Source organism: Coptis chinensis, unplaced genomic scaffold, assembly GCF_015680905.1.
Source record: "Coptis chinensis isolate HL-2020 unplaced genomic scaffold, ASM1568090v1 utg2528_pilon_pilon, whole genome shotgun sequence".
Lineage (NCBI taxonomy): Eukaryota > Viridiplantae > Streptophyta > Magnoliopsida > Ranunculales > Ranunculaceae > Coptis > Coptis chinensis.
In genome coordinates this window covers 1-121,168 of record NW_028238130.1, presented here as the reverse complement: position 1 = coordinate 121,168, position 121,168 = coordinate 1, and the positions used below count along the sequence as shown (strand labels likewise).

Sequence of the window (121,168 nt, the reverse complement as noted above, 5' to 3'; positions counted from 1 at the left end):
AATTTCATATTGCTCAATGATGATAACTAGTGTTTTTCCCTATCATTTTAATTGAAAGTTAGTGAATGGGCTGCATGTTCTAACTTGATAGATAATATTGTGAATGGGATGACGTGCTACTGAAATATTGTTTTTCATGCTATCTTCTGTCCAGGTACTGGAAGCTGTCACTTATGGTCCATCCAGACAGAGTGCTCTCATCCACAGGCCCATCGAAGCATTTGTTAAGTTGAGCGAGGGTTTAAAGAATTGCAAGATCCAGATAAGGTAATTATTCATAAATCATAGCTGTTTGCTCAACCTTAGAGAAATTAGGGCGTGGTTTTGTTTTGGAGGGAGAAGAATACCATACCTTAGGAAAATGCAATTTTAGAAATTGATGATGCTGTTTAACCATGACCATGATCAGAGGTCCTCTAGTTTATTTTAGATATTTAGTACACTTAATCTATATCTGTATCTGCTAAGTATGGCGGGTTTTCTCTTACTCTGTAATCGTGATGATTGCAACAATGGACATTTGGGTTCTGTGCTCAAATGCAAATATGAAAATGAAGGAGTGCTGTTGCAGGACTATTATAAATAGTATAATTTATTAGTCATATTTTTGGCTTTGGTCAAACTTGAAGTATTATGTTGTATAGTTTTGCCCTGATGCGATGTTAATTCCAATTTTTGGTTATATGTCTCAGCTTAAAAAGCAATGGATGACAAAATTAGACTAAAGGAGGATAAAGAGGAATTTAAGGTTATTTTTCTTCATGCAGGCTCTCTTGTTCTTCTTTATATGCTGAAGAATTGCCATTCACTTACTCTTTTACTTTCTCACTTGGAAGTTGTCTTTCCTTTACAGAGGTTTCTATTTTTTTTTTCCAATATTTCTCGAAGTTATGTTTTCCACCATAGTACATAGTTGGGGCAGTTAGTGGGCTTATAACATGTATATAATCTCAAAACGAGAAATCTTTAGATGGTCTGTGAGGGAAGTGGTGTTACTTATATAAATATTCTTTAAAAAATTAAACTAAAGCGTATGGAAGTAGGGCCTATAGCACCTTATCATCAAAATGCAAGATCCCTTCAAAGTATATATTGTTATGTTATTCCGTTCTTTAGTTTAATTATTTTTTGTTTGATCGATTTCTAGGCTGAGCTAAAAGTGATGCGTGAAGCCTCACAGTGGAGAAGGCTGTAAGGTTAGCTGTAACTTACTATATAGCACGCTTCTCCCTCCATTTTGTTTTCTAATTACAATATGAGACACCAGGATCACTCTACTCACATATAAGAAAGGGTGTATTGTGTTTGTTATATACATAGGTGATGTGACCAAAATAAACTAACTAAATTTTCTTAGAGTACCAAGTGGTTCAAAAGGTTTGAGCAGCATGTAAAGTATGTCATAATAATTTTACCAAAAATGTAGTTTTGTTCATTTATTAAGCTTACAAACGTTAGAACAAGATCTAGGAATATGAGGATTCCCATCAGTAAGACGCTCTTTTGGTCTTAATTGGTGTGGCTTGGCTAGGAAATCAAAAAGCTTTGTGTGTACCTGAGAGGATAGGGGTAAAATTTTGGCTTGCTTTGTATAGTGGCTGTGGGATTTCTGGACTTGGATCTAGAACTTGGTTGAGATCAGGTGGGGGAAGAAGGAAGGAACAATATCAGGAGTAGTTTAGTGGATGTGGGAGGCATGTCCATAACCAACTAGGAAGAGGACAACAATGAGGGGTCTTCCTTGAAAAAAGATATGGGAAGTTGAAACACCTGTTTCAGCTAGTTTTTGAAAAAAAGGCTATACATTGTTCTATCTCTTCATAGTTGAATGGCTGGACGTAGGTTGTGGATTTTCTGCTCATATTCTTCCTGTTTTCTCGGGAACTAAAGCTGCATGCTTTTGCGGCAGAGAAAGCGATGGGGTTTGTGGATGATCTAACATTTATAAAGCTTTGCTAAACATGAAGGTTATTCAGTATGATGGAGAAGAGGAGGGGAGTGGATCGGGGACCTGATTATGTAATGGAGAGGCAGCATGGAAGTGGGGTGGGGGGTGATCTGACTTGCTAGCTGCAGTGCTGATTTTACCACATTGGTGGTGGTTTTAGCCCGTTTGTTTCTTTTTTCTGTTTTGGCTTTTTTCATTTAAGTATTTCTCGTGTGGGTGTACTGCGGTTGGGGGTTCTGGTCCTTGAAAAATAGCATTTGGCTATTGATCTTCCAAAGATACATCAATATATTAACTTTTATTGATGATAGGAAGGTGTCAAGTGGGGGTGTCAAGTGGCGTGCTGGTTAAGACTTGGGGAGGTTGTGCCCAAGGTCTTAGGTTCGATTACCACCTTCACCGGGAAATGAGGTTTTAAGTGGATAAGTGAATAAAGTTCTAACTATCAAAAACAAAAAAATGATAATAGGAAAAAAAACTGTTGTTGGACAAACTGCTTTTGGATCTTGGTTTTTTAGTTCTTATGGAGATCAAGGTAGTTGTTGCGAATAGATCCAGTGTTGAGTTCTTAAAATAGAGCTGACCAACTATTTCGAGGAAGTTACCAAACAGAAGGTAGATCAGCCTCGTTCATTGCAATATTGGACAATACGTAAACATGCCAAAGGCTTGGTATAGAAAGGAGGGGGTGTTTAGAGGTTCATATTTGGGACAACTGCATTTAGGATAGCGTAGTACTAGTCTAGATTATTAAGGGAAACCCTATGGAGATCACATGTGCTCACATAGACTACTAGGAGCATCTCCAGTGGGTCATTTAGAATAGCTAGACACAGGCATATAGGGATCTGGATAAAGGCATATAGAAACTTGATGTATCAAAAACAATGGCTTTAGACCTTCAGTAAATGAAATGAAGGATTGTGTGTAAGCTTTCACAATTGCAGCTTTTAGTCCTCCAGAAATTTTTCCTCGCACTGCAACATGTTTTCTCTTCAGAACTATTTTATTTCTTTGTACTTTTTCGCCAATATTTTGTGCAGACGGTGTATTTGCTTCTGTTGCATTACAGAGTTCAGTATTTTACCGAGTTTGTCACTCATGGCACATAGCTGTATAGATCCGTATTAGACTACCAGTTACTGTCTGAAAGACCCTATTGTTGACATGTGGGTATGTGTTCAATTGCTAGGTATATCAATGGAAGGTGATGATGAGCTTCTTGCTGAAACAAAAATGCCTCCAAAGAGAGACAAATGGATGACAACACTTCCTCCTGAAAGAAAAGTCTGTAATCAAATTCAATTTTGTTCTGATTGTAAATCTTCAGTTAGTTCTTTATGGTATAACCTCTGTCTTAGTCCAGACATATTGGCAACTGAATATTTGTTTGCTTTTAAATGTTTCCATTCGTTTCTCAGCCAGGTGTTACTGTGCATTCTGCTACATCTTTTAGTCGGACTAATAAAGAAGGTCGAGGCGATACTAGTGTTTGGACAGATACTCCAGAGGACAAAACCCAGAAAGCAAAATGAAGTAAGTACATTTCTTGGTGCTGATTGTGTTAATATCCTGTGGTTCTTTACTTTAACATGTTCTGAAAGTTGTTAGTAAAATACATCTATTTCTGTATTGCAGCTATTTAGAGGCTTACAATGAAGCCAAGCAGCACTTGCTTCCAATGAGGAAAAGAAAAGAACTAGTTCTGATGCAGATTTGGTGGACAAATACAATATCACCAAACGTTCTAAATCATTGGTGGAGAAGCACCAAGAAGAGTCAGCTAACCACCGAAAAAGAAAGTCCAAACAAGAGAAAACGAAGGAAAAATACTTAAAAGAGCAAAAGGAGGAAGAATGGGTAGGGAAACACCCTTGGAAGCCTTGGGATCGTGAAAAGGATCTGACAGCAGGACGACAGAACGTCAATCTTGATTCAGAGAATATGGTCAAAGGATTATCTTCACGATTCTCAGGAGGGAATGTACAGAGAAATTTCTTGTAGGCGAGGAGGATGACTTTTGTGCTGTATACTTAAGGCACTTCAGGACATGCAATGTTGGACTTCACCAGCATGTCTCGCAATCAGCCTCAACCGTGTTTCGTAAGGAAAGGAAAGAAATAATGCCAATTCGTTAAATTATGTAAACTATGTACTAATATGATGTTGTAGACATTTCAATTCAGTGTAAAATCAAGTTTTGTAGTGAAGATATTTAGTACTCAGCCATGCTTCTATATCCATTGCGGGTCTGAGGATTATAGTGTGAAATAGAGGAAACTGAAGGTGGCAATCTATTTATCAGAAAAATTGCAGTCGTGAAGATTTCCACCCAGTATTTAGGAGGTACATTGCTATGAGCAATCATAGTTCTTGCTAGTTCTAGTAAATGCCTGTGTTTCCTCTCAGCAATGTCGTTTTGTTGTGGAGTGTGAGGGCATGAATATTGAAGTGAAATGCCATTTTCTTGAAGAAATGATTTGAAAACTACACTTTTGTATTCTCCTCCTTCATCACATCTAAATACTTTAATCTTTGTGTTCAACTGATTTTCTATATTTGACTTGAAAGTTTTAAAACTGAAAAAGACTTCAAATTCTTATGTAATGGAAAAATCCATGTGAACTTGGACCAATCATCAATAAAGGAAACATAGTAAAGAAAGCCATATAAAAGATGGAATAGCAGAAGAGCCCCAAACATCACTATGTATTAACTGTAAAGGTCTTGTAGTACAAGTACTTGATGATGTAAAAGGTAACATAGTTCTTTTTTCTTTGCTTACAAGCATTACAGAAAAGACACAGAACCACAATGACCACTTAACAATATTTTATTTGCAGACATAATTTTATACAATGTGGAAAGAGAAGGGTGTCCAAGCCTTTGATGCCATGTGTTGGCATTTGTCTTTGTTCCAGAGAAAGCAAGAGAAGGAAATGAAACTTGACCAGAAGAAACATTGAAGCAAGTAGAAGCTTTTGGAACAGATGAAATGGTTGAAGAGTTGAACTTTATTGGATATAGTCCATTCTTAGTTCTCCCTTGTAAAATAGTCTTGCCCATGACATTGTCCTTTGCCACAAAATGATTTGGACAGGAAATCATAGAACAGTTATTATCTTTAATAAACTTTTGAACAGAGCAAATTTTGAGAGATTTCTGGAACATGAAGTATATCATTCAAATGAAATTTAGATGTAGGAGTATCTAAAGTAGTTGAACCTATATTTGCAATGTGAAGTCCTTGGCCATCACCAACTAGAACTTTATCATTTCCAGAGTAAGGATGATGAAGAGTGAGATTGTTTAAGTCTGCAGTGATGTGATTTGTGGCTCCAGTATCAGTAATCCACTGAGATTCAGATGAAAGAGCATAATCTGATGTGTAGTAGGAAGCAGGTGAGTTATATTGTGTGTTAGGAAAATAGTCTTGTGTATTTGAGTTTCCAGTTGAACTTGAAGCTTTCTGTGCTGCCATTGCTTGAAGTTTTGCTGGTGGTTGACGTCCAATATAGGAATGATTCATACGAGTATAGCAGTCGATTGCTGAGTGACCAAGCTTGCCACATATTTGACATTCAGTTCTGCCATTTGGATTAACAGCAGGATTACAAGTCTTCTGTGTGTTCTGATTGCTTTGAAAATTTCCTACTCCTCTGTTAAAACCACCACGGCCTCTGAATCTTCCTCTTCCTCTATAATTACTTGAGCCACCTGGATAAAAGTTTGAAGAGGATTCAAAACTGCCAGCATTCCTTGTAGTAGCAAAGGCTTGAGTAGAAACTTCATGAGCAATTTTCTATCTTTCCAGAATGTTAATTTCTTCACTTAAGAGTAAACCATACAACTCATCAACGCTTGCTTCTTCAGTTCTAACTCGAAGAGATGTTGCAACTGGATCATATTCACTTGGAAGACCTCTTAGAACATGCTAAACCATATCACCATCAGTTACTATGATATTTGCAGCAGCTAAACCATCACTTATTGATTTGATCTTCTGTAAATAGTCATGCATATAACCATTTCCCTTTTTGATCCCTTGTAGTTGATCTTTAAGTTGATGAACATGAGCACGAGTTGCTAACGCAAAACGCTTTTCAAGTACACTCCATAACTCAGCAGCTGAATCAATACCTATCACATAAGGGAGAATAGATTCCGAGATAGCTAGTAGCATTCATCCATATTAGCAAGGTTTGATCTTGTTTAACCCATTGTAAATACTCTGGATTTTCTGTTTCTTGACCTTCATCATTGATGAGAAATTGGGGTAGACATTTACATGAATCATTAACAAAGCCAACCAGATTGTTACTTTTGAGGATTGGTTTGAACAATTGTTTCCAAAGTAGAAAATTATCTTTAGAAAGTTTAACAGGAACGAATTGAGAGATGTTGATTGAGTTCATGTTAGTTGATGATGAAGTCATTGTATTAAGTATGTAATGAGAGAATCAATTTTGAGTAATATAAAAGAACAAGAATCAAGAACAAGATATGTTAGTTACAAGTTTGTAGAGTAGAAGCTTCTATTGTAACTGTTTTTTGCTAAGCTGGCATGGACTGAAGTAAATAACTAATTCTAGTTTATCTTCATTGTAGTATTTACTCTAAATAATGGCCATCTTAGTTTTCGTCTATTTATTGGAGTTTGAGAGAAGTTGTTGAAAAGTGATGGAGTCTTTCACATGTTCTCTTCTTTTTGCACAATGAGTTGAATGTGACTATATATTTTGTTGTATAGCACAACTAGTTAAACTAGCTAAAATGCACGTGCTCGCACGTGGATGGAAAATAAAAATGTAGAATGAATTTTGAGTATTTACATATGTCAAAAGAATGATTTTGATTTTTGAGCATTGCATATCAACCATTTCACCATCAAAGTTTTCAAAATTCAAAACTATTATAACTTTCACAGTGCCTTATTATTTATTTTTTCTAGCCAAAATTCCATATAGAGATTAAAATTTCAAGAAACTACATCATAAAATTGGTAAGCAAAGTTTTATTTATCCAGAGCTCCTGCTTTTTACCCCATGGTTCTTTTGAGAGTTCTAGAATGTAATTTGGTCAAAGTTACAAACACAAGCACTTGTAATGACAAAAATCATAAACCTGAATCAGCACTGAACACTAACATATCAACATGGGAACTTATCAATGAAAGTCAGGGTGGACTTCATCTTCTACTCTTTGATCATTGAAATTGGTCTCGAATATGTTATGGTTGAACGGAGCCTGAGCATCATCCAAACTTCCAGTTGTTCCAAAACAACAAATAATCTTCATCTTCTGCCAAGTAATCACTCCACTTGAAGGTCCTTGTGCCATAGTTGGCTGAGATTCCCTTTGTTCCCTTTGCTCTGCAAATTTCAAACTTACAGCATGAGTAATATGCTGCAGTTTACTTAATTCAATTTAATAACCAAAACAAAAGGTGCCTGCATAGCTTCTTATATTTGACTAAGTGATTTTTAGTAAAACTATACATATCAAATTCCATCCCAATCTTTTATGTAGGCCATGCTGACTTTAGACTTGTTACAATGGTCAGAATATGTGATTACATTGCTTAGCTTGAAGCAAAAAGAAGAAGTGCAACTGACAAATGCAATTCAAATTTTGGTCTTGCTTTGTTAAGACTTGAGAAAGATTCAAATCTGGGTTACTTGTGTTGGAAACAAAAGGGTTTTTGTCATGTCTTGGTAGAATGGTAGAAGGCCCACTACAAGGGTAAAACAACTACACAATTAGTTACTATGTTTTGATGGATTCCACCTCCATGGTCTAAGCCAATGCACAACCAGAAACCTATCAAACACTGAATCTAATATACACAACTCAAACTTCACTTTGAAATCATGAAAAAATAGCTATTCAGCACATAAAAGGGAAGGGAAATAACTCTACAAGAAAATATATCATATGGCAAGCACAAAAGACTGAAGATTAAAACCGTGACCAAGCTTGATTACCTTGGGTGATGGTTGGACTATTAAAACTCTTTCTCTTTGCAAAAGTGGGACTATACAGCTTCGTTTCCTTGGGCTTGTTCAGTTCAGCAGAGTAACTCTTCACTTGAGAGTTGCTTGGCTTGTTATCTGTCTTTCTCTTTGCAAAAGTGGGACTGTACAACTTCTTTCCCCCAGACTCGTTCATTCCAGTGGAGTAATTCTTCAGTCTCGGTTTCTTAAACATCTCTTTAGGCAATTTTGTGGCAATCTCTGGTTCATATCCACCTCCTGTGTAGTAACAGTATACTGATATACATTGCAACAAGAAGTTGAATTTGTCCTTTCTTTTAGGTTCACATACAAAAAGTTTAGGAGCACCTATGGGTTGTGCACGATGCACCCAATTAACCTACACTACTGATTTTAAGTAGTGAAATTTCGAGTTTTGGCATTAGGAAACCAATCCAAGTGGAGTACCTTCATTTAGAAACATGTACAGGATGCAATATTCAACATTTCAACTTGTGAATTGTGATGGTATGTCAACATAAGTTCAAATACTTTCCTTGAAGTTCACCCCAAATACAATAATGGAGAACGCCGCATCCCGTACATGTCAATTACTATCCATGTGTTTCATGTTGCCATAAGTTTTTCGAACTTCCACTTGTCTGTGTGATATAATGAAAATTTCAGTAACAAAAGTAACATTTAGGCTAATGTGTCCTTCTACATAACCCCAGTAAGCCCATGTTTTCGAAGCTACAGAGTCTTCATGCATAATCACTGAGGCAAATATTTCAATTTAAATGAATATTTCAAAATATGTGTTTTATAAGTAAAATCCATATTCTCTTCGTCATCATGCAAGGATCTCAGAGGAAGCTAATTTACAAGGGAAAATGTTATAAAAGACAATGAGTACAATCAAAGAGTTAACTATGTTTACGCCTTGACGGATATAACTTGGCTTCAGATCGCAATAGAACAGTCACACAAACAGAAAACAAATTCAAAGTAATGCGATAATGTTAAAAAGAAAGTGCAAGTCTAGAAGGTGCAAGATGTATACCCGCTAATCACTTTTAGCATGAGACTGGCGCAAGTAAAACCGATGGCATAACACCATTGCAGTCGCTATTGTCAACTGAGGTCTGCAATATAAAGCATCATTATCTTTCATTACATGTCAATATGGCATGAATATATTTGAAGTGAAAAGGCTTACACTTGCAGCTTCTTTCCCAAGTAGGACTTTTTCTATCTTTGTCTAGCCTTTTGATCATCAGGAGACAGTGAGAATGAGAAAAACCCTTTGGATAGGAAACCCATCCAAACAAATACAGGATGTAGCAGAGGACAGATTAATCAGGTAATGGAGGTTGTGTGTTGCACCAGTACACGGTTGACTCATCATTATCTTTCTTTAGAAAACGTTTTCCAAGTGATACCAGGTCTAACTTATAAGACTCAAAATATGATGGGATGGTAGCCTCAAGCCAAAGATTACCTAGTTCTCAACATTTAACTGGGGTTTTGGCTTAGGCAAGTAAATAAACACCATCTAAACTTTGGCCAGGAGTAATATGGGTTTCAGTTGTTGAAGTCTGGCTATGTCTGGGTTGTAAAATTGTAATTCAGTTAAAGATGGTAGTAGTTTCCCAGAGAAACCTTGGATACACATCTGCAAGGACATCCTGGGATTTATACGTAACAGGAGCAAATAAATTTAAGCACAGACACTTGGTTCAGTCATTTTTAACAACTAAATTGTATCAAGCTGAAAAGTCATACAAGTGAAAAACATTAATAGGTATTGAAATGGAAGATTCAAGTTTTAAGAAAGTAGGATAGGAAACACTTTATATGTGAACATCGCTTCTCATTAAAATGACTCTGGAGCACCATGTGCAATTTCAACAGTACCAATTTCATGACCCAACTAAGAAAACATTCAGAAAATTGGACAGCACTGCAACAAAAATCCAAACACTTCCCAGGCATACCTTGGTTCTAATGCTAGTAAAACCACCATTGTTTGCAGTGGAGACAACACCTGAAGGATATCAGAAACAAAGTTTTTAAGAAACGAAATTAACCAATATACGACCTAAAAGTCCTCAGAGCAATAATACACATTAATCATATATTCTTGGAAGTAATTGAAAGGTATTAACCTTTAAAGAGCCCAGTGGGTCCACCACTCTCACTGCCTGTTGGATCAACTTGAAAAGTACTTTCACTAATTCCTCCCATGGCAACATCATCTAAAGCACCCCAAGGTAAATCTGCGGATAAATTATCTGCAGTGGAAACTCACTATGTTATTGACATAAGGGTGAATAAAAATGTCCTTAGGAATAGAATTTCCATCTAACAAATGTTCTGATCAACATAAGTATGAGACACCTTCAATCAACTGTTGGAAGTTAACTACGTTTTCCTGACGCCAACCAAAGCTGTACCTTGAAATCCAAATAGCAACTTCCCATTTTGAAGGCCAACGCTTTTCTTCACAGCATTAATTACATTCTGCATGCATCCCGATATACTCCACCATTTCAGGTGAATCATCTTTTATCTACACAACAATCACAGGAATATTAAAGGTTAGTCAATAATCACATGTATAGACATATCACAATATAAAAAAATAAGATCCGGAATTCAAAATTTTATAAGAGAATGAATCTGACTCCTGACACAATAGAGACAGTCATATACACACCTCTAGTTCGAAAAACTTGATTCCCTATAAACATAAGGAAATCCAAATGTTAATATACAAAAAAACGTTTACACACTTCTAAATGTGCATTCAAGCTTTAAGATTAAGAAAATAACAAACAATGAAGTTCAATATGCTACACTCACTCAGCTGTCATCTAGAAGTAATAAATTTAATCAACTAATTAGGGATCAAGATCCTACTTGGCTGTATTTTTGCCTATCAGGAGTGTCTCCTTCCTTAGGGCCAACAATGTCAGATACTGCATTGATAACTTTCTTCACTCCTTTGAAGTACTCAGGAATTAGAGTACTCTCCTTGGTAATGTCTCCAACAATCTAAAAGAATAGGATACCAAATTATCATTTTTTGCACAAAATTATTTTGTTTTTTTAAAAAAAAAAATGGAAAACCTAAAATCCTTCACATTCATTAGTTGAGAGAAAATAAGTTACCATGTCAACATCCGGGCCTAGCATTCTTTTCACCTTTTCTTCATTTTTAACCTGAGAGAATGAACATTTGTAAATGAAAATTTTGAAAGAATAACAAAAAGGAAAAGTGAGATAAATATTAGTTTACTCAACTCCTCAGCTTCTTTCATTGATCTCATACACATTCAATTCTTGCAACTTAGCTGAAGGAAAAAAAAAAAAAAAACAAAACATATTAGTTTACCAAAACACATAGATCATACAGAAATATATATATTTATACTCACTTGGCCTTGCAGAATCAGAAATGGCAGCAACAGTTTTAGTTTATTTCTTATTCCAAAAGAAAGACTTAGTAGTGAATGTTACCTGTAAAATTGATAAAACAATACAGTCTTAGATGGGGAAAAAAAACATGAACCAAGAGGACGAAGAGATGCGTAAGGGCTTTAAATCAATATCGAAATCAAGTAATCAAATAGAGGACAAATATATTTCCTTTTGAAACCGAGATTTTTTTTGTTCGTTTGACTTCTAATAATAATCGGGAGTAGAGAGACAATCAGGTATGTTTGTTTTTTTTTTTTTTGTGGCTTTCAATTTAAGTTTTTATAAGGGAGAACAAATTAGGGGAGATTTGGGAGAGAGAAGAAGAAGAGAAGAAGAAAAGAGACGGCTAGTTTCTTCCATTTAATTTCGAAATAAAAGGTAATTATTTGGCAACTAATGAAGGGTAAGTCTCGAACAATTGAATAGTGGCGTGGAGTTGATTTCCGACCTGAATTTACATACACGTCCTTAAGTTACTATGTAATCTTAAGGGAATAGATAGATAGTAAATTTTGAAATGACGAAGTAGTCTTTTTAAAGGCATTGAATAATTGATTTTAATATTTTTATCGAGGGTATTTCATTGATGAAAAAATGTTGGTCCAATTTAAATGTCCACCATTATGGTATACCAACCAATTGAGATATATCTATATAATAAAAACAATTGGTTTGAACAATTGTTTCCAAAGTAGAAATCGTTTTTAGAAAGTTTAGTTGGAACGAATTCTAAGATGTTGATTGAGTTTGTGTTTTTGTTAAGATGATCAATCATAATCTATCCAAAATCAATCAAAAGTCAACAATTCATACGGGCTTATAAATTGTTGGTTACAAGTTTGTAGAGTAAAGCTTCTATTGTAATTGATTTTGGGCTTATAGATAACGGCAATGGATGACTTACGGTTGGAATAAATTGAGTAATTCTAGTTTATCTTCATTGTAGTATTTACTATTTAATGGCCAAATCTTAGTTTTCGTCTATTTATTGAGTTTGAGAGAAATTGTTGAAAAGTGATTGAGTCTCTTACATGTTCATATCCTTTTATAGAATAGATATAGATGTGTGGTATATTCTTTTGGGCTGTAAGCAAACTCAGCATACAAACAGTGGCAGCAAAATGGGTCCCTTTGGTCAAAGTGCAGCAAAATTGGAAATATTATGTTAATTCCACAAGCTTTCAAGCAAACCTTCAGCAATTATTATTGACTGAAGCAATCCATGCCAACATTATCAACAATAGATTCACATACAACATGAAAGTGAACTAAATGTTTTCTGCCGAAGTGAAGGCAATGAGTTCAAGATCACATTCAAATCTTGCCATGTCTTCTTCATCTAAGGAAATCCATGCTTCTACTCCATCACCACATTTGGTATCCATTAAAATAAAAAAATTCTTAAAGTCGCAATTAACGGTTGATATCCAAATAGGCTTTCCCCACCCAAAATCAGCTTCATAGAAAGGAAATCTGCACCAGCTGGTAAACATGAAAAGTTCTAGTACACCTTTGACTTGTTGTTCATTAACCTCTTTGAGATGATTCCAGTACGCCGAAAGTCCATCACCTTGAAGATTTCTCACAAATTCCCCGTTAACTTTGCTTACAGCTTCCCGCATCTGGCTCACCAAGCAATGCAATTCTGGAGGGCTCTCGGTTCTTAATGTTGCCATTGCACCACTGACTAGATTGCCGAAAAACAGATTAGACAGAGGTGGAACCATTCTCCAACGTAGATTAACCGCATGGTTCGCCACGGTTACCGACTCTACAGACCTCGTTCGCATTCTAACAAACTTCATGGCACACCTCCAAATGAGTGCAGAAACTGCTTCTACTCGGGTTGGGTGCTCTACATATAATTCGTTGGAAGATTTAGCTTTAAGTGCAGCTACATTCCGTGCATCGAAGACAAACCTTTTATTTATAACATTTTGCGGTGGACTGCCAGTGCTGGTATGTACATAACTTGTTACATCCCCCGGAGGGAAAACAGATGTCAAGTCCAGTTCTGGGCGAAGAATGCCGTCCTTGTCTTCTCTTGTAAGGGCAGCCCAATTATTGAGAAACAAACCCAAAGACGAGGCATCACCGGCTTTATGAGACAAGCACACGCCTAGTGCCATTCCTCCGCAGTCAAAATTATTGACTTGAACGGATAATAATCCTTTCCGATCCCATCCATTTATAAAAGTAATGTCTTTTGGAAGTAAAAGGTCTAACTCCTCAGATATAGGATTGTTCAGAGTATCCGAGAGATGGCCATTCACTCTAGCTTCAAAGAAGTTTACACCTTCATCATTACAGTTGATAACTTGATTGTCTACGATCCTTCCCCCTAGATGATAAAAATGAGTTAGCATTTCCGATAAGGATTTCTTTAGTCGATCAGTTCGCATATCATTTTCGACTTTGTCGTAGTCATTTAAGGAGTAGAATATAATGATAGTCAGAGGAATGGGAGGGGCATATTGATCAATGCCGGAGAGCTTGAAGGTTCTAAGGTGATGGGGTGTTGGGGAGGATGGTTTGATGGTTTCTTTGGAGATAACCTCGAGCTTAAGGACCATCTTGAATTCTTGAGTGTTTGTGTGAGACTTTGATGGCAATGGCTAGTGTAGTGATAAACTCTCTTTTTCTAAGATCAATTGTGAATAGAATAGGTTTGGATTGATTTGATAATAAAAAAGAAATGAAACTCAAGCTTTTGTATTCATCATTAATAGCGGTTACAAAGTCTCTCTCTATTTCGCTCTGGTTTTACAAGTATTTTTGTAATGAATCGAATGTCCTTCATTTCTCTTGATCATCGCTTTATATAGTCTTCCATTACATATCACTACAGTAACACCTCTACAAAATATGTCAAGTCACCCAACTCATTACATATTTGAAGCCCTTTTATTATATATATATATTTCGGTGTACCATAGTTTTTGTACCATAGATTTTACAATAGATCTGGACCACACAACACACTAAATCTAACGGTTTTGAAACGAATCCAATTGGAAAAATGGGACAAGCCAAATATGGCTTAAGCCAAGCCAATTAGGTGTAACTTTCCTAAACACAAGAAGATACACACTCTCTCTCTCCTCTCCATATTTTCTAAATACAGTCGTACATGTCTCTCTCTCCTCCTCTCCAAATTGCCTATTTCTACTTCTCAAAAATCAGCGACAAAGAATACAATTCTAAGAGATGGAACAAGAAACCTCATTTCGATTACTTCCAAATTAGACAAAGAACCATATTAGACAAATAACCATAACCAAATAATTACATAGGTTTCGATTACTTCCAAATTCCTTTTCGAGTGTACGTAGTTAGTGTACTAAGTTTTAATTTTTTATGTGGTTTCTTCCTTTGTTATACGGAAGAACACAGTTTCTAAAATTGGATTATGATTGGCTTGTGTGACAAAATGCAGAAGAAGTACACGAGGTTAAAAGGGGAATGATTCCTTTGCAACGAGAATTTCTTTAGTTTGTCAAAGAACAAGGTTGAATTGTTAAGAGTATTGATGTGCGTCAGGCTTTGATTCTGATTGTTGGTCGGGGTTCTCCTTTCGACCTCCACCACGACATCCATATTTAATCATTCAACTGTTGTTAGCTTCATTATTGTTGTTGTAGTGCTATTACGTGTATTAAGATCCTATGTAAGTTGTTCTATCACTAGTATCACTTCAAATGTTAAGTGTAGAAATTCACCCAATTTCATTGTTTGGCACACATTCTTTTACCATACACACAAGCCAAAATATAATAGTGACAGGGGAACACTCCATCTTGTTCAACTTATGTTTTGGGCAGCAACTTCACGACCATGTGGAGTAGATCAGCCTAGGCAATGATAAATTTGTGGTACTTTCATTGCAATTCGTATTCTAATTAATGTTAGCACCTTGTGTGTTGCAAGAAGGAAAGTCACATAGAATGCTCATGCGTACAAATAACTAAATCAATATAGCATACTCCAAATCTCACTCCACCACCGTTTTTATTCAAAATCCACTCTTATTACATGCAAATTCCAGGAAACATATTTAAAGTTCCTAGATACTAATCTTATTAATGCAAGTCTGCCACCCTTGTAAATAGCCTTCAGATCGATAGCCTTCAAAATCACTCTGTAGCAGCTCCAGGATATCTAAGTGTGTTCCAACTCATTGCTCCTCTTCACATTCGAGGTCTTTGCAGAAAATAAAGAAAGTTATATTATATTATATTATATTTGTAATTATCAAAATAAAAAGGAGATTAGTATATTCATACTAAATTTTAATGTACCTGGGGGATTCGACTTTGCTCTTTTTGAAGTTGGATTTTGAGGGCAATTGCGGCTGTCATGGTCAGCAAAAGTATTGCAAGAACGACACTTCCTTTTGATTTTGTTTGTTGCTACTTCAATAAGATGCAAATGTCGACCATGTTTCCCTGTTGGCACATCTTCAGTTTTTTTCCTGCTACCTTTTGTTTGTGAAACCTTCGGATCTAAAAGTATTACAGGCTGTTGAACTGGACTAGGATCCTCCCTTGAAGCACATGTAACATCTAATTCTTCTGAAACATCTTCATCAGCAACTTTATCGGGCATAATTTCTGATATTTGTTTACCGAGTTCTCTTAGACCATCCAAAAACAATTTATAGCTTGCTGGAGTTCGAGACGCAATACACACCAATTTAGTTGCTTCTTGACACAAATAACCGATGTTCATGGCATCAACTTGTTCTTGACAAAGAGACCCTTCCTTCCCACCTCTCCAAAATCTGTTAGCCCCTTTCAACCATCTTTTATTAATGAAACTTTCGGGGATTTTATAGAGATCAAGTTTTGATAATACCTTCAATATGTGGGCACACGGTATTCCAACAAACTCATAATGATTACATTCACAAATACCTTCACAAGTCTGCGGATTCCATTGCATAGTCCAATGCTCACTCTCACCATCAGCCTTGCTTTTAATGAACTTCACGTTACATGTAAGCAGTGGTTTAGTAGTAACAATAATGTCGGTTTTGTACAACTCGGAATTAAGAAATTGAGTCCTAAACTTTTCAAACATCCTTCTTGTATATATCTTGAATGCGTGTTTCATAATATAATTTCTCCCGATGACAATTCGGTTCTTTTGTTCTGACTCATAATCTTCAGTTCTCTCCTTTACTTCCATAGTCTTCAAAGCTTGTTCATATTTTTGAACAAATTCCCTTAAATTAGTGGTGCCTTTAATATTATTTTTGAAAAACCCGTTTATCCCCTCACTATGACCAGTAGTATTCATACCAGCAAAGAAAGTAGTTTGATTGTACACAGGAACCCATGCCTCACGATCTTCAAATATTCCAATGAGCCAAGAATTTTCATTTAATTCGTATTTAGTCATCAGTGTGTTCCATCTTCTCTCGAAATCTTCAATCCTGAATGTCCATCTTAGGCATTTCTTAACATCTCCTTTAAATTTTGAGCCTTTGTGGTACAAATGTCCCAACTTCTCACCGAATTTTTTCTTAATATGCCAATAGCATAGCCTGTGACGTGTGTTAGGGAACACTTTAGGTACAACAACTCTCATGGCTAGGTCTGAGTCAGTAATAATAGAAATTGGAGCCTTTCCCCCCATTGCTTCTTTCCAAGTCGAAAATAGCCATATGAAACTCTCCTCTGTCTCGTCTTGTAGTAACCCACATCCAAACTGGATAGTTTGAAAGTGATGATTCACACCGGTGAATGGTGCAAACGGCAACTTGTACTTGTTAGTCTTGTATGTAGTATCAAATGACACTACTTCTCCAAACTGTTCATACGACATGCGAGACTTAGCACCAACCCAGAAGAAATTAACTGCTCTACCTTCTCCATCATACTGAATAGCATAGAAAAACTGTGGATTCTCAATTTGTCTTCTTTGGAAGTGGTTAAAGACCCACTGAGCATCCCCAACATCAAGTTTTTGCCTTACGTCACGAAGATGATTCCAACAATTACGATCATTGAAACCAATGACATCACCTCCAAAGACCGTTGCAACTTTGTTTATTTGTATATTTGCCATCTGAAAAAGTTCCACCATGCCTTTCGCTGCATCAGGCATCATTCGGTTTGGCTTAAGAAATATCTGTTTAGACGGCGAGACAAATGTGTGATTGTGTTCATCACAAAACCGTCCAACCTCCCACTTCAGTGTGGTTCGCCTAAGCTTAACGTACATATACGCTTTGCATTCCCCTCTTTGTGTTGATGTATTCAAACGTGGTCTCTCCACATTTTCATTTAACTTCTTCTTGTGAGAACCAAAATGTGAGCATGCAAGACAAACATTTGTTACCTTGTCACAATGCAACCAAGATTTGTTAGAAGATCTTGTAATAGTTGAGAATCCTTTGCTTACACCATATCGTTCATAGTATTTTTTTGCTTCTTCAAAAGATTCAAAAGGCATCCCTGCATAGGGTGTTTCTATGGTATTGTCTAAATCCTTTGTGGGAGATTGAATTGTGTTCTTTTCTACTTGGACAGAAGATGCTTCACACTCTGCGACTCCACTGAAGTTGCCCGGAAGCTCACATTTTTGGTCATGAGACTCGTCCATTTTCCGTACGTAGCACCTAAAAAAAATAAAACGATAAAAAAAAAAATTAATACAACCATTTTAAGATTTATTTCACATATCAATGAACGTATCAAAGACTTCTGTTGTTATATTATTGTGAAAGAACCTTTTGTAATAATGTATCAAAGATATCCATATGCTCATAACAAAAAAAGTAGAAATCACAAAACAAAAATAATTACGAACCACATACAAAACAAATTCCAAAAGCCCCAAACTAAATAATACGTTCTAGCTACGTCAACAAGAGCATACCGAATGGTCGTTAGTTGCTGGTTTATAGCTAGTTCACTTAAATCTTTCGCTCAACGTACACCTAGTAGGAAGAAAAAGATATAGTAGGAAGAAAAGGAGGACGAAAATTTGATTTGTAACGTTTGTCTTTTTTTTTTTTTTTGGTTTAGTGGTGGACAGTGAAGAGAATAGAGAAAACAAGCGAGATGGAAACAGGAGGTTCCGGTTCTTTGTCTAAGTCCTCTGCTGGGTCGAAATCCCTTGTTAGATTTGGTAGAGATACAAAATCAAAAAATGAGAAGTAGAAATAGGCAATTTGGAGAGGAGGAGAGAGAGACATGTACAACTGTATCTAGAAAATATGGAGAGGAGAGAGATAGTGCGTATCTTCTTGCGTTTAGGAATGTTACACCTAATTGGCTTGGCTTAAGCCATATTTGGCTTGTCCCATTTTTCCAATTGGCTTCGTTTCAAAACCGTTAGATTTAGTGTGTTGTGTGGTCCAAATCTATTGTAAAATCTATGGTACAAAAACTATGGTACACCGAACCTGCTCGTAGATATATAGATATATAGATATATATGTGGTCCATTAACTTAAACAGATCGGGCCCAAATTTGTTAAAACTAAAAAATCCACCTCAAACATTTTCATATTTTCCACCGCGGAAAACGAGATGGGACCGCCCCACAAAACTAACTCGTGCATGCATAGAGTCTTACTAAATAGTAATTATGGGCCTACCACAACAATCTGGGATGTGAGAAAGATAAACGAGTAATACACTTGATCTATGGTTCTCTTGTTCTTTCTCTGGGTCTGTGTGGTGGAACTCGTAAGCATGGCCCAAAATATCGCCGAGATATCCGATATCTCGCCGATATATCTCGGTAAATTGGTACACCGATATCGATATTTCCGACATATATCCACCGAATATTAAATCCCTTTTTTTCCGAGATATATCGGAATTTCCGATATGAAAGTTTATATCGCCGATATAATCGATATTTCCGAGATAATCGATATATATCAGTTGACTTTTTGACCAATTGTTAATAATTTAATATTGAAATTTCCGAAATATCCGAGATATATCCGATATTTTAGAAACTTTGGACTGGTCACCAAAAAAACCGATATATCTGATATATCCGATATATCTCGGTTTTTAAGTACACCGATATATTAACCGATATCGAAATTTTGGGCCTTGCTCGTAAGTAATTGACCCTCTAACTACAGGTCCCAATCCCCACTATCCCATTCAGTATAATGACGCAGAAAGGGAAATACAACAAACTGGATGGGTACATATAATGGAGACATTATAATATATTTTTTGTTCTGCATAAACTAGTTTAACGACTTTCTTATCAAACACTTATTACGAATGCTGCGCTGAAGTAGAGGCGGGGGCAAGTATTTAAAGAGGAAAGAAAATAATGGTGGGGATATTAGAAAAACTTTAAATGTAAAAAGTAAGTTTGTTGTTTAGTGACGGTGGGGATGAAAATCTACTATCTATATACTAAAAGCAGAGACCTTTAAAAGAAGGATTTTCTCTCTCTCCATGTGGCACTCTAATATGAGAGTTAGTTTTTTTCACCTTATGTGGCACTCTAATATGAAAGATAATATTTTCTAATAGTCTCCCCACGCATCACATGGAACCTCTTTGGAGTTTGTGTGTATTTCTAATTTTTATATTTGGAGAGTTTGAGTGTATTTCCAATTCTTATATATTTGATCAAATAAAAAAAAAATACTAAAAAATAGGTGATTTGTAGAAATCTGAATCAAACACTTTTAGTGTTCCAATTCTTATATATTTGATCAAATAAAAAAAAAATTGCTAAAAAATAGGTGATTTGTATAAACTAATTCCCTATTACAAATCATACAATTTTAGTATCTATGATAAAACACCGTCTTATTTCGAATATATCCTTAATATGGCCTCAAAACATAGTTAAAAACAATTATACAAAATATATAATAGAAAAAAAAATAACGGCAAAGCAATAATGACAAATATTTTAAAATATATATAATATTGAATGAAACTAACGACAAAAAACAATTAATGGGGAACGGAAAATTGGATGCAAATGCATCAAACTAACCTCAAAAAATATTTAACGGGAAATCGGAAACTGGATGCAAATGCAAGCATTAAACTAATCTTAAAAAGTAATTAATAGAAAATCAGAATATGGATACAACTGCATTAAACTAACCTCAAAGAATAATTAACATAAAATCAAAACTTGGATACAAATACATCAAACTAACATCAAAAAATAATTGTCGAAAAATCAGAAACTGGATGCAAATGCATTGAGCTAACCCTCAAAGATTAAATTAACGGAAAATCGAAAACTGGGTGCAACTGTATTGAACTAACCTCAAAGAAAAATTAATTATAAATTGGGAACATAATGCAAATGCGTGGAACTAATCTTAAAAAATAATTAACGGGAAATCGAAAATCGAATGCAACTGCATTGAACTAATCTCAAAAAATATACTGGATGCAAAACCTCAAGAAATAATTAACGGGAAATCGAAAATAGGATGCAAACTCATTAAACTAATCTCAAACAATAATTAACGGGAAATCGGAAACTAGATGCAAATGCAACTTTATCAAATAATAAACACGAGAAATCGAAAACTTGATGCAAATACATTAAACTAATCTCACAGAATAATTAACGGAAATCGAAACCCGGATGCAAATGTTTGAACCCGACCTCAAAGAACAATTAATAGAAAATTGGGAATTGGATGCAAATGTATTGAACTAACCGAAAAGAATAATTAACGATCAATCAGAAATTGGATGCAACTGCATTGAACTGATCTCAAAAAATAAATAATGGGAATTGGAAATTGGATGCAACTGCATTAAACTAACCTCAAAATATAAATAACGAAAAATCAGAAACTAGATGCAAATGCATTAAACTAACCTCAAAACATAGTTGTGTTATATGTTGTGGGAATGTCTCGATAAGTATAGTTTTGCATTTAAAATGATGTTTATCTTATCTCTTTCCGTATGATTGGAAATTCCTTGCTATTTAAGTAGCTTCAATATATATGAATTTAAAAATTAGGCAATCTCATAAAATTTCAATCAAACTTCTATTATTAAACAAAAAAATGAAGTTGAAGAATTTTATCAAAGGTGAGTTATTTTTTTTTTAATGGAGAGTGAGGTTTTCACGTTATAAGAAATTTAGTTGAGTAATCAATATAATATTAATATATAATAGTTATGCATATTTGCAAATATTTTTTAGAATAATTAATATAACAACACCCGTTCGTAGATAATTTTTGAAGATTCCACATAGTGAGTCATGCATAATTTAAAGAATAATTAACGAGAAATCGGAAACTAGATAATCTTCGATGATCCCACATAGTAAATTAAGCATAATGTGGGATGTGAGAAAGATAAACTAACTCGTGCATGCATAGAGTCTTACTAAATAGTAATTATGGGCCTACCACAACAATCTGGGATGTGAGAAAGATAAACGAGTAATACACTTGATCTATGGTTCTCTTGTTCTTTCTCTGGGTCTGTGTGTGGTGGAACTCGTAAGTAATTGACCCTCTAACTACAGGTCCCAATCCCCACTATCCCGTTCAATATAATGACGCAGAAAGGGAAATACAACAAACTGGATGGGTACATATAATGGAGACATTATAATATATTTTTTGTTCTGCATAAACTAGTTTAACGACTTTCTTATCAAACACTTATTACGAATCTTTGCTTATTTGAGTGAAGTGGGGAACAAGTATTTAAAGATGAAAGAAAATAATGGTGGGGATATTAGAAAAACTTTAAATGTAAAGTAGGTTTGTTGTTTAGTGACGGTGGGGATGAAAATCTACTATCTATATACTAAAGCAGAGACCTTTAAAGAAGGATTTTCTCTCTCCTATGTGGCACTCTAATATGAGAGTTAGCTTTTTTTTCAACCTTATGTGGCACTCTAATATGAAAGATAATATTTTCTAATAGTCTCCCACGTACATGGAACCTCTTTGGAGAGTTTGTGTGTATTTCTAATTTTTATATTTGGAGAGTTTGAGTGTATTTCCAATTCTTATATATTTGATCAAATAAAAAAAAAATACTAAAAAAATAGGTGATTTGTAGAAATACGAATCAAACACTTTTAGTGTTCCAATTCTTATATATTTGATCAAATAAAAAAAAATTGCTAAAAAATAGGTAATTTGTAAAAACTAATTTATATTTGATCAAATAAAAAAAAATTGCTAAAAAATAGGTGATTTGTATAAACTAATTCCCTATTACAAATCATACAATTTTAGTATCTATGATAAAACACCGTCTTATTTCGAATATATTCTTAATATGGCCTCAAAACATAGTTAAAAACAATTATACAAAATATATAATAGAAAATAAAAAAAAAAAAACGGCAAAGCAATAATGACAAATATTTTAAAATATATATAATATTGAATGAAACTAACGACAAAAAACAATTAATGGGGAACGGAAAATTGGATGCAAATGCATCAAACTAACCTCAAAAAATATTTAACGGGAAATCGGAAACTGGATGCAAATGCAAGCATTAAACTAATCTTAAAAAGTAATTAATAGAAAATCGGAATATAGATACAACTGCATTAAACTAACCTCAAAGAATAATTAACATAAAATCAAAACTTGGATACAAATACATCAAACTAACATCAAAAAATAATTGTCGAAAAATCAGAAACTGGATGCAAATGCATTGAGCTAACCCTCAAAGATTAAATTAACGGAAAATCGAAAACTGGGTGCAAATGTATTGAACTAACCTCAAAGAAAAATTAATTATAAATTGGGAACATAATGCAAATGCATGGAACTAATCTTAAAAAATAATTAACGGGAAATCGAAAATCGAATGCAACTGCATTGAACTAATCTCAAAAAATATACTGGATGCAAAACCTCAAGAAATAATTAACGGGAAATCGAAAACAGGATGCAAACTCATTAAACTAATCTCAAACAATAATTAACGGAAAATCGGAAACTAGATGCAAATGCAACTTTATCAAATAATAAACACGAGAAATCGAAAACTTGATGCAAATACATTAAACTAATCTCACAGAATAATTAACGGGAAATCAGAAACTGGATGCAAATGCATTGAACTGACCTCAAAGAACAATTAATAGAAAATTGGGAATTTGATGCAAATGTATTGAACTAACCGAAAAGAATAATTAACGATCAATCAGAAATTGGATGCAACTGCATTGAACTGATCTCAAAAAATAAATAATGGGAATTGGAAATTGGATGCAACTACATTAAACTAACCTCAAAATATAAATAACGAAAAATCAGAAACTAGATGCAAATGCATTAAACTAACCTCAAAACATAGTTGTGTTATATGTTATGGAAATGTCTCGATAAGTATAGTTTTGCATTTAAAATGATGTTTATCTTATCTCTTTCCGTATGATTGGAAATTCCTTGCTATTCAAGTAGCTTCAATATATATGAATTTCGCCTTATTAGGCAATCTCACAAAATTTCAATCAAACTTCTATTATTAAACAAAAAAATGAAGTTGAAGAATTTTATCAAAGGTGAGTTATTTTTTTTTAATGGAGAGTGAGGTTTTCACGTTATAAGAAATTTAGTTGAGTAATCAATATAATATTAATATATAATAGTTATGCATATTTGCAAATATTTTTTAGAATAATTAATATAACAACACCCGTTCGTAGATAATTTTTGAAGATTCCACATAGTGAGTCATGCATAATTTAAAGAATAATTAACGAGAAATCGGAAACTAGATAATCTTCGATGATCCCACATAGTAAATTAAGCATAATGTGGGATGTGAGAAAGATAAACTAACTCGTGCATGCATAGAGTCTTACTAAATAGTAATTATGGGCCTACCACAACAATCTGGGATGTGAGAAAGATAAACGAGTAATACACTTGATCTATGGTTCTCTTGTTCTTTCTCTGGGCCTGTGTGTGGTGGAACTCGTAAGTAATTGACCCTCTAACTACAGGTCCCAATCCCCACTATCCCGTTCGATTATAATGACCTTGAAAAGGAAATACAACAAACTGGATGGGTACATATAATGGAGACATTATAATATATTTTTTGTTCTGCATAAACTAGTTTAACGACTTTCTTATCAAACACTTATTACGAATGCTGCGCTGAAGTGAGGCGGGGGCAAGTATTTAAAGAGGAAAGAAAATAATGGTGGGGATATTAGAAAAACTTTAAATGTAAAGTAGGTTTGTTGTTTAGTGACGGTGGGGATGAAAATCTACTATCTATATACTAAAGCAGAGACCTTTAAAGAAGGATTTTCTCTCTCCTATGTGGCACTCTAATATGAGAGTTAGCTTTTTTTTCAACCTTATGTGGCACTCTAATATGAAAGATAATATTTTCTAATAGTCTCCCACGTACATGGAACCTCTTTGGAGAGTTTGTGTGTATTTCTAATTTTTATATTTGGAGAGTTTGAGTGTATTTCCAATTCTTATATATTTGATCAAATAAAAAAAAATACTAAAAAAATAGGTGATTTGTAGAAATACGAATCAAACACTTTTAGTGTTCCAATTCTTATATATTTGATCAAAAAAAAAAAAATTGCTAAAAAATAGGTAATTTGTAAAAACTAATTTATATTTGATCAAATAAAAAAAAATTGCTAAAAAATAGGTGATTTGTATAAACTAATTCCCTATTACAAATCATACAATTTTAGTATCTATGATAAAACACCGTCTTATTTCGAATATATCCTTAATATGGCCTCAAAACATAGTTAAAAACAATTATACAAAATATATAATAGAAAAAAAAAAAAAAAAAAAAAAAAAACGGCAAAGCAATAATGACAAATATTTTAAAATATATATAATATTGAATGAAACTAACGACAAAAAACAATTAATGGGGAACGGAAAATTGGATGCAAATGCATCAAACTAACCTCAAAAAATATTTAACGGGAAATCGGAAACTGGATGCAAATGCAAGCATTAAACTAATCTTAAAAAGTAATTAATAGAAAATCAGAATATGGATACAACTGCATTAAACTAACCTCAAAGAATAATTAACATAAAATCAAAACTTGGATACAAATACATCAAACTAACATCAAAAAATAATTGTCGAAAAATCAGAAACTGGATGCAAATGCATTGAGCTAACCCTCAAAGATTAAATTAACGGAAAATCGAAAACTGGGTGCAAGCTGTAAATGAAACTAACCTCAAAGAAAAATTAATTATAAATTGGGAACATAATGCAAATCGTGGAACTAATCTTAAAAATAATTAACGGAAATCGAAAAATCGAATGCAACTGCATTGAACTAATCTCAAAAAATATCTGGGATGCAAAACCTCAAGAAATAATTAACGGAAATCGAAAAATGGGATGCAAACTCATTAAACTAATCTCAAACAATAATTAACGGAAAATCGGAAACTAGATGCAAATGCAACTTTATCAAATAATAAACACGAGAAATCGAAAACTTGATGCAAATACATTAAACTAATCTCACAGAAATAATTAACGGAAATCGAACCGGATGCAAATGCATTGAACTGACCTCAAAGAACAATTAATAGAAAATTGGGAATTTGATGCAAATGTATTGAACTAACCGAAAAGAATAATTAACGATCAATCAGAAATTGGATGCAACTGCATTGAACTGATCTCAAAAAATAAATAATGGGAATTGGAAATTGGATGCAACTGCATTAAACTAACCTCAAAATATAATTAAACTAACCTCAAAATATAAATAACGAAAAATCAGAAACTAGATGCAAATGCATTAAACTAACCTCAAAACATAGTTGTGTTATATGTTGTGGGAATGTCTCGATAAGTATAGTTTTGCATTTAAAATGATGTTTATCATATCTCCTTCCATATGATTGGGAATTCCTTGCTATTCAAATAGCTTCAATATATATGAATTTCGCCTTATTAGGCAATCTCACAAAATTTCAATCAAACTTCTATTATTAAACAAAAAAATGAAGTTGAAGAATTTTATCAAAGGTGAGTTTTTTTTTTTTAATGGAGAGTGAGGTTTTCACGTTATAAGAAATTTAGTTGAGTAATCAATATAATATTAATATATAATAGTTATGCATATTTGCAAATATTTTTTAGAATAATTAATATAACAACACCCATTCGTAGATAATTTTTGAAGATTCCACATAGTGAGTCATGCATAATTTAAAGAATAATTAACGAGAAATCGGAAACTAGATAATCTTCGATGATCCCACATAGTAAATTAAGCATAATTTACTTTTTATGTCATGTTTTCAAGGACACTACAGATGGATCAGTAGAAGTTGGTATTACACACCACATTGGATAATTATAAGGAAATTGGAAACTGGATTCAAATACATAACTGAGCTCAAGGAGTAATTAATGGGAAATCATAAACTTTATGCAAATTGTATTAAACTAATGACAGAGAGTAACTAATGGAAAATTAGAAATTAAATGCAAATCCTTGAAAAATATTTATCGGAAAATCGGAAACGGTATGCAAATACATCAAACAAACCTCAAATAATAATTAATGGGAAACCGGAAACTGGATGCGAATGCATTGAACTTAACTCAAAAAATAATTAACATAAAATCAAAAACCGAATGCAACTGCATTGAACTAACCTCATAAAATAATTGGTGGGAAATCGAAAACTAAATGCAAATGCATTAAAATAATCTCAAAGAATAGTTAACGGAAAATCAAAAACTGGATATAATTATATCGAACTAACCTCAAAGCATAAATAATCATAAACTAGATGCAGATGTATTGAACTAACCTTAAAGAGTTATTAACAGGAAATCGGAAACTGGATCCAAATGCAATGAACTAATCTCAAAGACTAATTAATGAAACATTAAAAAATGGATGAAACTGTACTGAACTAACCTAAATGAATAATTAACGGGAAATTATAAATTTGATGTAACTGCATTGAACTAACCTCAAAAAATAATTAACCGGAAATCAAAAACTTGATGCAAATGCATTGAACTAACCTCAAAGAACAATTAACATAAAATCTAAAATTATATGCAATTGCATTGAACTAACCTCAAAGAATAATTAACGGAAAACCAAAAACTGGATGCAACTACATTAAACTAAAATCAGAGATTAACTAACGGGAAATCAAAAATTGGATGCAAATGCATTGAAATAACATAAAAAAATGGTTAACTAGAAATTGGAAGTCGGATGTAACTGCCTCGCACTGACCTCAAGGCATAAATATCCACTTTTTTAGCCTTCTCATATGAGTAATTACAAGTAATTATGAACCCAAAACGAAAGTGAGTTTATAAAAACAGACTCTTACATGTATGCAAACTGTATAAAAATTATAAACTATCGAACTAACCTAGAAAAACAATTAACGGGAAATCAGAAACTGGATGCAAATATATTGAACTAACCTCAAAGAGTAATTACCGGGAGATTGGAACTTGGATGCAAATGCAATGAACTAATCTCAAAGACTAATTAACGAAACATCAAAAACTGGATGCAACTGTACGTACTGAATTAACTTTAATGAATAACTAACGGGAAATCATAAAGTGGATGTAATTGCACTGTACTAACCTCAAATAATAATTAACGGGAAATCGAAAACTTAATGCAACTGCATTGTACTAACCTCAAAAAATAATTAATGAGAAATTGGAAACGGGATGCAACATACTATATTAAACTAACCTCAAAGAATAATTAATGAAAAATCATAAACTTGGTGCAAATGCATTAAACTAATAACCCTAAAACATATTTGTATTTTATGTAGGGAGAATAAATGTCTTGACAAATATAGTTTTGCATTTTAAGTAGTGTTTATTATAATTCTTTTTATTGTGATTGAGAATGCCTTGCTATTCAAGTATCTTCAATATTATCTTCGCCGCATTGGGCATTCTCACAAAACTTCAATTATTAAACCTGACAATAAAAAAAAATCGATTAGTTTTATCAAGATTTGGTGCTTCCTTTTTATAGAGAGTGGTGCTAGAAATTTAAATGAGTAATTAATATAATTTTCATATCTCATAACTACGCATAATTGCTAATATTTTTTAGAATAATTTAATATAACGGTACCCGTTCGTAGGACATGTTCATATGATAAATCTTTTCAAGTGGGAGTAGTGTATTATTTGAGGATATGGAAACAATCAATCTGTTTTAGTGATTTGTACACATTAGTACGTAAGCCGAACGGTGATGATTTACCGCTAAATCACCATAAATCTAATAAAACTATTATACAAGCTAGATCGAGTTTAAAATAATTTTATTTGAAAATTACAGATTAATATTATAAACCACAAAGTGAATAGACTATCTCAATTTGATCCCTTAGTTTCCAAGTACTTATGCACCATAATCGCTGCTCATTAACGTATTTCGGTTTATTTTCAATAAAAATATATTATGATTCAAAAATTTGCCGCTAAATCACCATAAATCTAAGAAAACTATTATACAAGCTAGATCGAGTTTAATATAATTATATTTGAAAATTATGGATTAATATCCTAAACCACCAAGTAAATAGGCTATCTTAATTTGATCCCTTAGTTTCCAAGTACTTATGCACCATAATCGCTGCTCATTAACGTATTTCGGTTTATTTTTAATAAAAATATATTCTGATTCGAAAATTTGCCGCTAAATCACCATAAATATAATAAAACTATTATACAAGATAGATCGAGTTTAAGATAATTCTATTTGAAAATTACAGATTAATATCCTAAACCACAAAGTGATGAGGCTATCTCAATTTGATCTCTTAATTAGTTTCCAAGTACTTATGCACCATAATCGTTGGTCATTAATGTATTTCAGTTTATTTTCAATAAAAATATATTCTGATTCGAAAATGTGTGTGAGACATTTTGTAAAGCATTTTCAGCCCACAAAATATTTAATAGATCCCGGACGTATGTCCGGGTCCAAAATCTAGTAGTATACTGAATGAGGTGCTTCAAATTTGGGGAGGTTAGATTAAACATTCTTTCCACAAGAGAAGTTATAGGCACAGAGTTATGCATCTGAATGGGGGCCCACAGTAGACTTTTAGAAAATTAAACAGACACTTATCGGAACAAACAAATAGACTAAATAGAAAAAGCAGGTAGGACTCATACTCATGTCTAATTTGCACTGCTCAGATGCGTTAAACCCTGTGGAGTGGAGCGAAGCATAAAAGAGGCGTACATTTGATGATAACTTAAGAAATACATAAATGCCCTCTGTATATGCACTTAAATTTGACTAAAGCACAGGCTAGAAATGGAAAGCAAAAAGTAAATTACAATGTTCTCCCTTTGTTCGCCAATGGGTTTTTTTTTTTTTTGCTCAACATTTAGTAAGGGCAGCACGCGGGTATAAAAAGGCTGATTACTTTTAAGGTGCCAGGTTATTTTTAGTAGTAGTGATTATTTGGTTCAATTTGTAAGTTTTGGATTTAGTTAATTCCACATCCTTTCTTTTTGTGGCAATTTCATTTGAATCTAGATAATCGTGCAAACTATTCTTCAAGCATGACATGAACATATTCATCTCAAGATCTCACAAATAGGTGGAACGTTAAGGCACTAATAGAACCACTATACCACATACGTTGAAGAGGCTTACAAAGTCATTGCCTACATTACTAGATTTCCTCAAGACGAGGATAATTTTATGTACAATTAATGTCTTGGGTGGATATATAGTTTTCATTGACGGTAAATACGCCTATAAAATTTGACTACATCTAAAATGTATATAGTTTTAAAATTTCATATTGATTCCTTTAGGTTTGAACGACTTGATATTGTGCTCTCCATATGCTTATGTTGTGTTCTTTAATTTGTTGATAAATAATCATAAAAAACCATGGAGAATGTTGGCAAAATGGCAAGAAACTGCACATGCAGACTAAATAATTCATAATGTAAGAAATTGTGTAGGAAATCACATATGGTACTGGAGCAATATATAGTACTGGATCCACTTTGGTTTTGGGTTGAGCCCATTATCCAAAACCTAATAACAAAATGAAACCCACCCATTCACTGTCTCTTTTCCAGCTACATCTTCATTTCTTGATAAAACCCTTGATAAACCCACTCCACTTTTTTTTTATCTTCACTTCACAAAACTAAAACTCAAAATCAAAATCATGTATCTCTCCAAACTCACCTTTTTCAGTACCCACCTCAAAACCCTAACAAAACCCCTCACTCACCATCACCATCACCGCCACGTCACTCCTCTACTCTCAATCCGTTGTCTCTCCTACGCCACACCCGAAGAAGCCGCAGCCGCGCGTAGACAACGCAAACGTACGCTACGCATAGAACCCCCACTCAACTCCATTCGTCCCCAACGCCGTCCTCAAAACCCCATAAGTAAAAACCCAAACCCTAACCCTAACGCACCAAAACTACCCGAACACGTGTCAGCATTAAAAGGTAAGCGTCTTGATCTTCACAACAAGATATTGACATTAATACGCGAAAACGATTTAGATGAAGCCGCTTTATATACACGGCATTCGATATATTCTAATTGTAAGCCTACTATATTTACTTGTAATGCTGTTATGGCTGCACTGTTAAGGCAAAGTCGGTATTCGGATATGCTTTCGTTACATAGGTTTGTTACGCAAGCGGGTGTGGCTGCGAATGTGGTTACGCATAATCTATTGATTAATGCGTATTGTGATTGTAGAAAGACTGATACTGCTTTAGAACATTATAAACAGTTGATTAATAATGCACCTTTTGATCCTTCGCCTACTACTTATAGGATTTTAGTTAAAGGGCTAGTTGATAATTTGAAAGTGGATCGAGCTGTTGAGTTGAAAGATGAAATGTTGGAAAAGGGTTTAGTTGCTGATCCTGTTGTTTATAACTATTTGATATTGGGTCTTGTGAAAAATGAGGATGGGGATCGAGCTTTGGCTCTTTACGAAGAGCTGAAGGAGAAATTGGATTTTGTGAATGATGGGATTGTTTATGGGAATTTGATGAAGGCTTATTTTCTGAAAGGTTTGGATAAGGAGGCGATGGAGATTTATGCTGATTTGTCGGGAGAGGGTTCGAGTATTAAAATGAACGCGTTGGCATATAATTCCGTGTTACAAGCGTTGATTAAGAATGGGAAGTCGGACGAGGCGTTGCAGTTGTTTGAGAGGATGAAGGAGGAACATAGTCCTCCTAGGAAATTAACAGTGAATCTTGGAAGCTACAATGTTATGGTGGACTGGTTCTGTGAACAAGGAAAGTTTGATGATGCTATTGAAGTGTTTAGGAAGATGGGTGAGAAGAGAAGCAGTCCTGACACTTTGTCTTTCAACAATTTGATCCAACAATTGTGTGCCAATGATCTGATGCCCAAGGCAGAGGAGCTATATCGAGAGATGGGTGAGATCCCAGGGGCTAATCCGGATGAGTACACATATGTTTTGCTGATAGATACTTGCTTCGAACAGAGTCGAGCTGACGATGCTGCTGAGTATTTCGGGAAAATGGTAGAATCAGGGCTGAAGCCGAACTTGGCCACTTATAATAAGGTGGTAGATGGGTTGATTAAAGCAGGAAAGATTGATGAGGCAAATGGGTTTTTCAGTCAGATGATTGTGAAACTGAGGCTAGATGCTGCGAATTTTGAAGTTATGTTGCGGGCACTGTGTGAGGCAGCTAAGCTTGATGAAGTACTTAAATTGGTCAGCGAGATGTTGAAGGATGAAAAAGTGGGCTTGAATTCAGAGATGGATGAATTTGTAAGGGATGCTTTGAGGAAAGAAGGGAGGGAGGGGGATTTGGTGAAGTTATTGGAGGACAAGGAGAGGGAAGAGAGGGAGAAGGCTGAAGCTTTGGCTAAAAAGGCTGCAGAGGAGGCAGAGGCAGAAGCAGCAAAGGCAGCCAAGGCCAGTGCTCTAGCTGCTGGTGGGACCTATTCGTTGTTTGGTGATACCAAGCCATCTAATGGAAATGTATCACCTCTCTCTCTGTTTGGTGATACCAAGACATCTAATTCCGATGTACCTTCTGCGGAAACCTTCTCAATGAATGGAGAGGCCCCAAGTGGTAATCAAGAGGGGAGCGGAGGTGCTCCTGCTGTTGAGGCTACCCCTGCTCTTGGTGTCGTGGAAGAAACCATTGATGCCAGTGACTTGGATAAAGAATTAAACATTAAAGGTGATGGTATGATGGAAGAAACTACCGAAGCCAGTGATACGGATGAAGAATCAAGCATTAAAGCTGATGGTGTGGTCGAAGAAATAATCGTGTAACAATCCCGGTTTCATTCCATGTTTCTTACCATATTTTGGAAGGAAAGATCTTCTTTGTAGCGTTCTCCTTTCTGTTCAGTTACAACTATATCATTGCATGTTCTATCTGCATTTGTCATATTAAGATAAATAGTGTAGGTTGATGGACACGGATTACGCTGTTTTAAGTTGATATAGGAGTCGAGTCGAAGCCTTACTAATGAGTTCAGCTTTCACATTAGCAGATGGTTTGTTTTCTAATGTCGGATTGCGATTGTTTCTTGTAAATTGGGACCTTTGGTTATTTTTACTAAACAATGCAGCAGCTTGTTTTTGTGTTTTCGTGTTTAACTGATGAGTCCATGTTTATTTGATACCAGTGCCTGTGTAATGCATCAGTAGTAGTGTTGTGCACACACTTACTGAGGAAATTTCTTTCGTCGGTGAAATCTACAATTTTACGAGATCATCTGAACAATTTCAACTTTGCCCAAGGCAGCTTTATGTCATTCTAAAAGAAGTGATTTCAAAATTCCTTAGATGAATTCGCTCCCTCTTCCCCTTTCCCTAGAAATCTTTCCCTAGAAATTTAACACGTTGAAGCACACACCAGACTACACATGGGACAAGGGAAACCTGATTCTGCAACTTAAACCGCTCGGTTATTTGACGTACAAATATTAAGTGGAATACAAGCTTGAACCAGACCAATAGTATTACGAGTCATGACACAGATTAGCATTTGCATCCAGAATGGCAGATGGGCATTTAGTTGTATCTCTTTTTTTCTTCAATTGTATAAGACGCATTCCCAAGCACAATTTCCATATCACAAAAGCAGAAATTTAATCAATAAGAGATATAAAAGGCCAAACTGGAAATAGTAGTGATATAGCCATTATCCTCGAATACAGATATACTGTAGTTGTTCTAGTCATCTCATACTTTCTGTATACTGCAGCTACCCATTTTTAACAAAAGTTTATTCACTCTTATCTTTGGAAATTTATTACCCTATATCCTCTGGTTCATTTCCCCTTACAAGATGGTGAATGGACCTTCCATTGTTAGCCCAATCAATTGCAAGGATGATTTGCATGAGCGCTGACAAGCTTGACAAAATCTGCTAAAGAATTATAGAAATTACATGAAACACGCATACTAGTATTGAGCACCGCTTGTCGCCATTCACTGCCAACAGTTTGAAAGGACAGACAGGAGGAAAAAAATGGAACTTCAGGACAATTACTCTGAAGTCAGAGAGGGGAAATATCGAAGTCCAGTAAAATCTTCCATCGTTTAGTCGGACGGACTAATCATCTTCTCAGGAACCACGAGCTTGTCAAACTCATCAGAAGTAAGCACATTGAGTTTTAATGCCGCTTCCTGTAAATAAAAAAATTTGAGAGGTCAAGAAACCGAAAACATTTAGCAAATGGTAAACAAGTTTAACCAACTTTAGTTTTGAAGACTCTCCAAATAACGATTTCATACTCAAGTTTTTGCATCTGCAATTTTATCATTATTCAAACTCTACAACTTAATATATTCAAAATATAGTGCCTGTTAATATATTACCAGTAAAATTTAGTGATACGACTTACTAAAATCTAGTAATATGAGAAATACCAGCTGAGAAAATCTGTAATAATATATTCCCATGTACATGAAGGAGCTGGAACTAAGCTAGTAAACAAGATGTAGTACATTACAAAAGATGAAAATCACCCTTTCTTGGACTTCTACAGCCCCACCCACGCATTGAACTAATTAAGGCCTTAAAATCTTTTGTCTCTTTTTTACAGACTTTGTTCTTGTTCTCATATACAATAGCCTAAATATATTTTTTACTATTACCATTAAGGTCTGTTTCCTAGACATTCCAAAGTGATGAGAATTGTCACCTTTAGAGTAGTTCCCTCCTTGTGACCTTTCTCGGCAACTGCTGCTGCATTATCATAACCAATTTTCTGGAAGAGTGGACAGAGGGGGATAAGAGGATAAGAAGAAAGTGTTGATAACATCCCAGAAATAAAAGAATACTATAACAAACTAAATTAAGTACCAATTACTGAATGAACTATAACAAACAGGATTGAGGGACGCAACAAGCATCAATGGCTGCAATGCCATAAAGATTATGTAAATAAATACATAAATCTGGCAAGTTACTCCAAAATTCAATATTACAGTAAGAAAATTTTCATCTAATGAAATTAAACTTACTTCATGCAGTAACTTTGAGATCCTTTCCCTGTTTGCTTCAATCCCCCTTACACAGTTCTTTTCAAAGGATGCAGATGCATCCCCTAGCAACCTCAATGACTGTCAATGAAGTCATCCAAAGATGTCAGGTTTAAGAAGAAAAAAAAGCAAAGATTAAACGGACAAAAAATCAATAGGACTTCTTCTTCCTCCTAGGTGAAGAAACTCTTCCTCCTAGGTGAAGAAACGGCCCAAGTGAGGCGGCACAAAAAGAAATATGGAACTCTTGTTTACACTTCACAGTAAAAAAAAAGGATGTAAAAAGGTTCATTATGCATGCAACGTCTCATTATTCATTAAATGTTCCACCTATTTGAATAATAATGATAACATCTACAGTACTTCAACAACAAAACTTACACATAGAAGAGCACTAGCAATCAGCGGCTTGTATACATTGAGTTCAAAATGACCATTTGATCCACCCACTGTTATTGCAACATGGTTTCCCATAACCTGCAAGGTGATAAAACGGTTAGTCTATCTCAATAAATTTTCCACAATGAAGGAGCTCCTCATGAAAAATAATACAAAACAACAAAAAGTATTTGAAAATCATCATGAAAAATACATCAATTAAACGCTTTGGAGCTGCCAAGTTGGAGTGACGTAATCAATTCTCCTAGACACAATTTATAGCTGCATTTTATTTTAAAAAGGGTTTTCTTCTGTTGAAAAGTTCAGAAAATAGCTAAATACATCCCTGTGAGAATAGGTTTCCAAACAGATTAAACAAATCTAGCTGCAAGGCGGCACTGCACATGGATGAGACCAATCTAGCTTGGACAAGCAATCCGAAAGGTAGACGAAGAGAGAGGACAATCCCGACATGCTTCAATGGCTGAATCGAAACTGATGGTTTCTATGACAGAACAACTTTCACATTCAAATACCATTGCAGGTGCATGGTTCTGAAGTATAGCCACCCTACATGTGGTGTGGAGCACACCCATTCAGTATATGTATTATATGGATCATAGGTGCACCGTGCATTGCAATATATCACTGAGCTCCATAATGACATAATCACAATTCACAAGATCCCATGCGCAAAATCACTATTGAGCCACAACGAGGACCAGATACGACATTGTCGTAGCATCAACCACTCTAACAATCTTAACATTTCAGGCAAAAATCTCAATTACTTCTAGAACTTGGTGGTTAAACCCGAAGACATGACTTAAATATGAAATAGCATATTCCAAGGGCAGACATATCTTTGAAAATTCTTCCTGAGATTTATTTTAGTGAAAGTGACATTGACACGGAAACGTGCTCCATTGTCCAACACGGTCACCTGTATCTGTCTGACATGGGGTACAAAGTTTCGATACACACCTTGAAAGCACTTGGTTAGGGGACACGGTTGGGTTAATACTCTGTACTCAGATTATGAAATTGGCTGATCCAAACTCTAATTAATCAATTTCTGCATGTGATATATTTAGTTCTCACTTCTCAGGACCAGATAACGGAGAGAATTCTATTTCTCTAATAACCTCTTCTTCTCTCTTCCAAATGTTACTATATTAAATTGGGTCTTTTTGTAGTACGTCACACTATATTAGTGCATATTTGAGTTTAGTCACACGAAGTTCAAAATTTTGATTTTAGTCACACTCCGTTAGCAAATCTGTCTCAAGCCGTTAGTCAACGTATTTGACTAGATTTGACCCATGAAGTTTATATATATATATATATATATATATATATATATATATATATATATATATATATATATATATATATATATATATATATTTTTAGAAATAAACCAATCCATCATAAGAAATTTAAACAAAATTTTAAAAAATTAATTTCTACAATATATATTTTAATTTTTTTTAGAAATGACTGTATTTGGTTTATTTCTAAATGACCGTATTTGGTTCATTATATTTGGTTATTTTTTTAGAAATGACCGTATTTGGTTCATTAATTTTTTTTAAAAAATAGTTTCTATGATATATATATTTAATTTTGACCGTACGTTGATCGTGTGTGTATATATATATATATATATATATCGTAGAAATTAATTTTTTTAGAAATGAACCAAATACATAGAATTTTTTTTTTTAAATTTCTTATGATGGATTGGTTCATTTCTAAAAAATTTAAAAAATTTAAAATTTAAAATTTAAAAAAAATAAAAAAAAAAAAAATATATATATATATATATATATATATATATATATATATATATATATATATATATTGATTCGGTCAAATCTAGTCAAATATGTTGACTAACGGCTTGAGACAGATTTGCTAACGGAGTGTGACTAAAATCAAAATTTTAAACTTCGTATGACTAAACTCAAATATGCACTAATATAGTGCGACGTACTACAAAAAGACCCTATTAAATTTTAGAACGTTTCTCACCTCTCTTCTTGTTTTTTTTTTGATTGGCAAGCCTGTTTTTTAAATGAGATCGGAACTCTTTTGTCTTTTGGCGGGGGTCGAGTCCCGCAGACCTCCTCTCGTATATCATCACCCAGGGTTTTACCGACTTTGCTAGTCGGCTTAATACATTAAATAATCACCTGCATTAATTATATTGTTATAAAGACTTATAGAAATATTTTCATTGAAAAGTCTTCTTGTTTCTCACTTCTTCTTTCTTCCTCATTTTCGTCTCTTAGGATGGAAATAAGTCGAACTTAAAATCATATGCATCATCATGTCTGCATCCAACATGAGTCTCGGTGTATCTGGCACAATTCTTTTGGAAATGTGAAGTGTCAATGTTACATAGCTTTTAGAGTTTTACTTGAGACTATTAGTTGTACATAAATAGATTCAGACTATGAGTGTCCCAAAATGATAGACCAACATATTTAGAAAGGATATGAATTTGTAAAAATTGAAGAGGCCGGTTAATATTACAGACAATTACAGAGGTTCAAGCCGTTTATTAAGTAATAAACAGCTTGATCTGAGTAATGTGGCAGTCACACAAGTATCAAAATTCTCAAAGAGTAAACGGACATGGTGTATACTTTTTTTTGAGGAACTCAAATATAAACAAAACTTTCTAAATGATCATTACTTCATTTCAATAAAAGAAGAGCTGTTCTTCTTCGGTTAGGAGATGAGATGTATCGTCTTGCGGGGTTATGTGGGCCTTTGGATCGTACTAAAAACCATTGTCCTATACACACAATGGCACCCCGGTATGAGTGGCTGTGATTTCTGGCGCACCATACGACCATTAGCCATAAAAAGAAACCTTCATGTATGATCTGTGCTATAAAATCGCCGAGTACTCGCCGATCCGGTCAGTCCATTACTCCCCATGAGTGATCGGGGACGAGAAATCGCTGAAAAATCGGCCGATATTTCGATTTATGAGTACTCGGGCCCGGGCGAGTTAATAGTGTGAAATCGGGCTTTTTTTTTAACATAAAAAAAATTTAGGGCTCGCGAAATCAAAAAAACGCACAGTTCTTCTTCTCCACTTCTCCAGCTCCAGCAGCACAGTTCATCTTCTCCACTTCTCCAGCAGCACAGGTACGCACAGTTCAATTCTCTCTTCACTTCTGTTCTTCAGTCCAAACCAAAATATTGTTGTGACTGTTATGACTTATGAGTTATGATTGTTATGACTTATGAGTTGAAAGTTGAAACTTCGTATTGCACCATTGCGTATAGATTATGTGACAATGTGACATTTTGATTGCCTGATTGGTTTAGTACTTTGGTTATGAAAATGGGTTGGACTAATGGATTGTTTCTAATTGCAGCTGATTTGGCATTGCTTCAGTGCGAAAAATATTTAGTTTATTATCACTTGTATTGCCTTGGATTTTGTCCAACTATAAAACATATGAAATCTATAGCAGCATCGGCGTATTGCCTAAAATCAACCATACAAAAAAACGTACATAACAGTACAATGATAGCTCATCCTCCTAGATACAATGTGTGAGTCATCCTTCTTCTGCTTCATGCCTTCATCCCATATTGGCTGCACAAGTTCACAAAATTTTATATAAATTCTAGTGGTCAATTACCAGTTACCATATTGGTATTTCAATGTTTATTTATATGTATGTAACATGTATTTGTAAAGAAATATAGTGTTTTAAAAAATTACCCGAGTAATCCCGATTAATCCCCGACTGAGTAGACCTACACGCTACTCACTCCTCCACCGAGTAGCGACCGAGTAGCGGTTTAAAAAATCGCCCGAGTAATCCAGATTAATCCCCGACCGAGTAGACCTACTCGCTACTCGCTACTCGCACCTCCACCGAGTAACGATTTAACTGCCCAGCTTTCAAAAGACACTTGTACTCCTCATTGCAAGATTAGAAATCAATAATAGCGCGCATCATGTGCTTAAACAGTACTGTTTGTAGTACACAACCATTACAACAGGACTCAGGCCAGGCCCAGATTAACCTGTCCCAACAACTGGCCTCGTCTTTTTTATTCCACCCTAACTTTTTGTCCAATTAGTCTTCCTCTCTTTCTTGCGGCATACACACACCGGTGCTACACCCGTAAGTTTTTTTTTTTTTGTTTATTGGTTAGACATTGAATACATCAGTGCCAATCCAATTGAACATGTTCCATTTCTTACCCTTCTCCATCTTGAACAGTCACACGTGCTTCCGAACCTTTAAACACTAACAGTTGCTTAGGACATGTAGTTGTTTGAAATTTATCTTCTTTTCTTTTCTTTTTTATTGTTGATTTTTATTTTTTTCCGACATATTTTTCGGTTGCCTTATTGTAGTATTACACTGTTGGAACTATAACATAAGCGATTTTTAGGTTTTGTCGTTTAATTGAACATATCAGTGCCAATTTTCATGGTGTAGTCTCTTTTCATTGTTCTTGCTAGAAAATGCTGGAAGGCGCATCTACAATTGGCCTAACATGGGAACCAAAAATCCCCATTTTACATCTTCTGAGACAATTCCAAGTGGGTCTCGGAAGTTAGAGAGTTCACCACAAAACCTAGTATGGAAACCTGATATCAAACTCATTGATGGACTCTTTGTTCCACCAAATGATCCAAGAAAGTTAAACAAGTTGATAAGGAAACAACGGAAAGATACAACTGGTAGCAACTGGTATATATATCTTGTTTCATTTTAAACTACAAAATTGAGTGTCTGATGTATTTAAGTTTAAGTTTACTGAACTTTGTTAATACAGGTTCGACATGCCTGCTCCAACCATCACACCAGAGATTAAAAGGGATCTCCAAATTCTAAAGGTACTATGTGGGATTAATTTTTTTTTTCCTTGTGCATTTATACATATGTAAATACCTGTATACATGTATATATTAATTTGTATATTAATATATGTCACGTTGAAAATTGCAACTGTAGTGTTTGGGTGTATTGCCTTCATGTTTTTGTTGATAATACTCGTGTGTAATAGGCAATGCAATCTATTATCTTTTGACCAGCCAAATGGTATCTGGATAAAATGCGTTTGAAAAAATATCAGAATATGTTTTAAGAAAGATACCATCATGGAATTTAATTCTTTCTAGTTGTTTTCTCTTAAGTCTGTACTTATTAGGGGGCATTTGTTTGTATTTTCTTTATGTACCTTTTTACAGTTATATTAGTCCTTGTTGAACTCTTTAGTCTTTACTGATTGAGAAACATTTCAAAGGTATTTACTTTCATCCATGAAATTTGATAACAAAAATTGTAAAAACAAAGAAAGCTTTTGACTGATTGAGAATTTATTGGAAGTCTTTATTATCATTCATCGGTAATTAAAAGTTAATTTTGTGCAAACTTTATTTTGTTGTGGATGTTCCTTGCCTAATGTATGCTACCGAGTAAAAAGGATTTACTGGAAGAGTGTTTTCTCAGTTATTCATGATAAACCAACTATATGTCATGTTTCAGTGGACCCATATAAGATTCTGATTATCTGTGCTTCTTCACCCTCTTTTTTAGTTATTTTCAATTATGAAAGATAAAATAGGAAAGTTAGTGCGTACTGTAACTAGTGATATTGTGATAGCTAGTGTGGGTCTCTGTGTGTGTGTGTGTTGGGGAGGGGTTCTAATCATGGTTATCACATAGCAAGTTTTCCGACACACGAACTCATGGAACTCGTGTTGGACACAGGGACTCATTATGCCTACAATTTCAAACTAGGGTTTCTTATAAAACCTAAAAAACTAATAACATAATCTACTAACTTAGTGAAAACTTCATGATATGTCATATCATAGTAAATTATTTGTAAGCTTTGTAAGGTCTTGAGCCCCAGAATTAGTGGTGTAACTAAAGCATAGTAATAGTTTCCTTTTAATTAGTTGTATCCCCGTGGCCTAGTCATACACCGACAAGCGTACCTCTGTCAATGTGACCTAGTTAATAATGAATGTCGTGGTGACTGTCTGAGTCCCCATTTTAACTAGATTGGGCTGAAACTGTAATACATTGTTACATATGAAAGTTACTTTGAAGCTATGTTACATGGACACACCATTTTTTTAAACTAATCCATGTCGAATACGTACCCATGTGTCTGTGTGACACATGGCACATATTGTATGTGATATATATCGCTGACACATGGCACATATTGTATGTGATATATATCGCTGTGTCGAACACATTGTATCCGTGTCAATGTAACTTAGCTTTGAAGAAATCTTATACAACTATACATTTAAATTTTGAGTTCAAAATCCAACTTAAATACTTATTAGGGGATGTTTGATCGACTTGCATTTGAATCATGTACTGGTAGTGGTAGTACTTAGGACCATTCAAATGCAAATGAAAGTTTTTTTTTTTTTTATTTTGGAGGAGTCTCTAAATGATGCTAGAAGATACTATGTCATTTTTGGGAGGAAGTTAGCATGCCGAAAGAGGTGGGTTATTAGGTGAACTTGGGATGGACCAAATCAAGACATTTTCTTTCTTTGGGACAAGATGTGCGTGCCGAAAGTGGTGGGTGACTTGGTGCACGTGGGATATGTAAACTCAAGGATGATGCCCATCTCATTTGGTGGGATAAAGTGTGCACATATAAGGAGATGGCAACTGGGTGAACGTGGGATATGTAAAATCAAAGATGATGCCCATCTCATTCGGTGGGATAAAGTGTGCACGTAGAAGGAGATGGCGACTGGGTGGAATTGGGAATTGGGATACATAAAATGAATGATGTCAAAATTGTTTAGCTTTTAGGTTCCTTGAAAGGGAGTTATAATAGCTAAGGACTTTATGGGTTAGGGTGGTATACTAATCTGGTAAATTCAGATGAGCCGTTTGGAGGGGATTATGAACAAGGAAGATCTTTCCACCGATACAAAATTCAAGGTTGGTAATGGTGGAATGGTGCTCTTTTGGAGAGATTCAGGTGCGTAGACCTTTTGTTTTGAATTTGAGTGTTACACAATTCTTCTACCAAAAAGAAGACCTCAAAGTATACAAGGTGTTACTTCTTGGAACCTTGAATTTCAGAGATTCTTAAATAATTAGGAGATACCAAATGTGGGCACTCTTGGCCACATTCTTGACCAGGTTGCCTTTATTGATGCTAGCATTAGAATAGCGAGGGAAACGTTAAGTTAGTTCTTGATTTTTCAGCCAAGTCATGCTACCAAAATAGGTTGGCTGAAATCAATTATACAATTGCGAATTGGCCTTGCAGGAAGATGCGGAAACATGAGATATTATCTATAATTATGCTTATGTTAGGTGTTGGTATCACAGGATATATATGGGTATTATTACCATAACAAACAACAAATCCCTTGGTTGGCTGCCTTGATATTATAGATGTTTCCTGTTTGTGACATAATCGTTTTAGAAGTCACATTAACCAAGACGGGAAAAACATCTTTCAGAATGCCATGGTGTCAGTACAGGCGTGCAACACGACTTATTTTTTTTTTATGAGGAAATGTGTTGTATGATTTTACTTCATATTAGTTAAGATTTATCCTTCTCCGTTTATTGTGCAACACTTGCAGACCATTGTGGCAGTATCTAGCTTCATTTCGTTTCTTAAGTTAATTTTGTCTCTCACGCCACTTGTCCAGGTTCATTTTCTTTTCTCATTTTACTGTGATTGATTTTGAGTGTTAATTTGACATACCCATTTAATGATTTTGAATTTTTCACAATATTTGGAGTGAATTATTAGTTGGGCACTGTTTGGTATGACTGATAGTATGTGATATGAAGGACCAGCATCTTAACTAGATGAAATTAGTTAGCTTTAAAATGTGGAAGAGTATTGTTGGTTTTTGGTTGATTGAAATGTGATTGTTGTTGCAAATGTTCTTCAATGAATTGCATGGTCTATGATCTTATTTTTTGTTTGTATTGTGAGTATGTTTTCTTTGTGACGTCCGTTTGAAGGATTGCATCGCATCATCTCTTATTGTTTTCTAAAAGTGCAGACTAAATCCTGAAACCCCATTTGATGCAACAGTTAGTTATATGAGGTAAAGGCTTTTATAGTGCGTACTGGAACTAGTGATATTGTGATAGCCAGTGTGGGTCTCTGTGTGTGTGTCTGTGTTGGGGAAGGGTTCTAATCAGTGTTATCACATAGCAAGTCTTATGGCTCAAAATTATATATCTTTGTGTTTTAATCAGGGCTTGTAATCGTGTTATCATTTTTGGATGTCCACTTTGCATTTTTGTTTATAGATTATATATATCGTTGTGTTGTGTTTTTAAGTTTGATTCTTTTGTTTAATAACTATTTGATCTACATATTTGACGAGAAAGAAGTTGGTTCTGATTCATTCACTTGATTGCTGATAATACAATGAAAGATTTATGTGGATATTGAACTGATAAATAATATAAGTAGTTAATATATATTTCGTGTTGTTGTGATCTTGATTACTTTTGGGTTGAGAGGGATCTGAACTTTTGCTACACTTGGTGATCTTCTGGTGATTCAGCTGAGGAGTGCTCTAGATCCAAAGAGGCACTACAAGAAGAGTGACTCGAAGTCTAAGACATTGCCCAAGTATTTCCAGGCAAGTATACTTTGTTATTCTTGTGTTGTTTTACTCTGTACTTTTTTTATTGCTTTGATTAATTCATGGGTAATCCTATCATTTAATCAGGTGGGAACCGTGATCGAATCTGCATCAGACTTCTTCTCAGGCAGGTTGACTAAAAAGGAGAGAAAGGAAACTCTCGCTAATGAGTTACTCGCTGATCATTCTCTTACAAAGTATAGGTAAGTAAAGGAGGAGAAAGATGTCTTCTATTTTTTTGGTAATGCTGTCATTTTTTGGTGATTTGACCATGTGTTGGATGAGTACCAAAATTAGCTTGTCTACTGTACTGCCTGGTTCTATTTGGTTTATATGTTGCTATCTTGTGATCTTTTGCAGAAAACGCAAGATTCGGGAGATTGAGGAGCAGAAACGTCCTGTTGGAGTTGAAAAGTGGAAAAACAAGGGTCGTCAGTCATGGAAGCGTGCAAAGGACAGAAGGCATTAATGAATAGAGTGCCCTATTTACCTGCTCAGAGAGAACTGTTTTTGTAGGTAGTAGGGACTCTTATAGTGTTTGGTTGCTCAAACTGTTTATTGCCATGTCTTTGTTTAGGATTTTCACTGATGAAAGTAAAAACATGTGATTCACACAAGATATTTAGTAGTCAGTTCTTTTAAACTTTGTAATGCTTAACAGAAAATCGGAACAAAACTTTTAAATGGCTGGCCTGAATGATTTGTATGATTTGTAGACCTGTTATTTATCAAAAAATCCAATCACTGGACCTGTACTAGTACCAACCCATTTCAACTTGGGACTGCCTGTAGGGCTTTATCTTCACCGGGGTCCTGTGGACTCCTTTCAGTTAAAGACATCACCAGGCCAAAATTCAGAATTCGCGTTCCCTCAAATCAGTTCCAGTTTCTAAATTGAAAAAGAACATAAAACCATCATCTTTCATTTCTCTTTTACATTTTAAAAAAAAAAATAAGGTACATTCCATTCACCCCATCCCTTATTATTCAAAACCTTATCTAACCATTATATATCTAGTAATTTGCAGGATTAGTCTTAAAATCATACCCCATTGTAAACAAAATGCATCTCAGTAACCAACTTAAACCGAGGTAATACCGAAACACTTACTAATAAATAATGGCGAAAATATCCAAGTTCACACTAACTAAGCAGTTTTATGAGTTACCATGGGATTTTGTGAGATGGGGACATAGAATATAGTTTGTTACGAGTCATAAGTAAAAGAATACAAGATAGAAGCAAGTTAAAGAGAGTGCATGATTTAGAAACAGAGAATACAAGATAGAAGCAAGGTGTGGGATGACGAAAGAAGCTGAACAAAAGAGAGATGGGGAGAAAGTGGCGGAATATGCATCCTGCTCAGTTTCAGAGTTTTGGGTTGCCGTGGGATTACCTCATAAGTGTCCTGATTTGTTTAGGGTAGTTAAGCCGAAAGATGATGCTGTTGAGTATTTGGAACTTGTTTCTTGGAATCCTGCTTGGGCTGTGACTGAGTTAGAGAAGAAGGTGAATGGATTGATTGAGTCGAATCCTGCTCACACTTCCTTTTCCAATGAAGTTCCCTGCACACTACAAAAAGCTTTTCAGGTTTGGTTGGAAGATTGAACACTTCCAGAAGCGGTCTTATCGATGGCTCACAGCTGGCTCGAAGGAGTTTGATAAGAGAGCCATTGCTGTCATGCATGAGCTACTTAGTTTTACTCTTGAGAAGAGGCTTGTTACTGATTACCTCACTCACTTCCGTAAAGAACTTGTGATGCCTCAGAAGTTGATGAGAATCTTCTTGAAACATTTTGGGATCTTTTATGTCTCTGAAAGAGATAAGAGACTTAGTGTATACTTAACTGAAGCTTATGATGGTCCTGAGCTTATAGAGAAGTGCCCTTTGGTTCTTTGGAAAGAAAAGGTTCAACGTCTTATTGGTTACAGGGGAAGAAAACAGGATATTGAAACATATAATGAGTTTTCAGATATGGAGGGAGGTGATAATCTGCTTAAGGTAGATGATAAAGGTGAACATGCTTTCTTGGATGGCAGGGGTGAAGACATCATGAGCAATTGGAGGGTATTACTGTCCCAGATGATTCTGAGATGGAGCTCGAGGATGTCCTTACGGCATACAAGGACACTGAAAAATCTTGAGGTTAGAAGTACACTTCACCTGTGTCTAAATCATGTATTGATGAGTTGCAATTGCTTACTAGGTGATATGAAATGGGAACTAAATTTTCGGTTTGAATAGGACCTGAGATAATATATTGAAACTTAGATATCATTCTTAACAGATATTGGATTGTGATTTGCAACAAGCCATCATCTTACACCTTCCTCTTGTATTTTTTATGGGAACATGCATTTTTTTTTCTGGCTGTAAACTAACTTTCACACATTTATTTCATCAGTAACTAAATTTGTCACTAGGCATTTCACTGAGATCATTGAGAAAGTCTTAGGAGGTTCCATACCATATTTTGAGAATCATTATCTGATTTTACTTAAGTTAGTGAATAAGAATGGATAGAAGTAAATGATTTTTATGATTTTGAAGTATGACACTACACACAAATTCCCAACTCTTTATTCTGCAAGCACCTCTCTTGTCTTCAGATCATTGTCGTGCTATCAGTTCACTCTATAGACATCGTCTCATCTTCAGGATCAGAGGGAAAAAAAAATAGGGTTAACTAGGATTAGCAACCCCCCTCCCAAATTGTTCCAAAAATGACACCCACCAACGGCGTCATAGTTTGAAAGTGAAAAATTGAGCTTTCTCTGGCTTATTCCCGCTCTACTATTTGGTGAAAAATTTCAGTTTGTGCCCGCTAGAATTAAGAGGGGCAGCCAAAAATTTCAGTTTGTGCCCGCTTATTTCGAAATTTCAGTAGGATTTGAGAAAGGGAAAACTAGATTAAGGTTAAATCTTTATTTTGTTAAATTCGTGTTCAAAGATTAAAACTTTGAGTTGTTGTGAGTGATGATAGATATTACTTTGCAATATTGGGTTCTGAAAATGTCATGAATACGATATCAATTTCGTCTCACAATTTTCGGTTTCGACTCCTGATTCTTCATTGAAGCTGCTCATTTGGTAGATTTCTCCTCCCGCTCCTTCGGTTGATTTCTTTCTCCTTCTTAGGTAATATCTTATTCTCCTTCAGTCAATTCATTTTGATTTTTATTCTGGTTTTGGTGGATTTATTTTAGGCTTAGGAGTCGTTTGTTTTTCTGAGCCTATGAATGCTGAATGGCTCATCCTCTTAATGCTAAATGCTGATTGCTGAATTCTAAAAAACATGTTTATTTTCTCATTAGAATAACACTCGGCTCTGAAGGTTTGAATATAAATCATTCGGACAATTTTACTCATGCTATCTATTTTAAACACTAATTTGATTTCTTGTTAAACAAAATATATATTATATTTGAGGAGAAGAGATGGATTATCGAAAAAAATAAATAATAAATAAATTTATTTAAAATATGCTTTCACAAATATATTTTAACGGTTTATTTTCATATTTTGTTTATTTTCAATATATATATATATATATGTAATTCTATTTTTAACAAAGTGGATATCATTCACCCAAAAAATGAAAAAAAACCGTGGACGCCAACATCAAATTTTGAAGAACCTATTTTGAAGCCATAAAAGTCAAGATAGGAAAGTAGATGGGTTCTTGAGATTGGGTTCCTAAGAAAGGGCAAGAAGGGGACTTTCTTGTTTCAAGTATTATAATTGACATTGGAAAAATTTTGGTTTTTCTTTGAATCTTAAAAGTATTCTTGAATGCTTAAACTACTTAAAAAAAACAAACAAGTTTTGAGCCTCTGAATGCTTAAAACTTAAGTTTAAGAGGCTCTGAATGCTGAATTCAAAAAAAACAAACAACCCCTTAGTCATCTACGTTGAATTTAAAACTATATTGTTATCTTCAGTTTTGTTCTACGAACGCCTTTTTCAGTTCAGTTTATTGGGTTTTTAATAGCTTAAATTTGCTATTAGTTTTTCCCTTTTGAAATTCTTCTCTTTGATTCTGGCTCTGGCTCTGGCTCGGGTTGATTTGGTTTTGTGCACATCCAATTATCAGGTAATTTTTTCTTATTTTTTTCTTCTTCAATTGTTATTTCCGTGAGACATATTTCATTTCAGGAAGTGGGTGTATTAGTGTATGTCATTGCCAGTTTAAATTGAGTTTTTCTTAAAAGTAGAAAATTTTAATCTTCAATGCATTAAAAAATTTGAATTTTGCAGTTTTTAGGTGTACTGTGTACGTTACAATCATTTTGTATGCTCATAATCATTTTATTGTATGCTCACAATCATTTTGTTTCTGCGTAAAAAAATGTTTGTGTACATGGGTTATGCTTAAATCACCGGCACTAATACTAAGTATAGATGTAGATGAAGCAATATTTACTTGTGTATTTCCATATGGAATGGATTATGTCATTTGACCGACAAGCTAAGTATAGGCTAGGATGTCCTTTACTTTGTCATTACACTGACGTGCTATAAGTATAAAGATTTTTCACAATTTATTGTTTTAATGGCTATGTAGTGATTAATTGAGTCTTAGTTGTTTTAATGAAATTATATGAGGGGATATCATATCTGTACATGTACTACTTATGTGGACTACTCATACTCCGAGGAATGGATTGTTTGTACCCGAGGAGGTTCAAGAGAAAATGGTAAAAAGTGAAATGAAACTTTTGAACTTATTGTCCTTCTAACAAAGAAAAAAAATTTGGCTTCATTCTATTCATATTATTAACATACAACTCCATGAACTTATTGCCCGTTACCCGAGTAGCATTCATAATGACTTGGGAAATGACCCTATCACATAAGTGTTTGATGTTGGCTATTCACTTCTCTGAAAATACTTGTAACAATTTGATGCAGGTGAACCGTTTAAAGTTTGAGGGATTCATCTCTTTTAAAGCTATTTCTGTCACAATCAATAGCTTGGTTCAGGTAATCGTTTACTCTCTTGTGTCAATTCTTTTTTGTATCAATTCTACAGTTTTCAATTCTTCTTTTTATTTTTCCTATCAGTTCTCCGGATTTCTACGTTGAGCTCGGTCATCCAATTAACATGTACTTTACTTACAACGTATTTTGATATTAATTCTTTGATTAGTTAGCAAAGCCATTAGATGCAGAAGGAATTTTGAGTGAAACCAATATATTGACTTAACCTTGAATGACTACAATGGTCTCTCTATATACTAGAGAGTAGAGACTTGATGCGTTAATTACACTATTACTTAGACTTGATGCGTTAATTTCACTGTTACTTATTTTTTTAGAATCATTAACTGAAAGCAGTTAGTATGTTAGAACATTTTAGCTGTAATAACTGATTTCTACTGATACAAAGTTAGAAATGAAGAAGTCCTCTTTGGAATCCCATGTATACTTCAAAGTAGGACCCTGTTTGTTGTTTGTGACCCGGGGAGTTGGTGATACATTTTGATTATGTACTTGTATAGTAACTGACTCACATTTATATTTTAAAATTGTATATTTTAGGCTTTAGGATTTGGATATTTAGCTAGACTTGTGTGTCAGAAGTTAATACACGTGTCGACGTAAGTTAGTTTAATTAGTGCTAAGCTTTTTATTTTTATTGTAATTTTACGCCTGCATGTGATTCCAGTGAATGTAGTTGTTGCCTTGTTGGTTTCCTGTTGATGATAATGCATACTAATTTATTTAATATTCATGTTTATGTATCAAGGCAAGTTTGCCTAGGATAACGTATTACTTGTTGGTTCCATAACTATAATACCTAGTAATTAGTATATAGATTAAAACCAATTAGAAGGTGTTACTAAAAAATCCTTATAGAGGAGGATAATAGAACGACGACGACGATATCGTTTTTGAAGTATTGATTGGGAAGGAATTTCAAGGGCATGTACACTTGGAGAATCTACCATCAAATTCTTACTAGGTAATAGTTATCTTTACTTTAGTTCTTCTTTTGTAGAGTAACACCCACTATATACTTGATTTCTTATATTCTTGGGTATATTTTGTACCATTCTAGAATTATCAATTGGAACATACAAACTTTTGTAGCCTGTGCCATTATCAGTAGGACCTAGGACTTGGGTTATGTTTATCCAGAAGTAGCTTAAGTTCAGGTAGAACCCTGTATTATCATATCTGAAGTTGCAGATCTACACTTCCATTGGGTTTAGTTCTTGCATTGCTTGCTTGTTTCGGTTCATATAGATATAGACTCGATAATTAATTGTTCATCAAAGGCTCTGAGATTAGTTCTAAAGTTCCCTGCCTATACCGTATGGGACCTCAATGACCTTGAAACTCCTGTTAACTTTGAACATTATGGTATAAGTGGTATTGAAGAAAAAATATGACTCTTTCAGGTGGTTTAAACCTGCTGTGGAGTCTTCATATACACTTCCTCTCATTTGAGAAGTTTGTCCCCTCACGGACACTTGATTTGTATATCTCATTGGTATTGATACATACGATAAAACTTGTTCACTATTTTTGAGGTTTGATATCTGTTGGATATGTTAGTTCATCTTCATTCTTATTATATCCATGCAGTATGTAGATGAACTTGAATATTTAGAGTTATTGGTGCTGAATATTCTATGGTTGCTTCAATCTTGTTTAAATTGTTCTTGGTGGATCCTTAAAGTTGAATCATGTAATTTTACAGTCCACTACTAGTGTGGGTACGGTAGTGATTTCGGGTAATTAAGCGGTGGGATTTACTAATTGTTGATCCTTGCTCTTGTATACATAATTCTAGTTGATGTCTTGATGTCTACTTAAGTCTTATTAATCATCGATATATTGAGGTCTTTTGATCATATAGTGTTTTGGTGATTGATAGTATTTTGATTTATTAATTTTGCTGTCAAACTTTTTGATGGTTGGGAATGAAAAAGTGTAGCTTTCATAGGTGGGTAAGAGGGATCGTGTTCGCTTCCATAGATTTTTAGATGGAGCATGTAGTTGCAAGGAGTACTGGTGATTGTTCATCTAATGCTAATGGATTTTCGCAAAGGCTAGACAATAAGGATATCTTAGGAAGAGAGCCCTAGGCCTTGAGCAGACTAACGGGCAGCAGCTCTGTGCCTGACATTAGCTGGCCAATGATCCAGTGTTTCTTACCAACTTTAGCTGGCCAGTAAGCACTATCTCTTCTTTCTTTTATATTTCTCTTCTCCAAGCAAGAGAACTTTTTATTCTGTTTCTTCTTCTATATAATGGACCATCATTTGGTTCTTTTAGGCACCGAAACAAACCTTCATTTGGCTTCTCCTGATATGTGTGTGTCCTATTTTCCGATACTAATGAAATGGTATTCCTTTGTTGCAGAGAAGCAACCCCTTGACCTTGTACAGTATGATCATCTGACCACGGTGGGTGGAAATGAGAGAGACAACAGTGCCCGGTGGGTTATTGCAACCGCATTAGTGTTTCATCATAGTCATTGTGTGGCTTGTAATTTCGGTAATAACTAAATAGTAAATACCTTCTTATCATGTGTCGATTCATCTCCAAATCCATAACAAGGTATTAGATTATCCTCATCTAAAGCTGAAAGGGGCCCTTTCAAGAATGGATATTGCTTGTTCATAAGGGTCCAAACAAGTCCTAGTGTGTGGACATTGTATACTCATTTCTGTGACATCAAATGAATATCTATGGATTCAACCTAGGTGCTGCTAATCTACAGTCATTAATAATCAACCATTGAAACAGAAGGGATCCACCATCTACCAAAAACTAAGGAGACTAAAGTCAAACCCCATCAACTAAAATCCAAAGCGAATTAGATATCAATTAAGAAATTAGCCATAAATCGTAAGTAAAGTAGTAGTATGTAAATATGCATCCACTGTAGCTACAATATACTACTATTTACATAACCTACTTGGTTGCTTCAGTTAAATGCAAAATGCAAAATGCAAGGGAGAAAAAACACTTGCATACAAATATGGAAAGTGAACAACTTGCTGAGACCTTAAGTTTCATAAATAACCTTTCACATAAAAGAGAACACTCTAGAATTCCAAAAAAAAAAATCCAACAAACACATGCTGATTCTGTATTAACCAAACTACTCTCCTACATAGGTATCAGTTGACAAACACATTTCTATCAGTTGACAGTCGATCTCTATGAAGGAATACAAGGTACGGGTACAATAAAATAGGTTCATTGATTTCCAAGGGCCATCGCACAGATAAAGACAATTATGGAAAGTAACTATATTTCAGAATTCATGATAAATATTCTTTCAGCTATTCTGCTTAGTGTTAAGAAGTCAGGTGCCTATATGGACACCACCTTGAAAGAGAGGACGCAATGGACATGAATTGAAAAAATGAACTACAAAGAAAACAAGTGGTGTACCCTCCTCTACTTCTAAATTAGTAAAAGAAGATAATCTCATAATGGTCTATCGTAAATTTGTAACATTCAACTAATTGGGGATAAGAAAATAGAAGTATCTAATCTAATCCCGCCTGTATTTACCATATCCATGTCCATTTTAGGATGGTATTCAAATAAACTGATCGTATCCTCGTATCATAGCTCTAAAGTACAAGGCATAAAACTTATGCATGTGCTCGAAGTTCCATAATTTTAGTCAAAACAAAGTCATGATAAGAATATACAAACATACCTTTGGCTCAGTGCTTTCTCTTCTTTCGTAATTGCAGTGTATAAGTGAAGGTTTCTTCGTATCATCTTGCATAGTTTTGGAATTGTCTATAACAAAACATTCCTTGGTGGAAGAGGTAGCAGATTCACTATTTTTATCTAGTATATTACTACAAATTGTCATTTTGTTAGTGTCTGACGAAAGAGATACATCATTCTGTATGTTGTTTGTGGTTTTCTACGGTACAAGGACCACACTGCCAGTGTAGAACCCCAGTAATAGACTAAAAGACGTCAATCTCCACAAATGTCAGCGGTGATCATTCAGCATAGCATAAAAAATTCCACTTGGCAGTTACATAAAAGAAATGCTGCTATGCAAGCCCACAAAACTGTTCATTGTGAAAATCACCAATAATCCCCACAAGAACATGAGCCATCTTGAAAATGGTGGAATCTGTTTCCATCTCTGATGACAATTTCTCTTTGGGTAACTTTGGACAGGAACTTTGTAAAAGAATGACAGTCTCCACAAATACGGAGGTTCTTCATTTTCTGGATTGAAGTCCCATGAGGGGTGTTTAGTAGACCATAACCAATTGTGAGCTTTTCACTGTGATAGAGGAGGGCATTCTCATGGGTGTTTAGTAGACCATAACCAATTGTGAGCTTTTCACTGTGATAGAGGAGGGCATTCTCTTTTTGCTCCTCCTCCACATCATGAAGAACGAAGTTTGTGTCGGGAACATAGCCTACTTCTCTGAGACGCCCATAGAACTCCTTCAGGATTGTGTAGACCTCTTCTATATGATCTTGTCTTTTATCCCCATTGACAAAAGACAGCAACTTGTTCTTGATCTGGATCCAACTGATTCCTGGTTCCTTGGTCACTCCCCAATCTCTCATCATCTTCCTGACTTCTTCCACTTCCTCCCACATGCCTAGGGAGGCGTAGATATTCGACAACAATACATAATTACCAGTTTTCTGAGGTTCCAACTGGAAGAGCCTTTCAACAACTTTTTGGCCGAGCTCCACGTTTTGATGGATCCTACAACCACCAAGAAGTGCTGCCCAGACCACTGAATCTGGTTCAATTGGCATGTTTTCAATTAATTCCTCAGCTTCATGGAGATGCCCAGCACGGCCCAGAAGGTTCACCATACAAGCATAATGACCCTCCAATGGCACGACTCCGTAATCTTTCATGGAATTGAAATAACTACATCCTTCGTTAACTAACCCAGCATGGCTACAAGCACATAAGATGCCCAAGAAACTGATCTGATTAGGCAGGACCCCATCAGCTTTCATTTTTTCAAAAATATCTACAGCTTCTTTTCCAAACCCATTTTGAGCACAACCGATCAGTATCGTGTTCCATGTCACTATGTCAAATTCATACATCTCGTCAAACACCCAGAATCCATCCTTGCAGCCGCATTTATAGTACATAGCTATGAGTGAGTTACCAACAAAGACATCAGCGTCGAGCCCAAGCTTGAAAATCAGACAATGTATCTGTTTGCCAAGCTTTCTCGCACCCAAGCTTCCACTTGTAACGAGAAGGCCAGTCACAGTTGACGAATTTGGTTTTACACCTGAGGCCATCATGTCAAGAAACAGTTCAAGGGCTATAGATGTCCTTGTCCAGTTTGTGCGTATGCAGATATCATGGCAGTCCAAGAAACAACATCACGTCTGGGCATCTTTTCAAAAATGCTACGAGCATCATCAAGCATGTTATTCTGGGAGATCCCCGAAATCAAAGAATTCCACGATACAGTATCCCTCACTCTCATTGTATTGAAAACCTGCGAAACATTTTCCAAATTCCTACACTTGGCATACATGGAAATCAATCCATTACCCACATATGAGTTGCACTGACAACCAGCTTTAACAGTGAGGGAGTGTAGCTGTCTACCCATCTCAAGAGCACCAATGTTGGCACAAGCAAAGAGAGCACTGGTAAACATAGAGTCGCTTGGCACCATTCCCGATTTATGAAGCTCAGATAGCATCTTCAAAGCCTCTTCGCTCTGCCCACTTTGTGCAAAAGCTGAAATTAAGGCGGCCCAAGAAGCTGAATTTCTTTCAGTTCATTTTGAGAATACCCATTTATCATAGAAGAGTTCCAAGTAAAAGAGTTTCGATGTTGAATGAGCGTAAGTGTTGGAGAAGATAATATGGATGGTGTTGGACATGTTGACAAGGTTTTGTGTATTTTGATAATATTGTATAAAAAAATGGTGAAAATGAAACGTCTACAATTAATTAGCCAAATTTTGTAAATTGTTAATTATATTTGGCAAATTTAGAAATTTTTTATTTTTTTTTATTATTTGTGACAATGTTTAGAATAGTTATGAGATCATATCTACAAAATATTAGTCTAATCCGAAACTTATAAATGCCCTAACGATTTTGAGTTTGTTTACGTGTCAAATATGTCCCTATAACCCCTCCCTTATTTATTAATTCGTTCCATATATTTTGAAGCCAGAGGTTTGTAATGAAAACAGTTTTCTAGCTTTAGCCCCGAACTTAGGCTAATTAGTTTTACTCTCCCAAAAGTTTTATCTATAGGCTTACCCCAAGACCACGGTCAACCTAAGTTTGACTAAACCGTGAGCACCCATGAAAAGACCTCAGTGCCCTTATGTAAAATACTAGTCATTGCATCCACAGAAGGGCACTAAGGTCTTTTTCATTAAAAGAACACAGTCAATTAAGGTTGACCGTGGTCTTGGGGGTAAGCCCTATAGATGAAACTTGTGGGGGGTAAAGCTAATACTAGTTAGCCTAAGTTTTGGAGGGGGTAAAGCTAGAAAACTGTAATGAAAAATAGAGAAAAGAAATAGTTCCACACTTCATAACATTTTTTGGTGAATTTACATACCATTTTGCTACAAGTGAGCCAAGATTTGAAAGGAAACATTTCCTTTCACCAAGCAGAACTGTTAAGCTAAAGTTTTCCAACTCTGAATGCTCGTTATAATGGTGTCAAGAGTGAAAAACAATCAAACCAAGATGTTCAGGCACTTAAATTGATTTATTAAACTATGCAGTGCACACAACAAGCTCTCCCACTACCTAAGAAAGTCTGGATGAAAATCTAAAGATGTATAACAGATCAAACAAGACCTGTTTTGGTTCATATATTTCTACTGGAACACATATAACTGAAGCACAATTCCAGCTTGCGTCCAACAAAACAGCATGACCTATTGGATAGGTAAGTTGGTAGAGATGAAAAATATACAGTTATAAGACAATCCTATACCGACTCTGTATTAGACCAATCATACTGGGAGCTCCTTTAGCATGTGTTCACCTGAAGTAAGTTCATACGACGAACAACTGCTGCTTATTTAGAGTTCTGGTCTGGTTGTTTGACTGGCACTACCATAGCCTTCAAGCTCATAGGATAACACATGTTCATGTGCAGGCCAGACCACACATTGTCTGCTAGAATAGAGTTCACAGCAGCAGTTGGATGAAACTGGTCCCACCAAACATGATTGGAGGCATTATTGCAAGCCAGTTCTGGTGACAGACACATGATCCAACCATTGTATGGACCGAACCCACAGCAAGCATCTGTTGTCACTTCCAATCCTGCATATGAAGTGCATATTACAAGTTGGTGATTAACTAATATTCTTAGTCTTCCTGTACTAGCCAGGAGAAAAATATAGACAATCTCATCACCGTATAGGTCACGATTCCGCATTATATCCATTGAAGCTTCAAACACATCACAGAAAGTAATATTGGCGTTGGGAAGTTCGTGAGCAAGCTCTTCAACCATATATCTCATGGCAAAGTTGAATTCCATTACAATGTCATTTATCTCCTTGACACATTCCCCGTTTTTGCTGCTGTACTGCCACAAGTAGTGAGGAGCACAACCAATAGGAGCAAGCCCCGCTACCACCAATCTCCTGACATTAGCATTGTACAAGTTCTGCATACATAACAAGATCTCTCAACATATGTAACTTCCAGATATATATGCTACGGCAAAAGAAAGGTTGTATCTAAAGGATATGCCACCTTCAGTTCTTGCTTTACTGTTGTCACCAACAGCTGGTTGAAATCCCAAGGAAGGTAGAGTGTTTGCACCCCAGATACATTGCGCAGGTAGTAATGAATATAGTCATTGCTTCCAACTGAAACATAGAAGACCGACTTCGATATAATATCTGTTGCTACGTCCTCTCCTAATTTCATTATGAATTGCTGGAAGGTATCAGAAACTTGCTGAATCTGCTGTGTGAAGGAGATATGTTGTCCCTAAAATATTAATCAAAATTATAAAATACGCTCAGTACACTGCTTCTCTTCACTTAATGAATAAACATCATTCACACTCTGCCGACAGTGAACATATATATGATATAAGACATTGTTCTTGGCAATGTTTTAAAACGTGAAAGCATGGGGCGACGGTGACCAGCCCATGACGCGAGGCCTAAGCCTCCAGTGCATGACATTTTCTTAATTCTAAAAAAAATCCTATTATGTAAGTATAAATTTCTAAGTGAACAAACAAAAATCAATAAAGTGAAGTAAACTTTGTGAATTGTGATACATCATTTTATACAACAATTTATTCATAAACGTACTTGAGATTTATTTAGAGTTTTTTTATCATTAAGAGTTAACAATTATACTTCATTTTGCAAGACAAGAGAGGATACATTGATTTCCATTATCGAAAAAAAGAAAGAGGGGATACATAGATTGATTAAAGGAAGTTTAAAAGTTGAAGTACTTACAAAATCTTTATGATGGGTTTGGTACATAAATACTATTTAAAGTTGATGTCTATTTGCACTAAAATTTCAAAAAAAAAAAAAAAAATTGTGGTATAAATTTTTTGCGATGCTTACGCTCACTATTGAGGGGTACACTTCCAGTGCGTAAATGCCTTTAGGGCATTTTAGGTACGCCACGCCTTGAGGCGTTCGCCTCAAATGCCTTTTAAAACAATGGTTCTTGGTACTGTGTATGAATACTCAATTCAAGATGAATGGCATACTTTGTTATGTAGGAATGGTAGGATAACAATCAATTAGCCAGGTCTACAGGAAACAAAAACTTAGCAGACTAGACTACTAAAAACAAGGTGGAGAACTGCAGTCCGGTCTACTGCTTACTACATTATGCAACGGAACTCCCATACATTCTGCCCTGGTTCTGGTGAATGGTCTACTGCTCATTTGTTACCTTACCTGACTTCAATGAAGCAATTGCTCAAAATCCTCATATCTAGTCTGTCTAACTGAGTTAAATGATATTGTTAAGTAGCATTAGATCTTGCACATTTTTGAAAAAAGCTGAATGCATAAATTTAAGATAGTAAACAATTTGCTCACAAAAAAAATGAAGAACAAGAACAACAATGTCACTCTGATCCTTAATATCAAACGGTTTTAGAAAAGCTCCTCACCGCAATATAACAAAACTAAATTTCTTATCAAGTAGAACAGATATCATTACTTGTCTACTTATAGCAAAATGTTGCCCAGTTCATGCACTGTAGCTCAAACAGTCTTAACATTATAATCCAATTATCGCACATAAATGGAAAATCTAGCAGGTTCAATTACCAGTTCTGATCCACTTGAAAAGATGATGCCAGCACCCGCAGAAGCATAATTCACTCCATGTATCATATCTTCAACGGCTCCACCTTGCCCGAGAAAGGCAGGTACAAAAGGTAATCCAAGGTGCAATGCTAATAACAGTAAAATAAATGATAGCAGTATCAAACATCTGTTAGCCCAAAAACGATATACATTTCTCTTCAAGAACTTAGTTATAACAAAATTGTATGCATTCTTTTAAACCCCTTTATCTTTTTTCTTGCAAAAAAACTAAGAATACTACTCATTTCTGTCTCAAGAAACCCAATTTTTTTTTGTGAAAATGAACAATGCCAAACAAACCTCATTTATTTCTTCTTGCATGCAAACAAATAAGTGAGTAATGGGATTGCTAAATTCACTTCAACTAATTAAGAACTTGCAGAAAACAGAGAAGAAGGTTGAGTTATACCAAGATAATCAACAGGAATTCTTCCGTTACAGAATCTACCAGTTGGTTTATGAGTATCAAAATCTCTTCCGTAAGGCAAGATATCAGCATGAGCAAATGTACCAAGGTAGTTGTTAGTACCGCAATCGACAGAAGAGTCACCAAGAACAAAAAGAGCTGGAACTAGAGAAGAATTTACAGGAGAGGGGATTGTAGAATCATATGTGTTTCTTGTGAAGTTTTGGAGTTGACGTTGAGCATGTAGAGATTTTAGTTGAAGAAAAATAGTGAAGAAGATGCAGAGCAGAAACAGAGTTTGTGGCACCATTGCTAGAAAACTAATAACAGAATAACTAACAAAGTCACAAAACTACACATGTTTTAATGGTGAAGCAGGGTAGTTAGTTTGTTAGTTGAAGGGTGTGAATTGTGAGGCATGCTGGTATGGTAAATACGTAAATTTCAAGGTGGTCATCTGCATGGAATTTTTTCCATGGCCAATATACTGGTGAGGCCTGATGCACGTAATTCTAATGCATAGTCAACTAAAAATCTCGATCAATGATCAAAACTTAGCTGAGAACAGTTTGTACTCACGTCCAGCTCATATGATTTAACTTTCAGTTGAGGACATGTTATTTGAAACACGTACACTACACAACAGTATATAGACCCCTGCATATCTTAACACTACACTTTACCGAAAACAACATAGAGTTGTAGGTGATTGATCAAGGATCTCTCTACTACCACTAAAACCTAAACTATGAATTATGAATAGGGTAAATTTCTGATTCGGCCATGATAATAATGTCAATGTATTTCTAATTCGGGCACAAAATGTAACTCAGCGCATTTTGTCAGCAACTAGTGGGTAATGTCAGCAATTTTTTGCATTGAGTTGTTGACAATGGCCGAATTAAGAACAAAATGACATTATCATGACCGAATCAGGACCCTTATCAACATCCAGGAACAAGAGGATTTAATTCAGTGTTCTAAAAAACGCTAGGCGGTAGTCGGGCAGTGGGAGAGCGCCTAGGCCTTCTAGGCAGTGCCTAGATGGGTTAGGCACTAGGCGGGTTTTTTTCCTAATATATATAGTAATATACACATATACTACAAGAAATGAAGAAAATCATTTACCATAACTCAAAAAATAAACACAAACAAATATACTTATTACAAAAATGCGTAATAGTTGAGGAATATTGATTTCATATAAAAACATACTTTTTGTTATAGTGGCATATAATTTACATTAGACTTAAGTCTTTTAAACTCATTCAAATCTTAAGCCTACACGGGCCTTTATTTTTCGACATTTAATCATTCAAAAAAAAAAACTTGACTGGACTGCCTAGACCCGCCTAGCCCGCCTAATCGGTCCACCTAGACCCCGCCTAGTTGGTCCATTGATTTTTTGAACGACTAGGGCCTAGGCGAGTCAGTTGGGCACCGCCTAGCGCCTAGAGACTAGGGGTGGAAATTTAGCCCTAACGACCCTAACCCGGCCCTGACCGACCCGACCCTAAGCCCTATAAAGCCCTCACAACTAAAGTCCTCACAGAGTTTAGCCCCGGCCCTAATGCCTTCTAGGGCAGGGCTAGGGCTAAGATTCTAAAACATAGGCCCTAATTCTAACTAAGCCTAACCAAGCCCTAACCGCCCCCTGCTTTCACACTTTCACTATAAATACACATACCATAATTGTCCAACTCGTGTTAAATATTTTCAATTAAAATAACATTGTCTTTGTAATTTATCACTTACACCCAAAGGGTACTTCTAATAACTTGTCTTATATAACAAAAACTTGTCAAATTAATGTACCATGAAGAACAATGAGCACTAGCCTAATAAAAAATAAGACTTTATTCCTTTGATCATCAAGTCAAAGTCCATAACTTATTATTCTCAATTTCTTTTCTCACTTATTTCTTATAAATTATATTTTTATTCACATCCAAGCCAAGTCTAAAACTAAAGATTTCCTTCCACACCATTAAAGCAAAAATACTGAGCGCAGACATTTGTAACATATTTAAACCAAAAACAACCTTTGTTAGAAAAATGACATTTGTAATCTCAAACCTTTCTCCATCACTTGTTCAAAAGCCAATATTTTTATTTCCATATTCAAAGCTTGAATCACTTTTAAATATTTTATTCACAATCTTTTTCTCTTTCCCTCTATATCCTCTTCTAATTTTCTCAAACGCTCTTTTTCCTGCTCTCTTAAATACAAACCCCCAGACAAAAAGATTAATCTTAAGACCTTGGTCCACAACCCCCTACGCACATAGAATACAACCCTTCATAGCTTTCTGTTAGAAATAACTTTGGTATAAGGATTGTTGTACTTATTGTAAGAGTGGAAAAACTGACATGGGCTGATCACGTTGATTTAAAAGTAATTTGACGTGCATTTTTTCAGTAATACACTGGAGATAAGAAATTTGGAACTGATTTTACCTAAAAACTTCAAATACTGGTACATACGAATGTAGGAGATGGCCCTAAACAAAAAACTTTCTCTTATGAATAGGATTGATTTAAGGGCTGGTGTACTTCTTAGGATGTGTATTTGGACATATTTTCAAATCATGTAGTATGAGTGGAAAATATTGACTTGCTCATATGTGTTTATCTCTTAGATCTAAAAGAATTTATGTTCTGTAAATTTTTGAAACTTCTTAAACTCATCCTATGTTTGGAAATTAAGGATGAATTAATGCTGGAGTATAACTATGTCTATTTCTTATAATAGGCATTGTTGACTAGGGAGCGTGCTAGAGCTGAATTTCAGGATTGGGAAAAGAAAGAAGAGGAGGTTTGTAATACAACTTGACGTTGTCTCACTTTTATTCTATGCTAGAGACCTGCTTGGTTTTGCGTATTGGCATGTTACATCAACCCTGTCAAAGAGTCTTTGATTTCCAGTGACTGCAAGTCTGCAACACTTTATGCTTCTTCTTTTATTTATTTATATGATACACAGACTATATAGCTCCAACATTTGATGTGTGCCCTTCTGTCCTTACCAATTTTGGAACAAGAAGTCAATGTTTGTTTTGAGTTCGCGTTTATTGGTTGCTTGCATGTTACAACTAACAGTAATAATTGTAGGCCAAAATATCACAGTCCAACTGATAACTGACATGTCACTTGCGAAATTTCTCTGAGAATTGTTGAAATCCCTTCTTACACCTTGGGTTGCATTTCATGTCATTGCACAACTGATCATTGTACCATATCTGCACTAAGTTTATGCAAGATCACCGATAGAACTTGCCAGTGCACTGCTTCATGTGCTTTTCCCACTGCAGGACATCTTTTTCCATCTTTTTTATTCTAGGTAACTTAAAAGTCCCCTTAAGAACATGTGCTAGCCTACACCTCATCCCGGACATATATAAATGTGCTAAACTCTATAAGTAATGTGCTAAACTCTATAAGTAGTCACTTATTAGTCCTTTGAGTGCTTTCTTTTGAATGGAAACGGCTTTCTTTGATGCTTCAATAGGTATCTCTACTTTACATCCTCCCTGCAGTCAATAGGTATACAGCTACAGAACATCCTGCAATAGGTATACTTTCAATAGGGTACCATTAGACTGAAACCCTGCAGTCAATAGGTATGTCCTTCAGAACATCCTCCCGATACTTTACAGTGGTGAAACTGATATACAGCTGTTTATGAGTACTCTACTACATTCCACAAGTAGTATCTCGACTTTCCTCGCAGTTTTCAGTAATACAGGTATCATGCCCATGTGGAGTTCAATCAGGCAAACAAAAGTACCCAATTATATGCCGCATGCCAGCACATATCTATTTAAGTTTACCATTTTTCAATTTTCATCGCAAGGGAATGTTACCTATAGTAATTCTCTAGAATATATGGTAAGTGTGTTAAGTGTATCATGTATGTTAAGTGTGTGTGCTATTTGTACTTATGTAGGTACCCATGTAGGTAACATCGTGCTATATATATCAGTGGCAATGTATCAGGCTATCTGCTGTACCAGCGAATTTCAAATTCAGAGTAGCAGACTAATCGTGAAAAATATCAGGGGGTTAATGTATCAGGGGGTGAATTTTGCAGTTGTTGGTGCTACAGCACTTGGTTATGAATTTTTTGAAGAGAAAAATATTAGTATTGTTACGAACTACTCACTAGGAATACAACTTGGATGGTTCAAACAACTTTTACTTTACTTTTGCCCATCAAAGTCCAGTAAGTATATTAATCAATGAAGTGGGTGACTTCTCTTGCTCTTTCCCTACAACAAAATTGCATTTGCTCTGTGCTCAGTCTCTGTGTTTGTACTAGGATATGCTGAAATATTTTGAAACTAACCTTCATATTTTAGCACATTTTTTTCTTGATAACAACTTTTTTCCATTATGGAGAGGTTACAACTTTTGCCATGATGGAGAAGGGCTAATAGCTGCATATTACGGGCCTCTCTTTTGTAATTTATTATAAACTTATTATACTAAATATTAAAAACTGAGGTTTTAGAGTGCTGCTTAAATAAACTAGAAATTTTAATAACAAAATCACTATGTTCCCAGCTAATTCCAGCTCTGAACTAGAAATTCTACTACCAAAACCACTATGCTTCCAGATTATTCCAGTTCCTTTGCTCCTTAAATTCTGCATTAGCTCCCTCCTGTCTCCAAGGACTAAATCATTCTCCAGCTTGAGTTTCCTCAGAAGAGGCCTCCTACATTATATATCATTCCTTTTGGTATTAAAGAGCAATATCTTATCTAAAAACGATTGTAAAACGGAGTTATTTTAGATAATTATCTATGAATCCATTTAGAAATCTATCAATAAAATCGATTGTTGTGTCAAGGAAAAGAAACTTTAGTCCGAATAAAATCTCAATCCTCCAGCCCAAACATATACCATATACCATGGGACAGGGTAGTGTACATAATAATTGCTCATATAATGATCCTTAAGCAGAATTTTCTTAAAATACCACGTGTGCACCGGCTACTTTTGAAAAACCGGTGCGAAGCTCGGTTTGCATACTAGTAGATAAATTAAGCACAATCAATGCCCTCATATTAAGTTATTTTGATAAAACATTTACAGAATCTTTTGGAGGGAGAACACATTCTTCTCCCTCCACCACATTCATAACCCCATTACAATGCAAGACAATCAGAAAATAAACATCCAGCGGTGATATGGTAAGTTGATCTTCCCTGGACATCAGCACGCAAAAAGCTTTGGCGTTTGGAATTCACAGCCCTTTCGATCCGAAACTTCACACAATGAACACAGGCACGAGAGTCTACATTGTCCTCCCAAACCACGCACAGCGTTTTGTTTCCAATTGCAACAATATGTCCATAGCGTAGTTCACGAAGAGGTAACTCACTAGTAGACTTGATGCCCAATCCTTTCACAGGCTTCTCAAACCATATCTCATTGGTTAAATCGTAAGCCATCACAGAACCTAAGGAATACATGAAGAGAATATCATCTAAAACGGTACCTCCAAAAGACCAGTGAAATGCATCGGACAGAGGTGTTGTTACTTGCTCCCACACCTTAGTTTTCACATCAAATGAGAATACACTCATTACCGAGTACATGCACACATATATCTTGTCCCCAACAACTACAACTGAAATGCAGCAATAACCATAAGATGATTCACACACCTTCTTAGGAGGATCAGGCAGAGGAGACCATAGATTCAAATCTGGGTCGAAAACCTCAGCCCATGGTTTCGGAGAGCTTACACTTGATCCAAATACATACATTTTGCCATGTGTGGAAACTAGTGTAGGTTTAGTCCTCTCGCCAAGGGTATGGGAGTTTAGCTTTCGGCATATAAAAGGGTCGTCTCCACCGCTTCTTTTCCTAGTCTCGAAGGTAACCACATTGGTAGACCCTTCCATTTCGTCACAGAACATCATATAAATAGTCGAGCCCAAGGCTACCGAACAACTACCTTCACCAACAACTGAATAAGCAATTGTGAAAGTTGGATCGAGAGTGGTGATCTCCTTGTTGTTTGTGAATTCTCCAGGGTTTATAACGTACCAGACAACACCTGCTTCAGCAAAGAAAGAGATGTACAAGCTTTTCTCCTGATTATCGGGTTTTGGGTAGGTTGAATATCCAAACAATGAACACCGTAATGGGTGCACCATCCTTTTCCTCTTCTTCCCTGTTAAACCATTTTTGCAGCAACTGTTACAATTGTTTTTCCCTATCTTCATTCTGTTAAGTGTTTTAAGGTGAGAAAGGGGGGTAGGTTACAAAAAAAGAAAGATAATTGGGGTGTTACGGACTTCCAATATAATCGACGGATTTTACTCTGTTTGTATTGTTTGTAAAGCCACGGGCAAAGAGATATATATAGGGAGACACGGAGTGGAGTTCCTTTTCTCGTCCACTTCCACTTCCACTTCCAATCTCACTTCTTTACGCGTTTACCTTTTACTTAATTACATCGAAATTCGATTTTACCCTTGTTATATTCGGAATTTCGGATAATTTCGGATATTTCGACTCTATATTTAAAATTCCGTTTTTTTTAGAAAACCGAAATTTCAAACGGAATTCCGGAATTTCGTTCGGAATCACGAACTATGTATAATACATGTGCTTATGTCATTTATGTAACACTAACCATCTAACGAAATTTTGAACTAAGTAGTTATTTATACTAGCCATTTGGCCCGGCCTATGGCCGGACTTGCTGCATAGATAGCTAATTACTCAAAAACCTAAAGTCCACTTGAATAAATAATATATGTATATTGATAGCTAATGATTCATTGCATATTTTGTTTGAAGGGTTTATGTTTTTCTAATATTTTTTGAAGGGGATTGCAAGCTCTCAAACCTTGATCTAGTAAGTGTAAATCGTACATATATCTTTTCTGGCTGATACATCAGCAGTAGCGAAAGACAAATCGATGTCAATTTCAAATCTAGATGAGAGTCATACCTTAGCTTTCTCACCGCTTGACGAAGCATTTGGACAAACTAACTTGGCGATTATATTGTAGCATCAATCCCATGAATGCATTTGATCTCACTCACCAAATACTCCACTATGACATTGTCAAAGTCCTCCCCACCCAAGAAAGGATCGTGTTTTCCTACAATGTTGGATGACCGATCGATAGCCAAAAGAGTCGATTTCTTGAGAGGTCAATCTTCGTGAACACATTTTATAGTCCGTTTGATATGCAAACAAATTGGATTTCCAAATCCCAATTGATGTATGGATGAGTTATGCCGCCAAGTTTTGTGAGTGTAAATCGGATATCAATCTTAGAACTATGTCGAACCACTACTTGTATCTAAAATTGACTTCTTCCAAGGTCCACTCAACAGAAGATCATTTAGAGGATCATTTAGAGGATCAACGGAGTAGGGAATAACACACAAAGAACTATTCAAGGGAAACTGAGCAAGTGGGCATATAAGTGATATGCCACAGATTGCTCTTAAAAAACAAATGGCTAACGACATTTCAATTATGTAATGCGGATACTCCTACATACTAATGCATCATAATAGTTATAAATAAGAATCGAGATCCTATTTTAATCATTAAACAAACTAAACAGAAGTTAATACACAATTGTTTGTGTTGTGACGACAATCAATGATTTAATGACATTTATTTACATTCGGAGTTCTATACATAGAAATAATGAAAATTAGTAAACTCGTAATGACTCTTTAGTTACCTAGATGTATATACAATTTTACAATTTATAAAGATATATTTGAGAGCAGAATCCCAAGTCTCAACACACATTTTACAATGAAACATTCAATACAAAAGCAGTGTAATCTCCTATATTGTGACTATGTCTTTGTAACTGTCCCATACCTGTAGCACAATTACTATGAATTAGTTGGATTACAAAGTAAGGTAACCATGATTATTTACTGACACATCTACAAAAGTGTGCATGTTAGTGTGATTATCAACTCTATATCCAATCACAACATTACAAATCAAGTCACAGTAATTCCTATTCCATTCCATAGCTCAATGTATTAGAAAACCTTAATCTTTGTTTCATCACAGATGTGGGCGTTAGTTCAATATCTAAATTTCTCTACAAAGTTCTTGTGGATCAAGTCCATAAAGAGTTAATTATTTAATTAGGATTATTTAATTGAATAAAGTCGGAGGTCCTTAATGCCAGAAGTGAATTGTTATTAACACTTCAGCTAAAAATGTTTCATGTACAGGTTTGTGCCTCTATACTATTATTATATTGGTGATTGTCAATGCACCCTTCGGCAAATAACTATTTGGCACAAACTATACAATCCAATTCCAACATTACCATTGGCACTACCTTAACTTACCAAATGAATGAAGATGCAATATATTCATCCCCTAGTTTAATGGGTCATATAGAGTATTTTTTATTTTTTATTTTTTTTCAATAAACATTTTTTTTTATGAAGTTTACTTCCTTTCATCAACTCTAGTTTGAAAGGACCTGACTATGTTATTAATTAAATATCCAAATGCAACTCCCTTTGAGAACTCAAACAAATCCAAGTATCTATAATGAAATCAAACACCCTTGAAAATTTAAATACATTGATAGTTGTTGCTATATATGTTAACATATATGTTCTAGGATATGTTACATTGTGTGATTGTGAATTCGGTTAAAAATGTGCATCATACCCAATCCAACTTGGCAGAGTTGCAGACTCTTTTGGACGAAATCAATCAAAAGTTTCTTTGCCCTTCCGACATTTTATTTGTCCAAGTCATTCTAGCCTCTAAGCACCTTAAACCCTTCAAGTCTTCAACATTCAAACATTAGCAATGTGCAAGGTGGTTTGAGGACCACGGGTGCAATGTGGTTTCATTTGAGACTATGAGACATACCAAATAAAATAAAAGAAATGAGGGTTTTTTTTTTTTTTTTTTTTTTTTTTTTTTTTTTTTTAAATTTTTTTTGTTATTTTAAATTACTCTTTTGACAAAGGAATGCTAACAAAAATTATTATTATATTTGGTGATTGTCAATGCACCCTTCGTCAAATAACTATTTGGCACAAACTATACAATCTAATTCCAACATTACCATTGGCACTACCTTAACTTACCAAATGAATGCAGATGCAACATATTCATCCCCTAGTTTAATGGGTCATATAGAGTATTTTTTATTTTTATTTTTTTTCCGATAAACATTTTTTTTTTATGAAGTTGACTTCCTTTCATCAACTCTAGTTTGAAAGGACCTAACTATGTTATAAATTAAATATCCAAATGCAACTCCCTTTGAGAACTCAAACAAATCAAAGTATCTATAATGAAATCAAACACCCTTAACAAACTTGCTATCCTCACCAAACTCATCCACAATTTCACTCTCACCTCCACCACAATATAATGGACTATTCCCAAAACTTGTATGATCAAAATCCCTAACCAGATATTGTTCTCTATAACTCCATGGCGGCTGGTTTTGCAAAAACCAACAGCCCAACACACGTAACTCTTCATTAGAATTCTCCACTTGGGACTGTATCATTATGACTACTTATTCCCATCTCTTCAAAGTAAGGCATGTTCAACCAAATCAGTTTGTTTTCATATTTAAATTTGCTTGGATTTAAATATGAAAACCAAAAACGACCACAGTTCCACATGATTTTTCATTATTCTTCCTGTTATTATTATTTTTATTAGTGAAGCCATCTCTTTCACATAATCATCATTAATCTTGACAACCAAGAAAACACAATCATGATGGCTAATGTTGCTCCCAACTTTAAGGTCAATTAGACCCAGATATGACACAATATGATATCCCATTTGGTTATAAATTAAAGTAGATATATGATAACCTGCTTTTTCATTAGAATCATTTCGCACTTGCCATTGGGCAAACGAAATATTTGACAGCCAAAATTAGTTCGATCAAAGATAACCACGCTGTTTGTTGTTTAGCAGCTGCATGTGCATCTTGCTATCCCAATGTTGTTCGAAAAGCGTCCATTGGCCCCTCCGGCCGCATAGGCCAGTTCGATGATGCAATGCTTGCAATAAAGAAAAGATGCCATAGTAAGCAAGAAAGAATGAGAGTTGTCCTCATTTTTTTGTTTGTGAGAATATTGAAGAGGCTCTCTATAGGTTGTCTTCTTAAATAGTTATATCCTTCCTCGAGTTGGAACACGTGCATTAAATGTGCTAGAAGGCAAAGTACTTGTTGTAGAATAATTTCTTTTTGGTCTTTTTTAGTTGATGAAGTTGGAGGTTCCAACCCGTTATAATGAGTTCTTGTCTTCCATGTAATTGAATGTTTTGTTAGTTCTTTTCTCTTATCAACACCCGGACACATCGAGAGAAAAGGAGAAAAGATGAGATCCCATAAATCCATAAAGCCCGATTGAGCGGACATGCAATCTATATGGTTGTCAAAGAAGAAAATGAAAGATTTTTGTAACTACCATCAAAAGCAGAGGAAAGATAGACTGAAACTAACATAATAATATCTCTCTTCATTCTTATCAAAACAATATAGTAATACAATTCTTTTATTGTTTATCACAATGTAGTAAGATTATTCCCTTAATTAAGGTAGTCACAGAGATTAATTGAGAGGAAGAGGAAGTATCACTGATCATTAGTCATGATTTCTCTTGTAGAAGAAATCCACAGGAGTCACATATGAGGAAATAAATATAATTGAATTAAGAAATTGAGGAAAACAAAAGCTAGGGGAATCACTGTCTGGGTCTCTTCAAGAAAAAAAAAAACGATCAATTTGACTTGGAGTAATAGAACGTTTAGGCGTATAGAGTTGGAGCGAGCAGTTCAATTCGAACTTTGAAGGCACGGGAATCATTGCAACGGTTCAGAAGGCTAGATGGTTTTTTTCCTTTTTCTTTTAGAGAGTTTGGGGTTTTCGGGGTGGATGGCGAACAATTGAAAAACCAAAGAAAAACAATTAAAACACCGTGGATCAACATTAAGATTAAGTATATTTTCAACATGCTACAACACATCCACATTTTACTTCAGGGCTCAATAACAAACAAAGGCTGCAAAGAAAAGAAAAAGAGAACTTCCAAGTTCAGGCAATGGGTACGGTGAAGCAAAATGAGCATAAAATTATTTGTACACCGAAATTGTTCAATGACCAATTTAAATTCAAACAATATTGTAATGGTTGTTTAACTCCACACACACACACACACACAGAGAGAGAGAGAGAGTAATCGTGGTCAATGCTAATCGGCTTTCCATCCTTCAGAGTACCCTCAACTACAGTTCTCGACCGATCAACCTGAAGTAAAAAGAAACAAAAGGTAGAGTTACACAACAAAGCCCTCGTGCATGACATGATTTACAAATTTTCGGTAGAACCCCGACTTGTTAAGCGAGAATTTGAAGAAAATACAATCATTGCCTAAAAGGAACTCTCTTCCCTTGCCGTCACTAAAGTCACAATCGAATGGTTTCAAAGGCAAAAAAAAATGGGAAGAGGAAAAAGAAGAATAAAAGCGGTCTTTGGTCTTGAAAGGAAATGACATGGATCCCTTTAATTAATAAGAAGTAAGCTAGAATCACTCTACCTTGACCCCTGAGGGGTGAGAACTCAACTCAGGCCCAGAAAGCAGGAGTCTCCTCGCCCGCATCAACACCACTCAACCCCGTATTTCCATGCCCATCAAAACTGTTCGGGCTGACACCCTGAAAATCTCATATAAAGCATAAACCGAGTACCTTCCCAATGTGACTTTGAATTGAAGAGAAAATCGACAAACAGTAAATTTGACACTATTATCTTAGAACGTGTTCTAATTTAATAGTTGGAATAATCTTCATGTCTGAAATTCAAAAAAAAAAAAAGAATATTTAAACCTAACACAGACACTAAAGATAATTGCACTTACTTTGATTGCCAAATACTCATAAGTTGTGAATTCGACATATAAACCCTCTTTGTCTCGCAGTGATGCTCTGATAAAAAGTATGTCTCGCACAACACAATGAACGTAAAACGGAAGCCCAGGGATTGAGCAATATTCTCCAATAGTAAAACTTGCACTCATTGACCTTATCCTATCTTTACTTGGGAATCTCACCCATCCGTATCTAGTAATGCGGTTGGAAATATTGTGTTCCAACCCGCCTAGAGGCCATTCACTGGCCATGGCCTCACTAACTTAAATTTCCACAACTACACATAGCCACATCATGCAATATAAACTTGTAAATGACATTAAAAGTAAGAAGAAGAACCAAAAGTACCTTCAGTGTCAGACTCAACAATCCCTTGCTCTTGCACATTGGACACACCATTTTTCCATCGGGCCATTATTATCTTCGCTCACGCGGTACTAATATCTTCATTCATTTGTGGGGTCATGCAGTTTCTACCATATCTTTTTAGATGAATTGGTGCCTAAGAAGATGAATAGAGTAGATTCTATCAAAATAAGTATTGCCTTTCAGAGATTATTTACAGTAAACAAAGATAAGTAATGAAAGATTTTCACCAAGACGACTATTTTTCTCAATCTGAAATTTGTTTTTCAGTAAATGTTGTTTATTGCTTCCAAAGTTTTCTATCTTGCCAGAGATATAGTGTTGGATTTCACCGTTTACTTCAATAGTTTGGAGCTTCTAATAAGTAGGAAAATGAACGGTTCTTGGGAAGTTGCCTTGTTCTAAATTACTATTATTATTTTTCTATTTTGTTTGGTAAACTTTATTTCATCAGGATCACCTTCCTTTCCTGGTTATTGTTATTGCTACTGCTGGTAACTTGATATTATCATGCATGTTTCATGACCCTCGTAGTATCTTCTTCTTCTATTCATCTTCCAGCAAATGATAAAATTATTAGTCATATAGTGGGGATAAGGCCTTGGGTCATGGGTCACACCTCCCCCACCCAAAAAAAAAAATGGACTCAACTACTCAAGTAAAATTTGTGAAACACTGAGATATAGATTTTACTACTCTTCTCGCACCAATCCTTTCTATTTGGTGTATCATTTTCCTAATCGCAAAGGTAACTTATTATTGTAAATTACTTCAGCACTTCTACTAAATGTTGCTTCTAATACCACCTTAGTAAAGGTGAGTAGTTAGTAAATCCCTGATTAGGCAAGATGAGTTCAAGTGCATAATCGTTTTTTTTTCTTGCCTTCCATCAAGCTATTTCTTTCGTTACATTGCTAGATAACTTGTTTGATGATGCCGATGTTTGTAAGGCATTGAATCCGTGCATGTGGTACTTTCGTACTTCACCAACCGGGCAAAAGTCATTTTTAGTAGTATAATCGTACATAAATCCCTTTGGGAACATACAAACCAAATTACAACATTGGGAAATTTATAGCCATCTGATGACTTTTTTTTTGGTACCTACATCAAGCCTATCTCAATTGATTGCTAAAAACAAGAGGGCATTAGAATGGTGTTGCTCAACGTGGGGGCACAAACATGCAATTGGGATGGTCCATGTGATTCGGGTTTCGGTCCTAGCATGTGGTACTCATACTTCACCAACCGGCAAAATTCAATTTTTAGTAATATACCGTACATATATCTCTTTTTGGACATAGAAAATACTATATTTGGAAAATTAAGTCGCCCGATGAGTTGATCCATGTGGCTACCTTAAACTCATCTCAGTTGATTATTAAAAATATGCAGAGAAACAAGAGGGCAAAGAGAGTGGTATAGCTCGATGTGGAGGGTCACAAACCTGAAATTGGGCTGAAAAATGCGAAAAATTCTGCTTTGTAATGAATTTTCTAAGTGAAAAGCTCAAAGCCATTTTGTTTTTGATGTCTTATCGAAATGGGGTTTGGCCTGCATATGATGATCTATAATCTTCAAAAATCTTTGTTTAGTCCGGGTATAGTTCCAACCCTTCATAGGTGTTTTAGTATGTTCTATGTCCTTCAAAAGTTATGAGTGTGTTTTTGTAACTTTTTACAATTGCGTGCAAGCACATTTTAGTTTTTGGAACCGAAAAAAGGAAGATGTGAGTATGTAACATAATGGTTCATCTTTGAAAGCATCTATATTATACTTGAATATTTTTATTGTTGTAGTATGCATTTTCTCAATACCTCTATTTGATGACAATCAAATCTACATTTATGTTTTATGATGCATGCACATATTGCAACTTGTGCATTGTACGCTGGCTTGGATAATATTATACATAGGCTTCCTCGCTTACCAAGGTTGTCACCCAAAAAAGAAAAAAAGTTTACTCTGCTTCACTAATGAAGTTTGTTCCATATCTAAGAATGAAGATACCAACATTTCTACCTTTAAGTAGTTCATATGGACTTTCTTGATTCATGGTATCTGTATGAAAACCGGGACTCTCAAACCGCTATTGCAATTGGATCAAAGTCGCATAACACTTTATATGGGGGAGCTTGTTCGGCTCGAAACAACTTGGTTATCCGGATCTTTACTTCTTGAATGGGGAAATCTCTAAGAAAATGGATCAAAACTGTGTTTTTGGCAAGAAAGCATCAAGATCGAATTCATGGTCAAAGCGTAAAATCAAAAGTGACGTAGATTAATTCAATTGTTGTTTGTTGGTTTCTCCACTTGTGGCTACTAAAACAACAGAGGGTCCGTGTCTGGTTTTGAGTAGTCCATGGGAAGTGGAAACCGTATCCAAAACTCAATGATACATCGCCTCAAGCACTAAAAGGTGCTACCGGTGGTGATCGCCTTTGGTTGCAATTGTACCGCTACTCGAAAAACAGAGTTTGGCTTCTCAAGGAGATGGAGCTATTCCAAAAAAGATAAACATTCAGGGTAAAAATTAAATGCAAGAGAAGCAAGGGTATATCATGCCATCATGGGTTTAAAAATATATATATATAGAATTGAAAGAAAAGGGGAAAGACATATACTTAAAAATACGTATACATCTACCAGTAAAGAGAAGGGAAAGAACTTAAAGGAAATATCCGGTCAATCTACCGAAAGAGAGAAAGATAGGGGCCAAGCCGCCAAGGGCATCGGAGCAGGTGGAAAAGCCTGCCAAAAATACATCTTTAAACAGCTAGGATTTAGTTACCTTCTGATTATGTTATATATATATATATATATATTGATTGGTTAAGATATTAAAATAGGTTTATACAGAGCTTCTTTATAGCTTACACTACTTACTTTTATGCTACCAAGCACTAAAAGGTCTAAGGTGTGTGGTGATCGGCCTTGGTTGCAATTGTACTGCTACTCGGAAAAACAGAGTTTGGCGCCTCAAAAGGAGATGGAGGTATTCCAAAAAGAATAAACATTCAGTAGGTAAAAAATTAAATGCAAGAGAAGCAAGGGTATATCATGCCATCATGGGTTTAAAAATATATATATATAGAATTGAAAGAAAAGGGGAAAGACATATACTTAAAAATACGTATACATCTACCAGTAAAGAGAAGGGAAAGAACTTAAAGGAAATATCCGGTCAATCTACCGAAAGAGAGAAAGATAGGGGCCAAGCCGCCAAGGGCATCGGAGCAGGTGGAAAAGCCTGCCAAAAATACATCTTTAAACAGCTAGGATTTAGTTACCTTCTGATTATGTTATATATATATATATATATATATATTGATTGGTTAAGATATTAAAATAGGTTTATACAGAGCTTCTTTATAGCTTACACTACTTACTTTTGCGGTATTAAAGACTACATTCTCACCATCAGGAAGGATGCTGATTGACCAAGGAAGCAAGTTATAGTGCTTGTTATCGAACACAACTTTGGCAGCAGACTTGGAATTGTAGTTCATGAAAAGCTGCACAACCTCCGGAGTTGGAAGAGAATACACTTTCCTGAAATATATATATGATTGATTAAGGCAACCGAAGTTACCAAGATAGAACAGTGGAAAACTTCGTGATATTAGAAAAATTGTTACCTGTTGGAAGCTTCCTAAAGAAGTAGTAACGGGTCGACAAAAATTAAAGCACCCTCACAGAGCTTAATAGCCCATATGAAGATTTTTCAGATGCCCAAATTTAGGTTGCCTTACCAAACCCGCAAGTCGTGAAGTTTAAAGCAATCAAAACCAAAAATTCATGAGCAACCAATGCATGCACTTCTCGGAAGAATCTTATCTCACCATATTCATCTATGGGAGCATCATAATCATAATCGGTGGTAACAAAAGGACCTCCGGAAGTTCATCCTAACACTCCAATATCCTGCTTCCGGCTTCCCAAATCCCAAAATCAAACCCAAAGCTCGGATGACAAGTTCATTATCGTTGGTGGTTCCAAGCTATCCGTCACGTAAACCTCAATACCAACTCAGAATTCTCTTCTCTTCATTTTCTTCAAAGAATACAATGTTACCTGTTTCTTCTTCAACTTTCCAAATGACATTTTCTTTCCCCATCTTAAAAGGAAAGGATTGTTTAATAAGAGTTTCACTTCTCATGTAAGTCTTCATGCATAATTTTCTTCTTTATATATATTTGTTGTAGTTGTTAGTAAAACTGAAAATGTTGAGTCTCCGATTGTTTTATTGGCAAAGATAGTCACTAATTTACTTTTTTTTTTCATTTGGAGGAAGGCAGATATTCAGAAAGGAAATTAAGATGAAAGGCTTGATATCAAGACACCATGAAGGTAATAATAATTCATGGTTTTTCTTTCATTTTGGTTTAACGTGGTGTTAATGCCTATATAAGCCATACTGTCTTCGTTTATCTTTTATGCTACTTGGAGGATCTCAATTACATTAGTTTATATAATACATAATGCATAACACACATGATCTACGATTATATTAATCTTAATAGTTTGAATCTTCAGTTGGATGAGGAGCATATATTAGTAATTTCTTATAGAGTACATAATGTAACGTTGATGGTCCGGAATATCAATGACGGAGAATGAATAAGAATATTTTAGATGTAAGATGCTAACTAATCCTTGTATTATGAGTTTGATCATTCTAAGTTTGGTTCTCACCAAAAATTATGGTTCAGTTGGCTACTTGTGCTTTGTTTGTAGCTATGCACTCGATTAAAAAAACATGCCTTTCTCGAGCATAGACACATTAAGTTGTAATTTTAATGCCATAGTCTCATAGCTTGGTTCTCAAAGCAATGCTTTATACTTTAGTATTCGAAGTCTTGAATTTTCTCGAATGCTTAAGGGACGGATAATGATACTAATGATTATTGTCATCTTATTGCAGAATTTTCTTTGAATATGTTGACTATTGAGGATAGTATTAAAGTCAATGAGCCATTACCTTGGGTATCTGCACTCTCTTGGGGAGCAATGTCGTGGTTGGGTTCTCGCACAAACCGCATCAAAGTGAAAAGATCGATTCGACCGGTTTTGAGATTGGTGAATTATTTGAATTGGGTATTCAGCTATCTTACCTTCTCTTTCTGTTAGGCTTGCTTGGGTGGTAGTTTCTTTTGTGATGAACTCAAAGATTGGCGCTTCTTCTTGCCTAACTCTTTGTTGTTCTCGAAATTCAAAACTTCATAACATTCCTAATGTTTTACGACATTAGAACTATGATATTAGTTCTCGAATCATTAGGGGTTGAAGTCGATGTATATAATGGAGAGGTAACGGTTGATACCCATGGATTAAGCCGCTTTGAGCCATGTGCGGATTTGTTGAACCATCCGCTCATTCTCGATGATCGCCTCGGATATTTTTTTTTCTTTAAATCGATCGATGATATAAAAAAATTCCGTGTTTTAAGAATGGAGATAAGATATAAGAAGAATGGAGATAAGATTTAAGAATGAGGTTTTTATCTACTTATCTATTTTGGGTTTTTATGTATTTTGGACTACTTAACAATTGAAATCACCAAAAAAGTAGAATTCATTTTTAGATAAAATCGATGTGTCACCGAGAGAAAAGGGCTGGACGTGGGTCACTGGGAGCATTCTCAACTACTCAGTATTAATGGTCTTTGATATGCCTCTGCCTAATTAAGGAGTACACCCTAGGGGTGGGAATTTGGCCCTAACGACCCTAATCCAGCCCTGACCGACCCGACCCTAAGCCCTATAAAGCCCTCACAACTAAAGCCCTCACAGAATTTAGGGCCGGGCCGCCCTTCTAGGCGGTGGCTAGGCTAAGATTCTAAAACATAGGCCGACCCTAATTTAGCCCTCATTAGCCCGACCCTAACCAAGCCCTAACCGGCCCTGTTTCACACTTTCACTATAAATACACATACCATAATTGTCCAACTCTTTGTTAAATATTTTCAATTAAAATAACATTGTCCTTTGTAATTTATCACTTACACCCAAGGGTACTTCCAATAACTTGTCTTATATAACAAAAACTTGTCAACTTAACAACCATGAAGAACAATGTGCACTAACCTAATAAAAAATAAGACTTTATTCCTTTGATCATCAAGTCAAAGTCTATAACTTATTATTCTCAATTTCTTTTCTCACTTATTTCTTATAAATTATATTTTTATTCACATCCAAGCCAAGTCTAAAACTAAAGATTTCCTTCCACACCATTAAAGCAAAATACAGAGCAGACATTTGTAACATAGAACCCAAAAAACAACCTTTGTCAGAAAAATGACATTTGTAATCTCAAACCTTTTTCCATCACTTGTTCAAAAGCCAATATTTTCATTTCCATATACAAAGCTTGAATCACTTTTAAATTAGAAGAAAGGTAATATTATATTTGTTTGAATCTATTATAGAAATAATTTATGATATTACAAATAGTTTAACAACTTCCAATGACCTTTAACCAAAACTATTATGTTTTTTTTATATCTATTACTTCTTCCTTTAAAATGATAATATAATTATTTGTGCATGTATTTCAATTTAAAATGTAATTTTAGTGAGGTTTGAGTCTGAGGAAGAACAAATTCAACTCTCGATGTCTTGATTCATTAGATTGTGGATGTGCATTTTTAAATTTTTTGACTTATATACGAGATTATTACTTAGATTGGTTGGACTTTGAGTTTGTAGATTATTGTACATTTTGTAATATAAATGAGTTTTAAAATTGATGTAGTAAAAAAAGAAAAATATATATATAAAAAGCCTTTAAAGCCTTTTAAAGGGTAGGAGTAAGAGGCTTGAGGTTTAGACTTGTGACCCGCCCGACCGACCCTATGCTGACTTTAGGGCCGGGTCGGACCCGGCCCTAATATTTAAAGGGCTTTAAATGTTTAGGGCCGGGCTAGCCCGACCCGGCCCATTGCCCACCCCTACTAGAGACCACCTAGGCAGCCCCCTAAACCGATTTTTAGAACAGTAATTTAATCTGATGCACCCGTGTGGGCCTTATGAAAGGCCCAAAAGCCCAAGAATATCGATCTTTCTAAAAAGAAACCCACGGTTATTTTTGCCAACCCGTTACCGTTACGTTCAAAATCTCAATACCTTATCAACGGCCTTTATATTTTCTCCCCATCCAAAAAACACACCTTGATTCTTGAAGAAGAAAAAAAAATGCAGTTGAATTTCATTCACCATGACCAAAAGAAAATGAGATAGCATCATAATAGAAGAAATTGAAATGGATATAGATAGCATTGAATGTGTATCATCTTCAGATGGAATTGATGAAGAAGACATACTACATCACCCTCATAACCATCATCATTTTTCCTCTTCTTCAAAACAACATACAACAACACCTATTATTCCTCCTGCTACTAGTGTTCATGAATTGCTTGAATGTCCTGTTTGTACCAATTCTATGTATCCTCCCATTCATCAGGTATCCTCTTTTTTTTTTATATATTTTTTCTTTCAATTTTAGACATTTTTGGACTTCTTTATTCTTGGGATGTGTTGGGTTTTACTGATTTATTTTATCAAAAGAATGTTTCTTTATGGAAATTTTGGCAGTTTGTGTTTGTGTTGACTAATTGCTGTAAAATGTGGAATGAATTTGATTGTTGCTAGTTCTTTTTTGTGTGTTAAATGGATTTTGAATGATTTGTGCATTTTGGATAGAATGGAAATGATGCATTACAATGTTGCCCTGTGCATTTTGGATATGATTCATATTTGAGAATCATAGTTGACCTTAATACGAGGTTACATTGTCTGCCAATGTCCAGTAATGACTATTCTCTATATTGAGGCTGAATTTTAAGGAAATTTGATATTGTAGATGGGAAACCCATAGATAACTGTAGTATATGCCTCCACATATTTAATATCCCGAACAAATACCATCAGTTCATCAATATTTTAACTAGGGAATGGATGCTTTAGGACGAAGGTAATTTGCTTTATATAACCCTGAGGTTGTTTGATCTTCACAAGCTGCCTTAGCTGACCCATGCCCTTGTACTGTTGTACACATAATTTCTACCCACACCCATAGGCAGGGGCTGGATCCAGGATTCTCAGCCACGGGGGGCTGCTACTACTAATTGTTACTACAAACTTTTTTTGTTTTTTCATGTTTTGTGGGAAAGGTATAGTGTTATTTTTACTATTTTGTTTTCTCGGAAAAGTTGAGGTGGGCTGCAGCCCGACCCAGCCACCCGCTAGATCCACCCCTGCCTGTAGGAAACATTTCGTGCCACGTTGTTGCTTGTGTGCTCCTTGGGGTCTGGGTATGAGTTTCCACACCTAACCTATCATTGGGATGCAATATTTGTCAATCACTTGTAAAGTTGAAATGAGTAGTGAGTAACCATAGTACCATACTTATAGCTAACTTACCAGGTTGAATACGTATAGTTTATGTGTGTCTACCTGTGGCTAAAGTGCTAATCAAATAGATTGAATTCATAACAAAATTTATTGCATTTGATGAGTTGAAATGTTGAACAACTAGTAAACAATCAACATTGATTATTGCTCTTAACTATTTATGCAGAAGAAGGGCTGATGATATTGCTTCATTCCTTGTGTTTGAATTTGTTTTTTCCCTCATCTTGGACCATAAGGGTACTTAATAGATTAGTTCAATGTTTATTTGTTAGGATCACAAGAGTTCCCTTTCACGTGGTGAAACTATTTGGAAGCCTGTTAGATTTTTCTATTGGTCCTACGTCATTGTATCTTTCTACCTCATTAAGTCCCACTTACAAGATATAACCCAGGAGAAACAGCAAAAAAATAAAAGAACACTGTCTATTGAAGTTTGCTATTTGGGAGTTTTTAACAGATCTGGGATTTTGCATTTGTAAAGCTTAAGTTGTTAGCTTTTGGAAATTATTACCAAGGGTTTGTGCAAGAAATGGGCTAGGCAAGTAGCATATTGCACATGTGTAGTTTTGGTTGTCAAAGCTTCAACTAGCATCGCCACAGAGCAAATGTGTTTCTACTTTCTAGGATGCAAATGGTACTTGCAGTTTTTGTGACTTATTGATTTGTATCGTCTGTTATGCCCTTTTTTTGCAAAAGCAAGTTGGGTTTGCCAAAATGGCAGGTTACGTCGTATTTTATATGCTTTAGTCAACATCTTTCAAAGGTTCTTCCTTTGTTTCAGAAAGTTCTACTAGGATGTTGAAGGACATCCAATTAGTTGTCTGAGGTTGTATAGTTGTCTTTCTGTCCCAGGGGTTAGTCTGTAGGATGTAGGATTTTGATCCTAGTACAGGGGACCCCTTCTGATTGGATGTGATGGGGGATTAAGGTTCTTTTGTTTGGTCAAAATTGAATACTAAAACAAACTCCTGATTATTGGCATGCTTAAAGATTTCAGATTCTGCTGATCTCACTATACTGACCATCTCTGGATAATTCAGGTTATGTTAGAACTTCTGACCATACCAAAAGGACTTATAAATCAATATTAAAAAACAAACTTCTGATTCTTGACATGCTTAAAGATTTCAGATTTTACTTATCTGACTATGCTGATCGTCTCCGGATTATTTAGGTGATGTTAGAACTTCTAACCATACCACAAGTACTTTAAATCAATATTAAAAAAGCAACTGAAAGTAATTCTTCAATTTCCAAAAAGAGCAACTGAATCTAAACTTTCTAAGTTTGCTAACCATCAAGAGTTTGTTCATGTTAAGTTTTCACGAGTCCTCGAAACCCCTTCCAAACACAGTTCCATTGGTTTCTTATTCAAGTAAACCCTAATAACTGTATAACTTGTTTCCTACCTATGCTTTTAAAGGCGTTATGCAAGGCGGGGACAGTGGACTGCCCAGAAATGCCTAGGCAAGTAGACAGTGCCTTAATATGTTTGTCAGGGATCTTATTATATTGTAATTTTCATTAAAAATTAAATCTGATGAACATAACTAGATTTTTGTGTGTGTGCGTGTGTTTCTTTTTCTTATTTATTTGTAATTTTTTTAGTTGGATGTAAACTATATGGTAAAAAGATAATACAACATGAGGCAAGGAATCAGAGGCGGTCCCTTATTATGTCGAGGCAGGTCGCCAAGAATAAGCGCACCTAGTTTGCTACTGAACGTAAAGTGTCCAAATCAAATTGCCAGGAAGTACTGTACTCCTAATAACTAAGATGCTAATTCCGGAACGTAAACATTGAATTCAGGCGGTAGAACTTGTTATTCGATGGATAATAAGGAGAAGTTTGTATGAGTTGTTAACTATAAAGTTAAATTTTGTGAGGAGTTGGACTCAATCTGTGATTTTTCTGTCTTGGGTTCCACAAGATGCAGTTATGTTCTATAATGAAATCTCTTCAAGGTTCAACCATTTATGTTATCAATTTCTGTTGTCTGTATGTGTGTCACTTTTCTTCTAGCTGAAGTTCTCTTTCTTGATTTTTTTTTCTTGGATTGGTCCAAGGTGAAACACATTTTTGAATGTATGCTGGGTTGCAAGTTTCCATATTTTAATCCTGTTTATATTCCTCAAAATCATATATAATGGTTCTTTAGTAATTTTGAGTTTTAACCTACAAGGAAATGCAAATATGAGAGTTGCTGATACTAACAGATAATAATTTTTTCAGTGCCACAATGGGCATACGCTCTGTTCCACGTGTAAAACAAGGGTACACAACCGTTGTCCCACTTGTAGACAAGAGCTTGGAGATATTAGGTGTTTAGCTTTGGAGAAGGTAGCCGAGTCTCTTGAACTACCCTGCAAGTATTATTCCTTGGGTTGCCCAGAGATTTTCCCATACTACAGCAAGCTGAAGCACGAGTCTCAGTGTAACTTCAGACCGTATAGCTGCCCATATGCTGGATCCGAGTGCTCAGTTGTTGGCGATATTCCTTTCCTTGTTGCCCATTTAAGGGATGATCACAAAGTTGACATGCACACAGGGTGCACATTCAATCACCGTTATGTGAAGTCTAATCCTCGGGAGGTTGAAAATGCCACCTGGATGCTAACAGTAAGGATCACATTTTTTTCCCTATTTTCTTATTATTTACATTCTTTTTTCTAGGATAGTATGTGATGGGTTTGTGATCCCATCATCCTCAATGAACTATTCCCTGCCTTCTGCATGTCTGGACTCACATATTAATGAGTGGGACACTACTCTGAGCAACCCTCCCTGATAGAAATTGTTATAGGACAGTTTTTCCATATGTTTATTTTCCTTGTGATGGGGACCCTGCCTCATGATGTAAAGTGATGTGTATCTCATCGCGAAATAATCATCTGAAAGAAGTACCGTATCAAAGTTTTGGTCTTGGAGGGTTGCTTTAAAAGTATATCTGGGTGTTGACATGGTAACAGATATTTGACAAGGATATGTGGTCTGACACAGTTCTTAGAGAAGCATTAAACTGCTGAGTGCTGATACATCAGTACACCTTTAGTATGTAAGGGTGGATAAGGACTTAGGGAGCAAATTGCAAGGACGACCAACAAGTGCTAAAGAAAAGGACAGAGACCATAGGAGGAAAAAGAAACGAATCCAAGAATGTGCCTCTACAGCAGCTATTCATAGCACTGTTTTGATGCGATATGTGCTTGGCACGTGATCTGAGAATCAGTTTGGAAACGGATGTCTGGTATCTATGCCGGTTTTCCTGCACGTGGGTCTCTGTTCCAGTTGCGCCCTCGGTTTGGAAACGGATGGCTGGTATCTATGCCGGTTTTCCTTCACGTGGGTCTCTGTTCCAGTTGCGCCCTATGTGAGGACTTTTTTATGGCTCCAATCACTCCATGTGGGGCTCGTAATTGATCAGACATGGTTTCCTTGTGCATAAGCTGTCTTCGCATTTTGTGGTCCTCAAGCCACTTATTGCTTGTTCACCCATGGTTTGCCTACCTGCCAGCTGGTTTGCAACTTTGCATTTGGCGCCAGGTAGGGCGTTAAATTATTGGCATCTAAGTAGCATATTTGCTATTTCGATAATTCAGATTATTTCAACAAACAGGTAAATAATCTCAATGGCCGAGGGATAGATCTGGTGGGGGTGTCCAGTATAGGAAGGACAGAAAAAAAAATCTGTACACCATTAATTAATTTTTTTGAAATGGGCTTCAAACATGAAATTTTGATTGTGTTTTCCTTAAAAAAACGCACACACACACAATGACTTAATACGAATAAAGAGAAACACAACTGTTTTTATTTTTAGCCTGATGAAACTAGTTGTCAAGTTGAATGGTTGCAAACCATCCGCTTCCTTTATTAACTCAATGTGCAAATCTGATAGGAATTTAGGTTTTAGAAGGATGGCTTTTCACAATCATTATCTTAGTGGTGATATGATTTTCTTGCCAAGAAATGTTGCATGGGAATGCCAATGAGTTTGCAAATCGAACTTATGTGGCTATAGAGATCCTTTGAATTGAAGTCCTTAACATTTGAGAAGAATGATATGCCATCTTGTGATGAATACCCATCTTTAGAAGTTAATTTAATGCTATGACATTTACCACCACATTAGATTAGACACAGAGAAGATTGATTTCAAGAATCAGATAGATATTTTTGTGTCGCTGCTGATGGATGTTATGGCTTGCTTGTATGTAGTCTAATTGTTGTTGGTTCACTTCATTGTTTGTCAGGTCTTCAACTGTTTTGGTCAGTACTTCTGTTTGCACTTCGAAGCATTTCAGCTCGGCATGGCTCCTGTATACATGGCGTTCCTACGTTTTATGGGTGATGAGACCGAGGCACGAAACTTCAGTTACAGCCTGGAGGTTGGAGCAAATGGCCGGAAACTTATATGGGAGGGAACCCCTCGCAGCATCCGAGACACCCACCGTAAGGTGCGAGACAGCCACGATGGCCTTATTATTCAGCGTAACATGGCATTGTTTTTCTCTGGTGGCGACAGGAAGGAGCTGAAACTGCGGGTTACAGGACGGATTTGGAAGGAGCAACAAAATCCAGATGGAGTGTGCATACCAAACCTCTGTAGCTAATACTGAATTTGTTGTGTTTGTACTCATTTGTCTGATAATTTCATTATCAATTTGAAATGTTGAGCAGTGAAACAGTCCTGAACGATACATGTTAATGCTGGATTATTAAGCTCTGTAACTGGGTAATAAACTTATTTATTCCCTTTCATTAGTCGGCACTTGCGTGGATCTTGTGGGATGATTTATATTTATGTAAAATGTGCAATATTAGCGGCATATGGGCACATCAGTGAAGCACTGAAGTGTTATCGTTGTCAGATTTTCAGTGCTCAAGACATGATGTAATTTGTAATTCGCAGTTTGTAATCTTTATTTTTACCTTCTTCAACAAAGCTTCAAGACGAGATAAAGATTAGTGTCCATGTTCCACCAACCAGATTTGGATTATTTTTGGATGTATTGGTTTTGTAGCCTAACCTTGCCTTCTTCGAAAACGCATCACCCGACTAATGCATTTAGTATCCGATTATCTACAACTTGTTTGAGTATATAAGCATAGAACAGTTTTTAGTAGCTTAATCCTCACCTTATTTTCGTTTTATCTCATCTTCCTCAAATATTTACATATATTTTTTTCGATGAGCATCCTAGTGTTGTTGTTTCTTCTTCTTTTGCCTTAATTTTTGCCACATTTCTCCAACTTTTTTGTGTGTTTTTAGGGTAAACCTCCAACTCTTTTGTTAACTTGTGCAGTTGTGTATGATATGAGTTATTTGTGTTTTTTTTGGGATATTGAGTTATTTGCCTCATTTCTCCAAAGTCCAAAGATATGATATGAGTTAATGTGTACGAGATATGCTTTCATTGTATACTAGCACACTATTACCAAGATGAGAGATGCCTTGCTCAATACTAATCCTTAATCCATGTGGGTATGGAATGTGTGATTCTTTCTGAAGTTTTTCAACTGACTTCAGAGGATAAAATTGAGTATTCAGATTCTTTCTGAAGCAATAAAGACATTTTTTTTTCTGAACCACTTGAAAATGAAAATGATAATTTTCCAATTCTTCCACTATATCATCTTCAAGACACGGTTATAAGTTACCAGGGGCGAAAAAGAAGCACACCTTTCAGGCTCGTTTGGTATTAAAAAAAAAAACTTTATACATGTGAGGTGTGTGGAAGGGTATTAACACGAAACTAGATTGTTCAATGATCATAATTCATACATCATAAAATACATTATAGATTGATAACTACTAAAAAGAACGTATTAATATTGGCGCTTGGAATGAAAATTTAAACCCCAGCGACCTGACCTTGATGATTGTGCGATTTGTGCTAGTATTCTACATAACCTTAGCCCCTGAGTCAACGATCTGCATGCATCACGACTCTATTTATTTCATGGCAGTGGGGGATGCTGGTTATCGAAAAAAAAATGGCAGTGATTTGGTAAGTAATTTAGAGGGGCACCACTCTACATAAATTATCTGAGATCATCTTCTCTGAATACTTCTTCAACAATGGCAGTGATTTGGTAACTACTTAAGCACCCCAAGGACGCCTTTGACATCCACGGGTCACAGACTGACCACAGAACCCTGTCCAATAAGAGGAATGTGTTAGATGTACCGAAGAAGAAAAAAGAGACCGAAAAGAAAAGCGAACGTAGACAAACCTTTGGTAGCACCTACTCATATCTAGCCTGTAAAGGAGCGTTTCGGTTTGCCTTTATAGATAGTGAATAGAGGGGAATGGGTTGAGGGTTTTTTGGAGAGACCGAGTTCGCTTGTGAGTGAGCTGCCTACGTATCCTCTTTCGGCTTTTATGGGAAGAGAGGAATCAGGTCTGCCGTAGTTCAAATAGGTGGTATTTATAGGTTTGTGGAAGTGTCAATCCTAGAGGCACGTGTATCTCTTGTACACGTGTAAGGCGGAGATCACGAATGAGTGTTGGGCTGGTTTTAGTATAAGTCGTGTGCTGATTGGGAGTTGGCGCGGTAGTCCCTATTTCCCGGTGGTGGGAAATACAAATAAGATTTTAGCAATGATTACACCTAGTGGTGACTTTATCTGCGGCGTTCTGTCTCTGGCCGTTTGTTCGTACTGAGACATCCTTGATCGAGCTTAAACGTACCACCTATATGAAAGGAGCTGCTCACAGTTCGGTCTTGGAGGTCGATGTCCTGGATTTACAAGGGGGCTGCTCACAGGTCGGTCTTGGAGGTCGATGTCCTGAGTTCGCTTATGTTCCATGCGTGCATGATAACTTTATGAGGATATCACTCCCCTACACAGCCCCCTCTCAGTAGAGCGTTTATGTCACGGGAAACGCTCTGCTAAGAGAAAAAATGGAAGAACGTGTGGAGCATGAGCGAGCTGTGGTGGACGAACCGACTGGGACAGCACCACTTTTGAATCATGCGGCATGATGATTTGGCGGGAAAGGGAAGTTGTGACGTAACTTGCACGTGACAAAATCATAGCAGTTGAGGAAGAAACGTGTCGCCGCGTTATAAGGAACTGCTGAAAAGACAGTACCTTGGAACACGTGTGCGGGCTAGAGCATAGGCTGTAATCATAACTTCTAGGTAACTGAACGGGCGGTTTATACAAAATCAAATTTGGGATATCAAAAAGGTATTGCGTGTTTTCTTCTTCTGCAAAAACGCAAGCTAGGGTTTCTCAAGTGAGTGCTTCTGTTGCTGTTACCTTTCCATTTTCAATTTGCTTTCCTCACTGTCGAGTGCGTTTTGTTAAGTAGGTAGGTCATTGTAAGGTTATAGGGTGTAGGATTGAGTATTTGATAGAAAAGACTCGTTATAATGTCTGATTCGGATGATACTCGATCGGAAGAGGTTCGGGAGATATCATTGAGTTGCGGAGAGTATGAGGATGAAGAAGTGGTGAGTGTTGGCGTTGAGGCTGAGTTGGATGAGGGAGCTAGGGTAGATGAGGGTAATACCCAATCTAGGTCAGAAGGTGGCATGGCCAGTACATCAGGTCGAGTGGAGATGCCGTCATCAAGCGATTTGCCCCTTAGAAGTGTAAACCGTCATGCTGCAAACTCGTTCTCCGAACTGAGGGCAGCGTATGGGATTAATGTCCCCGACCTGGAAATATACGAACCACGGTTGAGTGAAAATGTTCGTAGTGAGGAGTACAACCCGCCGAATGGTGAGAAGTTCATCACTTGATACTTCCAAATGTATAAAGCTTATGCATCAAAGTCACATACAAGCGGTTACTTGAAATCAGAGAACCCAATGTCGTTAATTTTAATATGACCATATAGTACAAGGACGTAAGGAGGAAAGGAAAGTGTTTCATCATCTAAGTTTTCAGGGGCGGAGACGCAAGGTGTTAAATTTCTCAACTAACACATTGGGAGCCATGGGAACGCCTTTGACAGGGACCAACTATTTTCATTAAAAATTGCCTCCTTAAGCCATCAGGGTGCAGCTTTGACAACAGAGTTCATGATTGAAATTTTGAAATGAGATACACATACAAATAACTAAAATATACTCACAAGGGGATTCAAACTGTAGGCTCCTCGTAACCAGGCGTCGTTTAACTTTCTTTGAGTAATAGCAGCCCATAAAACAAGCACAAGTCAAAGACCAAACTGTATGACAAGCAGGCTACTATCCTACTGGCAGTTTTGAAATTTTCTACCTGTCAAACACATTAAAAGTAGAATCAGTGCTTGAGTCAAGAGCAACAATACTTGAAGATTCTTGAATTTGGCTTCAGTTTGAAATGTTTGGAGGGGAAAATATGTCGGTGACCTATATTCAATCATGCCAATATAAATAAAGAACCTAAGCCTATCCTTGAGAAGAAGTTATATAACAGTTTAGAAGAACTCCAATACCAAGTATGTAAAGGACAACTATCATGGTATATGTAAGATTTTTTCTTTAGGAAAATGAAATAAATCAAATTAAACACGCTTCAACAGATCCCATTAACTGGAGGGGACTATATTGGTAGGACCAATCGGTGCCTAACACCAACTTTCAACCTTGGCCCTGTTTGTGAGTCAATGGTAATGTAATCACTGGATACTATTCAGGTTTAGGGAACTACTACAATGAGATTTTTCGGACTATGTTCACATGTAATACGATGAATTATCATTGTATAGCGTAAAAGTGCAAACATATGGTTGCATATCAAACCAATAGTTTGACTAGTTTGTTATCATAATGCCAACTCACCAAATTCCTGACATATGAACAAACCAGGAATCTCCATATACATTCAAATCCATGAATAATTATAACCTTAATGCAAGAGAAGCCACGGCACTTACGAACTAAGCTAACTTCAACTCTTAAAGCTCATAGAAAATATGAGGAGTATTGTTATCAGGGGATATTGGAAATAAAATTACACATCAAACATTGATACAAATCATTCGGCCACTTCAGAGAATTGGGATAAGACTATGGAGTTTGGAGTTGTTATTACACAAGGAAATTTCAGTCAGTTCTAGAACATAAATGAATACTTAGGAAACTTCAAATTTCCAATGGTTATATCAAAATTGGAAAAAAAATGAAAAGGATAAAGGCCAACTGAAACGAAAACAAGACTAGAATTTCTGATTCTCCACTAAAAATCAATATAAGTTTGAATTTGAACAACAACATCAGCATGGTCTATTATCTATCAAATTATTTCAAATTTGTTAAAAAGACAAAGTTTCAGATCCAAAGCTTGAAACTACGGATGAACATGATACATACCTTGATCGAAAACCCGATTATCTAAGCAAAAAGAAAAACTGGTTTCGATATCTAACATTTGATTCCTTCGTAGCACTTGGAGACCTTTCTTTTCCACAAGCACTTTGTAACTTGAAATCCAATAAGAGCACTTTTCAATCCGATAAGAAAACGAGACGAAATAAATCATTCCTTTCTCGAAAGACGTGTTCAGGACGTGGGTAATCCCACTCGAGTGAATCCCACTACTCAAATATATCTTCTTGTTCATACATTAAGTTGTTGCGTTCTCTGCGTCCAGTTTGACTGTTCAACAAATCACATTGCGGACACACACATAGACACCATTGATTGACAGGAACAAATAATTGAGAGTATAAAAGTCAATACAAATTCGAATTTGTCTGTGGATAAATTGAACAACAAATTATTTGAAAATCTTTAAAAACGACAACAAATCAAAGAAAATCCTAAAAAGAAATAAAGTTTCTGATGAAAAGTTTGAAACTACGGATGAACATGACACATACCTTGATCGAAGGAGTTTTCAGTGCAGATTATCTAAGCAGAAAGGAAAACCGATTGAAGCCAAAAAGCGAAGATTTTCGAGAAAAAGATCATTTCAACCCCACGTTTGAATCCTTGGAAAGAATACAAGCCTTTACTTATTGATCATCTTCTTCTTCTTTTTCAACTTCTTCTTTGTCATCATCACGATCATCATCATCATTATCACCACCATCTTCATCATATTGAGGACGTGGGTAATCCCACCATTCTTTGTCAGATCCCTTGAAAGAGATGTTCAGGACGTGGATAATCTCCCCACTCCAGTGAATCCCACCAATCTCTTCTTCCTTTGATTTCTTTGAGAGAAGGTGGGGATGACTGATGTTCTCGGTTGAACAGAGGGAGCCTTTTCAATTCAGGACAATCCTCTACATCAACTGTTTGAAGAGAGTCACAAACCATCACGCCCTTCCAAATGCTCTTCAGTTTCGGTAGACGAGAGAGCAGCAAGTTCTGCAACCTTGGGAGTGCGACAGTATAATCAATTTCACATGCTTCTTCTTCTTCTACAATTAGTTCCTCCAATTCAGCACAACCGAACAGGCTGATCTGTTCCAGGTATTGAAAGTGTTGTAATAACCTAGTTGAAAACAGGCGGTCCAGTTTGACTTCGTGAATTGTAACATACTGCCAAGAGTTGCTGTACATGAATAGCTGACTCCAATTGCTCTTCAGTTTTGGTAATCCTATTAAATCCAGATAATGTAACCTCGGGAGTACTGGAATGGCACCACTCTCATCTCCATCCGCTACCACTAGCTCCTCTAATTGTGAGCAATTCACAACTCTGATCTCTTCAAGGTTAAGAAGCTGTTGAAGCAACCTAGACGAGAATAAAACTTTGATATTATCACAACAATAGATCTCTAACCTCTTCAAACAAGGAAAAGCTCCGTGTGCGATACCTATGTTCTCGACCCGTTGTAGGAAGGGCAACTCTGATAACCTTGAGAAATCTTTAACTACAAGAAATTGAATGCTTTTCGGAAGTCGGAGGGCATTGCAAGGAATACCCTTTGAGTTGGACAACCATAGACTTCTCTCGAGATAACTTCCATATAATCTTTCCATTTCAATAACATACTTTTTTAACTTTTCAAAGTTTGTAAATTCACCATAGGAAATATAGTCCGACAGCTCATGAAATTGGATTGTAAGATTCTCCAAGTGTGTCAAGCTTGCGAGTTCCTGCACGAAATCTCCCCCTCTTTCTCGCGCATACACATTTTCCGGTGGTATTCCCAGCAATTTTAACTCTTGAAGTAAAGAAAACTTGGATATCAATCCTGAAGGGATCATTTCTTTCAATTTACAAGAAGTGAGATCAAGGCATCTGAGGTTGACCAACATTTCCATCCCATGAGGCAGTTCTTTTATGGCCGAAAGTGTGAGCTTCAACACTCTCAGTGACTTAAGCTTGGATAGAGAAGGCACTCTAACTAATTTCCCACAATTAATTAAGAGTAAACCACGAAGATTCACCAAATCAAAAAGTGAATCTGGTAATGACTCAATACGAGTCCCAGATAAATCGAGAACCGTTAGGTTTGGCATGTGCATAAAAAAACCATCTGCAACGTCCTTCAGTTTAAACACACTTTGAGCGAGGATCAAAGTCGAGAGTTTGGGGCATTTAGGAGTAATTGAAATATCTTCTATTCGACTTTTCATAAACGAAACCCTCTCAAGATCTTCCGACCAATCATCTTCATGCGGTATTTCGGTTGATGAACGCCCAGTTTTGACCATGAATTTAGGTTTTGATTTTGTGATGTAAAGAGCCATATCCCTAATCAAATCATGCATTTTAACAAGGTCCCTATCAACTTCAAAATGAAGACGACCTTCTAAAGAAACTTCTTCTAGCATGCAACAACGCTTTAGTATATTTAGTATAACACGGCCACGAAGCATTTCATCTTCTTTGCTGGATCCCTTGACTAACCCTTCCATAACCCAATACTCAATCAACTCCCTAGTGTCGATTTCATCATCTTCAGGATACAATGCACAATATAAGAAACACTTATGGTGGTTTTCCTTTAGTTGATCGTAACTGAATTTCAGACGTTGAATGACTTTCTCCTCCATGGCCATGTTCAAACCTGTAGATTCTCGCAGATCTGATAATGCAACTCGCCACTCATCAACATCTTTTCTTCTCAGAGATCGACCAATTGTGATGATTGCAAGGGGCAAACCACAACATTCTGCAACAATTGCTTTTGCAAACTTTTCCACTTCGGGAGCAAGTTTTTCATCGACATTGTCTATGAACAATTCCCATGCTTCGTCATCAAAAAGCTGATAAACTTTCACATCTTTCTGGCACAACATCCCTTCGCACACTTCCCTTGACCTGGTAGTTAATACTATCTTGCACCCATTGTCTTTTGTAGGTTCGGGAACTCCAAGATCTTGTAAATCAAATGCCTCCCACATGTCGTCTAGGATAAGCACAAACTTTCCCTTTCTATGCAATGCACTTAGCAACAATGACGACCGTCTAGCTTCATCTTGTTCAGCAGAAAGATCCAATGCGACTAATTTTGCAATCTGTTGTTGAAGTTTTTGAGCATCAACATCTCTAGATACAGTAACCCACAATACATTTTCAAAACGTCTATGTTCTTGCACGAGCTGGTTACTTATTTTCTTCATAATGGTGGTTTTTCCCACGCCACCCATGCCGTAGACACCAATTTTCTCAAACTCATCACCTACTATATATTCCCAAACCATCTTGAAGTTCTTATCAGCAGTACTACCAATCAGTCTTGTAGTCGGCATCTCCATTCCCAAAAACATCAAAGACTCTTCTGAGAATCGACTAGCCTCATCTAATAGACCAACCATCTCTTTAGTGAACTCCAAAATTTGTTTTAGCAATTTCAGTTGCGAACAACAATTAGGCGAACAACAATTAGGTAAAACTCCACTTAGGCATCTCCTTCCCACGTTGGCTTCCTTGTCCACATCATCCGCCTTATTTATAGCATTGTTGGCATTAGTCAACCAATTTTGTGCTTCACTTGTGCGCTTCTTTCCTTGTTCTACCTCTGCAATTCGCAATGTTTCTTTCACCTCCTTTACTCTGGCAATCAGATCTCCTTTTTTGTTTCTCAATGTCTGAATTTCTTCACTCAGACTTTTGACACCCAACAGATTAAGCGCACAAGTCAGTACGCTTCCAACTACTGCTGCAACAACTTCCATACCAGTCATTACAACACATTGGTTGTTAATTAAAGTGATGAGACATGATAGAGCTACTCTAGTAGGATATATGTAAAATACATAACATTAAGTAAATAGAGAATATGTATAATCTCACTTGTTTGGGCAGTTGGTTGTTCTCTGAACCTCTAATAACAAGAACCAAAGGAAAACGTTCAAGTATGAACTGGATATCTGCACATTTAAAATCATGTAAAGGTGGAGAATTAGCAGTTAAAAATACAAATCAGTTTTAAGAGATAGTCATCATTGGACTTTTTGGAAGATGAAGAGCAAAGATTCTTGGTTGAATGGTGACGACAAGAATTCGGCTTATTTTCACAAAATCTGTCAAATAAGGCAAACCAAGTCACTAATACTGGAATTGCAAACTGAAGATAATGTCCTACTACACAGTCAATCTGATATCTCCCATTACATTGTCCAATATTATACTGACAAGTTCTGGTATAAGGACGTGAATATGGATGAAGAGCTACTGAATTTGATCCCACACAAAGTAACAGATGCAGGCAATATGATGTGAATGACATGAAGGCTGCTAGCTCTCCAGGCCCCGATGGATACAATGGTCACTTCTATGTTCATTGCTGGGATTTGATCAGGTATGATGTTTGTAATGCAGTCAAATCTTTTTTCAGGGAAGGTATCATACCCAATGGTGGCAATGCGAGTTTCATTACTTTAGTTCCAAAATATAGGAGTGCTTCTAAGTTATCTCAGTACAGACCTATATGTATGAGTAACTTTCTGATCAAGCTCTTCTCCAAAATTATGCAACAAAGGATCAATACTATCATCGATAACCTGGTTTCGAAAGAACAAAGTGGATTTATCAAAGGCAGATCCTCTCAAGCTAGTATTGGTTTTGCATCGAAAATGATAAATGAACTGGATAAGAAGAGATGTGGTGGGAGTATAGCCATCAAGGTGAACATAACTCAGGCTCATGACACTTTGAGTTGGGATTTCTTGTTCGAGGTTTTGAAAAGATTTGGTTTTACAGAAAAATGGAATAGGCTAATTCTAGCTCTCCTTAGCACAGCTAGGTTGTCTATTTTGTTGAATGGAGGTCCTATTGGGTTCATAGCTCCAAAAAGAGGTTTAAGGCAGGGGGATCCTCTTTCCCCGTTGTTGTTTACGCTAGCAGAGGACTCTTTGAGCAAAGGTCTCAACACATTAAGGCGACAGGCTTATCCAAACCTCTTACAGTGGTTAAAGGGACTGCTATCCCTACTCACCTTTTGTATGCAGATGATGTCATTATTTTTAGCAAAGGGGATGCTAGAAGTGTGACCAACATAGCTGACTTTTGGAGAGATATCAAGCTTCTTCGGGTCAGATGATGAACAAGAATAAGAGTAGGATGTTTGTTGGGGGTATGAATATGGAAAGAAGACATCACTTGCAACAGATTTTAACTATTCAAGTGGGAGCTTTACCCGAGAAATATCTGGGGGTGCCGTTGATCAAAGGTAAGGTTACTAGAGTTGTGTTAACTCCCCTGCTAGACAAGATTAAAAAGAGGATTATGGGTTGGAGAGGAAAATTATTATCCTTTCAAAGGAGGAGTGTTCTCATAAAGTCGGTCCTGTCTAGTATTCCAGTGTACAACATGGGAGTCTACAAGTGGCCTGTAAGCATTATAAAAGAAGCCAAAGAACTGTTAAGGAATTTTCTCTGGACGGGCAATCCAGCTACGAAAAGACTAGTGACAACCTCGTGGGAAAAAGTTTGCAAACCTCTCTCGGTATCAGAAGATTGAAGGAGTTAAATTTGGCTTTGTTAATGAAATTAGCTTGGCATATAAGGTTTAATGATGATAATTACGTTGTTTTCATGAGAAAGAAGTTCTTTACTAGAGAAGGGGAGTTGATAAACTACTATGCAAAGTCTACTATATGGCAAGGAATTAAGTGGGCTTTGCCTGAAGTTTCTTGCAAGGCTCAGTAGATTTTGGGTTTAGGTGAGAAAGTAGATCTATGGAGAGACTGTTGGATCGGGGACCAATCGATTCAACAGAGGCTACAATTACAACCAGAGGTCCTTAAGGGTTGTAAAGCTAATGTTAGCAGTATTATCTCTGATGGGGCATGGTCTATCCCTCGAGCTCTTCAAGTCATTCTTATGATTGCAGATTTTAACTTAAATCAGCTGCCTATTATCAATGGGGCAGACCATGCGATCTGAAAGCCTAACCAACAAGATCAATTTTCGGTTCAATCTGCATTTGAGTCAATTAGAAGGAAAATATCAGGCTCTTGGTGGTGCAAACATTTGTGGCACAATTGGTTGCAACCAAAGATCTCGGGTACTGCTTGGAAGTTATTGAGGAACTGTGCTGCTACTGATGAGTCTCTCCAAAAAAGAGTTGTTAAATTAGTTTCTAGATGCTACATGGGATGTAATGCGGCTGATACACTCCAACATATTTTGTGGGATTGTACAGAGGCAAAGAAGTTATGGGAATGGGTTGGATTTCAGTTTGGATGTAACGACAATTTTGCAAATTTTTCAAAAGCACTTAGGTTACATAGAAGAAGCGGTTCTCTCGTTAAGCAGCTGTGGGTGTCAGCGGTATTAGCAGGCATGGTCATCAACTGGAGAAGTAGAAATCGATGCATCTTTGAAGGGGAACAGCTGAGTCTATGTCAAAGAAAAGTACAATTGAGGACTAATATCCATTTCTCTTACTGCCTTGATACAGGTCAGATGAAAAGAGGGGGTAGTGAGTCTCGTATCTTGAAGAATAAGGGTTTGCAAGACAAGCCACGGAGGGCACCTAGGATCAAGGATTGCAAATGGTGTTGGAATCTCTTGAGTATTTCTAAATACTAGTGTGTGTGCAAAGTGGAGGAGATGAACAAAGTGTGTTCTCTCCACTTTAGTACATAATAGATAGTCCCACATTGGTTATCCACCACTAGCAAGTGAAGTATAAGACATTCCTCTACCATAAGGGCGTGCCCTTAGGGTAAAATGTTTTTGTGTTAGAGCATTTGCAATGCAGGTGATAGTTTTCACCCCCTCTATCACCGCCACCTCCTCACTTTTCACCCCCTCTATCACCAACCCGGTGATAAACAAGGTGAAGCTGTGCAATGCAAAGGTGATAAAAAATATCTCGGACGGGATGTTGGATTCCGTCTGGACATAAAAATTGAAAAAACACTCCGGACGGAATGAAACATCCCGTCTGAAATTTAAAAAAAATCGAAAAAAAACCGAAAAATCATGCGAGACGGAATCTAACATCCCGTCCGAAAAAAAAACCCATTTTTTTTAAAAAAAACACACGAGACGGAATCCAACATCCCGTCCGAAGTTAACAAGTCAATGATAAACTCGGTGGAAGGTTTCACCTTGTTTTGAACTCGGGAAAACTATCACCGAAGTTTATCACCCAAAGATTGCACGGCCTTTTAGAGGAAAGTAGGTGATAGTTATCACTTCCCCCCCTCTATCACCTGCATTGCAAATGCTCTTAGGAGGGAGGACTCACCCAAAGCCACACACGCGCACGCCCGCACCGCACCGAGTCAAGTCGGGCTTGGGCTTGGGCTTACTGTTGTGTCTAGTGGGTAGTGGATTAACCAAAAGCCTAAACTTGTTTTTGCTTTTGCTTCAACAGCAAGTTTCTTACGAGTTGGTCTCTCTCTTACTTATCTGTTTAGGAGACTGACCATGTCCTCGTGCGAGTTGGTTTCTATGACCGACCTAACCTCTATAAATAGGATTGTGTGTCCATAGAGAAACTCACTTCAACAGAACCAAACCCATAACTCACGACCTGCCCTTTTCTTCTTCTCTTCTTCCTGTAGCCGCCAGAGAGAGTTATATTGTTGTTCTAGAGAGTAGTTTGTTCTAGTGCAAAGTCAAGCTACTGTACCCCGTTGAATCCTGTGAGGAAGACGTCACTGCTGCCTTTCTGCACCATTGGAAGGGGCGAAATCTTTCCTTAAGGACAGTCTAATACGCGCCTTGGTGGTTCCATGTTACTGCTGTTCTTGTCTCTTTATTGTTTTCTTTATTCGCATCCAACAAATGGTACCCACCCGAAGGTGACATCATAAAAGCTAATGTCGATGGGGCTTCTTGTGGTAATCCTAGCCCTTCAAGCTATGGTGCGTGCTTTAGAAATTATGAATGTGTGTTCTTAGCGTTTCTTTGCAGGAATATTGGGCATAAGACGAATTTCATAGCTGAATGTTTAGCAATTTTAGAGGCGGTGGAGTATGCTATTAAGAGAAATTGGAGGAAGGTCTGGGTGGAGTCAGACTCGACATCTGCGGTTAATGCTTTTGGAACTTCAAGTGTACCTTGGTGTATGAAGCAGAGATGGCAGAGATGCATAGAACTCTTAGACTACTGCAAATTGACTCCAGTTTGGAGAGAAGCCAATTTCACAGCAGATCAATTGGCAAAGTACTCGGTCAGTTTGCAAGACAATGATCAAGTTATTTTTATTGTAAAACCCTCATGGATAACCAAATGGGAGGTTCCAGAGCATGTTTATTATAGGTTTTGTTAAGTTCTTATAGTGCTACTTTGTTCGTAGACTGTAAGTAACTCCTTGTGTACTCTTCCCCCCTCCCCAACCACCTTTCATCAATACAAATTTTTGCTTATTGAGAAAAAAAAAATCATTGGACTTTATCAGTAGAATTGGTTAGCTCAGATTTCAAATAAGTGATGGATCAAGAGTTTAAGTTTGCAAAACATGGTTATGTTGTTAACCTTTAACAATGAATGACGATTAAAAAACAAGAATAATAATCAAGTGTATAATAGCAACTAACAAGGAAGAAGAAAATTTGTAATAAACTGACCTTATATATATAATATAATTGATGGAGTGATGTTAAGCTGAGTACTAGTCCAAGATCGACCAAGCTAAGCAGACCACCACAAATAAGTTATGGAAAACTCTCTCTGCTGTTTGTGATGAAATGAAAAAAAAACAATAACTCTGTTTCTTCCTACAGTCAATAATGAGCCAACTCTGTTTCTTCACACTAGAGAAAAGAGAGTAGTTTGCTTAGCTTGCACGCAGCATGATGTTCTTCCAAGGCAAAAGAGGTTTACTACCAAAGCTTTGTCCCATATTCCCTTACCACTAACTAAAGCTAAACACACTTCCCTTTCAGCTACTTCTTTATCAGGAGAATTTGCCAAACTTTCCTGATAGAATTTGAACCAGAACTAGGGTGATTGAAGGACTTGGCAGGTGGTTCTACCACCAGAGTCCCTACAAAAGAAGGTAACAATACATAGACCACTTTGGACTTTTAAAATGGCTGCAAAACGTCAACGGAGTCCACGTCTTCTTTTGTAGGAAAAGCTTTGCCAAGTTAAATGTGACTGTTAAGTAAGTATTTGGTGTGGAATAATGGACATTCAGGATTCATTTCCAAAGGGAGATACTTTGAGTTTTAGTTGGGTAATCTAGTGCAACTCTTGTAATGTTGTTTTTTAGATTTAAGAAATTTAGGATTCAAAGAGGGAGGCCCTTGCTTTCGAGGTTAGAATCCCCTTTGACCGTGCTGAGGTTTTGTAGTTGTTATTCCTGCATATTCGTGCTTGTTTTGTGTGTTGTGTTTGTTTTGTTGTAGTTGTTTGAAGTTTCCAACCTTCTAATGTTGTAGTTTGATTGAAATCATTGTTTGATCGAATTCCACAACTACATTTTATCTATTATTGAAACAGCTCTTGTGAGAGTTGCTTAGAGGCGTCTAGTAATCTTCCATAAAATTAGCTTTTTGATAAACTTGTTTTCCGTTGATATCAATCATTTGATTTACTTTTAGTATGTGCTTTTAATTACGTAAATAGTATCTGTATGGATAGAAATTATATATGTAGAAAAATTTGTGCTTGTTATTCCTGCAGATTTTCCAAAGTTTCCCAATAGAAGTTGAACTAGAACTGGTCAACTGGGGTTGTTTTTAGGACGGTAAGTCGTATTGCTACCGAACTCCCTACAAAAGAAGGCAAGAACACAGAGACAACTTTGGAATTTTAAAATGGCTACAAAGCGTCGACTGTTTGCGTCTTCTTTGGTAGGGATCCACCGATCCACATATCAAGTCCGATTCTTACCAAGAGAATTTTGCGCATTTGTAGGGATACCATGCAAGTCAAATGTGATTGTTCAGTAAGTATTTGGTGTGGAATAATGGAAATTTGTGAACTTTTTCCTCGTCTATTGGTTCAAATGACTGAAACGTTAGTGTCAAAGAGTTGGACTTCTTACTGAAAAAGTCCTTAGAGAAGTTGATTATTATTTATCAATTTGTAACGGGAATATTGTGTTTACATTTAACCAGAACCCACAGCATCTATCTCTCCAATTGTGGACAGCAGACCTTCACCAGTTGATATATAATTTGGTCTGGAGGTCCTGGAGAGCTCCCACGGTTTTCAAGGGCCTTTCTTCTTGATGTAGACTAGAAAATGCCTGTGTATCTTAATTTGCAGTGAAAAAACAGTGATTTCTAAATGGATTTCTTGGAGATGGTGTGTGCTGTGAAGCTTTTTAAATTTATTGACAACCACTCCTACTATTGTCAGTGTAAAGGCTTTGGTGAAGGTGTTGCTGGATGCGGCAGATGCAAATGACAAATGATTTGCAATTTGCTCGAAGAAGAGGTGCTCTCTTACATTACCATATGTCTATACCTCTTACTATTTGACTGGTTATTGACTTACCGCCGTTTTTTTTGTTTTTTAAAACTTATGGTTGCTAACTTGCTATAATGTAGCGATTGAGAAATGCAAAAAGAACACTAGGTGACCATGTCAACAAGAAAATTCCATCTCTACAGACAAGATGTACTCAACATCATTTTGCTCCACTTGATACTACTCCGTCACTGGCCGTCTTAAGCTTGTATCTGAAGCTGGAGCGTATGCCTCTGTTTGTTTTCTTTGTTTTTTAACTTCATCGGGTTATATACTTATATATTCCTTATTTTTACTTTGTCACTGGACCGTGTGCTAGTAATGTTTTTGTATATAACAGGTTAGTAGTTAAGTGTGTAATGTAGACTGTCTCCTTTGGCATAATTGTACAACTGATGCTAATTTTCCTTTGATGATACTTGTACTAGGCTTAATGTAGACAAGAGTGGTTTAACAGCATTTGTAAGGTTTTTGAGTCATGGAGACATGAGAAATGCCTTGAGCATTTTCTAGGTTGAAAGTACCTAACATTTTACTCAGTTTCCCCCCAAAATGAAAATCATATGATTAGTGATTTGCTACTTCCTATCAGCTTAGAGTTTCCAAAGCTGACTATTATGTTATATTTAGTATTTGCAAGAAAAAACCACCTCTGCGGCCAAAAACTTGATCAATGTAGGTTCCATGCTGCAAGTTTCTGACATGCTCTTATCACTAGATTTTTATGGAGATAGTACTGCATTGACACCCTTTTACAATGGGAACAATCCACAGGGTTACCTTATATTACACTCCATAGGGTGACCCTCATTGGTCTTCACAATAAGCTTGCTTCAAATTCTTGTTAGTTATTGAAATCCTGTCTTAAACTTTCTTTGTGGATTCTATGCTACCTATTTAATTACCTGACATTATATTTGTAGCTGTTGACTTCTTTTTGGTGTGTGCAGTCAACACATATGGGGGCTGTTTGGCAGCCATTATGATAATCCATTACATGACCAATAATCTATTTGATTATCATAATTGATTTTGGGTATAAAAAGAACTTGTTTGGTAAAAATCTTAGAAACCATTATCTCATTCTCAAAATGAGATAATCCATTAAAACAAAAAAAACTATGGGGCTTATGGAGCAATTTGTATTAAGCTTTTGATCTCTAAATCGTTTGTTTGATTTATTTTTCATATATATAAAAAAAAACAAAAACTAGCTTAAGAATGAGAAACAAAAAGCATGGAGCTTTCCTCTTAAATGAGTTACCTTATTTTGTTTTTGTTTTTGTTTTAGTTTTAGTATTTTTCTCTTTCCATATTTGTTTTAGTAATTCAATAAAAAACTGATATGTATTTGGTTGTTTGGTATATTTTTTTGATAATGGCTTATGTCAAAATCATTTATATTAAAAATATTAGTTCTAGTTATAATAGTTGCCAAATGGCTCCATGGCTTCTTCTCACATAATTGAATAAGCTGTTTGCATATGCACTGGAAATACAATACTCAAAGACATTGAGCAGATATGTTTTTTGCCTCTAAATGAATCACTTATGACTGGTTTGAGAAATATAGTGCAATTATAGTCATTTCCAAAAGCAACTCATTCTTTATCTCACAATATCGAGGCTCTACCTCGACGTTATGCTGCCCAGCCTTATGGTTAAATTTGTTATATTTTTCTGTAATTGTTTTTTTTGTTCCATACTAAAACATGGTTCGTTTTTCGAACTTTACCGTGTTTAGGCATGTCTGAGATTAGGATGGGATCTTGGAGGCTTACTCAGGGATTCTTCAGGGCTTTAAAAGTACTGCAAAGGCACCACTATTGATGCCTTTTGCACCTCACATTCTCCAATTCTTGGACAGCTTGTATCAGGAGAAAGACATGTGAGTAATATTAAAGTCTATCCTCTTTTTCTTTCATAGTTTCATGTATGAATGTCTTTGATGGTGTTGTTGCTGATATCGTAATGTTTTTTAATCAGGGATGATCACGGTGACCAAGACTGCAGTTGGGCTACTGGGAGATTTGGCGGACACTCTAGGTAGTCATGCTGGTCCGCTAATTCAGCTGTCTGTGTCAAGCAGGGAATTTTAAATGAATGTTTGTCATCAGATGACCATTTGATTAAGGAATCTGCAGAATGGGCCAGATTAGCCATCACTCAAGCTGTTTCTGGTTGAGGATACTGCCTTGCTATTTTGTTGTTTGAGTCCCTGCATGCATTTAGTTGTCTAGTTCAAGTTCAGGATTGTGTACCGTTTGTCGGGGTTTCCCCATTCGTGCACAACCGGAGTCAGGGTCATTGGGTTGTCAATAATTTTTGTGTCAGCAGCATGGATTTGGGTTCTGTTTTTCGAAAGGATGGTGGGGGGAGGGGTTGATGAAATACTTTCTTCCATCTGCTATCTTGGTAGAAATTTTTCGAAGAAGTCGGTTGAAGATATAAATGTGTTCGGAGGAATGGGTGGAACATTGGAGATTTGGAGGTCTGCTTGAGGGTCATGTATGCTGACAAAGCCATGATTGCCTTTTCATACATGAAAGTACATACTGATTCTATGCATTACGTCATGCCATTACACAGATATGAACATATGATAGTCAGTTGATCGATGTCCTGGGTTGGAGTAGATAACACCTAAGAGTTTGTTGGATGACAAGATTTGGAGTCTGTACCACCTCCTGATGGTAAAGCGGGCTCAATGTCCCTCCACTTTTTTTTTCCCATTCCCTTTTTATTTCTCTTGTTTATTATAAAATTTTGTATGTAGTCTGCATTGTTAAATGTCATTTGTCCATCGGTCTATAATTGGTCTCATCATTTTTTCTTTTACTCATTTTGTACACTCATATCATCGTATGTGGGATTTGAGATTGCCCACTTACACTAGGGAATTTATGCATCTGTACTGTGTTTCTTATTAAGTTCTGCGATGCACTCTCTGTCACTGAATTAAGTTCGATAAAAGTTGGCCTTCCATGTTCGGTGGGGTCATATCTCTGCATGTCGGGCGCACTTGCATAGTTGCATGCAGTTGATCCACACTCTGAGCTATTACAGTTAAAAACGTTCTGTAGGAAGTTACAATTGACTTGTGGTGACCTGTATACAATTGACTTGTCGATTTTGTATATTCTTGAACAAAATTTTCATCGCATTTCAATAATTTAATCACAGGATTAACATTAAACAGCAAAGACTAGAGCAGTTGCAACTTGAGTCTATGAACACATCAAAATCGGTATGATATGAAGTGCTTTCATCAGGGAACAATGCTCTCGACAAAGGGTTGAAAGACGTACCAATTTTTCGGGTTAATCTCCAAAGATCTTAGTTGCTGCAGCTGGACATCGTAAACATGGTACCCATTTCCAACCTTTAAGATCAAGATTCTGCCATTTTCAAGAGTTGCAGAGTTGCTACAACATAAATTTCTTAGTGTAAAAATACCTGCAGGCAATACCGCAATAGTGATTGAGGAAATATATCACCCAAAAGTGATAGATTTACAGTGCATCGCTTTTCCCATACTCCTGTGTTGATATTTTTCAAAATCCATACATGCCACTGAGGAGATCTATCATTCCATGCGTCTGGCACGGTGGCACCACAATAGATGGACAACCTTCTATTTCATGTAATACTTTCTGCATTCTACATAAACAAACTGGAAGTTTTGATTTGCAAAACTTGTCCTCAACAGTGTCAAATGAAACTATGTATGACTCCTCCCGTGCAAACACAAAATGGAACACTCCGTTAATGGAAATTGAACCCTGGGTATAGGCACTGCTCAACTCAATTGGCGAACGTACCCATCATCTATTTATATTCCCCAGTAGAATTAATGAATGTGATTCCAGTTGACAGAGTATATAAACCTTGACTCCTTTTCGTACGAGGCAGTTGGAGGCTTGGAGCAGCTGACCAATGACAGGATTACAAGCGCACATTTTCCTCCATTTGGCAGAGGGTCTAGTAGTACTAAACCATTACAACTACTAATCACAAACTTTATGGTGTTATGATCAATACATAAATCCTTCACAGTAACCTCTTCATTCTTAATTTGTTTAATCTTAGGATCATAGATTCTGGGGCGAGCTGCTAATTAATTTGTACGGTTGTACTACAGTTTGCATTCATACCTCAAATGCTCAAACTGATTAAGTTCACGCCCATTAAGTCTTGTAAATATGTTAAAGAAGAAATCTTCCCCATGATATGGCATAACCAACCAAATTGTTATTCTTGCCGCAGTTAGACAAATCTTCCCACTTATCTGGCACAACCAAATCACTTTTCTTCTTTTTTTTCGATAATTTTTTTTTTTTTCGATAATTTCTAGTTGAAGATGTTCAAATCTTCAAGATTATTCTGATTTTCCATCATCAATTCCTCTTCTATATAGTTTTGTAGGTTTGTGGGAGGCATGTAGTTTTGGATTTGATACAACAAGCGAAAGTGGAATGAAACTTGAATGGAAGAACATCAATTAATCTAGCCAGTTCCAAAATTTACAATCTAATCTCTACAAAAGCTAAGATCTATTATCTGCAAAAGAAACAATCAAACTCAACTACCACGGAAAAAAGAGGGTGCTAATTGTAAGGTCCTTAGCCGTTTACATAAATAAATATAAGAGGATTGCTAATTCTAATTGGAATTCTAATTGGAATTCGAAAAGGAAACAACCAGGGAATTCTATATAGCTTTCGTTTGGTTACATTCCAAATTGGTTTAGGAAACTGGCCAGGGAATGAAGGGCGTACGTGCAGAAAATCTTTGAAGTGTGGTATTGGTTACCGGTTAGGAAATCCTACTTACTGACTGTCAATGAGGCAATGAAGAGCACACTGCCACCTTGGCCCTCGTTCAAGCATTAGGGGGCAGATACCCTTATCCTTGCTGAAATCCCCAACTACACCCTCAACCTCGACAAGGAGATCTGAATCTGCTTCCGCCATAGTTGGGAACTCCGTCTTATACTCTTATCCAATGATTTTCCATTACTCAAAACTTGCACCTTAAACTTTTCATGGATTGCATGCCCCACACCAGGTTCGTTTACCAACAAGTCTTACACTTTTCTGCTTCTTGTTCCACGGATCCAAACTGTTGCAGTCCGACGCTATCAACTTTGATGTCCTCCTCCAATCCTCCGGAGTCTTTGTGAGACAAGGCTCTTCATTTCTACAACCGCGCACATTCCCAGCACCAATGCAGAAATGGTGTTTTTTTGTCCTACCATATACCACCACGGCCATTAATTGTCTGAGATGATAATAACCGTGCAGCCATTTGATGCATATTTGTCCTTCCATCACCTTTTGAATCTGCATCAGTAAATGTCTGTAGCAAGGCAGCAATGAGAATATATAACAAACAGATATAAGGTAAGTGTACAATTCCAGAGAGAGAAGATGACCTTATCCACGATTGTTTCGACAACATCCTCAGTGAGGGTCAGATCAGACTCAATCAAAAGAGCCAACACCATCTCCTTTAACTGAAACCTGCAACAAAAGTTACATACAAACTGGTTTAAGAATCAGATTCTTACACATTGAAATGTTGTATGCCTTGAATAATTTGGTCTGAATGTCTGATGTCTTATATTCAGTCATGTGGTACGCCCTTTGGGACTCATTATGAATGACCCTTTGTTGCACATACAAAAGTATTGGTCGAAGACTTCTAATAATTTCATTATAAGTTGAGACATTTGTTTAATCGTGGACTTTTGTAAGCATATAAATTTGGTCTTGAACACCCACAATGAAATGCTTAAAATTTTCAATTGATTATTTACCAATCACCTCTCTGTAACTCATTTCTGGTTCTATTCTAATAAAATCCCTACTTGTGTTCATAAAAAAAAATGTATGGCTCCCCAAAGTCAGTGTGATCAAAACTGTGTTAAACATAGTCGATAAAATGATATGATATTTACTAGATTTTAAGATCACACATTCCCATCTCTAAATCCACATCTCTAGTTCAATAATCTGCATGATAACATGTGTCTTGTGTACTATAACATGCTTCTTGATAAGTCAAGCACATACATACAGAATAAATGGAGAGAGCCTGAATGATATATACTAAATATTGGAGGACTAAAAAGGAAGAATCTCCAAAAAATCACCTCCTCACGTTCAATTAAACTAGTCTGCCTTAGATCATATGGTTGAAATGCAACTACACAAAGAATTTACCAAAGTGTGATCAGCAAATTAAAGGATACAGTGGAAAGGGGGGTAGGTTTTTGGGTAACTGATTACCAGTAGAATCTAGTACGTTAATATGAGATCATGAATATAAGTGTAAGTAATGGGAATCAATTCTTACATGCAACTTCCTCCTCCAGTGAAACATTGGGATGAAGTCAAATTCCCCGGATTCAATAACACCATTGCGCTTCAAATCAAACAAATAAAAAACCTGTAATTTTAAACTTAAAACACCGACAGACATACAAAAAGGGATCAAAAGTTAAAGACCTGATTCACGGCGTACATGGAAAATATAGGTCAAACACTTGCTCATTGAACCGCTTGTGTAGAATAAATGTTCATAATTACAAAATGTGAGAAAGGAGTTATTTCCCCTATGCATGTTCTCTCTCGAACATCCACAGTTTCTTATACATCTACTACCCATTCAACATAATCCTTACAACATTATTTCTGCTGAGGAAATGTATTCCTTACAACATAGATTCCAGTCTTTCCAGTTTTAGCCAACCTCCAAAAGACTAATAGTATAATTAGATATGTATGATAGAGATATGCTTAACGAGTTATGTCTCATACTTGTTAAGTTTACAAAAAAACGGACAACCAAGCGATTGGACACAAGCTTCGCCATTAGTGATGTTTGACTTGTTTTTAGGGGATTTTCAATTGGTTAAAATATTTAAATATACGCTATATTTTTGGAACTTCATCAGAGCTTTTAGTGAGAGGTCTTAATCATTGTAAACCATGCAGGACTAAGGTCTAGCAACCGCCATGGGAACGCCTTTGACAGGGACCAACTATTTTCATTAAAAATTGCCTCCTTCGCCATCAGGGTGCCGCCTTTGACAACAGAGTTCATGATTGAAATTTTGAAATGAGATACACATACAAATAACTAAAATATACTCACAAGGGGATTCGAACTGTAGACTCCTCGTAACCAGGCGATCGTTTAACTTTCTTTGAGTAATAGCAGCCCATAAAACAAGCACAAGTCAAAGACCAAACTGTATGACAAGCAGGCGGCTACTATCCTACTGGCAGTTTTGAAATTTTGTACCTGTCAAACACATTAAAGTAGAATCAGTGCTTGAGTCAAGAGCAACAATACTTGAAGATTCTTGAATTTGGCTTCAGTTTGAAATGTTTGGAGGGGAAAATATGTCGGTGACCTATATTCAATCATGCCAATATAAATATAGAACCTAAGCCTATGCTTGAGAAGAAGTTATATAACAGTTCAGAAGAACTCCAATATCAAGTATGTAAAGGACAACTATCATGGTATATGTGAGATTTTTTCTTCAGGAAAATGAAATAAATCAAATTAAACGCGCTTCAATAGATCCCATTAACTGGAGGGGACTATATTGGTAGGACCAATCGGTGCCTAACACCAACTTTCAACCTTGGCCCTGTTTGTGAGTCAATGGTAATGTAATCACTGGATACTATTCAGGTTTAGGGAACTTCAATGAGTTTTTCGGACTATGTTCACATGTAATACGAGGAATTATCATTGCATAGCGTAAAAGTGCAAACATATGATTGCATATCAAACCAATAGTTTGACTAGTTTGTTATCATAATGCCAACTCACCAAATTCCTGACATATGAACAAACCAGGAATCTCCATATACATTCAAATCCATGAATAATTATAACCTTAATGCAAGAGAAGCCACAGCACTTACAAACTAAGCTAACTTTAACTCTTATGAAAAGGATAAAAGGATAAAGGCCAACTGAAATGAAAACAAGACTAGAATTTCTGATTCTCCACTAAAAATCAAAATAAATTCGAATTTGAACAACAACATCAGCATGGCCTATTATCTATCAAATTATTTCAAATTTGTTAAAAAGACAAAGTTTCATATCCAAAGCCTGAAACTACGGATGAACATGATACATACTTTGATCGAAACCCCGATTATCTAAGCAGAAAGGAAAACTGGTTTCGATATCTAACATTTGATTCCTTCGTAGCACTTGACCTTTCTTTTCCACAAGCACTTTGTAACTTGAAATCGAATAAGAGCTCTTTTCAATCCGATTAGAAAACGAGACGAAATCAATCATTCCTTTCTCGAAAGACATGTTAAGGACGTGGGTAGGGTAATCCCACTCGAGTGAATCCCACCACTCAAATACATCTTCTTGTTCATACATTAACTTGTTGCGTTCTCTGCGTCCAGTTTGACTGTTCAACAAATCACATTGCGGACACACACATAGACACCATTGATTGACAGGAACAAATAATTGAGAGTATAGAAGTCATTCTAAGTTTGACCATCACCAAAAGGAGTTCCAATACTATCGGTGACGATTCCTGCAATCGAAAACTCTAGAAACCAGTTCAACTGAAAAAACAAAACAACCAAATTCAAAATTCCAATCAATTGAAACCAAAACAAGACTAGAATTTCTGAATCTCCACGAAAAATCAACACAAATTCGAATTTATCTGTGGATAAATTGAACAACAAATTATTTGAAAATCTTTAAAAACGGCAACAAATCAAAGAAAATCCTAAAAAGAACAAAAGTTTCTGATGAAAAGCTTGAAACTACGGATGAACATGACACATACCTTGATTGAAAGGAATGAAAGAGATGTTCAGGACGTGGGTAATCCCACTCGAGTGAATCCCACCACTCTCTGCCTCCACGGATTTCTTTGAGAGAAGGTGGGGCTGACTGATGTTCTCGGTTGAACAGAGGGAGCCTTTTCAATTCAGGACAAATAAATGCTTCAACTGTTTGAAGAGAGTCACAAACCATCACGCCCTTCCAAATGCTCTTCAGTTTCGGTAGATTCCTGAAGAATAATATCTTCAACCTTGGGAGTGCGACAGTATAATCAATTTCACATGCTTCTTCTTCTTCTACAATTAGTTCCTCCAATTCCGCACAATTACACACGGTGATCTTTTCCAGGTATTGAAAGTGTTGTAATAACCTAGTTGAAAATAGGCGGTCGAGTTTGACTTCGTGTTAATTGTAACATACTGCCAAGAGTTGCTGTACATGAATAGCTGACTCCAATTGCTCTTCAGTTTTGGTAATCCATTTAATTCCAAATTATGTAACCTAGGGAGTACTGGAATGGCACCACTCTCATCTCCATCCGCTACCACTAGCTCCTCCAATTGTGAGCAATTCACAACTTTTATCTCTTCAAGGTTAAGAAGCTGTTGAAGCAACCTAGACGAGAATAAAACTTTGATATTATCACAACGATAGATATCTAACCTCTTCAAACAAGGAAAAGCTCCGTGTGCGATACCCATGCTCTCGACTCGTTGTAGGAAGGGCAACTCTGATAACCTTGAGATTTCATTGAAATGTTGAACCTGAAGAAATTGAATGCTTTTTGGAAGTCGGAGGGCATTGCAAGGAATACCCTTTCTGTTGGACAAACATAGACTTCTCTCGTGCTGACCTACGAAATATATGTGGCTTTCTATTTGAATAAAATACTTTTTTAACTTTTCAAAGTTTGTAAATTCACCATAGGAAATAAAGTCCGACTGCTCGTGAAATTTGATTTCAAGATTCTCCAAGTGTGTCAAGCTTGAGAGTTCCTGCACGAAATCTCCCCCTCTTTCTCGCGCATACACATATTTCGGTTCTATTCCCCTCAATTTTAACTCTTCAAGTAAAGAAAACTTGGATATCAATCCTGAAGGGATCATTTCTTTCAATCTAACATTGAAACTGAGATCAAGGCTTCTGAGGTTGACCAACATTTCCATCCCATGAGGCGCTTTCTTTTATGGCGAACATGTGAGCTTCAACACTCTCAGTGACTGAAGCTTGGATAGAGAAGGCACTCTAACTAATTTCCGACATTCAATTAAGAGTAAACCACGAAGATTCACCAAATCAGAAAGTGAATCTGGTAATGACTCAATACTAGTCTGAGATAAATCAAGAACCGTCAGACTATTCATGTGCCTAAAAAAACCAGGCGCAACGTGTTTCAGTGAACCATCAAAATTTTGAGCAAAGATCAATGTCAAGAGTTTTGGGCATTTCGGAATAATTGGAATATTTTCTATTCCACTTCCCATAAACGAAACCCTCTCAAGATCTTCCGACCAATCATCTTCATGCGGTATTTTTGTTGATGAAAGCCCAGTTCTGACCATGAATTTAGGTTTTGATTTTGTGATGTAAAGAGCCATATCCCTAATCAAATCATGCATTTTAACAAGGTCCCTATAACCACGACCTTCTGAAGAAACTTCTTCTAACATGCAACAACGCTTTAGTATATTCAGAATAACACGGCCACGAAGCATTTCATCTTCTTTGCTGGATCCCTCCACGAACCCTTCCATAACCCAATACTCAATCAACTTACTAGTGTCGATTATATAATCTTCAGGATACAATGCACAATATAAGAAACACTTCTGGTGGTTTTCCTTTAGTTGATCGTAACTGAATTTCAGACGCTGAATGACTTTCTCCTCCATGGGCATGTTCAAACCTGTAGATTCTCGCAGATCTGATAATGCAACTCGCCACTCATCAACATCTTTTCTTCTCAGAGATCGACCAATTGTGACTATTGCAAGTGGCAAACCACAACATTCTGCAACAACTGCTTTTGCAAACTTTTCCACTTGAGGAACAAGCTCCTCACCAACATTTGCCATGAACAGTTCCCACGCTTCGTCCTCAGAAAGCTGTTCAACTTTGACATCTTTCTGGCACAGCATCCCTTCGCACACTTCCCTTGACCTAGTAGTCAATATTATCTTGCACCCATTGTCTTTTGTGGGTTCAGGAACTCCAAGATCCAGTAAATCGAATGCTTCCCATATGTCGTCTAGGATAAGCACAAACTTTCCCCTTCTACGCAATGCACTTAGCAACAATGATGACCGTGTAGCTTCATCTTGTTCAGCAGAAAAGATCCAATGTGACTTTCTTTGCAATCTCGCTTTGAAGTTTTTGAGCATTAACATCTTTGGATACAGTGACCCACATAACCCTTTCGAAGCGGCTTTGTTGTTGCAAGAGTCGATTATTGATGTTCTTCATTAAAGTGGTTTTGCCCACGCCACCCATCCCATAGACACCAATTTTCTGAAATTCATCACCTAGTAAACATTCCCAAACCATCTCCAAGTTCTTGCCAGCAGTAGTTTTACCAATCAGTCTTGTTGTTGCCATCTCCATTCCTGTCTCTTGAACAAAAAATGCTAACGCCTCGTCTGAGAACGGACCAGCATTTAAGAGATTAGTCATCTCATCAATCAACTTGAGCATTTGTTTTCCCAATTTTGCTCTTGAAGAACAATTAGGTAAAACTCCACTTAAGCAACTGTTCGGTACTTGGGCTTGGGTTTGCACCACATCCACCTCGGATATAACACCATTGGCTGTATTCAACCAGTTTTCTACAATACTTGTGCGCACCTTTCCTTCCCCCTCCGCAATCAACAGTTTAGCTTTTACATCGTTTACTTGGGCAATCAATTCTTGTTTTCTGTCTCTCAACGACTGAACTTCTTCTTTCGAACTTTTAATATACTTACACTTCTCTTCCAGTGATGCGTTCATGCTGTTACACCCACAACTCAATATGGTTCCAATAGCTGCTACAAGGATCTCCATTCCTGTCATTACAACACATTAATTACTTGTTAAGAGATAGTCATCATTGGACTTTATCAGTAGAATTGGTTAGCTCAGATTTCAAATAAGTGATGGATCAAGAGTTTAAGTTTGCAAAACATGGTTATGTTGTTAACCTTTAACAATGAAAGACGACTAAAAAACAAGAGTAATAATCAAGTGTATAATAGCAACTAACAAGGAAGAAGAAAATTTGTAATAAACTGACCTTATATATAATATAATTGATGGAGTGATGTTAAACTGAGTACTAGTCCAAGATCGACCAAGCTAAGCAGAGCACCACAAAGAAGTTATGGAAAACTCTCTCTGCTGTTTGTGATGAAATGAAAAAAACCAACAACTCTGTTTCTTCCTACAGTAAATAAAGAGAGAATGTGTGAACCACAAATATCTTACATAGTGTATTATCAGGTTTCCACTTTTCTTTCAGTAGTACTTGGATCTATAATAAGGTACGTAGAAGAGAATTTATATAGTATATATAGAGCTGATGACCTTATAGTTGGTAGGAACTGATGTTATAGACTGGATGGAATAATAAGCTGATCTGATCAGGAACAAACACCAAGCAGAAAGCTTATACAGGCACACTCTTAGGCTCCACTCACTCTTGTTGAACAATGAAATTCAGGAAAGCACACTCTTGGATCTCTCTGTATTACAAAATGAATTGAAGAAGCCAACTCTGTTTCTTGACGAAAGTGTGAAGAAAGTCGCTATGATTTTCTTGATACTGTTGATAGTGTGAAGAAAGTCACCATGCTAAGCTTGCACGCACTATGATTTTCGTCCAAGTCAAAAAAAGTATCTGGATTTACCAATAGGCGTGGGAAGGAATCTATTGTTATCCACGAGGAGCATAAAGTTGGGTGTACAGTGGAGATGCTAACGGGGTAGAAATTTTAACACGGTAACTTTCAGAATTATTGGAGATTTTATGAATTGAGGTTTGAGGGTGAACAATTGCTTTTATGGCATATTTTAAGCTCAAGGCCAGAAATGCAGGTTACTCATTGAAATGTGTATAATTACATTGGTGTTTCAGAGGGAGCCTTTCAGTTTCAACTACTGCTCCAGCAACTTCCATACTTGTCATTACAACAGATTGGTTGTTAATTAAAGTGACGAGACATGATAGAGTTACTCCAGTAGGATATATGTAAAATACATAACATCAAGTAAATAGAGAATGTGAATGAGTTAAAGAATCTCACTTGCTTGAGCAGTTGGTTGTTCTCTGAACCTCTAATAACAAGACCCAAAGGAAAATGTTCAAGTACAAATTGGATATCTGCAAGTTTAAAATCATGTAAAGGTGGAGAATTAGTAGATAAAAACACAAATCAGTTTTAAGAGATAGTCATCATTGAACTTTATCAGTAGAATCGGTTAGCTCACAAATAAGTGATGGATCAAGAGTTCAAGTTTGCAAAACATGGTTATGTTGTGAACATTTAACAATGAATGACGATTAAAAAAAAAAAAGTAATAATCAAGTGTATAATAACAACAATAAACAGGGAAGAAGAATTTTTTTAATAAACTGACCTTATATAAAATAATTATTGATCGAGTGATGTTAAGCTGAGTAAGTCCAAATCGACAAAGACCTCTATAAATAAAAAAACCAGTAACTCTGTTTACCTACAGTCAAAATGAGCCAACTTGTTTCCCAAAGAAAAGAGAGTATTTGCCTTACCACTTCAACAAAAAAGTTTAAAAAGCTTTGTCCCATATTCCCTTACCACTAACTAAAGCTAAAGAGAGTAGTTTGCTTAGCTTGCACGCACTTCCAAGGCAAAAAAGGTTTACTACCAAAGCTTTGTCCCATATTCCCTTACCACTTTACAACCTGTGGGACATCTTTGAATGATAATCTTACTTTACTTCCGCTATATTCGAAGGATAAAAGGTTTCCTGCTTCCACCTCGATTCCGTTTAACTTAAAACAATAAGTTACAGCTAAGTGCTTTAATCGGAGAGATGGACCTGAAAATTTTAAGTTAGTAGGCCAGGAAAAAAACAATCTTTTATACTGAACCATTCAAGATAAAAACAGTTGGACAAGATACTTGTCACTTCTGTTTGGTTTAGCCACATGTTTTCCATTCTAAGGGATATAAGGGAGTTGAAACTTTTGAACTCTGGAGGAAGCTTGAAAATGCAACAGTTCAGATACAGATGCTTTAAGGCAGAACCAACCACATCCTTCAGCAAAACTCCAGTTAGGGAATTCGTATAACTTTTCATAACCCATGGACAAACCAAAATTGAGCACGTTCAGATCAAGATGAAGCTCTTGAATTCCCTGCCCCGCTACTAACTCAATCCACCGATAAATATAAGAAGCGGACGTTTTATCCAAGAAACAAAAATCCGAAGTGAATTTATCCTTGCACTATGGTGAAGTTCAAAAATCTGATCAACCCACTTAACAAATTTACACCTTTCTTGCAGTAACAAATCTTGGCTCTTTCCCCTAAAGTGATGTGCGGGATAATCATATCCCATCATGTTTACAGCATCTAAGTTGAGGCAAGAGAAAGATGTACTCCACAGATTCCTCCATCGGTGTGAAAGGATGCTAGTATTTGCTCCTTCTCTCATTGTCAAAAATGATATGATAAACAAAAGAATTTCATCTGGCAGTAAGCTGATACGATCGTCCACAATCTTGTGGTTCTACACATTTTGGAAAGAAATTCTCGTAAGAAATATGATGTGCCAATACCAATTTTGCACTTCCTCTAAAATCTAAATCAAGAACTAGCTAATAATGAATTCCAAGTCACTTATTGCCGCAGACAATGATATGATTCACAAATTTTTACTTTCCGTTTTCATTTCTTTTCTTCTTGATATGCACGGGTATATACATGCATGGATATTTAAGTTCTTCCCCATCTTTTCATTTGAAGGAAAATCTAGTGCGAGCAGAAAACCAAAAAAAAAAATGACTGAGGTAACCTACTAACCTATAACATAACAAGTGACCTTAGAAAAGGAAGGGTTCTTTTAAAATCGACCCCAAAACAATTATTACAAAGCGGACTCCCACAAAAAAAAATTGATTAAATTTTGTCTTAAACGACCAAAATCTAAAAAAAAAATAATTATTACAAATATATTATTGGTCTAAAAAAATTTGAATTCGAAAACCCCAAACTTAAACCAAAACGCTACCACTGCGTTTTGGACTTAGTCCCAAACGACGGCTTGCCGCACCGGTTAAGAGCCCAAAAACGTAACTTTGAATTTTTTTCAAAAGTTCAAATCCCAAAACGACATGGCCACATTATTATTTTTCACTAAAAAGCAAAACGATGTGGCCATATCGTTTGGGATTTAACTTCAAAAAAATGGCCACACCGTTTTTCTTTCCAAATCCCAAACGACATGGCCACATCGCTTGACTCAGTCTCTCGATATATGGCCACACCGTTTGGACTTAGTCCAAAAAATGTGGCCAATAAATTGGGATTTGAACTTGAAAAAAATATATAGTTACGTGTTTTTGGCTCTTAACCGGTGTCTTTATATCGTTTATTTAAATCCCAAACGACTTGGCCACACCGTTTGAACTTCCAAACGACCGACGCACAAGCCCAAGTTCCAAAACGTAACTTTATATTTTTCAAAGTTCAAATCTTAAACAACGTAAACCACTTTGGCCGTTTAAGTTTTGGGTTTCAATTCAAATTTTTTAGACCAATAAGCACACTTCAGAATAATTGTTTTTTTTTAGATTTTTTGAAAGTAATGGCAAATTTGTAATAACTGTTTTTTTGGTGGGAGTCCGCCCAACACAAATTGAGGTCCGTCAGTAATAGGACCCTAAAAAAATGACTGAGGTAACCTACTAACCTATAACATAACAAGTGACCTTAAAAAAGGAAGAGAGTCTCGCAACGCCACAGGCATACAAGCAAGTGAGAAAAACTGGCTGTGTGGGTTAGTACCATAGACAAAACAACACAAAACAAAAAATAAAAATAAATTGACCAATATTTCATACGAATAAGGTTGATTTTTTTCATTGAACACCAAAGTTAAAAAAATAAATAAAAAACACCAAAGTTTTTTGGATCTTGGTTGAGGGTGGCTGTGAGACTTAAGGCGAGCATCTAGGTGTATGCCTTATTGCCCTGGACAATAGATGCCTAGAAAATAAAGTGGAGAATTTGAATGAATTGGTGTTGATTGAATTGGAAAAGGAGATGTGGGATTAAACATCAAATATGTTATGATTTTAAGACACACCATATTTTGAAAAAACCGTGGAATCACGTGATCCACGTGTCCGGCTCAAAACATATTGCATGTAATTTACCTACAGACATATTTTTTGTCATCACCGATACTTCCAAATCATAAATAATGATGTATCAACATATTGCATGTAATTTACCTCGAATTTTGATATTTTGCCGTGTCCGACAATTCGTATCCGTGTCCGATACGGTGTGTCAGTGTAACCTAGTGAAATAACGTAAGGCAAATTGCTTTCATAATTTGCTAGCTTAAGGAGATGGATAGAATGAGAGGGAAGAGTTTAACTCTTATATTCCACGGAAAGTTGATTTTAGGAACCAACCACAACCAATATCTACTTACCTAAAAGTAATATAACATTGTACAATAGGTTTATAACTTCATCCACCTAAGAATGAATCTGACAGATCAAGCACCTCAAATCCAATGTAACATTCATTTGATACCCCATGAGGTATGACCAGAGGGGTATATAAAAAATGTGTCATAGGCTGGTGAACTGGTGAGGGGTGACGGTTGTGCCATGGTTTGGTCTCACTTCTTTTAGGAAGTTGTTCTAGATCCTAGATAAAGGTAATTATCCGTCAATTTCTAACGTTGAGGCATTTTTAGGTGCATTTCACCATAGAGTTGGTAAGAATATTGTAGTCCAGTAAGCCGTGGTTACTTAGTTAGTCTGACGTGGAATATTAAGCCTCGATCCATTCATTTCAAACAAATTCCAGTCCAGTAAGCAAAGTCATTTTGCCGATATGTGCAACTTCTTCTTCTTCTTCTTGAATTTGTGCGTGTGCGTGTTTGAAATGTTTTGTTGTGTGTGTGTTTGGGGTTTGGGGTTTGGGGCTTCAATTGTTGTGGATATGCAATTGTTTTGAACTTTGTGTTTGTCTTGAGCACTTGTAGTTAACTATAATCCGGTTTTCCAAGTGCATTAGGTTATACGCGCCTGGATTAGAGACAAATGCCGGGTTAATGAATTGAGGGTTTTCACTAAGAAAATCAAACCTCAATGGGTGCACTTAAACACGTCCTGATTCATAAGGATTTGGGGAAAATAAATTGAGTTTCTATATTGGTAGTGGTTACAGAATTTGTTTTGGGGATTTAGGCCTCTAAAATAACACCCGCTGCTGTTGGAAATTTTGTGGTTGTTATTCGAATTTGAACCAGAACTAGGGTGATTGAAGGACTTGGCAGGTGGTTCTACCACTAGAGTCCCTACAAAAGAACTTTTTCGGAAAATGTTTGCACAAGTTAAATGTGAATGTTCATTAAGTATTTGGTGTGGAATAATGGATATTCAGGATTCATTTCAAAAGGGAGATACTTTGAGTTTTAGTTTGGTAATCATAATGCAACTATTCTAATGTTGTTTTATGATTTAAGAAACCAGGATTCAAAGAGGGAGGCCCTTCAAATCCATGAATAATTTTAACCTTAAGTTTTAGAAATGTAATAGAAACAAACTTTTTGATGAATTTATTTCCAATCCATATCAGTCTTTTCCTTCATTTTAAATATAGTTTTGTTAACTTAAATGGTATTGGAAATATAAAATATTTCTGTTGAGGTTTTGTAGTTGTTATTCCTGCATATTCATACTTGTTTTGTGTGCTGTGTTTGTTTTGCAAACTTGTAGTTGTTTGAAGTTTCCAACCTTCTAATGTTGTAGTTTGATTGAAATCATTGTTTGATCAATTCCACAACTACATTTTATCTATTATTTCTAGTATTTTAAGGGGAAGAGTCAATGTTTACCAGAATCTAAATGCTTGAAAAAATGAAAAGGATAAACCTTCCAACAACAGAAATGGAAACATCTCTCACATGCATTTCTTATTAAGAGTGCTACAAGGCAAATATATCATGGTCATATACATCTAAATTGTGTTGCTTTGGGAAATCCAAGCATTTTATCCTTTTTTTATGGGGATTTTTTTTTTCAGACAAAAAAGTGGGTTTTGGTTTTTGGTTAAACTTCCATATTTAGTAGGCTTGCTAAGAAACAGCTCTTGTGAGAGTTGCTTAGAGGCGTCCAGTAATCTTCCATAAAATTAGCTTTTTGATAAACTTGTTTTCCGCTGATATCAATCATTTGATTTACTTTTAGTATGTACTTTTAATTACGTAAATAGTATCTGTATGGATAGAAATTATATATGTAGAAAAATTTGTGCTTGTTTTTCCTGCAGATTTTCCAAAGTTTCCCGATAGAAGTTGAACTAGAACTGGTCAACTGGGGTTGTTTTTAGGACGGTAAGTCGTATTGCTACCGAACTCCCTACAAAAGAAGGCAAGAACACAGAGACAACTTTGGAATTTTAAAATGGCTACAAAGCGTCGACTGTTTGCATCTTCTTTGGTAGGGTTCCACATATCAAGTCCGATTCTTACCAAGAGAATTTTGCGCATTTGTAGGGATACCATGCAAGTCAAATGTGATTGTTCAGTAAGTATTTGGTGTGGAATAATGGAAATTTGTGAACTTTTTCCTTGTCTATTGGTTCAAATGACTGAAACGTTAGTGTCAAAGAGTTGAACTTCTTACTGAAAAAGTCCTTAGAGAAGTTGATTATTATTTATCAATTTGTAACGGGAATATTGTGTTTACATTTAACCAGAACCCACAGCATCTATCTCTCCAATTGTGGACAGCAGACCTTCACCAGTTGATATATAATTTGGTCTGGAGGTCCTGGAGAGCTCCCCACGGATCTGATTTTTCAAGGGCCTTTCTTCTTGATGTAGACTAGAAAATGCCTGTGTATCTTAATTTGCAGTGAAAAAACAGTGATTTCTAAATGGATTTCTTGGAGATGGTGTGTGCTGTGAAGCTTTTAAATTTATTGACAACCACTCCTACTATTGTCAGTGTAAAGGCTTTGGTGAAGGTGTTTGCTGGATGCGGCAGATGCAAATGACAAATGATTTGCAATTTGCTCGAAGAAGAGGTGCTCTCTTACATTACCATACGTCTATACCTCTTACTATTTGACTGGTTATTGACATACCACCGTTTTTTTTTTTAAAACTTATGGTTGCTAACTTGCTATAATGTAGCGATTGAGAAATGCAAAAGAACACTAGGTGACCATGTCAACAAGAAAATTCCATCCCTACAGACAAGATGTACTCAACATCATTTTGCTTCACTTGATACTACTCACGTCACTGAGCGTCTTAAGCTTGTATCTGAAGCTGGAGCGTATGCCTCTGTTTGTTTTTCTTTGTTTTTAACTTCATCGGGTTACATACATATATTCCTTATTTTTACTTTGTCACTGGACCGTGTGTGCTAGTAATGTTTTTGTATATAACAGGTTAGTAGTTAAGTGTGTAATGTAGACTGTCTCCTTTGGCATAATTGTACAACTGATGTTAATTTTCCTTTGATGATACTTGTACTAGGCTTAATGTAGACGAGAGTGGTTTAACAGCATTTGTAAGGTTTTTGAGTCACATATGATTAGTGATTTTTACTCAGTCCCCTAAAAAAATGAAAATCATATGATTAGTGATTTGTTACTTCCTATCAGCTTAGAGTTTCCAAAGCTGACTATTCTGTTATATTTAGTATTTGCAAGAAAAAAAACACCTCTGCAGCCAAAAACTTGATCAATGTAGGTTCCATGCTGCAAGTTTCTGACTTGCTCTTATCACTAGATTTTTATGGAGATAGTACTGCATTGACACCCTTTTACAATGGGAACAATCCATAGGGTTACCTTATATTATACTCCATAGGGTGACCCTCATTGGTCTTCACAATTAGCTTGCTTCAAATTCTTGTTAGTTATTGAAATCCTGTCTTAAACTTTCTTTGTGGATTCTATGCTACCTCTTTAATTACCTGACATTATATTTGTAGCTGTTGACTTCTTTTTGGTGTGTGCAGTCGACACATATGGGGGCTGTTTGGCAGCCATTATGATAATCCATTACATGACCAATAATCTATTTGATTATCATAATTGATTTTGGGTATAAAAGAACTTGTTTGGTAAAAAATCTTAGAAACCATTATCTCATTCTCAAAATGAGATAATCCATTAAAAAAACAAAAAAACTATGGGGCTTTATGGAGCAATTTGTAGCTTTGATCTCTAAATCATTTGTTTGATTTATTTTTCATATATATATAAAAAACTAGCTTAAGAATGAGAAACAAAAAGCATGGAGCTTTCCTCTTAAAATGAGTTACCTTATTTTGTTTTAGTTTTAGTTTTGTTTTAGTATTTTCTCTTTCCATATTTGTTTTAGTAATTCAATAAAAACTGATATGTATTTGGTTGTTTGGTATATTTTTTGATAATGGCTTATGTCAAAATCATATATTAAAAATATTAGTTCTAGTTATAATAGTTGCCAAATGGCTCCATGGCTTCTTCTCACATAATTGAATAAGCTGTTTGTGTATGCACTGGAAATACAATACTCAAAGACATTGACCAGATATGTTTTTCGCCTCTAAATGAATCACTTATGACTGGTTTGAGAAATATAGTGCAACTATAGTCATTTCCAAAAGCAACTCATTCTTTATCTCACAATATCGAGGCTCTACCTCGACTTTATGCTGCCCAGCCTTAATTGTTTTTGTTCCATAAAAACATTTTTTCGATTTTTTTAGGCTGTAATTGTTTTTGGAGGCTTCCATATTAAAACATGGTTCATTTTCCGATATATCGCCGAATATATCTTTACCGTGTTTAGGCATGTCTGAGATTAGGATGGGATCTTTATATCATCATATAATTGCTTACATATATCGGTTGAGGGATTCTTCAGGGCTTTTTAAAAGTTTGGAATAGTAATGCAAATATCGGCACCACTGCATTGATTGATGCCTTTTGCACCTCACATTCTCCAGTTCTTGGACAGCCTGTATCAGGAGAAAGACATGTGAGTAATATTAAAGTCTATCCTTTTTTCCTTTCATAGTTTCATGTATGAATGTCTTTGATGGTGTTGTTGCTGATATCATAATGTTTTTAATCAGGGATGATGCGGTGACCAAGACTGCAGTTGGGCTACTGGGAGATTTGGCGGACACTCTAGGTAATCATGCTGGTCCGCTAATTCAGCTGTCTGTGTCAAGCAGGGAATTTTAAATGAATGTTTGTCATCAGATGACCATTTGATTAATCTGCAGAATGGGCCAGATTAGCCATCACTCAAGCTGTTTCTGGTTGAGGATACTGCCTTGCTATTTTGTTGTTTGAGTCCCTGCATGCATTCAGTTGTCTAGTTCAAGTTCAGGATTGTGTACCGTTTGTCGGGTTTCCCCATTCGTGCACAACCAGAGTTAGGATCATTGGGTTGTCAATAATTTTTGTGTCAGCAGCATGGATTTGGGTTCTGTTTTTCGAAAGGATGGTGGGGAGGGGTTGATGAAATATTTTGTTCCATCTGCTATCTTGGTAGAAATTTTTCAAAGAAGTTAGTTGAAGATATAAATGTGTTCGAGAGAAATGGGTGGAACATTGGAGATTTGGAGGTTCTGCTTGAGGGGCATGTATGCTGACAAAGCCATGATTGCCTTTTCATACATGAAAGTACATACTGATTCTATGCATTATGTCATGCCATTACACAAATATGAACATATGATAGTCAGTTGATCGATGTCCTGGGTTGGAGTGGATAACACCTAAGAGTTTGTTGGATGACAAGATTTGGAGTCTGTACCACCTCCTGATGGTAAAGCGGGCTCAATGTCCCTCCACCTTTTTTTTTACCCTTTTATTTCTCTTGTTTATTATAAAATTTTGTATCTAGTCTGCATTGTTGAATGTCATTTGTCCATCAGTCTATAATTGGTCTCATCATTTT

At 36.0% G+C, this 121,168-nt stretch overlaps 11 protein-coding genes, 3 long non-coding RNA genes and 2 pseudogenes across 49 annotated transcripts; 7 read left to right on the top strand and 9 right to left on the bottom strand.

Annotated features, from left to right (window-relative positions):
* The first annotated feature begins 1,138 nt into the window (after positions 1 to 1,138).
* On the top strand, positions 1,139 to 3,481 carry LOC147473481 (uncharacterized). Its single transcript, XR_015210418.1, has 3 exons — positions 1,139 to 1,196; positions 3,141 to 3,235; positions 3,370 to 3,481. It is a non-coding gene; the product is annotated as an uncharacterized LOC147473481 (long non-coding RNA).
* Positions 3,482 to 5,072: 1,591 nt separating this feature from the next.
* On the bottom strand, positions 5,073 to 6,384 carry LOC147473480 (uncharacterized). The gene is made up of 3 exons (XM_086587389.1): positions 6,237 to 6,384; positions 5,897 to 6,088; positions 5,073 to 5,665 (listed from the first exon to the last, which is right to left on the bottom strand). The coding sequence occupies exons 1-3, from the start codon at positions 6,382 to 6,384 to the stop codon at positions 5,073 to 5,075; spliced, it is 933 nt and encodes a 310-aa protein (XP_086443515.1).
* A 560-nt stretch (positions 6,385 to 6,944) lies between these two features.
* Positions 6,945 to 11,448, bottom strand: LOC147473479 (uncharacterized). Of its 4 annotated transcripts, XM_086587403.1 has the most exons (11): positions 11,361 to 11,448; positions 11,227 to 11,276; positions 11,095 to 11,145; positions 10,843 to 10,977; positions 10,640 to 10,663; positions 10,377 to 10,492; positions 10,089 to 10,214; positions 9,918 to 9,967; positions 8,984 to 9,065; positions 7,933 to 8,199; positions 6,945 to 7,320 (listed from the first exon to the last, which is right to left on the bottom strand). In XM_086587403.1, exons 6-9 carry the CDS (start codon positions 10,483 to 10,485, stop codon positions 8,997 to 8,999), a joined length of 354 nt encoding a protein of 117 aa, XP_086443529.1. In that variant the 5' UTR covers positions 10,486 to 10,492; positions 10,640 to 10,663; positions 10,843 to 10,977; positions 11,095 to 11,145; positions 11,227 to 11,276; positions 11,361 to 11,448; the 3' UTR covers positions 6,945 to 7,320; positions 7,933 to 8,199; positions 8,984 to 8,996. The 4 variants fall into 4 exon arrangements, with proteins under 4 accessions (XP_086443529.1, XP_086443528.1, XP_086443530.1 ...); XM_086587404.1 differs by lacking the exons at positions 6,945 to 7,320; positions 7,933 to 8,199 and having other exon boundaries at positions 8,728 to 9,065; positions 9,140 to 9,967; XM_086587406.1 differs by lacking the exons at positions 6,945 to 7,320; positions 7,933 to 8,199; positions 8,984 to 9,065 and having other exon boundaries at positions 9,703 to 9,967; positions 10,321 to 10,492.
* A 1,169-nt stretch (positions 11,449 to 12,617) lies between these two features.
* Positions 12,618 to 14,275, bottom strand: LOC147473478 (stemmadenine O-acetyltransferase pseudogene; annotated as a pseudogene). The gene has a single exon (XR_015210417.1). The product of XR_015210417.1 is annotated as a stemmadenine O-acetyltransferase pseudogene (transcript).
* A 1,108-nt stretch (positions 14,276 to 15,383) lies between these two features.
* On the bottom strand, positions 15,384 to 18,016 carry LOC147473477 (protein FAR1-RELATED SEQUENCE 5-like). Its single transcript, XM_086587397.1, has 2 exons — positions 15,702 to 18,016; positions 15,384 to 15,603 (listed from the first exon to the last, which is right to left on the bottom strand). The coding sequence occupies exons 1-2, from the start codon at positions 18,007 to 18,009 to the stop codon at positions 15,578 to 15,580; spliced, it is 2,334 nt and encodes a 777-aa protein (XP_086443523.1). The 5' UTR covers positions 18,010 to 18,016; the 3' UTR covers positions 15,384 to 15,577.
* Positions 18,017 to 30,477: 12,461 nt separating this feature from the next.
* On the top strand, positions 30,478 to 33,012 carry EMB1796 (Pentatricopeptide repeat (PPR) superfamily protein). Its single transcript, XM_086587390.1, has one exon. It carries the CDS (start codon positions 30,582 to 30,584, stop codon positions 32,697 to 32,699), a length of 2,118 nt encoding a protein of 705 aa, XP_086443516.1. The 5' UTR covers positions 30,478 to 30,581; the 3' UTR covers positions 32,700 to 33,012.
* A 518-nt stretch (positions 33,013 to 33,530) lies between these two features.
* LOC147473475 (fumarate hydratase 1, mitochondrial-like) lies at positions 33,531 to 36,329 on the bottom strand. 2 transcript variants are annotated; one of them, XM_086587400.1, is made up of 5 exons: positions 35,304 to 36,329; positions 34,905 to 35,003; positions 34,770 to 34,799; positions 34,583 to 34,648; positions 33,531 to 34,064 (listed from the first exon to the last, which is right to left on the bottom strand). In XM_086587400.1, the coding sequence occupies exons 1-5, from the start codon at positions 35,394 to 35,396 to the stop codon at positions 33,978 to 33,980; spliced, it is 375 nt and encodes a 124-aa protein (XP_086443526.1). In that variant the 5' UTR covers positions 35,397 to 36,329; the 3' UTR covers positions 33,531 to 33,977. The 2 variants fall into 2 exon arrangements, with proteins under 2 accessions (XP_086443526.1, XP_086443527.1); XM_086587401.1 differs by lacking the exon at positions 34,770 to 34,799.
* A 1,876-nt stretch (positions 36,330 to 38,205) lies between these two features.
* LOC147473474 (rRNA-processing protein fcf2-like) lies at positions 38,206 to 44,628 on the top strand. Of its 2 annotated transcripts, XM_086587392.1 has the most exons (7): positions 38,306 to 38,399; positions 38,436 to 38,462; positions 39,802 to 40,033; positions 40,119 to 40,179; positions 43,864 to 43,941; positions 44,032 to 44,147; positions 44,305 to 44,628. In XM_086587392.1, exons 3-7 carry the CDS (start codon positions 39,837 to 39,839, stop codon positions 44,411 to 44,413), a joined length of 561 nt encoding a protein of 186 aa, XP_086443518.1. In that variant the 5' UTR covers positions 38,306 to 38,399; positions 38,436 to 38,462; positions 39,802 to 39,836; the 3' UTR covers positions 44,414 to 44,628. The 2 variants fall into 2 exon arrangements, with proteins under 2 accessions (XP_086443517.1, XP_086443518.1); XM_086587391.1 differs by having other exon boundaries at positions 38,206 to 38,462.
* Positions 44,629 to 45,337: 709 nt separating this feature from the next.
* Positions 45,338 to 51,496, top strand: LOC147473473 (uncharacterized). Of its 27 annotated transcripts, none has more exons than XR_015210436.1 (7): positions 45,338 to 46,091; positions 47,026 to 47,084; positions 47,888 to 48,039; positions 48,858 to 48,929; positions 49,847 to 49,911; positions 50,899 to 51,126; positions 51,318 to 51,496. XR_015210436.1 is itself a non-coding variant. In XM_086587393.1 (3 exons), exons 1-3 carry the CDS (start codon positions 45,501 to 45,503, stop codon positions 51,354 to 51,356), a joined length of 702 nt encoding a protein of 233 aa, XP_086443519.1. In that variant the 5' UTR covers positions 45,338 to 45,500; the 3' UTR covers positions 51,357 to 51,496. The 27 variants fall into 27 exon arrangements, 1 of the variants encoding a protein (XP_086443519.1); XR_015210434.1 differs by having other exon boundaries at positions 49,806 to 49,911; XR_015210435.1 differs by lacking the exon at positions 49,847 to 49,911 and adding an exon at positions 49,011 to 49,052 and having other exon boundaries at positions 50,890 to 51,126.
* A 1,137-nt stretch (positions 51,497 to 52,633) lies between these two features.
* LOC147473472 (pentatricopeptide repeat-containing protein At2g22070 pseudogene) lies at positions 52,634 to 55,252 on the bottom strand (annotated as a pseudogene).
* Positions 55,253 to 55,629: 377 nt separating this feature from the next.
* LOC147473471 (GDSL esterase/lipase At1g71691-like) lies at positions 55,630 to 58,309 on the bottom strand. The gene is made up of 3 exons (XM_086587396.1): positions 58,229 to 58,309; positions 56,670 to 56,909; positions 55,630 to 56,580 (listed from the first exon to the last, which is right to left on the bottom strand). The coding sequence occupies exons 1-3, from the start codon at positions 58,292 to 58,294 to the stop codon at positions 55,981 to 55,983; spliced, it is 906 nt and encodes a 301-aa protein (XP_086443522.1). The 5' UTR covers positions 58,295 to 58,309; the 3' UTR covers positions 55,630 to 55,980.
* A 16,768-nt stretch (positions 58,310 to 75,077) lies between these two features.
* Positions 75,078 to 75,983, top strand: LOC147473470 (uncharacterized). Its single transcript, XR_015210445.1, has 3 exons — positions 75,078 to 75,119; positions 75,259 to 75,310; positions 75,885 to 75,983. It is a non-coding gene; the product is annotated as an uncharacterized LOC147473470 (long non-coding RNA).
* Positions 75,984 to 78,087: 2,104 nt separating this feature from the next.
* On the top strand, positions 78,088 to 84,142 carry LOC147473469 (E3 ubiquitin-protein ligase SINAT5-like). The gene is made up of 3 exons (XM_086587394.1): positions 78,088 to 78,427; positions 81,611 to 81,997; positions 83,632 to 84,142. Exons 1-3 carry the CDS (start codon positions 78,224 to 78,226, stop codon positions 83,989 to 83,991), a joined length of 951 nt encoding a protein of 316 aa, XP_086443520.1. The 5' UTR covers positions 78,088 to 78,223; the 3' UTR covers positions 83,992 to 84,142.
* Positions 84,143 to 85,046: 904 nt separating this feature from the next.
* Positions 85,047 to 97,736, bottom strand: LOC147473468 (putative disease resistance protein At4g27220). The gene is made up of 5 exons (XM_086587398.1): positions 97,306 to 97,736; positions 89,200 to 92,650; positions 88,691 to 88,975; positions 87,469 to 87,614; positions 85,047 to 85,538 (listed from the first exon to the last, which is right to left on the bottom strand). Exon 2 carries the CDS (start codon positions 92,462 to 92,464, stop codon positions 89,453 to 89,455), a length of 3,012 nt encoding a protein of 1,003 aa, XP_086443524.1. The 5' UTR covers positions 92,465 to 92,650; positions 97,306 to 97,736; the 3' UTR covers positions 85,047 to 85,538; positions 87,469 to 87,614; positions 88,691 to 88,975; positions 89,200 to 89,452.
* A 273-nt stretch (positions 97,737 to 98,009) lies between these two features.
* On the top strand, positions 98,010 to 121,147 carry LOC147473466 (uncharacterized). 4 transcript variants are annotated; one of them, XR_015210449.1, is made up of 4 exons: positions 98,010 to 98,429; positions 98,600 to 99,382; positions 100,902 to 101,045; positions 120,336 to 121,147. It is a non-coding gene; the product is annotated as an uncharacterized LOC147473466 (long non-coding RNA). The 4 variants fall into 4 exon arrangements; XR_015210446.1 differs by lacking the exon at positions 98,010 to 98,429 and having other exon boundaries at positions 98,549 to 99,382; XR_015210447.1 differs by lacking the exons at positions 98,010 to 98,429; positions 120,336 to 121,147 and adding an exon at positions 101,171 to 101,995 and having other exon boundaries at positions 98,549 to 99,382.
* LOC147473467 (putative disease resistance protein At5g63020) lies at positions 103,640 to 112,450 on the bottom strand. Its single transcript, XM_086587399.1, is given in 7 exon segments — positions 103,640 to 104,515; positions 104,592 to 104,679; positions 105,515 to 107,772; positions 108,003 to 110,331; positions 110,333 to 111,042; positions 111,270 to 111,416; positions 112,279 to 112,450. Coding segments are annotated over 2 exon segments (1,854 nt in total). The 5' UTR covers positions 111,041 to 111,042; positions 111,270 to 111,416; positions 112,279 to 112,450; the 3' UTR covers positions 103,640 to 104,515; positions 104,592 to 104,679; positions 105,515 to 107,772; positions 108,003 to 109,185.
* Positions 121,148 to 121,168: the final 21 nt, after the last annotated feature.

Excerpts from the sequence above, each read along its gene's own strand:
- LOC147473480 (XM_086587389.1), bottom strand. The coding sequence starts at position 6,384 with ATGACTTCATCATCAACTAACATGAACTCAATCAACATCTCTCAATTC. Across the intron at positions 6,089-6,236 it reads TGGCTTTGTTAATGATTCAT|GTATTGATTCAGCTGCTGAG; the intron begins GTAAATGTCTAC and ends CTTATGTGATAG. Across the intron at positions 5,666-5,896 it reads AAATATCATAGTAACTGATG|GTGGCTCAAGTAATTATAGA; the intron begins GTGATATGGTTT and ends ACTTTTATCCAG.
- LOC147473479 (XM_086587402.1), bottom strand. The coding sequence starts at position 8,155 with ATGTTTAAGAAACCGAGACTGAAGAATTACTCCACTGGAATGAACGAG. Across the intron at positions 7,321-7,932 it reads TAGTCCAACCATCACCCAAG|AGCAAAGGGAACAAAGGGAA; the intron begins GTAATCAAGCTT and ends TGAAATTTGCAG.
- LOC147473477 (XM_086587397.1), bottom strand. The coding sequence starts at position 18,009 with ATGGACGAGTCTCATGACCAAAAATGTGAGCTTCCGGGCAACTTCAGT. Across the intron at positions 15,604-15,701 it reads AGCAAAGTCGAATCCCCCAG|ACCTCGAATGTGAAGAGGAG; the intron begins GTACATTAAAAT and ends TTTTCTGCAAAG.
- EMB1796 (XM_086587390.1), top strand. The coding sequence starts at position 30,582 with ATGTATCTCTCCAAACTCACCTTTTTCAGTACCCACCTCAAAACCCTA.
- LOC147473475 (XM_086587400.1), bottom strand. The coding sequence starts at position 35,396 with ATGGGAAACCATGTTGCAATAACAGTGGGTGGATCAAATGGTCATTTT. Across the intron at positions 34,800-34,904 it reads TCTCAAAGTTACTGCATGAA|CCATTGATGCTTGTTGCGTC; the intron begins GTAAGTTTAATT and ends ATGGCATTGCAG. Across the intron at positions 34,649-34,769 it reads TTGTTGCGTCCCTCAATCCT|AAAATTGGTTATGATAATGC; the intron begins GTTTGTTATAGT and ends CCACTCTTCCAG.
- LOC147473474 (XM_086587391.1), top strand. The coding sequence starts at position 39,837 with ATGGGAACCAAAAATCCCCATTTTACATCTTCTGAGACAATTCCAAGT. Across the intron at positions 40,034-40,118 it reads GATACAACTGGTAGCAACTG|GTTCGACATGCCTGCTCCAA; the intron begins GTATATATATCT and ends TTGTTAATACAG. Across the intron at positions 44,148-44,304 it reads CATTCTCTTACAAAGTATAG|AAAACGCAAGATTCGGGAGA; the intron begins GTAAGTAAAGGA and ends GATCTTTTGCAG.
- LOC147473473 (XM_086587393.1), top strand. The coding sequence starts at position 45,501 with ATGAAGTTCCCTGCACACTACAAAAAGCTTTTCAGGTTTGGTTGGAAG. Across the intron at positions 46,092-48,857 it reads GGACACTGAAAAATCTTGAG|GTGAACCGTTTAAAGTTTGA; the intron begins GTTAGAAGTACA and ends AATTTGATGCAG. Across the intron at positions 48,930-51,317 it reads CAATCAATAGCTTGGTTCAG|AGAAGCAACCCCTTGACCTT; the intron begins GTAATCGTTTAC and ends CCTTTGTTGCAG.
- LOC147473471 (XM_086587396.1), bottom strand. The coding sequence starts at position 58,294 with ATGATACATGGAGTGAATTATGCTTCTGCGGGTGCTGGCATCATCTTT. Across the intron at positions 56,910-58,228 it reads TTTCAAGTGGATCAGAACTG|GGACAACATATCTCCTTCAC; the intron begins GTAATTGAACCT and ends TTAATATTTTAG. Across the intron at positions 56,581-56,669 it reads CAGTAAAGCAAGAACTGAAG|AACTTGTACAATGCTAATGT; the intron begins GTGGCATATCCT and ends TTATGTATGCAG.
- LOC147473469 (XM_086587394.1), top strand. The coding sequence starts at position 78,224 with ATGGATATAGATAGCATTGAATGTGTATCATCTTCAGATGGAATTGAT. Across the intron at positions 78,428-81,610 it reads TGTATCCTCCCATTCATCAG|TGCCACAATGGGCATACGCT; the intron begins GTATCCTCTTTT and ends TAATTTTTTCAG. Across the intron at positions 81,998-83,631 it reads ATGCCACCTGGATGCTAACA|GTCTTCAACTGTTTTGGTCA; the intron begins GTAAGGATCACA and ends ATTGTTTGTCAG.
- LOC147473468 (XM_086587398.1), bottom strand. The coding sequence starts at position 92,464 with ATGACTGGTATGGAAGTTGTTGCAGCAGTAGTTGGAAGCGTACTGACT.